At 42.0% G+C, this 112,537-nt stretch overlaps 1 protein-coding gene and 1 pseudogene across 1 annotated transcript; both read right to left on the bottom strand.

Moving 5' to 3' along the window:
* Positions 1–5,890: 5,890 nt before the first annotated feature.
* On the bottom strand, positions 5,891–108,060 carry TRPM1 (transient receptor potential cation channel subfamily M member 1). Its single transcript, XM_049613962.1, is given in 29 exon segments — positions 5,891–7,157; positions 27,883–28,015; positions 28,645–28,847; positions 30,128–30,272; positions 31,015–31,035; positions 32,762–32,954; positions 34,071–34,322; positions 36,008–36,136; positions 38,136–38,267; positions 38,467–38,589; positions 43,681–43,909; positions 46,177–46,469; positions 48,246–48,275; positions 49,198–49,338; positions 52,407–52,457; positions 52,673–52,807; positions 54,076–54,249; positions 62,598–62,698; positions 63,600–63,672; positions 64,685–64,808; positions 65,244–65,418; positions 67,221–67,392; positions 68,275–68,399; positions 69,049–69,262; positions 70,523–70,718; positions 75,155–75,234; positions 104,223–104,245; positions 104,248–104,355; positions 107,916–108,060. Coding segments are annotated over 29 exon segments (5,187 nt in total).
* LOC125910656 (uncharacterized) lies at positions 46,846–46,960 on the bottom strand (annotated as a pseudogene).
* Positions 108,061–112,537: the final 4,477 nt, after the last annotated feature.

Raw genomic sequence — 112,537 nt, 5'->3', positions numbered from 1 at the left:
AAAAATCAATGAAGATGGAATTTAAAAAGATCAGAGATAAGGTGGCAAACATTGAAGATAAGCAAAGGAGATCCAGCATACAGGTAATAGGAGTACCTGGGGGGGTGGGGAGGGGGAAGGAGGCAGGGATTAGGAAACAGAACAAATACTACAAACTAGGCTTTAAGAAAACCTCCTTGAAATTAAAAAAATATATGTATTTGAAACTTTGCACTGAGAGAACACACTGCACCTGAGAAAATTGACTTAGAATTATCAAAACTAAGACACGTTCTTGTAAAACTAGTGGACTTTAAAGGAAAAATAATGCAAATTTCCTTGGGTATCTGGACAAAAAGAGCAAGTGATTTTTAAATGAAGAAGAATTAGATAATCCTTAGACTTCTTGGCAGCAATGCTTTATTCCAGAAGAAAATGGAGCAACGTATTTAATGTACTCAAGGAAAGAAAATGTGAGAATATGATAATTGCAAGGGATTGAAACACATAGATATGTTAAAATCCATGAGGTAATGATGTGGTTATGCACACACACATATATATATATACACACATATTTCAATCTACTAGTCACCATTAGAGGATGAGAGGGAATCAATTCAATATCCTAATAACTGACAAATAAATGGGAAAAATCAATCATTGTCCTTGCTGTATGGTATGGACCATACTACTGTGAAACCAAATAGCAGGTGAAAGGAATCATTTCTTCATGAAGTATTCTAACTAATAAAAGAAAAAGATATAGGGTAGATTATTATGATTTTCAGCTTGCTATGAATTAGGGATCTAGGCAGCATCAACAGCCACAGACATCCCCAAAAGAGAGGCAAATAGACATATGTGCCTCATGAGGAAGGAAATGACACCACCCAATAGCCTTGCTAAAAGAATTGAACCTGAGCCTGAGTAAGCCTCTGAATTCTGCCAACTTGCAGAAGCAATGAAACGTGTCAAACTGCATATGAATATTCAACCAGTAAAATTCAGATTGCAGGAAACTTTGCAAGACAAATGGCCCATGTTCTTCAACAGGTAGATTGTAAAGAAGAGAAAGGGATGGGGGAGATTTGGCAAGTGAAAAAAAAAAAAGAGAGAGCAAGACTCAACTATAGCGCTAAAGGACATTCAGGTGATGAAGCTATAATGAAATGCAAGTGTGGTGATTTTAAAGCATGCCTACAAAATGTCAAACACTCCTCCCATTTGGGAGCCCTCCCTTTGAATCTGGACTGGCCTTAGTGACTCACCTGTAACCAAAAAAAAAAAAAAAAAAAAAAAAAGAAGGCAGTGGAAGTGACTCTGCATGACCTCTGAGACTAGGTTATAAAAAACAATGACATTTCCTCCTTGCTCATGGGGACACTCACTTTGGGAGCCCTGAACTACTTTGTAAGAAACATGATTTTTATGAGGTTGCCATGCTGTGAGAAAGCCCAGGCCACATGGAGAGGCCATACATAGGTCCTCTGGTGGACAGTTCAAGATGAGCTTCGGATCCCAGCTGACAAACAGGATCCATCCCCAGACACATGAGGGAAGATGCTTCTAGATGACATCAGCCTTAAGAGGTTGAATCACCTCCAGGCACTGAGTCTTCCCAGCTCAAACACTGTGAAATAGAAACTGGAATGCTGTAGCCCGTTTGCACTGGTTTGCAGAGCCAATTGTTAGTATCTTTTCCCAACTCCACATTCAGTGATGTCACATGGGTAGCTTGAAATTAGTCATGGTAGGAGTATTTGCCCCACAGAAGTGAGCAAATACTACAAATTGGGGTATTCATCTGTGTCTTATCTGAATTCCTGACCTACAACATCTGTGAGCATAATAAAACAGGTGTTTTAAGCCACCTAGTTTCAGAATCATCTTTTTTTTTTTTTTTTTTTTTTTTTACAAGGAATTGGCTACTATAAATACAGTGGTCACTTTTGTGGGGAAGAAGGTGGTTGAGATTGCAACTTGTGAAACTTTGGAGCAGCTGGAAATTCTATTAATATGGGTGGTGATTATAAAAATGCTCATCTTGGGGCGCTTAGGTGGCTCAGTTGGTTAAGCTTCCGACTTTGGCTCAGGTCATGATCTTGCAGCTCATGAGTTCAAGACCTGCGTCGGGCTCTGTGCTGGCAGCTTGGAGCCTGGATCCTGCTTCAGATTCTGTGTTTCCCTCTCTCTCTCTCTGCCCCACCCCGCTCACACTCTGTCTCTCTCAAAAATAAATAAACATTAAAAAATTAAAAAAATAAAGATGCTCATCTTAAAATAATTAAGTCATATATTTGTTATGTGTGATTTCATGTGTCTTTTATTTTATAATAAAAATTTCTATAAAATAGTCCTTTTTATGTTGGAGATAGGGTGATGACTTCATTTGTCTTTATTTCCAATATATATTCAGCAAAATGCATTTTTCTAGCTCTGTGTGTGTGTGTGTGTGTGTGTGTGTGTGTGTGTAAGCTCTATGTCCAAAATGGGGCTTGAATTCATGATCCTGGGGTCAAGAGTTACATGCTCTATTGACTGAGCCAGCCAGGCAACCCCAAAATGCATTTTTGATATGGAATAACTCTAAGACAATGCTAAGAGTTAAATTTAAAAATTTTGAAATCTAAATTGTGTAAACCTATAGGAGCCTCCTGGTAATAAATATATATATTCAGAAAATAAGCAATTGTACAGTCTCAAAGGAGAGAACCCCTTATATGAGTTCAATTCTTTACTCCTCTTTATCAAAGTAAAAAATGAGCTTACTTTAAGCTTATACAAATATAACTTTTATGAGTGTGCCAGAATTTACAGGATATAGAAATAAAGCCTTCTTAGTACGTTTTTTACTGTGTTTTACATAGAGCAGAAATACACTCCTAATTTATTTACTAAGACAGTTTTATACTAAATGTTTTGAACATACACATGTTCCTATTTTAATTACCTTAGATATTGCTAGATTTTTTATTAAATATAATTTATTGTCAAATTGGTTTCCATACAATACCCAGTGCTCATCCCAACAGGTGCCGTCCTCAATGCCCATCACCCACAGATATTGCTAGATTTGATCAGATTGGAAATTAGTTCCTAACATTCAGTTCCCTGTATTTAGCAAAATTAGAATGACTGTGTAATAATAATACAATAAATAGGCTTGCACAGTGCCCTACATAAGGGGCCCTCAATATTTGAGCTGTACTGAGTTGGTAGAACATGTAAATAGCAATATGGTTTGATTTCAGGTGTTTGAGAAAGGTGCCTGCCACAGGTAGTGAGATTTCACCATTAAAATGTACTTCCTTGGGGGTGCCTCGGTGGCTCGGTCAATTAAGCAACCGAGTTCAGCTTGGGTCACGATCTCATGGTTCGTGGCTTTGAGCCCTACATCGGGCTCTGTGCTGACAGCTCAGAGCCTGGAGCCTGCTTCCGATTCTGCACCTCCCCTGCTCGTGCTCTGTCCTTCTCTGTCTCTCAAAAAATAAATAAATGTTAATAATAAAAAAGAAGAATGTACTTCCTTGTGTCTGTAAGACAAATATTTAAAGACAAATATCACATCCCTTTCAGCCAACACCTCTACAGGAGTCAGAGTCACAAATCTCATGAGACTTATGGGCCTGGACTTGGCCCCATACCTGAGGCAAGGTAGGAGAGACCTCAGAAAAGGCAGGGGTGGGGGATTTGTAATGAATGGAGAGGTGGAGAATTCCAAACATAAGCTTTGCCTTCTTCAGACCCACTCTGTTGAGCTGTCATAGGTTCTCCAGCTTACTGGGAGAAGACTTTTTTTTTCTAGAATGTGGCAAAGGGCTGAAAGTTTTCTTGGCATAGACACACACACACACACACACACACACACACACACATGGTTAAGAAATGAAGTAAATTGTAATGGGTTAAGCACTGGGTTAAGTAACACATGCAGTAGGATGGATTAAATAGTCTTGATGTAGCAGTGGCTTTATTTATTAAATAATTGTTATCATTTCTTAGATTTCAAAGCCCCATCACCCATGCAATGGTACACCAGTACTTTTTTGACAAATTCAGCCCAGTTCAGGGATTCTGATCTGATGATTACAATTTCAGTCTCATTTAGGTGTTAATTATCTCTGATCCCTACCTTTGCATAACTACAGTGAGTCTCTCTCTCTCTTTCTCTCTTCCCTTGCTGGTTTATGACCATGTGACAGTCTGAGTCTCATATGAGAATGGGTATAGTGGTAATTTTGTGATTATCCCCATTTCTGTCTGATCCGCCTACTCCCATGAGGCACTTCACTAAAGTAACAGTAGGCATGTAACTCCAGGCATGAGGCTGGCCTGATCTGTGTGCTCCAGGGACTCCCTGAGACCTCCCAAGAGATGCCGTTGCAAGATGGTGAGGGCCCAGGATCCAACTCTTAACTTCTGTGAATGTTACTGGCCTCTGCACTAGCCAGAGAAGATCCTTTTCTGTTTCTCTCTGCCCCTGTTTGTTTAATCAAGAGTGGTGGTGATAAACAATAGCCAAAGTATGGAAAGAGCCCAAATGTCCATTGATGGATGAGTGGATAAAGAAAATGTGGTATATATATACAATGGAGTATTACTCAGCAATCAAAAAGAATGAAATCTTGCCATTTGCAACTACATGGATGGAACTGGAGGGTATTATGCTAAGTGAAATTAGTCGGTCAGAGAAAGACAAAAATCATACGACTTCACTCATATGAGGACTTTAAGAGACAAAACAGTTGAACATAAGGGAAGGGAAACAAAAATAATATAAAAACAGGGAGGGGGACAAAACAAAGGAGACTCATAAATATGGAGAACAAACTGAGGGTTGCTGGAGAGGTTGTGGGAGGGGGGATGGGCTAAATGTGTAAGGGGCATTAAGGAATCTACTGAAATCATTGCTTCACTAGATACTAACTAATTTGGATGTAAATTTTAAAAAATAAAAAATAAAGTTAAATCAAAAATAAAATAAAATAAAATAAAAACAAAAAAAAGAAAAGAAAAAAAAGTGGTGGTGATAGGGTAGCCTTGAGGGTTCCTAGAGAGTGGCCCCTGACCTGACACCATGGGGAGCCCAGGAGTATGGTAGGTCTTTGAACTTAACAAGTTGAAGCACAGCACCTTATATTCTCAGCCATGAATGGTCTCTGGGTTCTCAACAATTCCCACCTTGATAATGTATCTTTCAGATTTTAGACATAGCTTTGCACAAACCATTGAATAGACAGAGGCACAGTTTATTTGTTTTTGCTTTCAAGGACTCCATGACAACAGGAAAATGCACATTGGATACTTTATTTTTACACATTAACAAAACTCTTGGTCACCCTAAACTATTACAATGTTATCTTTGATATAATTGTGTACTTTTTGTCTTCACTGTGTTATTATTGTAAAACATAAAACGTTAAAACAGAAAACAAAAACCCATAAAAAAATGATGCTAATGACTCATTTCCAGTTCTTGTACCTCACAATTTTTTCTTCTCTCCCACTCCTTTTTTTCTTTTTTCATATTTGCTTTGTCTTTTCATTTTTCTTTCTTACATAGTGGCTCACTGCTTTAGTAACCTATTGGTGGCACCCAAAGGCATTTCTTAGGCTACTTGGTGACCCTCAGAAATAAAAGAGATTGGAGAAACTTTTACTGATTAAGCAATTTACCTTGACTGGAATATTGTCACTTTCATCTGATGCTACTCCAACTAAAAACAACTTAAGTTTACTAACATATGCTAGCAAAATAATACTTTACGTTTACTGAATTAAATTTTAAATCTTAAGTCCAAACTGCCAAACATTTATGATGAAAATGTTTTCAGAAATTGATGATGTTAGATGACCAAGGTGGTATTCATCAATGGTTTTGATTTAAAAATCAAAGGAACAAAACATGTTAGCATTGAGTTTCTGTGGAAGTTTTCTCTTGGTTAGCCTTCTGCTCTTCTGTTGTAATTCCAGACACAACCACTAAGTTACTTACACTGCTGGCGTGTCCAGATCTGTCTAGTGTGCCCTGAATGGCTTTAGCTTTCCTAGGATGGCCATGTAAACTTTTTGACCTTAAGGATGGAAATCCCATAGTTTGGTCTGGCTTCACAGACAGTAAATTTTCCTTTTCAGTTCTGTCAGTTACATTTAGAGATAAATGAGAGATTTGAGGGACTATTTCAGAAACACAGTTTTCATCTTCAGTGTCTGTAATTTGCTCTTTATGCTCGGCTTGCATTGCAGCTTCTGACACAATGTAAGGGATATCTGTACTTCGAGAACGTGTGATCTTTTGAACTTGATATTTCCATTCTGTCGTCCAGTGTTGAACTGTAGAGGGTCCTGCTGGGTCCATGATTGAACTGTATTCTGTACGCCTGTTGTTAACCCCGCTGACCAGTTTTCGTCCACGGGAATATACAAAGCTTCTGGACTTCATTGTTTTATAAGCACTGAACGTTTCATCAGGGTGATAGCGTGTCAGTTTTGCTTCTTGTAGGGGATAGGAAATTGTGCCCTCTATCTGTGTTGTCTCCACTGTTAGCTGACGGTTCTGAAAATCTGATTTGTTCTGTCCATGCATAACATCTGTTTGATTTACACTTGGGGGAATGGTTTCTTCCCTTTTAGAGTCTGCCTGCTTTCCATCATCTTCGGCTGAGATCCCAATATCTGGACCTAGTTTCAGCTCTGAAGAGTTCTTTATGTCGTCTACTGCAAGTTGACTGCAGTCAGGTGTTGCTGGTGGGCTTGTGCTGGATAAAAGGTGAAGGCTATCTTGACGCTCTGGTACTAGATGCATTTTTGACTCCTTGTCTTCCTTCATCCGGAAGGAGCAGGCTTTCCTCCTGAATCCTGTCCCTGGTGACATTGAGAGATCCTCGTACAGCAACTCCTCTCCGTTAAAATGATATCTATACAAGCTATAACCATCGGCGCTATTGATACTGCTTTGTCTTAGAAGGTAAGTTGCATCACATTCAGAAGAAGCTCGGGACCGCGTCTGGATCAGGTCGGACTTGTCAATTCCTGCGAGATTTTCAAGAGCATTCACCATCCTGTTCGACAGTTCTTCCAGTTGAGAAAGGCGAAGGTCCACAGTCTGTAGGGAAGTTTTCATAAAATTTTCTCTTTCGTTGATTTCTTCCAATCTCATTGACATATTTTCAACTCTGGTGAACATAAAGGAACATAAAAGTTAAGCTGAAATTAACTAAAAATTAAAAAGAAAAATACAATGTGATTAGTGTTATATGATTTTCCAGGCTTTTGAGAATCATGGAGCTCACTGGGCATATTTTCAAACTTCATACTGTTTCATACTTCAAACTACTGAAAATGACTGTGAGCTCATATATGGATCTTGAGAAACTTAACAGAAGACCATGGGGGAAAGAATGGGGGAAAAAAGTTACACAGAGGGAGGGAGGTAAACCATAAGAGACTCTTAAATACAGAGAACAAACTGAGGGTTGATGTGGGTGGGGGAGAGGGACAAATGGGTGATGGGCATTGAGGAGGGCGCTTGTTGGGATGAGCGCTGGGTGTTATATGGAAGCCAATTTGACAATAAATTATATTAAAAAGAATAAAAATAAAAATGACTGCGAGAGCCTCAGAAAGTAATAGAAATACAGTTAACACGTAGTGTATATACTACTTACCATTCATGGTTGTGTCTCACGTATTCATTAGTGAGTGCTTACTGAGGTACTATTCTAGGCTGGTTTAATCCTCACAACAGCGTGAGATAGGCACTATTATCAGCATCCCCATTGTACAAATGAGGAAATCGAGTCATAGTGTAAATAATTTGTCCAAGGTGAGCTGTGGAGCTGCACACGGTGTATCTCTAGCATTTGCTTCAGCTTTGGTCTCTTAGTGGGCATATCACATTGCCTCCGAGAATAAAAGAAGATACTAGCACTTAGGTTTTTGAGGTTTGATTATAGCTGTCAGCAATTAATGGTTATGTTGACAAAATTAATTGAAATCCTTATTTGAAGTTCAGGGGATTCAGAAGATGAATTGTTCATAATTAGGTACAGATTATCAGATAGTTTACTCAAGGGACAAGAGGTCATTTAATTACCTGAAGAATACCACTAACTTTAAATTGCTTATTATATTTAACAGTTAGTGTTCCCTTAATGGGTTTTTTAAAAAAGATTGTGGTAGATTACAAATACCTGCTGCCAGATTTTTAACTCGTAGAAGATCAGGCAACAACTTATGAAATCATAAAACCTGCTGGTATAGACTATGTTTTATATTTCAAGAATATGTACAGTATGGGGGTGCCTGGGTGGCTCAGTCAGTTAAGTGTATGACTTTTGATTTCGGCTCAGGTCATGATCTGACAGTTCGTGAGTTCGAGCCCCACATTAGGCTCTGTGCTGACAGGTTGGAGCCTGCTTGAGATTCTCTCTCCTTCTCTCTCTGCCCCCCCCACTTGTGTGCTTGCTCTCTCTCTCTTAAAATAAAAACCTAAAAAAATAATATGTACAGTATGAATTTTTTCAACTGGTTCATGAAATTAATTCTAAGGGCAGTGGGTCATGCCCAGGACCTAGCACTGTCTTCTAAAAGTTGAATTTGCCCACAGGACATGGTGAGGGTGGGCAGTAGGGATTGTGGCTCCCAATTGGAAGCCTCTGGGCCCTCTGAACCAGCAATATGGTGATCTGTTCCAGCAAGTTCATCCCTGGGTGGAGATCAACACTTTGGTCTGATTCTGTCATGCTTTGGTTTTTTCCCACCCTCTGATCTTTTCTTAGAAACACACAGGCAGTCTCCAGGGTCACTGAGTTTGCACTGAGTCTGTTTCTAGCAGGTCCTTGCTACCTTCTGTACATATCCTCATAAATCCTCTCACTGTTCTCCTTACTTTGCTCTTACCCACTTGTTGAGCTCCTGCTGCTCTTCTCTGCACTGAGTTTCTGCTCTCTGACTACATCTCCTGTGCTTTCCTCACTCCCAGCTACCTCTGCAGTTACCCTCCCTACATTCTTCCAGAACTGCTTTTGTTAATGCTGTGCTTCCGTTGGCCACTTTGACAGCTGCGCTCTGATGTGTGGGAGGGTCCTTGGCTATTCTGGACTTCTTTTTGTGGGGAAAAGATTATTTATATGTCCCCTAGGAAACCACATCATTTGAGCAGGAAGGGTCTGGCTTCCTGGAAATTTGCCACTAGGAGGACCAAATTCACTGTGTATGAGAAGTCCTGACTCTCGTACCACAGACACTGCAGGTTCTAGAGGTTCTCACTCCTCTTGCATTTTGGCCACTGACAGAATTTTGCTATTTACGTAACTTCAAGTAAGACTCGGTTTTCTCTGTTAAATGTGTCTCCTTGCTCACTTCAAATCTGTTACCATTGATGAATCCTTTTGTGTTAAAATCCACAATCTCCTCTGTAAAGTCAAACTTGAGATCCTTTAACAAATACTACATTAAGAGCTAATACAGCTGCGCAAACTTTGAAAAATACGCACTGGCAAAATATAGACACGTATCTTTCCTCTCAAATCTTTTATAATTCTCTGCCTATGTTTTGCTTGTATTACCTAACTCAGACAACACCATTGCCAGCCACTCATACATAAAAGGGAAACTTGCTGTTTGAGACAACATGGATGGACCTAGAGGGTGTTATGCTAAATGAAGTAAGTGGGACGGAGAAAGATAAATATCATATGATTTCACTTATATATAGAATCTAAAAACAAAACATGTGAACAAACAATAAAGCAGAAACAGACCCCTACATAGAGAGAACAAACTGTGGTGTTACCAGAGGGGAGGAGGAAGGAGGATGGGCAAAATGGGTGAAGGACAGGAGGAGGTAAAGAGTGAATAAGTCAAGGAGATGAAAGGTACCGCATAGGAATACAGTCAGTGGTAGTATACTAGTGTTGTGTAATGACAGATGGTAACTACACTGTGGTAAGCTACAGAGTTGTCAAATCACCATTGTGCACCTAACACTAATGTAACATTGTGTGTCAACTACACTTCAACAAAAAAATAAAAGGAGGCCTCTGAGTATTTAGTCTCCCTTACAGTAACTCTGCGTTCCTACTTCTCTAACCCCTTGCCCCCTGCACTGAATAAATTACCAAGCTCTGGGGTAGGACTCCCCTGTAGGTGTCTTTAAATATCCTGGCATCCGTACTGCCACTCCCTTAGTTCAAACTGTGGAAGAAACAACGTTTCACGATGTGGCTCTGATTAAGGAAAAATTAACAGATACTTATTTCAAGCTTGTAAACAACTGCAGCGTTTTGGAGACAACAGTTTAAACAGCTATCCCACATCAAGGGGCGGCTATACCAAATCAAAGTGTGCTGTATTGAGTTTTTATAGTATGTCTGAAAAGGAGAAAGAAAAGAAATGAGTTTAAGTTCACTTGTATCTGAAATGATAAACAAAAAGGGTGGATAATAAACTATCTCCTGTGTTAGCTATACTTTGTGACTTCCCACAGTTACTTAAGACTTTTCCAGACCTTAGCATCCCTATAAAGAGTGATTTCCATTTCAGATGGGGAAAGATAGGCTAGCTAGGAAACACTTTGACAAGAGTCCCATATCTGTTGACACGCTGAGTAGCAGAAAAACAAACGAGAGAAGTCTGTCATTTCTGATAGAGCTCGTAGCAAGATATGAACTTTCTTACTCTCTTAAGTCTTAATTTTGCTTTCCTTTCTGCGCAGAGCGAAATATGTTTCAGCACAGCACAGAATACAAAGGTATTCTGAGGCTAAGTGATTTGCTTTTTTTTTTAATTTATTTTTTTAATTTATATCCAAGTTAGTTAGCATATAGTGCAATAATGATTTCAGGAGTAGATTCCTTAATGCCCCTTACCCATTTAGCCCATCTCCCCTCCCACAACCCCTCCAGTAACCCTCAGTTTGTTCTCCATATTTCAGAGTCTCTTATGTTTTGTCCCCTTCCCTGTTTTTACATTATTTTTGCTTCCCTTAATGTTCATTTGTTTTGTATCTTAAGTCCTCATATGAGTGAAGTCATATGATATTTGTATGTCTCTGATCTTTTTTTTTAAAGTTTATTTATTTTGAGAGAGACAGAGACAGTGTGAGTGGGGGAGAGGTAGAGGAGGAGTGAGTGAGCGAGAGAGAGAGAGAGAGAGAGAGAGAGAAAGACTCCTAAGCAGGCTTGGTGCTTCCAATGCAGAGCCCGATGTGGGGCTCGAACTTAATGAAACTCTAAGATCTTGACCTGACATGAAACCAAACCATACATGAAACCAAACCATTTAAGCCACCCAGGCACCCATGATTTGCTCTTAAAGACATATTTCTCACCTGACATATTTCTAATTTAATATCTAAAAATTTTTTTCTTTTAGAAATTTTCAGGCAGTAAACTATTTTTTTCTTCTGGTATTCAGTTGTATGAATCACCCGTTGTGTGACTTTAGGATGTAAAATGTGTTGATTTGATACATTTACATATGACAACGTGATTGCCACTGTAGTGTTATCTGACACCTTTCTAATGTCACATAATTATCATTTATTTCTTGTGGTGGGAACAATCAAGATCTAGTTGTTTTTGCAATGCTTAAGTTTATAATACAGTATCGTTGACTATAACCACTGTGTGGTACTTTAGATCTCTGGGACTTACTGGTTGCATGTTTGTGCCCTTAAACAACACGTCCTCAATTCCCGTGGTAACCCCTGGTAGCCACTTTCCTACTTTCTGTTTTTATGAGTTTGGCTTTTTCAGATCCCACATATATGCGATCATACAGGATTTCTCTTTCTCTGTCTGACTTATTGCACTTAGGCATAATGCCCTCAAGGTCCATCCATGTTGTCACAAGTGTCAGGGTTTCCTTCTTTCTCATGGTTACATAATATTCCATTGTGTGTGTAAACCATGTCTTCTTTATCCATTCATCTGTTGGTAGACACTTGGGTTGTTTTCATATCTTGGGCATTTCAAATCATGCTGCAATAAACACGGAAGTGCATATATCTCTTGGATATTCTGTTTTCATTTCTTTCAGATATATATCCAGGAATAGAATTCCCGGACCATCTGGTTGTTTTATTTTTAAATTTTTGAGGAGCCTGCATATTGTATTTCATAGTGGCTATACCAATAAGTTTTCATCTCTCTAGGATAAATAGGAGTGGAATTGCTGGTTCATACAGTGAATGCATGTTTAACTTTATAAGAAGCTGCCAAACCATTGTTTAGAGTGGCTGCACCATTTTATAATCCCAGCAGCCGTGTAGGAGAGTTCCAGAAGCTCAGTGTCTTTGCTAGCACTTGGTATTGTCAGTATGTTTCTGTTTTAACTATTGTAATATGTGTGTACAATTATCTCATCATGTTTTTTTAAAAATTAAAAAAAAATTTTTTTTATTTGAGAGGGAGAGAGAGAGAGTTGGGGAGAGAGGCAGAGAGAGAGAGAGAATCTTAAACAGGCTCCCCTCTCTGTGCAAAGCCCAACTTGGGGCTTGATCCCATGACCCTGGGATCATGACCTGAGCCGAAATCAGGAGTCGTATGCTCAACTGAGCCACCCAGGCACCCCTCATCACCATCACTCCTCATTTAATTTGCATTTCACTAATAGATAATAATATTGAGCATCTTTTTATGCACTTATTTGCCAAACTTAAGTCCTCTCTGGTATACCTATTCTCATATTTTGCCCATTTTAATAATTGGGTTGCTTTCTCCCATATTACTGAGTTTTGAAGTTTAGAAGAGTTATAGAAGTTGAAGTTCCAGAAGTTTAAGACTTCTAAGTATGTTGTTCAATAACAGTGGTAGAGTGGACATCCTTTGTTCTCAATTTTAAGGAGAAACCATTCAGTCTTCCACCATGTCAGCTGTGGGTTTTTTTTTTTTTGGTAAATGCCATTTATTAGATTGAGGAAGTTCCTCTCTGTTCCTAGTTTGCTGAGAGGTTTTCATTTTTTAAACTTTTATTTTATTCTTTTTTTCTTTATTTTATTTTAAAATCATGAATGGATGTTGAAATTTGTGGAAATGTTTTTTTCTTCACCAGTTGATATTATCATAGGTTTTCTTTAAACTGTTAGTACAGTGGATTACATGGATTTCCAAGTGTTGAACAGCCTTTCATTCCTAGGACAAACTCTACTTGGTTGTGACTAGACTCAACTTGCTAATATTTGTTGTGAAGTTTTGTATCTATAATCATAAGGGTTATTGACCTATAGTTTTCTTCTTTGGTTCTGTCTTTGATTTTTGTATCAGGGTCATGCTGGCCTCAGAAATAAGTTGGGAAATGACTATATCATTTACTATAGATGTTATATTGGTTGTTCTAGGGACTACAAAGTAGATAGTAACATTTCACAGTCTACTTAGCATCAATATTTTACCACTTCAATTGGACTTAAAAACATTACCACAATACAGGTCCATTTTCTGCCTACCCTTTTATGCTTTGGTTGTCTTAGATATTACACAGACATATATTGAAAACCCCAACATTCCTTCATTCCTGATGTTCCAAGTTTACTGCTGGTATATGTTCTTCTGTCTGAAGGGGTTCTTTAAAAATTGTTATTATTTTATTTTTTTATTAAATTTTTTAAATGTTTAGTTATTTTTGAGAGAGAGAGGCAGAGTGTGAGTGGGAGAGGGGCAGAGAGAGAGGGAGACACGGAATCTGAAACAGGCTGTCAGCAGAGAACCCGACATGGGGCTTGGACTCATGAACTGCGAGATCATGACCTAGGCCGAAGTTGGACACTTAACTGACTGAGTCACCCAGGCACCCCTCTGAAGAGTTTCTTGCAGTAATTTTTTTAGACCCCAACTGCTAACAATGAATTTTCTAAGAAGGTCTTTGTTACATATTCATTCCTGAAGAATTTTTGTTGGATATAGAATTTGGAGGTTGACTATTCTTCTTGTCAGCTTTAAAAACACGATACTACTTTCTCCTGGCCTTCTTGGTTTCTTGTGAGAAATCTGCTGTTATTTAAATAGCTGTTCCCCTATAAGTAATGTGTTGTTTTTCTCTGACTGCTATAAATTTTTTTTTTGTCTTTTGTCTTCAAAATATGTACCTGGGTGTGGATTTCTTTGAGTTATTCCTGTTTGGTGTTTGCTAAATTTCTTTAATCTGTAGGTTTATGTCTTTTGCTCCATTTGGGAATTTTTCAGTTAATATTTCTTTAAATATTGTTTTCTGCATTACATTTTTTCTCTTCTCCTACTCAGGTTCTGATGGCACAGTGTTACACTTTTGAGCTGTTGCTCAAATTAGGTAATTACTACCTATATATATCTTCACGTTTACAGATTCCTTCCTCTGTATCTCTGTTATGCTATTGAGCCTATCCAGTGAAATTTTAATATCATTTATTATAGTTTTCAGTTCTAAATCTTTCATTGGTTTTTCTTTATATCTTCTATTTTCTAAGATTTTCTATTTTTCCATTAGTTTCAACTTTCTTTGCAATTTTGTTCAAGCATTTTTATAATAGTTGCTTTAAAGTATGTCAAATGTCCTGACATTTACTGATTTTTCCCTCATATTTCTTCATACTCTAAATTATTTTAGTTGATATTGTGAACATTTTTAAATTTTAGTATATTTTTTGAGGGGTGGGAGGGGCAGAGAGAATGAGAGACAGAGGATCTGAAGAGGGCTCTGCACTGATAGCAGAGAGCCAGACGTGGGGCTCAAACTAAACGGTGAGATCATGACCTGAGCTGAGGTCGGACGCTTAACCAACTGAGCCACCCAGGCACCCCCAGTGGACATTTTGAATACTACATCATGTGACAGGCTTATTTAAATCCCATGGAGAGTGTTGATATTTTTCTTTTAGTAAATGACTGACCTCATTAGGCTTAAGCTGCAAGTTCCAACATGATTTTTGTGGACTGTGATTCCAATTTCAGTTTGATTTGCAAAGCTTTTGCAGTGCTTTTGGCATCTGTACTGTGTGTGTGCAGCCCAGTGATCAGTTTGGGACCTTTGTAGTGGTCTATTCATTATTAGTTCAGTACTCAATGCCTTTGAGATCTTTCTTCTTTTTTAATATAGGCATTCGCTGTTATTCACTGTTCTGAGCACCACTTTTGCTGCATCCTATATGTTTTGGTTATGTTGTGCTTTCATTTTAATTCACTTTGAAGTATTTTCTTTCTCTTTAAAACATTTTTGGGGGCACCTGGGTGGCTCAGTCGTTAGGTGTCCGACTTCGGCTTGGATCATGATCTCATGGTTCATGAGTTCAAGCCCCTTATCGGGCTGTGTGCTGACAGCTTGGAGCCTGGAGCCTGCTTGGGATTCTGTGTCTCCCTCTCCCTCTCTGTTCTTCCCCTACTCACGTTCTGTCTCTCTCTGTCTCAAAAATAAATAAACATTAAAAAAAAACATTTTCGAATTGTGGTAAAATACATAATGTAAAATTTACCATCTTAATGATTTTTAGGTGTATAGTTCAGTGGCATTTAGTACACTCAGACTGTTGTGCATCCTCAAAGTACTTTCTAATTTCTCTCGTAATTTCTTCTCTGACTTACCAGTTATTTAAGAGTGTATTGTTTAATTTTCACAAATTTCACATATTTCAAAATTTCCTTTTGTCATTAATTTATCATTTTATTTCATTGTGGTCAGAGTACACACTTTGTATAATTTCAATTTTTTAAAGATTTGTTGAGATTTGTTATATGGCCTAACATATGGTCTCTCCTGCATAATGTTCCATGTGCTCTTGAGAAGAATGTGTATCCTGCTATTGTTGAGTTAAGTGTTCTGCTGGGTTGAGTTGTATTTTTTGATACCTTCTATCTACTTGTTCTATTATTAATGTAAGTGAGATATTAGAGTCCCCAACTATTATTGTAGAACTGCTTATTTCTCCCTTCAATTCTGTAAGTTTTTGCTTCATATATTATGAGGCTGTGCTATTACATGCATAAATGTTTATAATTATATCTTGATAGATGGACTATTTTATCATACTACAATGTCCTTCTTTTTCTCTAATAACAATTTTTAAAAATGTTTGTTTATTTTGAGAGAGAGTGTAAATAGGGGAGGAGCAGAGAGAGAGAGAGGGAAAGAGAGAATCACAAGCAGGCTCCATGCTCTCAGCACAGAGCCCGGCATGGGATCCTGACCTGAGATCCACAACCCTGGGATCCTGACCTGAGCCAAAATCAAGAGTTGGATGCTTAACCGACTGAGCCACCCAGACACTCCTCTAATAATTTTTGTCCTAAAATCTATTTTCTCTGATATTAGTATAGCAACCACAGTTCTCTTTTGATTACTGTTCATGTGAAGTATCTTTTCCCATCTTTTTATTTCCAAACTCTTTGTGTCTTTGAATCTGGAGTGAATCTCTGTAGAGAGAATGTGGTTAGATTATATTTTTGGAAATATACAGTCTGACAGCCTTTGTGTTTTAATTGTAGAGTTTAATCCATTTATATTTAATATGGTTATTGATAAGGAAGAATTTACCTCTACCATTTTACTATTTGTTTTCTACATGTCTTTTGTCTTTTTTTTGTTCCTCAATTCCTCCATTACTATCTTCGTCTGTATTAAATAGACTTTTCTAGTGTACCATTTCAATTCCCTTGTCATTTCTTTTATTATATATTTTTCAGTTTTCTTAGTGGTTGTCCTAGAGATTACATGTCAATCTAATTCAGATGAAGATCAATTTAATTTCAATAGTATATAAAAATTTGCTCTTTCAAAGTTCATTCCTTCCTCCTCTACTTTATGCTGTTGTCACAGATTTATATCTTTATATGTTGTGTGCCCATCAACAAGGACTTATAACTATTGCTTTATGCAGCTATCTTTTAAATTATAAAGAAAACAAAAAGTAGTTACAAACAAAAAATTCATTTATAATGTCTTTTATACTCATGTATGTAGTTACCTTTACTGGTGCTCTTTATTTCTTCATGTAGATTTTAGTTACTGTCTGTTGTCCTTTCATTTCTACCCAAAGGACTTCTTTAGTATCTCTCTCAGGGCAAGTCTAGTAGTAACAGATTCTTTCAGTTTTTGCTATCTTGGAATATCTTAATTTCTCCTTCAGTTTTTGAAAGACTGTTGTGTTGGATACAGTATTCTCAGTTGATAGTCTTTTTCTTTCAGCATTTTAAATATGTCACCCCACTGCCTACTGGCTCCCTGATTTCTGATGAGAGGTCAGACTTTTATTTTATTGAGCATGCTTTGTGCATGATGAGTTGCTTCTCTCTTGCTGATTTCAGGATTTTTTTCCTTTGGCTTATGACAATTTAACTATGATTTGAATAAATGTAAATGTTTTTGAGTTTATTTTACTTGGAGTTCATTGAACTTCATGGAGGTGTAGATTCAGATTTTTCATTAAATTTGGGAAGTTTTTGGCCTTTATTTCCTCAGATATTTTCTGCTACTTTCCCTTTTGTCTCCTGCAGCTCTCATTGTGTGTATGCTGTTGTGCTGATGGCCTTTCACAGATCTCCAAGACTGTTCCTTCTTATATATTTCTGTTCCTTGGAATGGATAGTCTCAATTGACTTATCTTCAAGTTTACTGATTCTTTCTTCTGCCTGTTCAAATCTGATTTTGAGCCCCTAAAGTAAAATTTTCATTTCAGTTGTACTTTATAAGTCCAGAATTTCTGTTTGGTTTTTCTTCTTCTTTTTAAATATAATTTCTATCACTTTATTCCTATTCTGTATATGGTGAGACAGCATTCTCATAATTTCCTGTAGATCTTTAGAAATGTTTTTCTTCAGCTCTTTGAATGTGTTTACAATGACTGATTTAAAGTCTTTGTTAGAAAGTCCAACATCTGGGATTCCTTGAGGCCAGTTTCTTTGATTGTCTTTTCCCAAGGTGGACCTAGGTGGACCATGCTTTCTTGTTTCGTTGCATGTCTATTTAAAACTGAGAATTTTGAGTAATATAGTGTAGCAGCTCTGGAAGTCAGATTCTCTTCTCCACAGAGTTTGTTATTGTTGCTTCGTATTGTAGTAGTTGTTGCTTATTTAGTGATTTTTCTGAAATGATTCAGCAAAGCCTATATTCTTTGTTGTTTGTGGCCACTGAAATCCTCCCCTGTTAGCTCAGTGGTCAGCTAATGACTGAACAGAGATCTCCCTAGATTCTGGGCTAAAAAGACCTCCTAGTCTTTGCTTAGGGGCTCTATGCATGCACATCTTCAACACCCAGCCAGAATTTACATCTTTCTCTTAGCTTCTGGTTCTCACAGAGCCTTTAGGTCAGCTAGAATTGGAATCTTTCTCCCTTGTCAGGTATTCTCTGAGCATGTGCATAGCCCTGTGCATGCATATGGCTTTCTAGATTCCCAGGAATATGTCAGAGCTTTTGAAAGCCCTATGGACATCTCATTTCTCAGCCTTTTCTCTGGAGATTTTTGGTTAGGCTCATTTGCCTCAATTCTGTTATTTATCGCCTTGGGGAATAGGGACTAAAATACTTGTCTGTAAATATTTTTGACAAATGCCCTCTCCCCATCCTCACCCCTGGCTACTAGTTTTAGCCCTGAGGTAGTTCCAAGTCAGGGGAAATTAAGACAAGTCTTTTGAGTCAGTCTTTCAGGAAGCCACCAGACAGGTTAAAACAGGTAATTACAATTCTTTGTGGATGAGGTCCTTTCTGCTTCCACTGGTACCAGGAATTCAGGCTGTTATTTTCATGACTGCCACTGAACTGAGGAGTGGGGGATGGAACTAGGTAATTGAAATGCCACAAAGCTCACTTAAAAAAAAAAAAAAGGATTCAGTAATGTCTCTTGAATAAGCACTCCACAAATTGTTGCAAGCCATTGGTTCATTTCCATCTTTCTAAAAAGGTTGATTCTGAAAGTTTTGCCAGTTTTGTTGTTACTTTTATGGAGAGATGGATTCCCAGAGTTCCTTACTCTACCTTTTTTTTGGTGAACTTTGTCTCCGTCAATACTTTTCGTATGCTAACAAGGCGCAGAACCACACACAGACACACAGACACACATACACACACATACAAATACACACAGTTTGGTAGCGAGCTCCAAAGTTCATTAGCAACTTCATGGGATTACTTTCCCAAGTCCATCCCTCTCTACAGTCTCCTTGGTGTTTCCAGTACTCTGAAGCTCCCCCTTTCCAACCTCCAATCAGAATCCTGGGGTTTAATTAATCCACTCTGCCCTGCACTTTCACAACTATACCTACTTCCAGGGCCAAGTGGCAGGAGGAGACAGAGAGAGCAAAATGCAATAATTGGCCCCACCTTCTTGGTTCTTGATGCAATAGGTAGGGATTTCACTGGACCACTGGATCTCCTACGAATGACTGAGGGGAACAATAGGAAGGGAAAGAAGGCACTCTTGGAATAAGCAGGATAAGGTCTCAGAATAATTTCCTTTAATACTGAAAGATATACGACCTCATTTTATACCCCACGCTGAAAAAGCAAAAAGTGTTAGTTGTTGGGAATACCCTCTTTGCCTCCAATGTCTTCTCCCTCCAATCCAAAACAATAAGACAATAACACAGTACACAATCATGTCACTCCTTGCTTAAAAATGGTACTAGCTTCTCATAACACTTAAAAGCCAAAGTTTATTGCAATGTTAGGTACCAAGGAGTGTGTTAAAAGGAAACCTTATAATCTCCATTGGTAATGTTTCTATGATACAAACAGTTGGTGCTTTCTCAGTATTATGTAAAGAGCCACGTAAATGCAGCTTCAGGTTTTCCCTTCTAATTCAACAGCAGCCCTTAACCTCCTCCTCAAGGATTTCTATTACTTATATACATTCAAACCTTTTCAGAATCTGGCCCCCATCTTCCCTTCCTGCCTCATCTTCTTCTTCAACCTCAAATTTACTTCATAATCATTCCATCATCAAAATGGAAAAAATAAAATCTCCTAGAACTTGACAAACCCTTAAGTGCCAGAGCATCTGATGACCTCAGTTTGAGAAAGTTTGTTCTAGAAACTTTCTACCATGGATATTTGTAGAACCAGATGAATGAAAGCTGCTTTGTTGATGCCAGGAGCCCCAGCCATTGTATATACCAATATGTTGCTACCCTGGATTTGAATATTATTTAATTAGATTAATATGGCTGCACTGTTTATTATTTTTCAAAACAATATTCACTTTATAAAATATGTCAATATTCTCTTTCAAGTATTTCAAATCATTGGGTCAAACCACTTATGACTGTTATTCTAGTATACCTAGTATTTGGCTCAAAGGGATTATTTCTTTGGATGATAAGTACTTTTGTGATACAAATGCACTTAGACTGAAATACTGATTTCTTAGCTCTACTTCTAACCATTTTCACCAATTTGAATTCATGGCTTCTGTAATTATTTCTGTGTTTGGATTTACTTACAGATCACGTAAGTGGCTTAACTAGGTTTTTATTTCACACATTGTGGTAGTATTTACTTCAGAGCAAAAATTCTTCCAATTTAGGACGCTTTTGAAAAGAGCACTGAGACCATTTTTCTAATATGAGTTTCAACTGGTGGGCCAGAAGAATAATTCCTGAGGGCTAGCCTTTTATATCAGAGGAAACTAGAACCAAGTGAAACCTATAAACTGGCTGGGCCCAAAGTAATCATTCTCCTGTCTTTGAATAGAATTTAAGCTGTACTTGATTTATGACAATATATGCCCTTCCTTTTACTACTTTATGTGTATCTCCTACTAAAATTGCTGGGAGTTCAGAACCTAATTTGTTTTATCAGTCCTAGTTAATTATAGCTGTGTTTGTCCCTCTCACATTTCAGAGATTAGTATAGATTGTTCTACAGGGTTGTCTGTTAAAAGGCCACATCCTAATGCCCTAATCAGTCTCCAATTCTATTTGTTTATATATATATATATATATATATATATATATATATATATATATGTATATTTTATATTATTTATATATATTTATATATTTATATTTATATTTATATTTATTTATATATAAAAATATAATTCTACTTGTTCTGTAAATTAATAAAATGAGAGATAATGTTACCAGATTAGCAACTGGCATTGCATATCATGGCTCTTCTTGTTTTAGTTTGTTTGTTTTCAAGAAAAAAAAAAGGCTCTTTATGATTAACATTTTGTCAACTTCAGTATTCTCCTTGAGATGTGCCCATATTTATGTTAGGGATGAAGGGCTCCATCAGCTCTGTCTTTATTATGCATCCGTCACCAGTGACAATAAACAACATCAACAAGAACAGCAATAAGAACAACAGTGGTAGCATGATAATGTTGTGAGAATTAAGAGAAATTGTGTAGATGAAAGTACTCTGTGAGCTATAAATGCTATGCAAGTGTAAAATAATGTGACTATGTGAAGTAGGTATGATTATAAATCTCCAGATGCTTTCATCTGTGTCTTACTATATCTATTATTTAGGATATTTGGTTTGGACATTATACTACTAAACCTGAAAGCAGCTTAATTAAAACACATTTTTTTGGTTGTTGTTAAGGTCTTGTAAGTAATGTTTTCAATTTCATTCAAATAATAGGTACAACAATACATGAATTTGTGGCACTTTTGTAGGAACCTCTGAGAGAATACCCATAGATGGCATAACTTTCTTGGAGTGTCATTGACTCTTACATAATAAATATAAGGTCCAAACTTATGTTCTCATAGTAACAGTTGTGTGTGTTTCCTAAGGAAAGAACTTAGACATTTGGAATTCTGTAGGAAGCTAGTTACTAGAACTTGTTTTATGTGCATTCATCTTTTTTGCGTGTGCAACCTTCACCTGCAAGGCAGCTTATAAATTATACGGAAACATTTACTTAATGATAGAGTTCAATGTTAACCTAAAAACATAATGTTAGTGGAACAACAAGGTCCAGTTTATACTTGAAGAAACCCGTGTTTCAAGGTTCCATGGTATTCTATATTGAGTTCTAAGATGATTCTTACCCTGTAATTTTATTCCCAGTCTACAGATCATAAACTTGTCTAATCCAGTCCAAAATTTATATCCAGCTATTTTAATTTCCATCTACTTCTTCATATGAGGCTGTCTTTTAAGTTTCGTAATTATAGTGAGAACACCCAGGGTAGAACCTGGTTGGTTACGCTTTACTTACAGAGTTTTTATTTTATGTGAAAGACTAAACAAAGAACAAGACTTAAGTCTTAAGTCTTCTGGATTTCTCATTATTTTTTAATAAGCAAAATAGTGAAGACTTACCAAAAGACCAAAAGCTCTCTAGGATTTTAGTTCTAGGTCACATCATTTATATATACCAACATGGGCACACTTCAGACCTCCTCAATTTCTAGAATTCAAGCCATCTAAATCATTAGCCTTTTCTGTCTATATTCCACTTTCTGTTGAAGCAAGACTCTGGTCACTCACTGAAGCTCTTACTAATATCCTAGGTTATCTCTCCCTTACTTCCAACATAGTAGTGTCAGCTCTAACCCTTCCTCTATTGCCACTAGGACTCCACAGCTGGGCAGAGAGAAATGGAGGCATTGTAGCACATTTATGCTACCATTTGCAAACACTAACATCATTGTGGTGTCCCCACTGACTAGTTCTAGGTCCCTTTTAGCCTCCCTTTCGCTATGCCCCATGCTTCATTCACTAACTGCATCCTTGTCTTTGGGCTGTAGAGAGTCACTGATGAAGGTCATGGGACTCACCTTGGATGTGGCCCAATGAAGTCATATTGGCTAGTTTCATTTAGGTCCTCAATACTCCTGCTGAGAAATTGCTTGGCTAGCTCCTTTCCTATCATATTTCCCCTAAAGGTGAACTCGAGTCCTCCCTAGTGGCTTCAAGTCTGTAATGTGGCTAGGGGATACTCTTTCCCCATTCCTATCATTCCTTCCTATGCATCTGAACTTGCCATTAGTGTAAAACTCTTGGCCTCTCTCCAGTCTTCTATTTATTCTCGAGGAGGACTGATTTTCTGATTGGTGTTAGGGGATCAGGACACCAGCTTGCTTTTTTTTCTCTCTCTTTGGGAGCCACCTGCTTGCAAAAAGCATTGGTTCTCACTTTTTTCTTTGCTTTTTGTTTGTTTGTTTGTTTTTGTTAATATGTTAAGCTTAGTGGGGAAAGCTGATTCTGCTTGTGAGAAGGGAAGCTTGCAGGCACCTGTGACTGAGTGGGTGTGGCTAATTCTGACTAATTCTGTGTATTTGGCAAGAACCGAACCACATCCTCTAGCACAACTTGTATTACTGATAAAGCTGATACTATTTTTATCTTTATCTCCATGTCTCCCTGAACTGGCTCTCAAAGTCAGGTAAGGAACAAAATTGTCATTTACTAGACACATTAAAACTCCAACATTTAATCCCACCTTTTCCCCATAATCCAAGCAACTTTGACTCCTATTAATTTATAAGATTAAGACATTTGGATCAAATCTTCCCCAAACTTCTCCCCCATAACTACATATTTGTTTTTCTATGATCTTGTCTATGTCAGAAGAATCACCCATCTCCCTTCTAAGACTCCTCTCTCTTTCATGCCATCTTCTACTTACGATCTCATTTCTCTCCTTCTTGTCTTTCTTGTTAGGGTCTCTGTTATCAGCATTTTCTCTTTCTGATCACTTGGGAAGAGAATGCTAAATAAAATCTCAAGTCCACAAACTGCTGCTTTCCTAATGAAGCTTAGAGGAAACCCAACACCTTAACCCAGATCCACAAATATGACAAGAAACCCACTTGACCCAGAGATTTTGGGGGAATCCAAACCTTCTATTATAGGTTTGTCTAGTTTAAGACCCATAGATGCTTAAGTACAAGGTTTGTCTAGTTTAAGACCCATAGATGCTTAAGTACAAGACCAGTAACTATTAAAATGTATAATTTGTGAATTACAGCCTGCATATTTGAACATATCAGACATGCAAAATAAAATTTATATAAATAGAAGATATGAAAGAGTAAAGAAGAGATAATAAGGAGGCATTGGACACCACGTATTCCCAAACCTATAATAATATACTTGTTATAATTAAATATTAAGTTTGGTGCTAAGTTTCCCTGAAGCTATGGGAAAAAGGGAGAGATACTGGCTTACATAATTCTCATTGTTCGAGAAAAGGAAGCTGAATCTCTGACAAAGTTTTTTCAGGAAAGATGCTTTCCTACTCAATTGCTCTGGAACCTGTCCACCAAGGGATGCCAAACCACAAAAGGAATGATGTGTTCAACAGCGGATTTCCAAGAGACACAGAGATGGCCTTCAAGTTCCAGTTGATAAAGATACATGTTACTTGGTATTAACCCAGTATGATGAGATAGTACATTTTGGTTGACAAGTTCCACCGTGGTTGTACTGATAGAAGTTATTTATAAAATATTCTTCCAGCAGCCCTCTTGGTTATCTGACATTATCCATACCTTCAAGCAAAGAAACAACACCTGATAGCATCGACAGTTTTGGTGTTACTGATAATTGAGATCCTTCCTGACAATCATGGGTAGCAGAAACATTTGTGTATTTAGACTTCCTAGTTGTCAATAGTAAAATCAAAGTTTTGAACATAGAGGGAGAACAGTTGATACCCTGTTTGACATTCATTGAGAATAGGATGGAAACTTGCATTCAAGTAAGGAGACAAAATTTTTAGTCATCGATTCATTAAAAAATATCAAGCTCCTGCTATGCAGAGACATGCAGGCTTCTTGACCTAGTCTAAGGTATGAGGTGGTCAGGGAAGTTTTCCATAAGTAATTGGCATTTGAGCAGAGATCTAAAAGGTGAGTAGGCAGAGGGAACAACATGTGCAAAGCCCCTGTGGCAGGAAGGGAGTGGTGGCTTTGAGGAGATGAAGGAAGGCCAGCAAGACTGGAATACCAAGCATGAAGGGCAGACAGTCCAGGGTGAGGCTGGACCTGGGAGCAATAGAAACCACTGAAAGGCTTTTAAAGAGCTGATGGGGAGGGGTGCAACCAGATTAGAGTGTAGTGAGTGCAGAGTGAATTGGAAGAGGAGAAATGATTATAGAGAGCTCAGATGCTCTCAGAGCTCCAATGCTTTCAGAGTGCAGAAATTCAAGTGAAAAAAAGATGATGGTAGCTTGTACTAGACTGCTAGTGGCAGAGAAGGAAAGAAGTAGGAGGGGGGCATGATTTGTTCAGAAGGGGAAGAAAACACAATTGGATGATTTGATAGTGTCTGTCTTGCTGAATGAGATGGCTAGTGGTGCCACTGTCAGAACCCAGAGCACAGAAGAGGATGTCCAAGTTTGGGAGAAAAACCATGAGCACAGTGCCCTAAGTCAGCAAAGTGGACATGCTGGATGGGGCTTTGGGTTAAATATCCTGCGGCAGTGTTGTCCTAACTAAAAACTGAATCATATCGTAAATCTCTGATTGAGGGACTAAATGTTGTATCTTACAAAATGATGAACTTGCTAGAACTTTATATATAACTTTCCAAACAGTAAGGGAACGCCATGCATTTGGTTCTTGCACATGAGCCCTCAAAACACCCTGCATGGAAGGAGGAGCACAAGTGTCTAAACTTCCTGTGTGAACACGTTTGTAAGACTGAGTCATGCAAATTGCTGGCCCAGGTTGTGAAAGATACCAGACAACAGGGAGGTCCGGAAGGGACTGATGCCAACAGCACCTTCCACAGAGGCTCACTCCTAACTGGACCTTGCAGAGTGAATGGAGCTGGGGGATGACAGCTGAGAGAAGACCTGGAGAATCATCAAATGGCAAACAGTGATGCAGAAAATAAAAACAATCTGATATGTGAAGAAGATTTTTTAAAATGGCAGAGACATCTGAGTGCTCAAAAATGTGATTTTAAAAGTAATCACTGGTGTCAAATTGCTCAAATTGCTCCTCAGCTGTCCTGGTTAAGAGTGAAGGAAAGGTATCTTCTCCCCAAACCTCCTCCTCCTTTTGTCTCTGATATTCACCTGTGGTTCAGCTTAGAAAGGGTCAATAAGGGAACCGGAGGGGCAGGAATGCACTCCCATCACCCTTGCAGATCTCAGCCAAGGGAAACGGGAAGTAGATGTTTTTACTGCCCAGCACACTTTCATTCCTATTACGTGTGCACAGAGCCCCAAGAGGAAAATGCAGTTTGGTAGTGACCTGATAACCACATTCTTGGAAGGTTGCTCCAAGAATGGTAAAAATCCAAACAATGTTGGGGGAGGGGAGAAGAGGAAGAAACGGAGTGAAACAAAACACAATTTCCATTGTAAATTACAGGCTGTGATTAAATCCAAGTTAATGTCTAACTAGAAAGTGGAAATTTTAGATTATTAAGATTGGGGTAATTTATCTTTCTCAGGAAGAAATAATTGTTATATTTTGAATACTTAGTCATTACTATTAAAACAGCAAAGGAGTATTTAAAAGTTGTATTGAAAATGTACCTTATTAAGGCCAAAAGTTGGTGCAGATAACCCTTGAATTTGGCAGGTTGGATTACAAGGTGACTAGGTCTATGAGGGGAGAGCGGTCAGAGACCTGCGGCTGCCAGGGGCATTGTCTTTTCTGTGGGCTGAGGCAGAGTCACTGGCCTTGAATGTGCACCAGCAAGACTTCAAAGTGTATTATGAATTCTGTCCTAATTGTTGAGGCCTTCCACTGGATGGTCTGCTGATATACACACGTAACTGTACCAGGGAACTTTAATTCTGAGTATTGAAGGACAGAATGATAAGCTAGAATCACCCTAGGCATCATCCTTCTACCTTCATTGTTGGTTAAACACTTTGCACCAATGTTTTGTCAATTATCACAATCTTTAAATAATAATAAAAAATCTTAAATTTCTTTTATTAAGTGATAAATGTTCTTAAAATTATACGATTAAAAAAATATAGGTAGTGAAGTTTTATGGTTCCTGTCTACCCTTTGCTGGTTACTCTTTCCAGCTTCAGGAAAAGCAATACTGTAAAATTTGGAAAATGTCATTCTTTCTGGCTCTCCCTGACCTGACTTCATTTGCTCATTCATTGATTCGTGCACACACGCATTCATTCATTCTGCATTTATTAAGCACTACCATATGGATGATGCTGATATTGTTGGGACCCAGGTGTGAAACACATCCTGCCCTAGTTTAGACACTTCCACCTTTGTGGGGGACAGACACTGCTGCCCCTCCCTTAGTTCCCAGTCTCAGAGAACAGAGGAGGGAGTCTACCTCTGCTCTGCCAGGTTGGGCAAGGAGCAACCAAAGCATTAAGGCAGGATGAGGAGGTCAGTTCCTAGGGAATACCATCCTTGATAAAGTCAAGGACAAGTCAAGGGCAGGGAGAACAATGGCCTCCCTAGCATTTACACAGCTCTGCACCTGTTCTCTCCATTGATGCAGGGTATCAGAGTAAAAGCTCCCACTTTGGGAGTGGGCAAGAACTGTCAGGGCTTTTTTGTTCGGTTTGGTTTAGTTTGGGCCTGGAATATTTGCAATACCTGTCATCATTCACTTCTTTAAAAACATTTTTTTAATGTTTATTTGTTTTTGAGAGAGAACACGAGTGGTGGAGGGGCAGAGAGAGGGAGACACAGAATCCCAAGCAGGCTCCAGGCTATGAGCTGTCAGCACAGAGCCCCACGCTGGCTTGAACACACAAACCATGAAATCATGACCTGAACTGAAGTCAGAAGCTCAACCTACTGAGCCACCTAGGCGCCCCTGTCATCATTCACTTCTATAAAGAATTTACAATCACCATTTCACAACTAGAGATTTTCACACTATTTTGGAGGCGAACACGTAAAAAAGCCAGTCTGAACAAACAAGAGAACTCCGAGTGAAGGTTTAAATGAACGTCTCCATTGCCCTTAAAATAGGGTGGAGGAGCCCACAAACCCTTGGCCCGAGGACCCATTGCTGGCCCCGCGCTGGGCACACCTCTCGCATGTGACACGGATGCGCTCGTCGCTGGACGACTGCTGCTCGTCTTCCTTCTCCTGAAAGTGCTCCTGAACACACTGTTCCTCGAACTCATGCAGCCTCTTCAGCTCCTCGTCATTGAGAAATAGTTCTGTGGGAAAGAAATGTTTGCTGAGTGAGAAACGAACCCGGTGCATGAAGAATCAATTTCGTTGCGTCATTAGGAATTTCCCAGCCCAATCTGAATTAAGCGCCCTTGTCCTTCACTTGTAGGCAGTTCTCTGACTACGACAACCTGTTTGTTACACAAACAGGTTGTCATATGCAGCAATCATTCTTCCCCTGGGGCAAAATGGCTCACTTTTTAAACACAAAACACCACTATTAAAGCTATTCGCAGAGTGAAACCAAGTATTATTTTCTGGAGAAACTTTTTTGTGTGTTTTATGGATAAAGTCAGGTGGACAGCATAATTTTCCCATCCTCTTTAGATGCCACAAATTACAACATTCTGAAAGGAACTCTGCATCCACATAGAAGAGTCATTTTCAAGAACTCTGTCAATTTCTGATCTCTTTCATGAGCAGGCTTTTGGTAACACTAATTACTCATAAACTAACAGAACTGGAATAAAACCAACATAAAATGGGAAGCATTCTACAAAGAACAACAGTTGGACTAGGGTGTTCTGTTTTCACACAATTTAAAGTAGTATGTAGTGTCCAGTTGGAACACCCTTGAAATTAGCCCAAGATAGAAATGAGAGAGTCCTGTACATACTCAATCCACGATCCTGTTCATCTTGGTCCCCTTCTCTTTTCTTCCTACAGCGACCGCTAAGACGCATAATGATTATATAGATGTGGCTTAAAATGATCATTGGTGGAGGTAGGACTGGTCGGTCATGAAATGTCATTATCAGCTGATATCGTTGGAATTTCCACACCTGGTTGGATATTGACTTTACCTCAAAGAAGGTATTGCTTTAAAAAGAGTAAATGTTTAATTAGTATTTTCCTTTTCGTTTTGATTTCCCAGGGCAATCAGTTGCTCACATTGAAATGAAAATAAACATTGAAATGACCTTTTAATTCCTGCTAGTACTGACTCCTAGACTACCCTGTTTTTTGGTTTAACTATCAATGTGGATTATCTACACTCAAGGACATTTTTCTCATATAAATAATTAAGAATCAATTGTATTGTAACTGCTACCTACTGCCCTCTTAAAACATCACACTGTAGTCTATTGACTCATACACTCAGGAAATTTTTATTTCATATTTTTAAAGGTAGGAGCTATTCAACTAAGCATTTTGAAGTATTTAAACCTTTAATACAGTTGAAAAAGAGTTTGAACCAGATTCTTTCCAAAGCCCTGGTCAGTTCTAAGATTCTATATTTCCGTGAAGGATTTTTTTCCCTCATATTTTTCATCTTAGAAGCTAGAAAATATTTTTTTCAACATGTGTTAAGTATGGTCACACACACAACACATTTGCCCATTTGCCAAAATGGGTAAGTTTTATAAGAAATTTGATACTGTAAGCCATTTCTTTCCTAGGCCATTTTGTCTTCTATTCTGTAAATGATAAGGAAAGTATTTTATATAATATTGCAGTAATTGTCATAGCTTATGAAATTGACATTGCCTTCTGTGCCTCTGATAATGATCAGATCTTCTCTACCTCCGGAGACTTTTATCTAAGGAAATATTTCATTAGATTAAAATACATGTCAAAGTGTTAAAATACTAAACAAAATTAAATTAAAATGTATTTAAGAGGAAGACAAATACCATATAATTTCATTCATTTGTGGAATTTAAGAAACAAAACAAGTGAAGAAAAATGAGACAAAACAAGAAACAGACTCTTAAATGCAAAGAACTAGTGGTTGCCAGAGGGGAGGTGGGGGGGGGATGGGTGAAATTGGTGAAGGGGATTAAGAGTACATGTATCATGATGAGCACTAAGTAATGTTTAGAATTGTTGAATCATTATATTGTACACCTGAAACTGATACAACACTGTATATTAATTGTATTTCAACAACAAAAAATATTGAACCATTGAGAAAAATTTAGTGTGTGTAAGTGTCAAATTTTGACTCATGAATACACTAAGGCTGCTTACATTTGAACAAAAGAGGTTGTAAAGATTTTACACCTTTAAAAGCCCTCCTGAAATTCTGTGTAAATCCGTGGCCCCAGATTGGAAATTTGTACTGTAATTACTAATAGGCACCCAGCCATGACACATACTTGAAAACTGCAATGAGCAAGTTCACCAGCAGGATGTTGGCTACCAGTAGGTAGCACGCCATGATGGCCGGTGTGAGCCAGGCGCCTGGGATACAGGGAGGGAGCCGCTTGCCTTCCTCATCATACTGGTTGTCACCACAAGGAGCTGCAACAAAATTTGTCTTGTTGTACTTGCTTTTTACATAGAATGAATGGAATAAATAACTTACTTATGCCGTTAAACGATCTATTTCTTTTTTAACACGATTTTCCCCTGATTTCATAAGCAATAATTTTTCATGTGAAAATATCTCCTACAAAGAAAATAAGAAGCTCATTTCTGCACTCAGAGATAGTCATTCTTGACTTGTATTTGTAAACGTTTTCCTGTTTCTTTCTTTGTGTTTTTCATATACAGAAGTTCTTAATTTCTAAGCAGATAGATCTTTGTTTTTTTCTGTACTGTTATCCATTAGAAAGTTATTGTGTCTTCTGATTACTTGAGATCAGCTTATGTTGTCTCCTTAATTTCACTTGTACGTGAACTTTGGAAATAATTTTGTTATGAGGAAGGAGGTACGATGCCCTCTACCCTCAAATTTGTTAATCAACAGTTCTGGGATCATTTTGGAAAATCATCCTTTCTCTGCTCATTCAAAATGCCACTTTGATCCTATGGGACCTATGTCCTGAACTAAAAAATAGAATGATTGCAAAAGTGATCAGTGAAGTAATTGCCATAAATTTATCGTCTACCTACTTTTTACTTACAGTTTAAAAGAGTATTAACATCAGAAAACAAGAGGAATATTTAAGACCAGCGTAAGGCTATCAGTAATTAGCTTAGGAAGAGACTGATGAATACACACATTTCATGAACTAGAGTCATCAATTCTGTGTAAACTTACGATTAATTTCCATGGCGTAGACTATATAGCGATTGGAAGCAGGATTTTATTTTTTAGTTATGACAGGAAGGGAGGAAAGAAAATGAGATGACAATTGAGAGAAAAGTAAAACACATGATTAGCAACTTAAGAACGGTTTTGGTGTCAACAAATGCAAAGTATTCAAGCTTGGGAATTATAGATTCATGCTTGGAAACAGTGGTCTATGTAGAGGAAATTATAGACATTATTAATACTAGGAAATATATACATATATTTCATGAATATTGATTTTACCATATGTTATAAAGCAATAAGAAGCTCACTAGTTAAAAAATACTGTGAAGGGGCGCCTGGGTGGCGCAGTCGGTTAAGCGTCCGACTTCAGCCAGGTCACGATCTTGTGGTCCGTGAGTTCGAGCCCCGCGTCAGGCTCTGGGCTGATGGCTCAGAGCCTGGAGCCTGTTTCCGATTCTGTGTCTCCCTCTCTCTCTGCCCCTCCCCCGTTCATGCTCTGTCTCTCTCTGTCCCAAAAATAAAATAAAAAATGTTGAAAAAAAAAATACTGTGAAAAAGATATGAGGCTACTGGCAGATGATCATTTTAATCAACTGGTTAACCAATCAGGCATTCTCTATATCCCAATTCACATACCTTATAAGCACAAAGAAATGCAAAATTATTATGCAATAATCAGATAAAGAATCAAAAACCTACATTTAATGAAAATATACTCATTTGCCTCTTTATCTTCTCATTAGCAAATTTAATAATAAAAAATTAAAAATATTACAATTTATGTCTGGATCATATGTTTACCTAAGTAAATATTCTTTGGAAACCAAATTAGATTTTTACATTCTGGTTTACCAAGCTACAGACACATTCAATATCTTGCATTGACTTTGAGATACTTGTCATGATAATGTGTTTGGAGTTATGTTCTGAAAACTAGGTAGAAGGCATTGTATGAACTAGTTATCAGTCTAACCCAGTGGCAGACGATGTTTTGACAACTGTGTGTTTCATACAAGTGGAGGATATTCAAAACCTATCCCCAAGAAGCAGAACACTGGAAATAACATTCTGATGCTTTGTGACAGAGTACAACATGCAAATGAAAATATGGGGGCAGACACAAGAACAGATCTGAAGAACCTACCACACAAGAGACACCATGATCTACCAACTCAGCCTGGGGAGGGGCTGGGGCCTGCACCACCCAGAAATCCATACAGGATTATGGCTTATTTCCTCTGCTAACATCCTGATTATTTTTAATCATAATAATAACAATAACAATTAACAACAAAATTTGAACTGCATAAGTGAAGAGGAAATTGATAGCCACATGGAAAATGGCCTTTGGAGAAGAGGCTTGAAGAAGAGGATGACACAAGACACCAGTCACCTTGCCATGCTCGCTATCTCATTCTCTTGGAACAACACTACTAGCTCTGCCTTGGAGTAGAAAGAAATTTACGTTGAAGAAATATTAGGATATTGGCGCTGATGCTGCATTCATGTGATAAGATATTCACCAGGTCCAGCTAAAGTGATCAGACTCAAAATTCTGGTTAATGGTTTTTAGAAGAGAAGAAATGACTGATGTCTCAAAAATCTACATTTCATATTCTGCACTTACTCCTTCATAAAATGATTTGATGCTCATGGCAGAATAAAAAGTAATTTATTTCCAAATTAACACATGCTCTTCCATTAATTTGGAACTGATCATCTGCCTCAGAAGCAGGGAAGAGAATCTTACTATGAATTCTATTCTTACGGTCTATCTGGTCTGCAAACACCTCTCCATAGATCATCCAGTAGGGCATGTAGAAGATGTTTCGGGCCAGTCTCCAAGAAGGCTCCTCATCTGGGTGCAAAATGGCTTGACGGGCTACTCCAAAACTCATCAGCACAACCAGCATGATGACCACAAAATACAGCATGTCAATCATCTGAGTAGAGAAAACATGTGTCTTGACTCATGGGCGAGGTTCACCTGGTTCATTGTAATGCTCTCCCCAAAGACTTCATGAGTGCTTAATTAGGAAGAAGAGAGTCTCTTTCTCTTCTCTCCATCTTAGCCATGGGCTCCTAGTTTTTATACACCATGCAATACATACATCTTATTCTAGAACATTGACTCCCTCATTTGTTCTCATTCTTTCTTCTCCTCTACTGTTGCCCATAAACAAATAGTCCTCTCATAACTACGAGTGCAAATGAAGAAAGGGAAGAATTATGGGGGAAACATGGGAATTTGTAAGGGAAACTAAGGAGTCAGAGGAGGAGATATCTAAGAAAACAAGATAATGAATTGAGAATACAGAATGATATTTATTCATTCATTACACAAATGCTGAGTGGTTACAGTGAGCAGTGCTCTATTTACTGTGGATACTGAACTGGTATAATTCCTAATTTTGGACATCTCTGAAGATGAGGGCCCTTGCCAGGATAAGCTAAATCATATATCCTTTTACTCAAAGCCACGTGCGCTATGAAGTGTTATTTGTAAATTTAAGATACTTCCTTTCTTCTGGGTCCGGTCCTAACACTGAAGCTGTTTTAGGTGATGTAAGGATGATATGCTGACTCATTTTTTTTCCATATAGTATGGCCTATTCTGGAAGAAATGTTGCCATGGACTTGGCCTAATCACATGAATTACCCTCAGGCCAGAGTACATGGGCTGAATATTGGAATACAGGTTGTGGAGTGACCGTGGGCCCTATTTGTCTCTGGCTTTTACCACATGTTATAAACCAGATTATTGCTATATATATAAACATATATATATACACACACACATGCAGTATTAGTATATACATAGATACAGTATATATATATATATATATATATACCTCTGTATAAAGCAGTATGTACTGTATATATATACCATATTAATGTGTAGGAAAACTATGTATCTTAAAGCAAAAAACATTTCCTGTAAGAAACTAATTGCAAAGGAAAGACCAAATGAAATCTGACAAAGCCACACCCAAGGCTTGGTCTCAGGTTCTAACCACAACCACAGCATCTCTAGTTACTAACGGGATGTCAGTACTAACCATCTTTCCAATCATCATCACATAAGGCCCCAGATACTTGTTGACACCAAAGATGTCCAGGACACGGATGTACCAGAAGATGATATCCACACAGTAGATCACTCGACCATAGCCCATGTATGGCTGCTTTTGTAGGCGAAGGATTGCTCCAATCATGAACATGGAAATGGCCACAAGATCCGTGATGTTCCAGTACTCTTGAAGCCAAACTTTTATTTTCTGGCTGAGTTTTCCTGGTTCTGACATGAGGATCTGAAAACAAAGAACAATGAACAAGGAATGCTGTGTTGGAAGCCGCATCTCAGAATCTTGGAAAGATAGGACTGGTGGAACATTCCAGGGCATCTGGTCCCATTTCCTGGTGAAGACCTCTACACACTAATCTTCTCAGGCATTGAAAGATATCTCGAAAGGGAAATTCCATGGAATCCTCTATATTCCTAGATGCAGTGTTTCACAAACTCTCAGGAAATGCCTTCTAAATTATGTTCCTCTTGGTGTAATTAAAACAGCTGCCTCTTGATTTCTTTTTAATACTCTGGATATGTGCCCATCAGCCCATGTTCCTGAGTTAGTCCAGGAGGAAAAGTCTAGAGGGGAGACACACCCGTGTGGACTCACAAAAGGGTAATCCACCTGGTGGAGATGGCAGAATCGGGCTAGGAGATGTTTGCCACAATTCCTTTGCAATGTAGATAGGAGAAGTCGGGAGGAAATTAAATGATTTTCCTGCTTAAGATATTACCCTTTAAAAATCACCACTGATTAAAAAATCACTATTTCCTCAGAGTAAAACGGAAAATATTGAAAAACCAGCATGCACAGGTACACACACAGTGAGCCCCATGGACCCTGCAGTGGGAGGCGGGGTGCTGTGCCATGTGGTACCCCTTTAGTTATGGAGACTGGGTAGGTCCTGGGGACCCCGTGAGTGGGATGGGGTGGTGGCTATTTTTTGGCCAACACAGAAGGGATTCACTAATTTAAAAGCTCATCCATACTGGCTGAGGGCTACCCTCTTTCTGTAACTGGAGGAAATCTTAGCACATGGCTGATACTCAGCAAGATCATGGTGGCACTAGGGATGATATCGCAGGCCACTTGGGAAATCCCACTTGTAACATCTTCAGAGTTTGATGGAGCCCAACTAGAAAAGAAAGCGCAGTAGCAAAGGAGATGGGCTGTAAAATGTTGGATTTGGCACTTTTTTTCTTTCTCAGGCTCTTGTTAGACTGACAGCATCAAACTCTCTCTGTGGGGTGAAGTTGCCAGTAATATTTTTTTCAGTGAGGAAGGGTTAGTAATAATTGCAAAACAACAGTCCTGGTTTTATGTCAGGTGGAAAAGAATGTGAATCCTTCTTTGTGCTTTTTCAGTTCAAATTCATATTTCTTGGATATCAGCTTTCCCTTTACAACCTAATGTAGTGAATTAAAACTTGTGGATGATGTTAGAAAATTACCTGGCCCTATTTCCCCTGCTGAGAGCCCTTCCTTAATAAGAAGGAAGAATCCCCATTGGAGGTGGTAGAGGGAGCCCGGGCATGATTCTGAGTCCTAAATTGTAGGAAAAATGTCATCTTGTGTCTCTCTCTGTTTCTAGGTTCAGTTCCCAGAAAACATCAGTTGTGGAAATTGGTTTATCTCAGGTATCTGGCAGCATTTACTGTTGCTTTTATAGGCACTGAGACTATGTTTTTTGCTACTAAAGATTTATTTTGCCTTGTGTTTTGATTTGCAAATTCAGATTCAGTTGGAAGCAGAAGACATAGAAATCTTAAGCAAAAGAATAAAATACATTTGGGATTGTGATACCTCAAGAGAGGAAAAAGGTCCCATGGCACTTGTGATTTTCATGAAGTGCTTTTGCAATAAGAAGCTATATCTGAATTAAAGTCAGTGGTTAGTGGGGCTGGGACGGGCCTTTGGGGTAATCACCTCTCGTATTTTCTCTAATGCCAGGCTCACGATGTAGGAGATGACAATCCACTCCTGGAGACAAGGCCAGCGGTCCATCCGCACCAGGATGACATAGTTGAATAGCAGGAGGTAACCCAAGTACGATATCTGAAGGGCAGAACAAAAGTTAGCTGTGTTTGGGGAGATAACACATGCTGGAAACACACTTTGAAATCCTGTTTTCAGGTTGACAGGTCTTCAAGAACAAATTTTCGTTTCCAGCTGGACTGACTCACCTAGAGGAACTTTCTGTTCACATCACCAGTGCAGATAAACTTTGAGGCAGGTCGGGAGGCATTTTATACTTTAGGATCGTATGGGCACTGGCATTTCATCTTCTAAATGAAGATGTATTTGTGGCTACTATCACCCTCATGGGGGAATTACGGAGCTGCTCAAAATTATGAGAAACAAGAAAATTTTAATATTTCACTCATGTGACTTCTACATTCCTGGAAATTGGAAAATGTTACTTTCTCTCCCTGCCTTGCAAATTTCCCTCTTGAATCTTTTCACTGTTAGTGGATGTGGGAGGTTAGAAGGGAGGGGGTGAGAGCTGTCTGCCCTGATGCACAGAGCTGCCTCGAGTCCCCACAATTAGGGCTCACATATCTGTGGTTTGCTGTGTGGCCACGGCAAGCTTCCTATCTTTGTGGCAAGAAAAGATGCCGAGTTTGGAGGTATATGAGAGTGAGGTATCAGGTGGGAAGGAGGTGGTCTGAGGTTGATTCACTGTGGAGCTGATGAATCTTCACCTCTGGAGCCTCACTGGCACAGGCCTCTTCAGGAGTTATGGGGGTAAGGGGGGAGTGTTCTAGCAACTGTGCATCTGTGATTCGGCAGTTCTTATTTTTTAAGATTCACCCCCACCCCTCCCAATTGCATAAGCTTTACCAGTAATACAGTAAAATCCCTTGAATCCATGATTTATTCCTTGCAGAGGAATCAGAATTCTCCAAACTGGGCCATGTCGGAATCCCCTGGGAAGCTATGAAACATGTCACACCCTCCCACTGGGCCAGAGCTAGCAGTCCGAGGGGCAGGGTGACACTGGGGGTCTTCTACATAGGGTGTGGCCCCACCCTATGCTGAGCTCTCCTGAAGTCCAGGCCAGTGCTCAGCTGGTCCTTACCAGAGCAGATGGGCAGCAGTGGCTCTGCCACCACACCAGGTGTGACTACCAAAAGGTTGGGTGTCCAGGTGCATAGTTGATCTGGATCCACATGCAGCCTTCCTCTTGCCCACTGCTTACCCCCCTGCCGATTGCCTCATTCATAGCTTTGGACCCAGCTCCTCACCTCCCATCGCCTGTCCCTGCCTAGTCTCAAATGGAGCCACAGTGCCAGGGCCTGCCTGGCAGAGGCTGAAGCTTGGTGCTTGGGGTTTCATGAGTAGTCTTGTCCCAACCTCCCCAGACTGCAAGGTTGTGGGAGCCTTTGTGTGCCTCCTGGGACCTCCCGCAGCTGGGAGCCTTCCCATCTGCCCATCTGTGGATGTCCCAGCATGAATGTGTGAGACTGAGTCTTCTCTGGTTATAGATGGCCACACTATTGGAGATGCCAAGACAGTGGCCACCTAAGGCAGCTGGAGGAGAGTGTGAAGCCAGACTGTGGTCAATTTGGTGTGCATTTCAGAGTGTAGAGGCCTTAATTTGTTCCCCTGGTCTAGGAGTTTATGACCTGGGTTCAACCACATTTCTTTAGTGGCCCCTCTAGTTTTATGAAAAAAATGGTTAACTGTGAGTCTGCTCTTTAAATCACCAGTCATCTGTGTCCGTTTAAAAATAAAGCTATAGTTCCCTAAGTTTGTATTACTGAGAGCATTAAAAAAAATCCTTCATCTTAAGCAAATAAGACTATTTTGCTTTATGAAATGGTGTATTTGGGGCTAGGATGGCCACATTCCTACATGCATGTAAAATATAGATCAAGATATCCAGATACAATTTTAGGTGAAGATCTGAATTAGTCCCAGTTTTGTTTTCATAATTCATTTTAATTTGGTGAATTTTAAAACATTTTTAAAAGCCTTTGACATGTTTCTTGATTCTAACAATCCTGCATATTCAAAACATGTTAGATGGCCAATGCGAAGGAGGAAGCCTTACTGTGTAAAACCAGAACTTGACAATGGGAGCGTTATAGAATTCACAGATCTTTGTGCCAATGGGAATGCTTCTTTGCTTTTTGTGCTCATTCTCCTCATCGCCCTTTCTTGAACCAGCATCTGCATTGGCATCCTGGAAAACAGAGAACAGCACACAGCAAGCAGGTTGGTAAATGGGAAATGCACAGTATTTAACAGATATTTTTTTAAAAAATAAAGAATTATACAAATTTCCCCAATTACTATGGTTTCTAAATTCATGGTAAGAGAAATCTCAACAATTTTGAGAATGAAAGTCAATTGATACTGTTATGGCCAAGGGTATCACTGACCACATTTTCCTCTTCTTTTTCTTTGCCATCTTCATTTTCCTTGGATGTCTGATATGAGAAGTCATCATATGTGCGAAATTCCAAAAACAAGATGGTAGGGGGAAGAAGAATCCCCATTATAACCTATATAGGATGATAAAAAAGATTTTTTTTTTAATTTTTAGATTTCTAAGCTATGGTAATTCTAGAAAATTTTCCTAGTATATATAAAAATTTTAAATTATGACCTTCAGCACCACTCAACAAATTGATTTGTCCTAAAACAGGTTTATAGAGATAAGCTCTGATGTTCTGTGGCTTATTCTGTTTGATACACTGAATAAGAGTTGGTAGAGCTGCAACTGAAAACTGTAAGTACTTTCATCACATTATTTTAGATAGACAGCAAGCAGTATTGTGTGGAATTGTGTCTTAAAAGCAAGGAGCTTATATTGAGTTTCAAAGCGGGTAAATCTTTAAATTAAAATATAATAAATGAGAACAAATAAACAAAATATAGTAATACTGATAGTGAAGTAGATAAAAAATATTTTATGTAGAAATAACTGATGTGTATCTCCAATATTATTTTTTAATAATAAAAATTATTATAATAGTATATTATCATTATATTATTAAATAATAAACTATTATATTATTAAATAATAAAATATTATAGTATATCATTAAACAATTAACTATTATAATATTTTAATATTAAACAATAACTATTATTTATATTTATATATTATATATTTATTAAGTATATATTTATATATGAATATTAATATGTTATATTGAATAATACATTTTTTAATTTTAAAAAATGTTTATTTTAGAGAGAGAGAGACAGAGACAGAGAGTGAGAGAGAGAGGGAGACACAGGATCTGAAGCAGGCTCCAGGCTCTGAGCCTGTCAGCACAGAGCCCAATGTGGGTCTCAAACTCATTAACCACGAGATCATGACCTCAGCTGAAGTCGAACACTTAACCAACTGAGCCACCCAGGTGCCCCCTCAGTGATACATTGTTAAGGATACCACAAAAGGGCTACTTCTACCGTACATTAAAAGTTATATTACAAATAATCAGTAATTAAGATAGTAGGGTGTAGGTGCATGAATAGACCAAAGAAATAGAATAGAACGTCTCTTTTGGCCAGTGGAAGCCTCTTTGAGTGGGCTCCTCTGTCCCCCGTTCTTACCCTACTGATCTTTGATAGCTTCTTTGCCATCTGGTATGTCAAGATGTTCTAGGCTTATCTTGGAATTTTCTTGCTCCAGATCTGGAACGAATCATTTCTCCAAGAAGTTCTGGCCCCAGTTAGTGGGAAATGGTATTGCAAGACCACAATCTGGGCATTGGAGATGTTCACTGCTTTTCAGTAGGTCATTGTGTCCAGGCTTTTCATTGCTCAGAGATGGAATGAGTTTGTACTGATGCTTCCATTTAAACACTATAGGCTTTTCATTTACCCCTTTCTAGACCATAGCTGTGTTTCCTTTTGCTACACACTGAATCCTAGTTCTAAAGGACAGACATGATAGAATTAAAATACCCCTCCTTATTCAGTTGCTTTATAGTTTCAGAATAACAATGTTAATACTACTGCTATTGATTATGATTACTGAAGAGTTACTTTTTTTTTTTTTTTTTGCATAGGTGTTTCAATTCTCTCCTCTTTTTTAAAAAGGTTGTATTAGGGCACCTGGGTGGCTCAGTCGGTTAAGCGTCCGACTTCGGCTCAGGTCACGATCTCGCGGTCCGTGAGTTCGAGCCCCGCGTCAGGCTCTGGGCTGATGGCTCAGAGCCTGGAGCCTGTTTCCGATTCTGTGTCTCCTTCTCTCTCTGACCCTCCCCCGTTCATGCTCTGTCTCTTTCTGTCTCAAAAATAAATAAACGTTAAAAAAAAATTAAAAAGGTTGTATTATATCTATATTATCAGAACACATAGCCATTGCATACTATACTCTCTCCCTCTTAACCCTCCCCTAGTCTCAGCACTATATGTAAATATATATCTGAGGCTTACCATTAGTCCTTATACTGATGCCTCTTTGGTTACTGTGGTTCTTGGAAGCTCATTACCTAATAGAGTCTTTAGAAAGGGCTCATAAGAACAATATTTCCTGGGGTCCTTGCCTGTTGGTAATGGTTTGTGTATACATTTTATATTTAACAGTCACTTTTGTTGGATATAAAATCCTGGTCTGTCATTTTCCTTCTGGGAGTATCTTTATATGACACACTACAATTTTTTCTCTGACACAAGTGGTTGCTGCTGGAAGTCTGATTATAATCTAATTTTCTTTCCCTTATAAGTAACTTTCACTTTGGTTGTTGTTGTGTTTGCCTGGATGCCCAGGGAGTTTTTTCTTTTTCATTAAGATCCAGTAATTTAAAAATGTGTGTTGATGTTGGTTGTTCTGGGTTGATATATGTGTCTAGAAAGTGTTTTTTTTTCAATATGTAATTTCATATCATTTGTCTTCAAGAAGTATTTTTGAATCATATTTTGGGATAATCACTTTTAACTATTTCTGATTTTAGTTTTTTTAATAACTTCATATTTTTAACAACATGAGTGACGTTTTATATTGCTATTTCTTTGTTAGTTTAAGTACTACCTATTAACATCCTATTTTTTTAATGTTTATTTATTTCTGAGAGAGAGAGAGAGTGCACAAGCAGGGGAGGGGCAGAAAGAGAGGGGGACAGAAGATCTGAAGTGGGTTCCGCACTGACAGCAGAAACCCCAATGCGGGACTTGAACTTGGGAACTGCAAGATCGTAACTTGAGCCCAAGTTGGATGCTTAACTGACTGAGCCACGTAGGTGCCCTGACATCCTATTATTTTAGACAAGACTTGATCTCGTTTCATCTATTCCTCTGCTCCCATTTTTAATAGCCACATGAATGTTTTCAGTTCCTACAAGGTTATCTTTGTAACTTTATATCATGAACTGAAATCTTTTTCTCTTGTTTCAACAGCTTTTGATAGTCTCGATTCCCCACATTATAATATGGGATATTATCCTTCTCACCACCCTCCCTTCCTCCTTCTACCACCCAGTTTTTCCCAGCTTTGCCTTTGATTCTTGTATTTTCTTTTTAAAAAAAATTTTTTTTCAACGTTTTTTATTTATTTTTGGGACAGAGAGAGACAGAGCATGAACGGGGGAGGGGCAGAGAGAGAGGGAGACACAGAATCGGAAACAGGCTCCAGGCTCCGAGCCATCAGCCCAGAGCCTGACGCGGGGCTCGAACTCACGGACCGCGAGATCGTGACCTGGCTGAAGTCGGACGCTTAACCGACTGCGCCACCCAGGCGCCCCTTGTATTTTCTTTTTTAAAAAAAAATTTTTAACATTTATTTTTGAGAGAGCGAGACACAGCACAAGTGGGGGAGGGGTAGAGAGAGAGGGGAGACACAGAATCTGAAGCAGGCTCCAGGCTCCAAGCTGTCAGCACAGAGCCCCATGTGGGGTCATAGACTGCGAGATCATGACCTGAACCGAAGTCAGATGCCTAACTGACCGAACCACCCAGGTGCCCCTGTATTTTCTTTTTTTAAAAAATGTTTATTTATTTATTCCAAGAGAGAGCAAGTGGGGAAGGGGCAAAGAGAGGGCAAGAGAGAGAATCCCAAGCAGGCTTTGCACTGTCAGCCCAGAGCCTGATACTGGGCTTGATCCCACAAACCACGAGATCATGACCTGAACTGAAACCAAGAGTTAGATGCTCAACTGACTGAGCCACCTAGGTAGGTGTCTGCTTTTTGTATTTTATACTTGGTGGCATTTGTATTCTGTTTAAGGAATCATATTCGAGTCTTCAGTGCTTTGTCTATGGGACTATTCCAAAAACTGAAAAACCAATAAAAAGCATTTCCATTTTTATTACTATATAAATATTGTTTATTGTGTGGCCATATGGCAATTTTAATGCAGAATTCTGGTACCACTAAAGGATCATGTTCTTGATATCAGAGGTCAAATGGTCTTTTTTTTACACACTACCAGTTGCTCAAAATCATTCTGAGTTTTAATTTGAATCGTAACCGAGCCTTAACTTTTGTGTGCATTTTTGTTTTACTTGAAATCTGATCCCCCTTCTATGTTCTCGTTAAAGATTTTCTTGTTAAGAAACTGTTCTTGTTTCCTTGACCTTTATCCCTGACACTTGTAGCCTCTTGGTCATTCCATCTATTTATTGGACTCATTTCTGTTCTTCTTGATTCCTTCCTTCTTGGATCTCACTGACTCCTTATACTCATTTAACCTGACAGACTTTTAATCCCACTGCTCAGTTTTCATATGAGGGCAAGGTATAACATTCATATTATTAAGAAATGAAATGCCTTCTATTTGCCAGAACCACACTACACAATATAACATAAGATGTCTTTTCTTTACTCTCATGGCAATCCCATGAGATTGGCATAATATTGCTGTGAGGGAGCTGGATTATTTGAAGATTAGAATCTTCTCTTACCTACTAGTTAACAGTACTAAACAGCAGAGCTAAGACTTGATCACAATACAATTTGTACCGACTACAGCCTTTCAAACCCTACTATAACTTCATATTCTCTTATAAACCCCATATAATGAAATGTTGCCAATTAAAATAATATCACATAATTTCAGGGGCGCCTGGGTGGCTTAGTTGGTTAAGTGTCCGATTTCGGCTCAGGTCATGATCTCACGGTTCGTGAGTTTGAGCCCCACGTCGGGCTCTGTGCTGATAGCTCAGAGCCTGGAGCCTGCTTAAGATTCTGTGTTTCCTTCTCTCTCTGCCCCTCCCCTTCTAATGTTCTGTCTCTCTCAAAAATAAAAATAAACATTAAAAATATATATAATCACACAGTTTCAGAGTTGTAACAGGATCTATAGAAACAGAGTTCAGGTGCCTGATTTAATGGCAGGAAGATGGCCTGTCCTGGGATGTGGTTAGTTAGGGTGAACTCCAATCTCTGTGAGCCAGGCACACCAGTTAGGTCTGGCATTAGGCCACCTGGGTTCAGGGCCTGGACCCACACCTTACCAGCTCAGATCCTAGGCAAGTCAACCTTGAAGCTTCAGGTTTTTCATCTGTAAGGCAAGCATCTCCCTCATGGGGCTGCTCAGAGGAATAAATGAAATAATCCACAGGAATGCCTGGCTCTGCAAGGTGCAGAGTAAGAGCTCACACAGGTGTCACTTGTTACCATTATGACAATAAGCCATACGTACTTTTAGGCCGGGGTTTTTCCTCATTCGCAGCCTTCCCATCCACATGTCTGTCAGCAGCATCTGGCTGCAGGTGTGAGCGATGAAGTCCCGGTGTTTGGCCGCCACTGCCAGCTTGAGGCAGGTGGAGTTGCTCCAGTTCTTCAGCTCATAGGTCAGCAGTTTCATGGCGATCTGCTCATCGTGCTTATAGGACTGGTCTAACAACTCCACGGCAAGCTGGCCGAAGTCTCTGAAGAGAAGGGAGCACAGTCAGAGCTGACGCTGCAGTGGCTACACACACTGTGAGAGAGACATATCCACAGACACATCATGGAGCCCAGGACACAGAATCTTGATTTCCAATCCTCTGCATACCCCAGAAGCTCCCAGGGTATGTTGCCAGGTGGGAATGGCTGGGGCCGGGGCTCTGTGCTCAGTTGTGTTGGGGGGCTGACTGCTCTTGCTGCAAATGGAGTTTAGATTGACCCCAAATGTGCCTCTCAGGCCTCAGGCACTCAGAGACGAGAAGACAAAGTTCTCTTCCCTCAAGTCTTCACAGAACAGGGATGCAGACAGAAAGGACAGCAAAGCTCTATGGCAATAGAGGTCAGAATAAGGACTACCCTTTGTGGAGGGTACAGGAAAGGGGACACCAGGAATACTGGCAGGTCTGGGTAAGGTCCCGTTTCTTCATCTAGGTGCTGGTCATCCTGGTGTGTTCTGTTTGTGAACAGTCATCAAGCCATACATTTGTACGTGTGCCTTTCCCTGCCTGTGTGCAATACTTCAATAACACAATGGTCACAAGAAAATTCAACGTTCCTAGGGCTATGATAGAGACAAGTTCTAGTTGTCATGGGGGCCTAGAGCAGTGAGGGCCTAGTGGTTGGAGGTGGAGGAGGGGGAAGTAATGGGAGCCAAGTTGGGGGAGAGGAGGAGAGGATGGCAAGTTGAATTATAAACATAAACTTCATTCCATTTTCTACATGGCCCTCATTCAAACATTCAATGACTGTTGTAAACATTCCCTGTACCTTCAACATTTTTCATGGAATGTGGTTAAGATGAAGTCCCAGAGTGATCGCCCCTCTCTGTTTTTGTTTCTTTATTTTCTGTAAGATTTTATTCCAGTTATGAGCTGAGGGATGTAGATAGGAGGAATTCTGTGTGGAGGAATGGCCTTGTCTGTTCCCTGAAGAGGAATGCTCTCTGGCCTTAGGTCCCACAGGCTGTGAGGTGACACATTACCATGACAATCCTCCAAGAAGCAGAGGGATGGTATTTACCAACCCACTGAGATGGGAACGTCTCCCATTTTTTAGATAGGCTTGAGTTCCCAATGTTTAGAAGTCAACTAGTGACTTTAGAAATCATTGAGTCCAAAATAAAAGCAGTGTGCTTCAGAAAACAAAGATGCTGGATGTTGGCAGAGTTGCTTGTTTATGCCCCAAGCTCATGAGTCTATAAAGTTGTGCTGGGACTTCTGGTTTTTAGTTCTGCATGGTAGGGGCTTGGAAGTCACCATTCTGTGCTAACATGAAGCACAAAGTTAGACAAACTGAAAATCAACAACTCTTCTAAATTCATCAGAGAAGTAAGGTCACAGGGCAAACTGCTGCTCCCATAACTGTAGAGATAGACCAGCAGATATAGAGACTCATGACATACCAGAGCAGAAACCTCTGGAACCAGAGCTGGGGCAGGAAAACTCAAACTGTAACTGATAAATTGTTGGAGGCTCTGTGAGGACAAGTCTGAGACTTAATAACTCCAGGGGAGGGGCCCAGTCTTAGGGAAGTGTGCTCACATTTTTGTGAGTTTTACCTCCAAGAGCTCCACCAAGTTCTCACAGAGATGAGAGGGAAATCCCCTCATGCTGCCAGCACAGGGAGGGGAAAAGGAACCATTCTGAAATATGTTGGCGTACTCTGGTCTCCTTAACTAGGCCTGCCTGAAGGAGAAACAAGTTAGCCAGAGCCTACCCTATTGGGGTATTATTAGAGCCTAATGGCCTGTGGGAAGGGAGATGCCCACCTTCAGGCCCCTCAGGCTGTCCTGTCCCATCTAAGTTGGAGAAAAACTGAGAAGCACTTGGAAAGTATAAATAAAAAAACAAAACAGTGACAGTCTAGAAATACCACAGAGAGAAGAAAAAATATGAAATGATAGACAAAATGATTTATGAACAAGCTTTAAGGATAATTGTACTTGGGGTGCCTGGGTGGCTCGGTTGGTTAAGCGTCTGACGTCAGCTCAGGTCATGGGTTTGAGCCCCTTGTCAGGCTCTGGCTGGCAGCTCAGAGCCTGGAGACTGCTTCGGATTCTGTGTCTCTCCCTCTCTTTGTCCCTCCCCCACTTGTGCTCTATCTCTCTCTCTCAAAAATAAACATTAAAAAAAAATGAAAAAAAAAAAGATAATTGTACCCAAGTGAAAAATACATTTGCCCACCCTCCCAAAGGGACAAGTACTCAGGACAATAGTTTTTCCTGGTTCTTAAATTCCCTTGAGACACTAACTTTGAATTGTTGTCCAAATCCTGGGAGATGTCATCAACCAGCTCGCTCTCAGAGGACTCGTGGGCCATGGACTTGTAGAGTTTACAGGCCACCAGGGCCTTGGCCATGCTCTCCTCGCCTCGCTGCCAGAGGAAGACCGCCATTTTCTGGCGTTTCATCAGCACGGCCCACACCATCAGCTCGTGGAAGGGGTACTGGAACCGACTCACAGCAGGGTCATCCACATCAATGTCGATCTCTTCCTCCTTCTTCTTCTTTTTCTTTTTCTTCCCTTTGGCTGGAGGCTCATCATCCTGAGGGGAGACAAGCACATTTTTCCTGGTTCTGCCTTAAGTGTGCAACAATGGATTTCAAGATTACTGGAAAAAGGAAAACCCCTTTGTCTGTGGTAATAAAGAGATTTCATAAGTACATTTGTGGTTGTCACTCAGTATATTAATTCTTCTGAAAAGATGTGCAGTGGTGCCAGGGTGGCTTAGTTGGTTAAGCATCTGACTCTTGATTTCAGCTCAGGTCATGATCTCACAGTTCATGGGTTTGAGGCCCACATCAGGCTCTGTGCTGACAGCAAGGAGCCTGCTTGGGATTCTCTCTCTCCCTCTCTCTCTGCCCCTCCCTAGATCTCTCTCTCTTAAAATAAATAAATAAACATTAAAAAAATTTTTAAACGAAAATTAATTAAATTAAAAATTAAAATTAAATTACCTAATTGCCAAGTTTGATCTGACAGCTAAATGTTAAGAACTGTTTCCACTTGATCTTAGCCAAAAGGCCGAGAAGCGATGAGAAGTGTTTCCAATAAACTGAGAATACACGTTTATTTCAGCACTCATAGATCATTAACAAAACCCCACCAGACATTATTCCCCAATTCCTTTGAGATTTCCTATTTCAATAGATTTCAGGTATCAGAAATCATGTAGTCTACATATCAAGGAATAAAACTAGAAATAAACAACAGTAGGATAACAACAACAAAGACTGCATCTGTAAAAATTTAAATATACTTATGGATTTTAAATGCTGTTGGATTAAAGAGGAAATTATAAATGATTAGAAATAAATGGTAATCAAGTTTCTATTTACTCAAACCTTGAGATACCATGCAAACAATGTGCAGAGAAAAATTTATACCTTTCATGCATTTTTTAGAATAAAGGGAAGATTGAAAATGAGTGAACTTCACTTTCAAATGGAGTTAATAGAACAAAACAGTACTCTATAGAAAGTATATGGAAGGAATGAATAAAAATGAAGCAGATGTTAATAAGAACAAAAGCAGAAAAAAGAAAGTTGCTTGATAAAGCAAAAATTCAAACATGTAGGTCAGTTTGGTTAAGAAAAAAAGAAAGAAGATATAAATTAAAAAAAAAAATCAGGGGTTCCTGTGTGGCTTAGACGGTTAGGCATCCGACTTCAGCTTAGGTCATGATCTCACTGCATGTGAGTTCAAGCCCCATGTTGGGCTCTGTACTGACAGCTAGGAGCCTGGAGCCTGTTGCAGATTCTGTCTCCATTTCTCTGCCCCATCCGTGCTCACACTCTGTCTATCTCTCTCTCAAATATAAATAATAAAACACAAAGTTTTTTTAAAAATAAAAAATAATAAAAAAATTAAAAAAATAAAAATGCTATTATACTGTTTTCCTTCTTTGACTTCTTGATGTGACGTAATATACTAAAAAATTCACTAACATTAAATTATACTTGCATTCTTAGAAGATTTTAATGACTTGTTTAGAATTTTTAAAATATGCCACTGAATTTCTTGAGCTATTATTTATGATTGTGTGGGGCTCTTTTGTTTCTTTACTCTGTTTCCTTTTGAAATTATGGTTTTGATAACTCTATAAAATGAATTAAGTAGTTTTTAACCTTTTTTTGGGGAATGTCTATTATCCTATTTTATGATTTGACTACACCATCTAAATAAATGTTGGTGTGTAGGGTGGTGGATTGATCCATTGAAAAAAAAAAACACCTCAATTTTATTTTAAACAAATGCAACACAAAGAAGCCTACATATATTTGAGAAAGATATAAAATCGATGAAAACAAATCTTACTTACTTCCATTCCTAGAAGTTTAAGAGCTTTAGGCTGCATAATAGAAGAGGAAAATTTAATCAGATAACTAATATTAGTAGCAGTAATGTTAGTAGTCGTTAGCAGTGTGGTTAGAAGGGGACATAATCCTAGGTTAAAAAGTACTTTGTATCATTAACAATTAAGAATAATACTCAAGGAAAAGAAACCCTTTAGTATGGAAACTGTTTCTGACAGCCAAAGTCAGTTAAGGAGAAAGATGTGCAGACAATACATGGCCCGTATTCCAGGTAGAACCAGAGAATTTCACTAATAGAAATGCAGACATAGAGCTTAAAAGCTCTACATGGGGGGCGGCAGGGCGAGGCGAGAGGAGGGCTTCATGGAAGATTTAACATTTGAGTTGGGCTTGTGAATGTGTGGAATTTTGATTAGAGGAAAGACATGGCCAGTACAGTAGTACAATTTGATTTTGGTGGAGGTTTGTGGTCCCCCTGCCAACCCCCATGACAGCGTGGGACAGCTCTCAGACGGTCAGAGAGCCTTGGATGCTATGATAATGAGCTTGGTGGTGATTTCTCAGGTGGTGGGGAACACTGGAAATATTTGAGCAGGGAGTGCACGGTCACGCCCCTTGCTTTGGAAGATGAAGGTTGCTATAAGGGTAGGATGGATTGGAGAGGGCAGAGACAAGGGGTCCCGGGAAGAAGGCTATTGTAGATAAAGGACAGAGGGCAGACGTAATTGATGGGCCGAGGGCCTGCCTTGCTAAGGGGGGTAAAGGCTCCAGGTGAAACTGGGGCGTCTCTAGGGACTGTGCATACACACACCTGAATTGCTAAAGGAAGAGGGGCAGGTGTGCTTGGGGATGAAGTAATGAACTTAGCTTTGAACAGGCTGTTCTATTGCAAAGGACAGCAAGGGACCACATGTGACTCTAGGAACCACAGAACACCACACGTTCACTTAGTTCTACCCTCTTAGGTCCAAATAAGTTGTTGTAAAGGGTCCGAAAGCTCTTCCGAGTGTAGTTGCAGCGGTAAGCCCCGCCCATGAGGTACTCCAGCACAAGACCTATGTCAATGAGGCTGATGTGGTAATCTGGTGGCAGGTTGCCCTGGAAGAAAAGAAGCTGTGTGTCAGGCCCTGCAAGGATGCACTCCATGTGTGGTCTGCATCACACACCCCTGGTTTAAGTGGCCTTCTCTGGCCCAAACTTGGGTGTTGATGTGAGGAATGGGGCATTAAACAATATTCAGTCTATTACCATATGACTGAGGGAGAAAAAGGATAAAGCTTTCCCAGTGAGAAGAATTAGAAAGCCATGAGGCTGCAGGGTAGAGCCCTAGGCTTGTCCATGGGCTGGTTCAAAATGGCCTGCAGTGTGCACGTGCAGACGTAGGGGAGATACGGTGCAGCTGGTGTGGGACCTCCTTTGTGAGAGCAGATGAGCTGTGTTGAGAAGGAACTTTGATAGCTGCTTGCAGGGGAGCAGCTGGCTTCAGGGGCCTGGAATCCAGATTTCATGGTGAAGGAGGAAGTGGCCCACGTGACCCGAAGGAGGCCTCGTGGGGAGGCAGCAGAAAGACAGAGTATCCCTGGGGCTGGAAATTTCTTGGAGAAAGCTCCACACAGTGCCTTGTGACTTTCTGGGGGACTCCTCACATTTCGGTAAGAACACATGCCCCATCGGTGCTTGGATGGCTCTCTTAGTTAAATGTCCAACTCTTGATTTTGGCTCAGGTCATGATCTCACAGTTCTGGGACTTCAAGCCCCACTTGGGGCTCTGTGCTGACAGTGAGGAGCCTGTTTGGGATACTCTTTCTCCTTCTCTTTCTGCCCCTCTTCTGCTCACTCCCTTTCTCTCTCAAAATAAATAAATAAACTTAAAAAAAAAAAAGAACATAAGCACTACAAAAGCATCTGGTGTGTGTGGGAGTCGGTGAAGGGGCAGACTGTTGCAACAAAATACAACGGGGTGTGTTGAGACCAGCTTGGCCAGTCATTCATATCCTTGGACAGCTGACTCATCTAGGAGGCAGAGATGACCAGTCAATTATAAGGACTTTTTTTTTTTTTTTTGCTATGCACCATATGCTGCTTGTTTAATTTCACATGACTGAAGTGATGGTGGGAACCTGGGTTCATTGCATGGAAATTACACATTCCAAATGTCCTCCCTTTATTTATTTAAAAAAAATATTTATTTATTTATTTACTTATTTGGAAACAGAGAGTGAGTGGAGGAGGGGCAGAAAGAGAGGGAGAGAGAGAATCCCAAGCAGTCTCCATGTCCAGTGAGGAGACTGATGTGGGGCTCAATCACATGAACTGTGAGATCCTGACCTGAGCTGAAATCAAGAGTTGGATGCTTAACCGACTGAGCCACCCAAGTGCCCCCCAAATGTCCTCCCTTTACATTAGAACTAGCCACACTTACCAAATACTTCACTCGGGCATTAATGAGTTTGTTCAGCCCCTATCCTGATCCTTCACCTCATTCAGGACTCCATATGCAGAGATAAAGAGATATAGCCCTGCCCTCGGGGAGCTCAATGTTTTGGAGGAGGTGGCAAAGGTACAGACAGTGAGTTTGGCCCTGAACTCTTGAACTCTGCCTGGATGGGAGGGTGGGAGGGTAGGCAATGTCTTCCTGCAGAAGGCACACCCCAGGTAGCTAGGAGCAGGTGGAGAAGAAACTTTGGGGGACAAGAGGAAGGGCACAACAGACATGAGCAAGAGAGCCTGGCATGTGTACCCTGTGGTGGGGATGTGAGGGGAGAGAGTAGGGGATGTTGATGGAACTAGGCCCAGTGGAGTATAAGTTTCTTAGAAGGACCTTAAACTTCATGAGACTTTGGAGGATTTTAAGTCGGGGAGTCCTGTGACTGGGATGATCAGGGGGCGTGGGGCTAGAGGTGGGAAGATGACTGTTGAAGCCATTTAGGTGAGAAATGTTTGGGTCTGAACTTGGGTAGCTGTGGCTTTTGAATGTTTATATCCTAATCTAAGAATTCCAGGAAATCGGATTCCTTATGGGCGAAGTAAGGGCGCTGGTCCGTCTTGGTTCCTGGATACATTGATCCTGTGCTGATCCAATGAGTGTCTATAGAAGCTGAATTACTATATTATTAGGAGACATTTGTGCAAAGGATGGCCAGACTATCTGGGACTCTGACTGAAAACTCTATTTCTCTCATTTGAGTTATTTTTTCTTGCTCAGAGTATGAATACATGTTCCACACTTGGCAAGCCAGGGACTGCATCCTAGCAAAATGAATCACTCGCACATTAACCCAATCTAATCCTCTAGCCTGTGGCGACGTGACACAACAATGAACGAACGAGCTCCTACAAGAACACAGACTGTAAGTAGTCAGCAGCAGTGGAAAGGGGTGAAAACATCTATCACTCACTAATGAGGGAATAGTCCACGGAACGCATACAATGACATGAGGCACGTTCCTTCTGGAGACTGGCTCAGTGAAGGGAGTGAGCCCCAGATCTTAAAAGTAGATACAGAACATGGGGTTCCACTGGAAGATGGAGGCTCAGGCCAGTGGTAAGATGGCACCTCCCTGGCTGTTGCCCAGGGCCTTGGTAATGGTGCCAAGGTGCCATAATCAGTCATTCAACATGAGCCTGGCATGTGTAGGGATGAACGTGAAAATGATAATTTTTTTTTTAGTTTTAACTCTTTTTTTAAAATTTTATTTATTTAAATTCAAGTTAGTTGGCATACAGTGTAGTATTTGTTTCAGGAGCAGAGCCCAGTTATTCATCACTTCCATACAACACCTGGTGCTCTTCCCAACAAGTACCCTCCTTAATGCCCATCCCCCCACCTCCCCTGCAGCGGCCCTCAGTTTGTTCTCTGTATTTAAGAGTCTCTCATGGTTTGCCTCCCTCTCAGTTTTTATCTTATTTTTCCTTCCCTTCCCCTGTGTTCATCTGTTGTATTTCTGAAATTCCACATATGCATGAAATCATATGATATTTGTCTTTCTCTGATTTATTTCGCTTAGCATAATACACTCTAGTAAACTCTTTTATGGAGAAAGGAATTCATTCTTTCTTATGCCTCTAATAATATGACAACACACTTTAGAAATTTAAAAAATTGCTTTATAAAATGTCTTATTGAAAGATGCCAATAGGTAAGAATTATAAAATGGCAGACTGACCTTTTTTACATCCCTCACCAGCAAATGAAGCGTGTTTGGTGGACCCAGCCTCTGAAAAGAGAAGCATTCAGTCATATTAAGTATGTTTTTCTCTTGAACTCTCAGAGCTAAATCCTACCCTACTCCATAGAATTAATGTCCCAGCTGAAACCAGCGTTCCAGTGATCTCGTGTTCATCTAAGAGCATTTATGCAAAATATGCACCGGTAATAAACATATTCAAACAGCTAGCTCCCCTCTGCCCTCCCCCCTTCTAGAACACTTACTGTGTTGTAAAGCTCTTCCAGCCTCGGAATGGTGAGAAAGTGCTGCATGTTCACTCCGTTTTCAATCAAGAGCTTCACGAAGTCGACCCGATCTAAGACTAAAGCATCCAGCATGGCTTGCTCCAGAGCATTCACCTGTGCAAACCAACACCAGGGACCCTGTGAGTGGCTTCTCAGAGGGGTGCCAGGCAAGAGGCAGACGGGAAGCATCTGGGAAAGTGCATTCTGACCCACCCCCAGACCCTCGAGCAAGTTGAACCTGGTTCTCTTTGCTCTTTGTCTTGAGTAAACATGCCCCACCTCCCATCGTTTTTCTCAATTTGGCCCCTACCTGTCCTGTCAAAGTATCAAAGCTTGATAAAAGGAGAAAAGTAGATGCTTCTCTCCTTTAAAAAAATTTTTTTTTAAATTTATTCTTGAGAGAGAGAGACAGAGACAGAGACAGAGTGCAAGTGGGGGAGAGGCAGAGAGAGGGAGACACAGAATCTGAAGCAGGCACCAGGCTCTGAGCTGTCAGCACAGAGCCTGACATGGGGCTTGAACCCATGAACTGTGAGATCATGACCTGAGCTGAAGTCCGCCTCTTAAATCACTGAGCCACCTAGGTGCCCCTATTCTCTTTTCTTTTAATATAAAGATGGGAAAGAAACACCACATAAGCTGTAGCATTCTTTCTTATAAGTACTATAATCAGTACTTGAATCTCCAAGCTCCGGACTTGGTAAACAATGTTTTGAGGCGGTCGGTTGTAATATTTTATATGCTATTATCTATCGTTTGTGCCTCTGTCCTTCAGCACTCAGTATAATGCGAAGACTTCTGGAGACAGCAGTGGGGGAGAGTTTGTGTTCTTGACTGAGGATAACCATGTGGTAGCTGGATGGAACTTGTGGACTCACAGCATGCCACCAGGGTTAGTGGCTGTGATAATGCCAGTCACATGTCGCCGCAGAAGCTCAGCACCCTCCTTACCTGTGTCCTCAGAGCAGCAAGGCCAGGAATACTGTGCGGCGTGTGGCTCAGACTCCCAGCCCAGACAAGTGCTGTTACCTGCACATCTCAACCACACGCTTCTTCTTCTGTTCCCTGAACTGTGTTTATTTCATGATAATTGGTTTGTTTCCCATATTTTCAGGCATGAAGCATCTATGTGTGCATCAGGCAGAAAGAGCCACTGGTGGGCAACCTCTCTGAGTAGCTTCATTCTCCCACAAAGCCGGAATGTCTGGTGTTTGTGAAGCCTGCTGTTGCCTTTTGAAATATTGGCACTATCCTGTGGATGCTCTGCCACTGCCTCCCGGGACTCAGGGCCCAGGTGGGGCTGAAGCAAAGACAACTGCCCCTTCCCCTGGAGAAAGAGGGTGACCGACTCGTGATCTTGGGAAAGAGGGGTGAAGACATACCCAGTTCAGCAGCTCAATCTTCCGGGGGTCAGTTTCTTCCTCCACCTCCTCTTTCACTTTCCCCTTCTTCTTGCCTTTTCCTTTCCCTCTTCCCCCCTTGGTGGTTGCTGTAGGTGGCTTCTTTTCCTTCTCCGTCACTTTGTTATCGGTGGGGGGCGCCAGGCTTCCCAGGGGCTGCAGTCCACAGCAAACAGAGTTGGGGAACAGTGTTAAAGCTGTCCCTTGTCCCAAGACAGGTGCACGGATCCCCCTCACCTCTGCGTGCACACGTGTGTGTACATGCACATGTAAGCACACCCACGCACAAACATGCACACACATACACACACATGCACACACAATCATTGCAGGCCTACTGCCTATTGGAGGAAGCCCTGATACTACGAACCACTGCTACTTGTGTGCTTAAAATGGCTGATATTTTGATTGATGTGTTTTTGCCCAAAGGAAGGGATGCTGAGAGGCACCAAAGGGGAGGTGCTGATAGTTGCTAATGCAGAAAGGAGAAAATGATCGTGAAGGGGTCAGAGACAAAGTACACCCTGTAAACCTGAGGATGCCTGTTGGATAGAATCATGACTGAGCTTATTGGTGGCTTGAGAAGGCCTGCTGGGTGTTACCGAAATGCACCCATGTGGCGACAGACTGAATGCATTGAGGGAAGAATGTGTTCCACTCAGAGAACAGGAGGCAGTGCAGAAGTGGGACCTGGCTACTGGGCCTGTCTTCCAGTCACATGGAGAGCCTGGGGGTATATGGCCCTGGTGCAGACACAGTGATACCAACGTTGAGACAAAGTTGACCCCTCCAGTTACTATCTTGCCAAGTCCTATCTTGCCAGACTTGCCCTGTCCTCTGGCCAAACTCTTCTGGTGAACTGTCTGCATGCACAGTGTCCATCCCTCCCTTCCCGCACCCTGCTCCATGTATTCCATGCTGCTTCTTCCCATCTGTCCATGGTTCTGGCTGTGGCAGGGGCTGAGTGTTTTGGTACCACCTCATGGGCATTTCCCAGTCCGTCTCATGCTGGGCTCTTAACGCATCTGACTCTGCTGCCTGCTTCCCCCTCAAGCCTCTTCCTGCTTCTCTGGTAATGCACACTCTGGTTTTCCTATCTGGCCACTGCTTCTCAGCACTGGCTATAAATGTTGAGGCTCCTTGGGGCTCTATCCACAGCCCCTTCCTTCCTTCTTTACTCTCCTTCAGCAACTGTATTGAGGCCCATACTGCCAGTCCCCATGTGTTTGCAATTGACTTGTCGTTTCTAGGTTCGGTCCATGTCTCTCCCTAGAGTTCCTATTCCCAACTTGGCACCTCCATTTGGATATCTCAAAGGCTTTTACAGCTCATGATGTCCAAAACCACACTCAAAACCACTCCCTCCAACCTTTCCTCTTCCAGTGTCCCTGAACTCAGTAGCAAGCCAGAGAACGGGGGGAGATTGCTGACATCTCGCTGCCTGCACTGCCCTCTTCCACGATTAATCTGTCTTGAGGCACATCATGTTTAATGCTAAATATTGCTTTACTATGTCCAATTCTTATTTCTCCTCTGCCTCTGCTCTAGCCCCAGGTGATGTCTCTCCCCTGAATTACTTCAATAACCTTTTAACAGGATTCCTCCTACCTGCCATTGTACCCACCCAACACATTTTCTATGTTAAATCCAGAATGATCCTAAATATGTAAATAAAACCATGTAACTCTCCTGCTTAAAACACTTAAGTGGGACGGGGTAGAGATTTCATTGAGGGCACCATGAGAGTTTGTGTGGTCCCTGGTCAACGCAGAGATATGGATGAAAGAGTGGCCTGGCTGACTCCTCATGTAGACAAGACAATTATAATCCTCATGAAAACTTGACACAGCATTCAACAACTGGTGCTGGGAAAACTGGATATTCACCTGAAAAAGAAGGAAGTTGGACCCTCATCTAACATCATGTACAAAATTTAACCCAAAATGGATCAAAAACCTAAATGTAAAAGCTAAAACAATAAAACTTGTGGAAGAAAACCTAGGTCAAAGATTCATGACATTGGATTTGGCAATGACTTCTTGAACATGTCACCAAAAATCATAAGCAACAAAGGAAAAAATAGGCAATTGGGACTTCATCAAAGATTAAAAACTTGTGCATCAGAAGAGTATCAACAGATTCAAGGCATGACATTGGATTTGGCAATGACTTCTTGGATATGTCACCAAAGCACAGGCAACAAAAGAAAAAATAGGCAAATGGGACTTCATCAAAAATTAAAAACTTGTGCATCAAAAGACAGTATCAACAGAGTAAAGGCAACACACTTAATGAAGAAAATATTTGCAAATCACATATCTGATGAGATTAATATCCAGAATTTATCGAGTATTCCTAAAGCTCAAGCTCAACAACAACAAAAACCAAACTGATTCAAAAACAAGCAAAGAACTTGAATAAGCATTTCTCAAAATAAGATCTGCAAATGTCCAAGTACATGCAAAGATGCTCAACATCATTAATCATTAAAGAAATGCAAATCAAAACCACAATGATGTGACCCATATCAAAAACAAGTGTTGGCAGGAATGTGGAGAAATTGGAACCCTCATGCACTGTTGGAGGAAATGTAAAATGGTGCGGCTGCCGTGGAAATGTTTGGCAGCCCCTCAAAAAATTAAAAATAGAATTACCTTATGATCCAGCAATTCTATTTTGGGGTATATATCCCAAAGAATTGAAAACATGGTCTCAAGTAGGTATTTGTATACCCATATTCATAGCAGCATTACTCAAAATAGCCAAAAGGTGGAAGCAACCCAAGTGTCCATTGATGGATGAACGGATAAGAAAATGTGGTCTATGCATACAACAGAATATGATTAAGCCTTAAAAAGGAAGGAAATTCTAATATATGCCACACAGAAATGAACCTTGAGTACATTATGCTAAGTGAAATAAGCCAATTAAAGGATACATACAGTATGGTTTCACTTGTATGACGTATTTAAGTGGTCAAATTCATAGTGACAGAAAGTAACATGGGAGTTCCAGGGGCTGGGGGAAGTAGGAAATGGGGAGTTATTGTTTCACAGATATGGAATTTTAGTTTTATAAGATGAAGAGTCTTATGGATGGATGATGGTGATGGTTGCACTACAATGTGAATGTACTTAGATCAATTGAACTATACTCTTAAAAATGTTTAAGATGGTAAATTTATTTATTTATTCATTTATATTTTTAAAGTTTATTTATTTTGAGAGAGAGAGGCAGAGAGAGAAGGAGAGAGAGAATCCCAAGGAGGTTCTGCACTGTCAGCTCGGAGCCAGCTGTGGGGCTCTAATTCACGAAATCATGACCTGGGCCAAAATCAAGAGTCAATTGCTTAACCGACTGACCCACCCAGGCATCCTGGTAAATTTTACTTAAATGACTTTTACCACAACAACAAAATTGGGGGTGGGGCATCTGGGTGGTTCAGTTGGTTAAGTGTCCAACTCTTGGTTGTGACTTAGGTCATGATTTCATGGTTTCGTGAGTTCAGTCCCCACGTTGGGCTCCATCCTGCTTGGGATTCTCTGTGTCCCTTTCTCTCTGCCCTTCTCCCACTCATGCTCTGTCTCTCTCAAAATAAATAAATAAAACTTTTAAAAAATTGGGGGGAAAAAAGCAAAAACAAGATGATACAGCAGTTGAGGAAACAAAAGGGGAAAGACCTGATGGAAGAGCAAAAATTGCCAGCCATCTTATCATGAAGAGCTTCAAGCAGCCCTATGGAGCATTCATGTGGGGAGAAACTGAGGCCAACAACCAACTTGCCAACTATTTAGTGAGCCAACCTGAAGTGGATCATCCGGCCCCAGTCAAGCCTTCAAATGACTGCAGCCCAAGCATATGGCTTAAGGATAATCTCATGGGAGTGCCTGAGCCTGAACTGCCCAGCTGAACCACACCCAAATTCCTGACCCACAGACACTGTGTGAGATAATATTTATTGTTGCTCAGGAAAAGAAAAGTACTTAAGTGGTTCCCCAAGCTCTCAGACCCAGCCTTCTGTCCTATACCAGGTCTGCAGTGCTCATAATGCACAGCTCCTGGTTGGCTTGCAACCTCCTCCTGAGTCACTCCCTTGTCAGCATTCTAGCCACACTGGCCTTTTTTTCTTCTTCAGTAAGTTATTTGAAAATGTCCAGTTCTTTCTTACTTCAGGCTCCTTACATGCTCTTCTCTCTGGATGGAAGGTGCTTTCCCTTCAGTCTTCACCAGCCAGCATCTATTCACCTATTTGGTCTTAGCATTAATTCCACTTTTTCAGCAAGGTCTTCCCTGGTGTCTCAATAAAAAGTAGCCCTCCTATTCCCCACATTCTGTCTCATGGAAATGTGCATTTTTCCTTCTTAACAATTATTACAATTTACAATTCAATATTTATTCATCTGATTATCTGTTTCTTGTCTGCCTCATTTTCCCTGCCCACCCTGTCACACCATGTCCACACCAACACTACACAGAGAGTTCTAGAAGGGCTGTGAAAGGTCTGTTTTATTCACCCCTCTGTCCTTAGAACCTATCATAGGAAGTGGTTGACCAACATTTGTTAAGTGAATGAATGAGTAAAAATAGGGATTTTTTAAAAAAATGGTTTGGTTCAAGAAAGCCAAAGAAGAGATTATTTCCACCATTTGCTGCTGCTGAGTGAATGAGAAGGAGTAGAATCCCTCCTCTTCTTTTTTAACGTCCGTCTTTGTCATTGAAGAGAATTAAAGATGGAGTAGATATGGTCAGGCATCATAAGAATATTCCTAGATGCTCAAACGACTCACCCATTCTTCCTTCAAGGATCACACTTTAGGATTCTAAGAGGGTGGTTGGTAATGTTACAGTGGTAGCTTTTAGCCAGGGCCACTAGAGCCCTTTACTCTGAAGAGGGGCTTCAGGGGCTGCCTGGGGAAAGGTGGCCAATGGGGTGGGCTCAGCTCTTATTTGCTTTATATGTTGCTGCTCTACTCAAGATGCCATGTGTAGAAAGGGCTCTTTCGATTAAAATACCTTGGAGACAACTATTCTGGAGGAATCACAAATAATAAGAGAGGTGTGACAGGCTGGAGAGAGGGTTGGTACTTTAGCATTTGAGTCGGCTGAAAGGAAAACGAGATGGTAAGTATATTGGGTGACATAATTGAAATTTAAAAATTTTGATAAGCTGACATAATGGACTGAATCTAGCAAGGTGACGTGTAACAAGGAAGATGTCTTACACCTGGGTCCATCTGGGCCCCAGAACAGCTAACCTCAGAACAGAAAGATGTGGTTTATCAGGTGTAAGCATGACAAAACCCTTGGGAATTGCTGCAGATGAAAACTTAATATGAGTGAAAGATTATATTTGTTGTAGTGCTAGGTGTGTAGATCCAGCTTAAGGCAGATGACAATCCTGTTTGGGGCTGCACAAGATGTTAACTTGTGGGCACTGCTCTTTTAGAAGGATAAGGGATGGCATGGACCACATCTGGAGAGAGGAAATTCCTATTTGCAACCTCAAATATGGATTAAACAATCACTTGCTGGGGATAATGTTCATAATACTCCTTTATTATCCTTATAATGTCCATGGAGTCTGTAGTGATGTTTTCTCTTTCGTTCCTGATATTAGTATTCTTAGCCTAGTTAGAGGCTTATTAATTTCATTGATCTTTCCAAAGATTTAGATTTTGGTTTCTGTTGATTTTCTCCATTGTTTTCCTGTTTTCAATATTATTTTTTTTTAATTTTTAAAAAATGTTTATTTTTGAGAGAGAAAGAGTGTGAACCAAGAAGGGGCAGAAAAAGAGAGGGAGACACAGAATCTGAAGCAGGCTCCAGGCTCTGAGCTGTCAGCACAGAGCCCGACACGGGGCTCAAACCCACGAACCGTGAGATCATGACCTGAGCCAAAGTCTGGCGCTTAACTGACTGAGCCACCCAGGCACCCCTGTTTTCAATGTTATTGATTCGTGCTTTAATTTTTATTCTAATATATGCATTCAATGCTAGAAATTTCCCTCTAAGCACTGCTTTTGCTGTATCCCACAAATTTTAAGTTGTATTTTCATTTTCATTTGGTTGAAAATATTTTAAAATTTCTCTTGAGATTTCTTTGATCTACATGCTGTTTAGAAGTGTCATGAGTAAACTTGGGAAAAATTGTTTAACCTCTTGGGATATCAATTTATTTTTCCAAACTATAAAATGAGGGCAATCAGATCTATTTCAGAGTTGTGAAGGCTGGTCCAGTAATGCTCATGTATGTGAACACATGGGGTAAAACACAGTGTGTGACCGAAATATCAGGCATTGTTACCAATTTCTTTGAATTTAAGGTTCTAGTTCATGGTTTTGCCAAAGGATAAGCCCTTGTCCACAGATGGAAGCCAAATAAATGGTTCTCATCATAAAAAATATGCAGATATTTCTTTCTGTTTCAGAAATCTCAGTGAAACTGGCCAAGGTTTATAGATTTTTGGTCTTTAAAATGGGCAGTGGTCTAGATGTCCCCAAACCTTGCTCTTACATGCTCAGGTGGAGTTTAGCTTATTCCCTTAAAAAATTGTTAGTCCAAGTTTTTATGACTCAATATAAATAAATTACTTTGTTATATGTATATATCAAACACTACTACCTCTCTCTGTGTTGTTATTGTTGGTTTAAAGTTTATTTATTTTGAGAGAGAGAGAGAGAGAGAGAGCTAGGAAAGGCAGGAGAGAGTGAGAGAGAATCCCAAGAAGGCTCCACACTGTCAGCTCAGACACCTACGTGGGGCTCGAACACCTACGTGGGGCTCATGACCTGAGCCAAAACCAAGAGTCAGACACTTAACCAACTGAGCCACCCAGGTGCCTCAGTTTTTGTTATGTTTTTAACAAAACCCTTTAACAAAGAGTTTTTTGGGGACAGTTTTTATTTTTGTACTTAATAAAAAAAATAGAAGAATATTGACTAATAAAATATAACCAATCAGACCTAGGATTGATTTATTGTGTAGTAATTATCAAATACTCCCTACCACAAGTTCTCTATTATGTCAAGAATTCTAGAAAGACTATAGATTCACAGCACATAGTTAATCATGTGCTTCAACCATTAAAGGAAACTTTTGGAGACCATATACTGCATTATGGCAAGACTGAGAAGGATTTTAGTTCCAGGTTGCAGTCTTGATCACATGTCTCCTGCTTGCCCTTCCTCCTCATGGAAATGATAACAGAAGACTATGATAAAGAAAAATCTATTTCAAGGAGAAGAGGCAGACAAGAGCTATTAACAAATTTGTGGAAATACTTAACGGGTAGTTAAAACCATGAAGGAGTAAACCAGGAGTAATGTGAAGGTAGCAGTAGAAGTAGGACCAGATTTTCAGAGAATGAGAGCTAATGATGGGTAGAAAGCATGGTGATCAGTGGAAGGACTGTCTACAGGACAGGAGGCCATTCATCCCCCATCCCCTCTTGTGTGCCCTGCCAACACCCCCTTGGGCAGGTGCAGAGTAACTGCATTCCTGGGCTTCACCCGCAGGCAGAAACCAGAAGAATGGTCGCTAAATCATTGGAAGGACCTGTATAGAGAGGTCCAGAGCCTCACTAGTCTGTTCCAATCTGCACATGGCAAAGTAGAGCTGTTTAATGGCAAAGTAAGCTTCCTATGATTAATTGGTCCCATCCCTCATTTGGAAATGGGGATGGAGAAGCCAGGATCTGCAACAGAAAAAGACAAAGTGGACAAATGGGAGCAACTGACCAGGGAGAAAAATAGAGATAATTTAGGGAACAGAAGAGGACTTTAAAACATCCAATTTGTATCCTCAGGTATGGCATTCATGAGATGAAAACAGGCTGGCGTGAAAATGGAACCATCAGGAAATAAGAAAGCCTAGAGGTGATTACCACACATGTTCATTCTGCACACACACACACCTACCACTCACACACACAGCTGTATCACACCCACAAACATCTTGTCACACATTAATCATTATTATACACACACAGATACCACAGATATATACCACACACACACTAAACCATACACAGGCATCACACACCACACCACACACATAACACACACCACACACATGCTACACACAGACACATACATACCACACCCCCAAAGACCCCCCCCACCCTAAAATTCTCTAGGCCTCCAGGGTACCATGGAACATAATTTAAAAAGACGATGCTCTCAATGCAACTGTTGTATTTAATTTTAATGGGCTATTTTCTTTCTTCTTTTTCTTTAAAAGGGTAAACCCCACTTCACCAGCAAAGATAAAATATTTAGTGGTTATTTCTTCAAGAGTACTGTTTTGAATCTATAATTAGTACTAGTGGCTCTTCTTTCTGGTTCTTGGAAGTTAAATAGCAACATTTAATGACCCTAATGCATTTAACGTTGGATCATCAGAAACCCCAGATAATTTCTTGAGATCTGTGTAATGAGGGAGAACATACTAATATATCATCTATACAAGGTCATGCTAGTATGAGATGAAAAACACTTAGTTTCACCGGCCAGTGGGGCCCAAAGACAAAGATCTGGCTTCGTGCTATGTCGACGCGGTTCCAAGCCAGTGCCAAGCTCAGCTGGTCCGGGGCTGATGCATTTGTCCCTGGAAAGGCAAGAAACAAGGCTTTTCTCACTCCATGCCTGGATTGCCCCAGTTAGGCAGGTGCTGGGAGGTGAGCACGGGCTTCCCTGGGCTGGCTCACACCAGCCTGGAACTAAGCACTCCTGCCTTTTCTCTTGTCCCTGAGTGACTACTCAGGCCCCAAAGCTAAGAACTCCATATTCTCAAAGAGCTGCCTGGGAGGAGGTTGGAGGCCACCTCTTTCCATGTCTGCTTGGCTTGGTGTCCCTGAAGGGACAGAGGAGGAACCTGGTGATTCCAGGACCCTCATCTGCAGGAGGGCAGAAGCCCTGGGACTGCCTTAACATCAGCCCTTTCAGGCCAAAGGTGGGCACAGGCCAAGAGCACCAGCCCCCAGCCGTGGGGAGACCAGCACAGCACTCCCAGGCACCTGGTCCGATGGTGACACTCTCCTCTCTCATCCCTGCCCTCTCATTGTCCTAGAGTAGCCAAGAGGCAGAGAAGAAATGTGTGTCCTAGAGTGACCCTGTGAGTGGCCAGGTCATAGCCTATCATTAGGAGCAGGATGGGGAAATTGAACAAATCATTGCAGTGATGGCAAATGAAAAACCACCCATGTTCCCCCTCTATGAGGAAACCCTTAATGAACTAGTTATGAATAGAAACTGGTCTGACTTCCGCCCACATGGTCCATTGGCACCCGCAGAAAATACCCCTTCCCAAGACACCCATTGTGAGCTTTGTTGTTCTGCCATGGCTTCACAGTGAGATAACTCCAGGCAGCCTGACTGGCTCTGGATTCGATCACCAGTAGACATTGTTCCTGGCAGGAGAAGAGGGAGTGTGGTTTCTTGGCCATGAGCAAAGCCCTGGCCTAGGCCAGCACTGAGAGGCCAGGAGTCACTGTTTCCTGAGAGCTCACCTTTCAACAAGGCCGTTAAAATTGCCATCTCGATGTCTTGCTGACCCTCAGAACCCATTCTAAACACGGTGACCTGAAAACAAGTTAATCATGAAAAGACCAGGTAAAGCAAAGTTGAAACTAAAAGGGAGAATTGGATTTTTTTTTTTAAAGGACCATAGAGACTGACATGCGATTCAATGATTCTGGAAGTGGAATGATTTTAAGCCAGGTGTCTTTCATTTCCACAAGTGATAACTTTGATTGTCCTGACTCTGAGTCTTTGCCTGGATACCTATTTTATTATTTACCCAATCTACTCCACTACTCTCAAGAGGAAAGAGCCCATTCAGTATCTACATACTCCAATATCTAAATTGCTACCAAGTTGACAAAATAATTTCTACTCAGAAAACTGCTACAGTTGTAGGAAATTTGTAGATTTAGAATTAAAAAAACTTTTTTAAAACATTTATTCATTTTTGAGAGACAGAGCATGAGTGGGGGAGGGGCAGAGAGGGAGAGGGAGACACAGAATCTGAAGCAGGCTCCAGGCTCTGAGCTGTCAGCACAGAGCCCGATGCAGGGCTTGAACCTATGAACCATGAGACCATGACCTCAGCTGAAGTTGGATGCTCAACCAACTGAGCCAACCAGGCATCCCTCTAGATTTAAAATTTTGAAGGGGCTACCTTATGTGTGTATTCCTTACAAGCATAATTAGGGAGGCAAGGAGTGGGAAATAATTACTGTATTTGGAGAGTGAAGTGATAGAATTTTGTAAGTGCACCTAAAAGGGTGTGTCTGTCGCTCCTCATGGCTTTACGTATGATTAATATCATAAACCTCAGAACTGGTGCAAAGTAGCATGGTGTCACCTAACGCGTGCTAAGCTCTGAAAGCACTTTGGTCCCTTCCCTGTGCATGCTTAGTCTGTTTCTATCACGTGGGCATAACAGCCAATTTGGTAGGGATTTGTAAACTGCCCCTTGGAAAAGTCTGAAACTAAAATATGAACAAGTCCATCATGCACATATGGGCAGAATTAGAAAGGAAACATAATTCTCTCTGTGGAGCTGGTTTGGAAATAAACTCAAGACACTTACGAGTTCTTTCTTTTTCATGCACTCCATTATAATTGCAAACAGCTGATGAGATTGTGTCTTGTTGTAATTAAATGTTTTCTGAATGGTAACTAGAAGCTGATCCTTGAGGGATTCATTTATTATCCTGTTCAAAGGAAATGCAAAAGAGAAGGAAACAATATGAGTTAAATCTGTACATGAATAAATCAGACAACTCTATGTCCGTCTGGTGTCTTTGATTTGAAACTTTACCATTGGAGGGTATCCCAGGCTAGGAGACAAAAAGGGACCACAGTCAAAAACTGCATTCACACGTGTCCTGAATTCCAGGCTGGTTGAAAACCTTATAAGGGAAAATGAAGTTGGAAGAGAGTATATTCCCCCAGAGAAAGAATTCTGTAAGAAACATCATGCTCTTGACAGCTCCCTCACATGCTGACCTCAGAAAATGGGAGAGATCTAGTAAATCTTCATTATTTAGCATTTTTGGAATGGCTAAATGTATCACTTAGGGTTTTCTTCTTGGCCTAACAAGAAGGCAGTTAAAAACCCACCCTTTGTAACATGTCAGAAATCCTACCCTCCTTCTTCACAGTACTTGTGTGCAAAAGACAGAATGTCCGAGGCTCGCCCACTGCCATCACAAATCACCACGGGGACTGGAGGGTCTTCTCGGAGATATTCCAAGACAATGGAAACCACATTAGGGCCTCCTTCCACCACCAGGCCCACGACAGGCACACCCTGTCCCAGCCCTGCAACGTAAAACACATTTATCATACACACCAACGACATGGCACAAATTACCTGAGAGGGCAACTTGGACCACCATTATTAACCCATCAGTTAGTAACTTATTCCCTGAGTCCTCCCTCTGTCTCCATCAGATAGTAGGAATCTTTGGGAATGTGGTAGGGACAGGCTAACTTCTGGAGGCAGAACAAGCAGGGTGAACTCTGAGAAGCAGGAGGAAGCAGGAGGAGTCCAAGAATCTGAGATTCTGGAGAGGGAGGACAGTGGGAGTGGAAGAGCCACAGAGACAAACTTGTCTACTTGACAATTTTACCCCAGATTGGCCAGGACAAATTATATTCTAAGCGTGTTTCCCAGGCGTCCATTAGTTGTGATGGGAGTTACTTGATCAACATTAACAAATGGCAAGTAGGAGAAATGTCCTTGGTCTCATAGTTCTGAAGGCCTTCAGATAAAATCTGCTAGCATACATTAGGAGGAAATCTAAACATTTCAAGTGGCCGAATTCAGAGTTTCTGGTTTGCTTCCATGATGCATTTCTATAGTCAGGAACTCTAAAAAATTTTGAACAACTTTCTCTTCTCCGTCTGTTTTGTGCCAGGTCCCGGCCAACAGATACCGGAAAAACAGGTAAAGATGAGGCGGACCCTGCCTTTGAGATTTCCAAGCCAAGCAAGGCTTGACATTCTAAATCTTCAGGAATCTGGTGGCCAAATCACTTCATTTTCTAGAAACAGGGCAAAATTGGTTCTTCTTGGTATAGGCTGGATTCCCCGAAGCTCCAAGCTGTGAGAGGTGACGACTGAGCACCCCTTTGCTGTCCCTGCCTCACTCAGAGCCCTAGGCAAAGGATGACAAAGGGAAGCCCACAAGTCACATGGCCAGATGAAGTTGGGCAGTGTGAAAAGTTATGAGTCCAAGACAATTAAAAATGTGAGAACAAAAAAATCAGTCACCAAGTAGTTTATCCACAGTCCCCTTTGCAGGCAACCATTCTAACCACTTGCGCTCACAGGTCCTTAATTGGGCTTGACAATGACCATTTCCAGGCCTTAGACTGGCTTTCACAAAAACCTTATCAGGGATGGTGAAAACAAAATAGTCTTTAAAATATTTTAATAATATTTTGGCAATAAGTATTGCCAGAGTGGGAGCACATTTCAAGAGATAACAACAGTTATTTTCATCCTAACCAGTCATTATCATTTCATCTGGTTGTGGTTTGTTCCTTTCTCTTGAGCTTGACCTCACCACCCACCCCCTGGAGGCAGCCCTGCTGTAGGGCTGTGCCACCTGGACCAGCACAGGTGGGGCCATGGGGAGCAGATGTTTCCTGTGGCTGTCTCCACAAGTCTCCCCATCCAGCTCACCTTAGTCTAGGTGAGAGACCCAGAGCTACAGAGATATTTAATTTAATGATCAACTAACACTTAGTTGACAGGAGAAATCCTACTATATCTTTGAGTGAGGAACTTTCTTCGTGTTCAAACATTACAAAAATAACTACAGTAATTACATTGGGCAACATGATGGGCAATGCTGTCACCATGACAACTGCTATAGGGCTGTTTCTCACATGGCCCCTCCCTGTAAACCTGGGGCAGAGTATCACCACACAGCTCAGCAAGTGTGATTTGGTACCTGGCCAGACTAAGGGCTCTAGACAAGTCTGTTGATCTGTTGTTCTGTGGATCTGATGAGAATCAAAGTGGAAACTCTAAACACACTTGGGAAGTTTCCATTTAAGCCTGGGTTTCATGGCAGGGGTGGCAGCCCAGCACCCATGGGCTTTGCCAGAACTTACTTGTGTTAATTTTCTGCAGAGAGATGTGCTTCTCCAGCTGCCTCCGCAGCTTCACCTCGGCACCGTATTTGCCCAGGGTGCCATTGTCGGCCAGGATGAAGTGAGTGTGTGAGTTGTTGAGCAAAGAGAGCTTGCTTAGGGGGTTGGACATAGTCTGGTACACTCTCGTTACCTGGCAAAATGCACAACATAGATCAGCGCTGCAGAACGTAGACATTAAGACTACCAGGGGAAGCAGGCAGTATACATACGTATGTAGTGGCAACTTCATCTAACTGTGCACTTAAACCTACTCTTGCTTCCCTGTCCTCTCTCTGTTGAAAATTTCTGTTTGCAAATTTCTATATTAAATTAGAAAAAACAAATAAATCATTTTAGATGATGACAACCCAGCAATCACACTTCTGGGCATTTACTGTAGAGAAATGAAAACTGACAGTAACACAAAATCCTGTACATGAACATTTATAGTTACTTCATTTGTGATAGCCAAACTGGAAACAACTCAGATGCGCTTCAACAGATACACAGGTAAACAAACTGTGGTATACACCCATACTGTGGAAAACCACTCAGAAATAAGAGGGAACGAACCATTGATACACACGACAACCTGGATGGATCTCTAGGAATGTGGAATAAAACAACAACAATAAAAAAAAAATCACAAAACAGCAGTCTTCAAGGTTACATAGTGCATGGTCCCATTTATAGAACATTCTTGAAATAATAAAATTATAGAGATAAGGGGAAGATTAGTGGCTGCCAGAGGTTAAAGAGATGGTAGAGGTCAGAGAGAATTAGGCATGGATATTAAAGGACAACATGAGTGATGCTAATGGTGATGGAAATACTCTGTATCTTGACTGTATTGATATGAATATCCTGGTTGTGATACTATACCACATTTGGCAACATGTTACCATTGGGAAAAGGAGGAAGGACATATGGGACCTCTCTTTATTATTCTTACAACTGCAAGGGAATCCACAGTTATCTCAATATAAAGACTTTGATTTGAAAAATTGCCAATATCTGGGGAGAAAACACTTACATCCTTTCCAACCAGGTCTTCCTTGTTTTCCACGATGCCCCACGGAGCAATTCCTATAGCACAAACCCGACCTCTGGATTTGGAGGAGTGGTCTTTTAAGGCATCCCCTACGTGGCTGATAACACCTACAAATAGCCATGGATCATATTTTTAGGCCCTTTCCTCCCATCATACCATTACTTATGAACTTTAGGGACCCCTTCTCTGAACCACTCCATTCCCTATGGAATAGGGTTGAAGCATAATGATCTTCATCATTAAAAGAAAGTACATTAGAAGTCTGAGCTCATGATAACTGGTCACCCTGCATTAGCTCCTAGAAAAGGGAAAACAAAAACCAAAAACCAAAGCAATGGTACAGGGATTTCCTTTACAAATTTCTAAGACCTAAAGATGGAAGTGAGTGGGGCTCCTTGGCTACATTCAGCCAAAGTCAAGAGTCAGACTGCTTGGCATGGCCCTAACCCTTCCCTTCCTCTGTTTCCTCTCCCATAGGATGGCAAAAAGGATTGTCAAGGGCCTCAGTGAGAACAAGGCTTGTACAGGACTCAGTTCGAGGAATGGCACATCGTGGGTGCTGGAAATGTTGACCATTGTCACTAAAATATAAAAATAAAAAAATAAGCTACTGGACAAAGATTTCACTTCTGTCATAAATATTGTCAGGTTGCAATATGTTTTGTTTTTTTGATCTTAATTATTCAACAACTCTTTGGGAACTATAATGAGTTCTGGGTTTGTATGTTTACAGGAAGGGGAGGGGCCTGCTCTTACCGGTACTGACGCCCCCAGTGAAAATCCAGGCCCCAGTGGTCATGGCGGCTTTGATCAGACCTTTTCCAAAGACCTGTTTCAGCTTGGGTTGCATCTCAAAGTTCTGGAGGCCTCCATGCACAGATATTAAGAGCTTGGGGAGTTCCAGCTGCCAGTCTTTAACCATGAGATGAAGCAGCGAATCTGGCTTGGTGTCATAGGATACACGGATATACTGCAAAAGAGTATGTGTTGCTCGTACCTGTTCTTGGTTTTCCTCTTGTATCACAGGGGAACAGGGTTACTGTTCGTGTCCAACCACTTTTGGTTTTGGCTTTCTGTCCTTCTGTGTGTGTCTGTGGCTAAGTGAGGGAAAGGAACTTTGGAAGAGTTGCCAGATTTAGCAAATAAAAATATAGGACACCCAGTTAAATTTGAATTTTATGTGAACATTGAAAAATGTTTTATCGTAAGTATGACCTATGCAATATTTGGCACATGCTTATACTAAAAAATTATCTGTTGTTTATCTGAAATCCAAATACAGCTGGGTGTCCTGTGTTTTACCTGGCAATCCTCAATCTTGAGAAAATCAATTCCAAAGGGGCCCGGCTAGAACTATGTCTCCAGAGGTTAGACAGGGCATTGTTGAGGGAGTGCTCACTGGCCACATTGTGTTGGTGCTGACAGTGGGGATCCTGGGTTAATCTCTGGATTTGACCATTTCCCAAGGTGAAGAAGAAATGAATGGTCAGATGCCTTTGCCCCTATGAACAGCCTCTTTGTGTCCATGCCGATATGTAGGGTGCCATTCCAGAAGACTCTGTTGTGCTATTTGGAACGCAACTGAATTTTATTTGTACAATGACATTGGGCCAGTGGAATAAAATGAAATTGCAAAAACGATCTGACTGGACATGTGGGAGTATTATTCAGAATTAGCTGAAAGGGATCACAGTGCTGACGCCTCCCTTCTCTGGCAGGGCTCATCTGAAAGGCAGAGGGCACTCCCTGTTTACGTGAAAATGTGAAAGACCTTAGTCTTCTTGGGCCAGCTGAATGCAGGCCCAGGGAGGCTGTGGATGAACTTCAGAGGGAAATATTTCCAGACACTCCTAACCCATTCAAGGGGGAGTGGAAGGTTCACAGTTATAAAAAACAAAAGCAAACCCCAAACAACCTCAAAAAACAAATAGCGTAATTTCTCACTCATCACTCAGTGATGAGTATGGTTGCATGATTTGTAGATTCACAATTCTGGTATGAACTTAGTGACACTACGTGCTCTTTATAAGATTGCTCAGTTTCCAAATCTCATGGCTAAAAAGTTGAGTGTGCAGTTATATTTCTTCCCTTTGCAATGAAATATCTAGGAAGACTGAGTCACACCCTGAAAGAAGATCCAGGTGTCTGCAGTCTGGGGAGCTGGGAGACTGGGCCTCTGATAGAGACTGTGAGCTTACACAGTGGCATCCCTTTTTAAAGCCTGTCTTACCATGGCTTTATTGGAGTATCCGCCACCCTGGAATTCAAGAGTTCCATAGGAATCTGTTGGGTAGCTCTGGGTGTGTTTGCTGACAGACCATTTTTCGGGCTGAGTCTCCACCTGTTTATTTTCCTCTTCATTTTTGCTGGATGTTACACTTGGCAGAGGGGGGATATGCTGGTTGGTAAGCTGGCCACAACAACACCTGAAAACAAGGACAAAACAGTCTTTCCATAACATTTTCCTCCTTAAGAGGAGTTAAACTCAACAGGAGGGTAGCACCTGAACAGGGGCAGACTAACACTTTCCTTATATGGCTCTGTTAAGGGTAGAAATGTCCCTTATGATGGCCTTTTCCAGATAATCAACTTATATCTATTTACATACCAGTCCATTTAAAGCACATTGGATAGTTGTCCTTCTGTACTGCATATATTTTAACTCTTTTTTGATGTCTTGAAAACATCAACATGGGCATCAATTATCAAACATGCTGTGACAAAGTGTAATCATGTCCTCCTGATACAGACAGAATTGATCTTCCAGGAATTTTCAAATTGTTGAATTCTTCTGTTGCTTAATAAAACATTTCTCTACATTAGTAACCTTGAAAATATAGTCCTTTTTCTGCTTATACTTTTATTGTCAAATTTAACAATCTCTTGCTAAATCCAAAGTCATGAAGATTTGCTCCTATGTTTTTGTCTAAGAGTTTTATAGTTTAAACCCCTACATTTATGTTTTTGATAGTTTTTTTTTAACATTTTATTCATTTTTGAGAGACAGAGTGCTAGCAGGGGAGGAGCAGAGAGGGAGACACAGAATCTGAAGCAGACTTCAGGCTCTGAGCTGTCAGCACAGGGCCCGATGTAGGGCTTGAACTCACTGACTGCGAGATCATGACCTGTGCTGAAGTTGAATGCCCAACCGACTGAGCCACCCAGGTGCCCCAGTTTTTTTTTTTTTTTTTTTAATTTTAGAGAGAGCCTGAGGTGGGGAGGGACAGAGGGTGAGGGAGAGAATCTTAAGCAGGCTCCATTCCCAGAGCAGAGCCCAAAGTGAGCCTCCATCCCGACTATGAAATCATGACGTGAGCTGAAATCAGGAGTCAGATGCTTGAGACTGAGCCAACAAGGTGCCCCTAGGTTTTTGATACACTTTGAGCTAATTTTTATATATGGTATGAGGTGGGGGTCTAAATACATTCTTTGCATCATGATACGCAGTTGTTTCCACACCATTTGATGAAGAGACTATTCTTTCTCTGTTTTGGTAACCTTGCTGAAACATCAATTGTCTACAAATGTATGGTTATTTCTGGACTCCTGATTCTATTCCATTGGTCTGTATGTCTATCCTTATGCCAGTACCATACTACTTTGATTACTGTAGCTTTGTAGTAAGTTTTGAAATCAAGTAGTGTGTGAGTCTTCCTACTTTGTTCTTTTTTTTTTTTTTTAAATGATATTGCTTTGGCTATTCTGTATCCCTTGCAATTCCATATCAGTCTGCTTGTCAATTTTTGCAAAGAAGCAAGCTGGGATTCTGATATGGACTGCATTGAATCTGTAGATCAATTTGTGAATATTGTTAACAATGTTAACTCTTCTGATCCATGAACATGGGCTGTTTTTCCAATTATTTGGATCTTTGTTAATTTCTTTCAACAGTGTTTTGCACTTTTCAGAGTATAGGTTTTGCACTTCTTTTCTAAGTTTATTCCAAAGTATCTTTTTCTTTTTGATGATATTGTACATGGAATTGTTTTGTTAGTTTCATTTTATTTCATTGTTCATTGCAAGTAGATAGATATAAACATAATTTTTGTTTACTGATTTTTATTTTATACTTCAACCTTGCTGAACTTGCTTACTAGTTACAAGAGTTTTTTTTTAGTGAATACTTAGGATTTTCTATATACAACATTATGTCATCTGCCAATAAAGATAGCTACTTTTTCTTTTCCACTATGGGTGCCTTTTATTTCTTTATCCTAATTTCCTTGGCTAAGACCTCTAGTACAGTTTTGGATAGAAGTGGTGAGAGTGGACATCCTTATCTCTGATATTAGAGGCAAAGCATCCAATCATTCACCATTAAGTATGATGATAACTGTGGATTTTCATAGATGTCCTTTATTAGATTGAAGAAATTCCTCAATTTTTAATCATAAAAGGTGTTGAATTTTACCAAATGCTTTTTTGTCAGTTGAGATGATTATGTTATTTTTGTTTTTATTCTATTTATGTGATGTATTGCATTAGTTGATTTTCTGATGTGAAACCAACTTTGCATCCCTGGGATAAATCCCAGTTGATTATGTTTTTATATGTTGCTATATTTGGTTTGATAGTATTTGTTCAGGATTTCTGCATCCATACTCACAAAAAATATTGTTATGTAGTTTTCCTTTTTTGTGGTGTCTTTGGTTTTAATATACAGGTAGTACTGGCCTCATGAAACCAGGAACTGAGTTGAGGAATGTTTTCTCATCTTCTATTTTTTTGACATTTTTGTGATTATTTGTGTAATTCTTTGAAAAATATTTAGTACAATTCAGCAGTGAAGTCATCTGGACCTAAGCTTTTCTTTGTGGGTCATTTTTGATACTAATCCTATGTCTTAATTTCATATAGGTCTATTTAGATTGCATATTTCTTCTTGAATTGGTCTAGTAATTTGTGTCTTCCTAGGAATTTGTCCATTTCACCTAAGTTATTTAATTTATTGTAATTAGTGTATAAATTAGTATTCCTTTGTATTCATTTCTGTTTCTGTAAGATTGGTAGTAATATCTTTTCATTTCTGATTCTAGTAATTTGAATTCTTCATCAGTCTACCTAAAGGTTTGTCAATTTTGTTGATCTTTTCCAAGAAATAGCTTTTGGTTACATTGATTTTTCTCTATTGTTTCAAAATTTTCTATTTTATTCCATTTTATTTAATATTTCCTTCTGCTTCCTTTAGATGTAGTTTGATCTTATTGAGCCAGGAAGGGGAAGGGACAGAGCTCTCATGCTTCAAATACCGCAAACTCTAGCCTTTCTATTGAATTTTTGTAGGTGTTTTTGTATAGATATTTCTCTATTTCCTATTGGCCCTTGGGATCATTTTCAGGGACTTTAAATGGTTATTTTTTCATTCCAGGATTTTTTTTTAACCCCGTGCTAGAGAATCCATGCAGCTCACAGAAGAGTCTCATGTGTGAGTCCCTGAAGCTTTTTCTGCTCCTTCTGCTGCCCAGCCACTTGGCTATGTGGGGGACTGCAGTACAGCAGATGCTAAGGAGGGCTGGCATAGGTAGTTTCCATCAAGGAGGGTCTGGGTGCCACTGAAATAAGGAGGGACATTTAGGTTCAACAAAAGAACGACTTTCGTGATCTTTGACATTATCCCCTAATGCATATTTCTTGACTTGGGGGATAATCACTGGCATTTAAGCAGGGAGAGGAATCTACAGGGGGGTAGTGGAGGGGGCGAACATGGGGACATGGTGGGGCTGACGTTGCATGTGTCATATCTGACCTAGGTGATGTCTGAGAGTCTGTGTGCTCTGTGTCAGTGATCCTATCTGCATGGATTTCATATTGGGTGAATCCTCTCAGTGGCTCTCCAAAATCAGCCCATAGCTGTTGTCCTCAGAGATGGTAAGGTTTAGCTAAATTCATTTCTGATCACTTTCATGGCTTTAGAAGACCTTCTGTTTAGTTTATAACAGATTCATTTTCTTTAAAAATTTTTTTTATTTTAATTTTTTAAAATAATATTTTTAATGTTTATTTATTTTTGAGAGAGAGAGAAAGACAGAACACAGAGAGAGGGAGACACAGAATCTGAAGCAGGCTTCAGGCTCTGAGCTGTTAGCACAGAGCCCGCCACAGGGCTTGAACTCACCAACCGTGAGATCATGACATGAGCGGAAGTCAGACTCTCAACCAACTGAGCCACCCAGGTGCCCCTAATTTTTTTTTTACTTTAAGAGAGAGAGATACAGAGAGAAATAGAGGGCACAGAATCAGGGGAGGGTCAGAGAGAGAGAGAGAGAGAGAGAGAGAGAGAATCTTAAGCAGGCTCCATGCTCAGCTCAGCATTGAGACCATCGCGGGGCCCCATCCCATGACCCAGGGATCATGACCTGAGCTGAAATTAAGAGTCAGACGCTCAACTGACTGAGCCACTCACGTGCCCCAACAGATTAATTTTTATTTAGGTGAATGAAATTGACATTTTGTGTACAAACTACACCTTTTCATAGAGTTACATCTAGTTCACTTAACCATTCAGATCTTAACTGTGTTGGAGGTACCTATTTACCTAAATAGCATTATGAAACTCTAACAGGAAGCCATGAAGCTACCCTGGAAATCTTGATCTCCCTAAGACTAGGAAGAACACTGAGGGCCCATCTAGTTATGAGAGTTCACATTAGATTAGGATGAGTGTCAGACAACAATCTTTCCTGCATCTTGACAGAGAAGCTTCTTAGCTGAAGTATTCCCTGATTAATGCCTCCCATAGGGAATGGATTCTAGCCATTCTTCTTCCCTCCTCTTCCCCCTCCTGAAAGTACAAGAATAGTTGCTGGCAACTGGTGAACAAGTGCTGGTTTGGATAATGTCTTAGGTGTGACTTCCAATTTACCTGTTAGGGTCTTTAGTGCTGGGAATTACAAAGACACATTCTCTCTTGCAGAAGGTTTTTTCTATCCAAGCTTTCTGTCCCTGGAAGAGAAAGAAGTGAAAACTAGACCAATATAGTCCCACACAATCATCAGAGTTCATTCTTTTACTTAAAAAAAAAAAAATCACTAACAGGAAGTCTGACCAAAACATCTGAATAGACACCTTCAATAATGGTGGATGCAACTCTTTAAGAATCTTTTTCAGAGAAATGGCTTGGAAGTAGGTATTCATGGTTTCCATAGGGCTACAAAACCTAGGCTTTGCATGCAAGTCAAAGTCTGCAAAGGGGGCATTATGCTGTCCTGAGCAAGCCAGTGCCCAGACAAGCCCTGGTATAAATGTGAGTTACTGGAAAAGCCAACAAAGTCTGCAAGCATCCGATTAGGACTTTGTCTGCTATCAAGAACCTCATCTTCTTTGGACTTCCAGGCACCCATACACCATAGTAATTTTACAAGTGGACTCTCTAACTGGTGCTCAGATTCACTGAATGTTTTTTTTATCATTAAAAATATTGAAGGTTGTGAAGAAATGGGTACTTATATAACATGGCTGCTGGAACTAGAAGTTGGTACAACCTCTAACAAGGGCAATTTGGCAATAATATCAAAATTACAAAGCATATACCTTTTGACCATTTAGTATTTTACTCTATCAGTATCCCTGAATACATGCAAAATGACACATATTCATTTATTTATTGCAACCACTGTTCATGATATCAAAAGACTGGACATCACCTACTATCAGTAGGGGATTGTACCTGTGTTATGGAACAATCATCAATAGAATTCTCTGTGGCTATTAAAAAAATAAGACTTTCTCTCTGTATCAATAAGAAATGATCACCAAGCTATAGTAAGTAAAAAAGTAAGACATGGAATAATCTCTTGGGTATTGTCATTAAAGTTACAGAGAAGAAATATTAATATGAAAACACACTTGCTTGACAATAGACATAATATACTGGGAAGGGCTCACAAGGAGTAGCTAACATGGTTCCCTCCAAGAGATGGGATCTGGAGGCCTGGGGAACATGGGTGATGGGTGAAGAGGACACACCTTTTAAATTCTTGAGAAAGACTTTATTACTTTTAAAATTTTTTGGTGTTTATCTATTTTTGACAAAGAGCCAGAGCACAAGCAGGGAGGGGCAAACACAGGGGGAGGAAGAGGGAGACACAGAATCTGAAGCAGGCTCCAGGTTCTGAGCTGTCAGCACAGAGCTTGACGTGGGTCTCAAACTCACGAGCTGTGAGATCATGACTTGAGCTGGAGGCAGACACCCAACCAACTGAGCCACGCAGGTACCCCGAAAAAGACTTTATTTTTTGGAGGTTCCGGAAGATGGCGGCGTAGGAGGACGCGGGGCTCACAACGCGTCCTGCCGATCACTTAGATTCCACCTACACCTGCCTAAAGAACCCAGAAAACCGCCAGAGGATTAGCAGAAGGGAGTCTCCGGAGTCAAGCGCAGACTAGAGGCCCACGGAAGAGGGTAGGAAGGGCGGCGAGGCGGTGCGCGCTCCACGGACTGGTGGGAGGGAGCCGGGGCGGAGGGGCGGCTCGCCGGCCAAGCAGAGCCCCCGAGTCTGGCTGGCAAAAGCGGAGGGGCCGGACAGACTGTGTTCCGACAGCAAGCGCGACTTAGCGTCTGGGAGGTCATAAGTTAACAGCTCTGCTCGGAAAGCGGGAAGGCTGGAGGACAAAGGGAGGGAGAGCTGCTGAGCCCCCGGATGGCAGAGCTCAGCTTGGCGGGGAACAAAGGCGCCAGCGCCATCTCCCCCCCCCATCCCCCAGTCAAAATCCCAAAGGGAACCAGTTCCTGCCAGGGAACTTGCTCGCTCCGCGCAAACACCCAACTCTGTGCTTCTGCGGAGCCAAACCTCCGGCAGCGGATCTGACTCCCTCCCGCTGCCACAGGGCTCCTCCTGGAGTGGATCACCTAAGGAGAAGCGAGCTAAGCCTGCCCCTCCACCCCCCGTGCACCTTGCCTACCCACCCCAGCTAATACGCCAGATCCCCAGCAACACAAGCCTGGCAGTGTGCAAGCAGCCCAGACGGGACACGCCACCCCACAGTGAATCCCGCCCCTAGGAGAGGGGAAGATAAGGCACACACCAGTCTGACTGTGGCCCCAGCAGTGGGCTGGGGGCAGACATCGGGTCGGACTGCGGCCCCGCCCACTAGCTCCAGTTATACACCACAGCACAGGGGAAGTGCACTGCAGGTCCTCACCACACAAGGGACTCTCCAAAATGACCAAACGGAAGAATTCCCCTCAGAAGAATCTCCAGGAAATAACAACAGCTAATGAACTGATCAAAAAGGATTTAAATAATATAACAGAAAGTGAATTTAGAATAATAGTCATAAAATTAATCGCTGGGCTTGAAAACAGTATACAGGACAGCAGAGAATCTCTTGCCACAAAGATCGAGGGACTAAGGAACAGTCACGAGGAGTTGAAAAACGCTTTAAACGAAATGCAAAACAAAATGGAATCCACAATGGCTCGGCTTGAAGAGGCAGAGGAGAGAATAGGTGAACTAGAAGATAAAGTTATGGAGAAAGAGGAAGCTGAAAGAAAGAGAGATAAAAAAATCCAGGAGTATGAGGGGAAAATTAGAGAACTAAGTGATACACTAAAAAAAAATAATATACGCATAATTGGTATCCCAGAGGAGGAAGAGAGAGGGAAAGGTGCTGAAGGGGTACTTGAACAAATTATAGCTGAGAACTTCCCTGAACTGGGGAAGGAAAAAGGCATTGAAATCCAAGAGGCACAGAGAACTCCCTTCAGACGTAACTTGAATCGATCTTCTGCACGACATATCATAGTGAAACTGGCAAAATACAAGGATAAAGAGAGAATTCTGAAAGCAGCAAGGGATAAACGTGCCCTCACTTATAAAGGGAGACCTATAAGACTCGTGACTGATCTCTCCTTTGAAACTTGGCAGGCCAGAAAGGCTTGGCACGATATCTACAGTGTGCTAAACAGAAAAAATATGCAGCCGAGAATCCTTTATCCAGCAAGTCTGTCATTTAGAATAGAAGGAGAGATAAAGGTCTTCCCAAACAAACAAAAACTGAAGGAATTCGTCACCACGAAACCAGCCCTACAAGAGATCCTAACGGGGATCCTGTGAGACAAAGTACCAGAGACATCGCTACAAGCATGAAACCTACGGACATCACAATGACTCTAAACCCGTATCTTTCTATAATAACACTGAATGTAAATGGACTAAATGCACCAACCAAAAGACATAGGGTATCAGAATGGATAAAAACACAAGACCCATCTATTTGCTGTCTACAAGAGACTCATTGTAGACCTGAGGACACCTTCAGATTGACAGTGAGGGGATGGAGAACTATTTATCATGCCACTGGAGGCCAAAAGAAAGCTGGAGTAGCCATACTTATATCAGACAAACTAGACTTTAAATTAAAGGCTGTAATAAGAGATGAAGAAGGGCATTATATAATAATCACAGGGTCTATCCATCAGGAAGAGCTAACAATTATAAATGTCTATGCACCGAATATGGGAGCCCCCAAATATATAAAACAATTACTCACAAACATAAGCAACCTTATTGATAAGAATGTGGTCATTGCAGGGGACTTTAACACCCCACTTACAGAAATGGATAGATCATCTAGACACACAGTCAATAAAGAAACAAGGGCCCTGAATGATACATTGGATCAGATGGACTTGACAGATATATTTAGAACTCTGCATCCCAAAGCAACAGAATATACTTTCTTCTCGAGTGCACATGGAACATTCTCCAAGATAGATCATATACTGGGTCACAAAACAGCCCTTCATAAGTTTACAAGAATTGAAATTATACCATGCATACTTTCAGACCACAATGCTATGAAGCTTGAAATCAACCACAGGAAAAAGTCTGGAAAACCTCCAAAAGCATGGAGGTTAAAGAACACCCTACTAACGAATGAGTGGGTCAACCAGGCAATTAGAGAAGAAATTAAAATATACATGGAAACAAACGAAAATGAAAATACAACAATCCAAACGCTTTGGGATGCAGCGAAGGCAGTCCTGAGAGGAAAATACATTGCAATCCAGGCCTATCTCAAGAAACAAGAAAAATCCCAAATACAAAATCTAACAGCACACCTAAAGGAAATAGAAGCAGAACAGCAAAGGCAGCCTAAACCCAGTAGAAGAAGAGAAATAATAAAGATCAGAGCAGAAATAAACAATATAGAATCTAAAAAAACTGTAGAGCAGATCAACGAAACCAAGAGTTGGTTTTTTGAAAAAATAAACAAAATTGACAAACCTCTAGCCAGGCTTCTCAAAAAGAAAAGGGAGATGACCCAAATAGATAAAATCATGAATGAAAATGGAATTATTACAACAAATCCCTCAGAGATACAAACAATTATCAGGGAATACTATGAAAAATTATATGCCAGCAAATTGGACAACCTGGAAGAAATGGACAAATTTCTAAACACCCACACTCTTCCAAAACTCAATCAGGAGGAAATAGAAAGCTTGAACAGACCCATAACCAGCGAAGAAATTGAATCGGTTATCAAAAATCTCCCAACAAATAAGAGTCCAGGACCAGATGGCTTCCCAGGGGAGTTCTACCAGACATTTAAAGCAGAGATAATACCTATCCTTCTCAAGCTATTCCAAGAAATAGAAAGGGAAGGAAAACTTCCAGACTCATTCTATGAAGCCAGTATTACTTTGATTCCTAAACCAGACAGAGACCCAGTAAAAAAAGAGAACTACAGGCCAATATCCCTGATGAATATGGATGCAAAAATTCTTAATAAGATACTAGCAAATCGAATTCAACAGCATATAAAAAGAATTATTCACCATGATCAAGTGGGATTCATTCCTGGGATGCAGGGCTGGTTCAACATTCGCAAATCGATCAACGTGATACATCACATTAACAAAAAAAAAGAGAAGAACCATATGATCCTGTCAATCGATGCAGAAAAGGCCTTTGACAAAATCCAGCACCCTTTCTTAATAAAAACCCTTGAGAAAGTCGGGATAGAGGGAACATACTTAAAGATCATAAAGGCCATTTATGAAAAGCCCACAGCTAACATCATCCTCAACGGGGAAAAACTGAGAGCTTTTTCCCTGAGATCAGGAACACGACAGGGATGCCCACTGTCACCGCTGTTGTTTAATATAGTGCTGGAAGTTCTAGCATCAGCAATCAGACAACAAAGGGAAATCAAAGGCATCAAAATTGGCAAAGACGAAGTCAAGCTTTCGCTTTTTGCAGATGACATGATATTATACATGGAAAATCCGATAGACTCCACCAAAAGTCTGCTATAACTGATACATGAATTCAGCAAAGTTGCAGGATACAAAATCAATGTGCAGAAATCAGTTGCATTCTTATACACTAACAATGAAGCAACAGAAAGACAAATGAAGAAACTGATCCCATTCACAATTGCACCAAGAAGCATAAAATACCTAGGAATAAATCTAACCAAAGATGTAAAAGATCTGTATGCTGAAAACTATAGAAAGCTTATGCAGGTAATTGAAGAAGATATAAAGAAATGGAAAGACATTCCCTGCTCATGGATTGGAAGAATAAATATTGTCAAAATGTCAATACTACCCAAAGCTATCTACACATTCAATGCAATCCCAATCAAAATTGCACCAGCATTCTTCTCGAAACTAGAACAAGCAATCCTAAAATTCATATGGAACCACAAAAGGCCCCGAATAGCCAAAGTAATTTTGAAGAAGAAGACCAAAGCAGGAGGCATCACAATCCCAGACTTTAGCCTCTACTACAAAGCTGTCATCATCAAGTCAGCATGGTATTGGCATAAAAACAAACACATAGACCAATGGAATAGAATAGAAATCCCAGAACTAGACCCACAAACGTATGGCCAACTCATCTTTGACAAAGCAGGAAAGAACATCCAATGGAAAAAAGACAGTCTCTTTAACAAATGGTGCTGGGAGAACTGGACAGCAACATGCAGAAGGTTGAAACTAGACCACTTTCTCACACCATTCACAAAAATAAACTCAAAATGGATAAAGGACCTGAATGTGAGACAGGAAACCATCAAAACCTTAGAGGAGAAAGCAGGAAAAGACCTCTCTGACCTCAGCCGTAGCAATCTCTTACTCGGCACATCCCCAAAGGCAAGGGAATTAAGAGCAAAAGTGAATTACTGGGACCTTATGAAGATAAAAAGCTTCTGCACAGCAAAGGAAACAACCAACAAAACTAAAAGGCAACCAACGGAATGGGAAAAGATATTTGCAAATGACACATCGGACAAAGGGCTAGTATCCAAAATCTATAAAGAGCTCATCAAACTCCACACCCGAAAAACAAATAACCCAGTGAAGAAATGGGCAGAAAACATGAATAGACACTTCTCTAAAGAAGACATCCGGATGGCCAACAGGCACATGAAAAGATGTTCAACGTCGCTCCTTATCAGGGAAATACAAATCAAAACCACACTCAGATATCACCTCACGCCAGTCAGAGTGGCCAAAATGAAGAAATCAGGAGACTATAGATGCTGGAGAGGATGTGGAGAAACAGGAACCCTCTTGCACTGTTGGTGGGAATGCAAATTGGTGCAGCAGCTCTGGAAAGCAGTGTGGAGGTTCCTCAGAAAATTAAAAATAGACCTACCCTATGACCCAGCAATAGCACTGCTAGGAATTTATCCAAGGGATACAGGAGTACTGATGCATAGGGGCACCTGTACCCCAATGTTTATAGCGGCACTCTCAACAATAGCCAAATTATGGAAAGAGCTTAAATGTCCATCAACTGATGAATGGATAAAGAAATTGTGGTTTATATACACAATGGAATACTATTGGCAATGAGAAAAAATGAAATATGGCCTTTTGTAGCAACGTGGATGGAACTGGAGAGTGTGATGCTGAGTGAAATAAGCCATACAGAGAAAGACAGATACCATATGGTTTCACTCTTATGTGGATCCTGAGAAACATAACAGAAACCCATGGGGGAGGGGAAGGAAAAAAAAAAAAAGAGGTTAGAGTGGGAGAGAGCCAAAGCATAAGAGACTGTTAAAAACTGAGAACAAATTGAGGGTTGATGGGGGGTGGGAGGGAGGGCAGGGTGGGTGATGGGCATTGAGGAGGGCACCTTTTGGGATGAGCACTGGGTGTTGTATGGAAACCAATTTGACAGTAAATTTCATATATTAAAAAATAAAAAATTAAAAAAAAAAGACTTTATTTTTTAAGAGCAGTTTTAGTTTATAACAAAACTGAAACGGAGGTAGAGAGAGTTCCCATATACACATGCCCAGACTCCATAATTATCAGCATTGTCTACCAAAGTGGTACCTTTGTTACCAAAGTTGAACCTACATTGACTATTCATAATCACCTAAAGTCCACAGTTTACTTAGGGTTCACTCTTAATGTTGAATATTTTAGGGATTTGACAAATGTATAATGACATGTGTTCACCACTATAGTATCATGCAGAATAGTTATATTGCCCTAAAAATCCTCAGTGTTCTGCCTATTTATCCCTATATTACCCCACCTCCTGGCAACCACTCATCTTTTTATTGTCTCCATAGTTTTGCCCTTTCCAGAATGTCCTATAGTTGGAATCATACATATGCAGCCTTTTCAGACTGGCCTCTTTCCCTTACTAATATGCACTTAAGATTGCTCTATGCCTTTCCATGGCCTGACAGCTCATTTCTTTTTAGTGCTGAGTAATATTTCATTGTCTGGATGAGCCACAGTTTATTTATCCACTTACCCACTGAAGTTGGTGGCTTCCAAGTTTTGGCAAACATGAATAAAGATGCAATAAATGCCCACGTGCAGGAACTTATATTTTTCTCTTTAAAATTTTGGGTTTTTTGGAGTGCCTGGGTGGCTCAGTTGGTTAAGCATCTGACTTCAGTTCAGGTCATGATCTCATGGTTCGTGAGTTCAGGACCCATGTCAGATTCTGTGCTGACAGCTCAGAGTCTGGAGCCTACTTTGGATTCTGTGTCTCCCTCTCTCTGCCTGTCCCTGCTCATATGCTCTCTCTCTCTCAAAAATAAATAAATATTAAAAAAATTAAAACTTTGGGTTTTTCTTCCTTTAAAATTTTGAATTATATAAAGGTATTACCTATTTAAAAATATAGAAAGTTTGCCTGAAATGAAAATCTAAAATAAAACAAGTTTTTAAAAAGGGAAAAAAACCCTCTGCCACTCTAATAATTAGCTGTTGTCATTTTTCATTTCCTGACCTCTCATTCACCTACATCCATTTGTTGAAGTTTTTTTTGGTGCACGGTGCTGTGTGAGTGCTTGGGGACTTCAGAGGAGAAGCATTTGGGGTGCTTGGGGACTTCCAGGGCAAGCTGGGTCACCACCCCCTGCAAGTGTCAGAGGATGTGATGCCCGCACATGTGCTGAAGGAGGTTGGCAGTACGGGGTGGCTTTGTAGAGCTGAGCGAGGTAGGAAGGAAACCTGTCCACCTTACCGGGTGCCAACATCCTTCCCTGTGTCTCCTTGAGGCCTGGCTCAATATGTGTTGTGATATTTGTGTACGTGTGATGTGTGTGCTTGTGTGATGTATTTGTGCGTGTGTGCGATGTATGTGTGGTGTGTGTGTGTGTGTGTGTGTGTGGTCTGATGTGTGCACATGTGTGATGGTGTGCATGTGAGTGGGTATGATTATATGTGTGATGTGTGTAATATGTGTGGTGTGTGCTATGCATGTGGCATGTGTGCTATGTAAAATGTGGTGTGTATATAACGTGTGTGTATCTCTGAGGGGGGGGGGGGCAGACACAGGGAAATGGAGCGACCTAGCTTGTGAAACCTGGAGAATCCTGAATCAGATCTTGGAGAAACTGCAGAGGACAGAGCCTCATGTTCGTGGCCACTCTCCCACAGTCTCTAGAACGAGCGTCACAGTGTGACCTGTGACCTGTGACCTGAGGGTGTTGTGGCCCTCACCCATCTGGGCAGCAGTTCCAATTTAGGGGTTCCCTTGTGTCCATGGATGCTGTCTCCTCAGAGCGTGCCGGCAATGACCACTTGTCACACACGCCCTTCTCGATGAGGTCATATCAAGGCCCCAATGCCACTTTCGTTGCTCCACAGATAGTCCTGGCCCCGGTCTTAGTCATGCTGAGACAGTCTGATCAGGGTTTTCATCCTTCTGGAAGGACCTATGTTTCCCCGAGCCTTTCTGGGAAGGTCTTAAGAGTCAGCTGGTTACTTGGCTTCTTTTTGAATAACAGGAATGATTATAATTCAAAACCTTCCCAAGGGGCCTTCAGAAAGCAACACTACACCTTTGTCTCCAAGTAATTTAATGACTGCTTGAAAACCACATCACTAATGAGAGGAAAGTGGCTGCATCCACTCAGAGGAAAAACCTCAGAGTGGTGAGCCCCTGAAGCCCAGGTCCCAGCCCTTCTCCTGTGGAGTGTTAGAACAATCCAGGGCAAAATGGCCAAGCAGAGCATTTGCTGTCTGGAAAGAAAATATGTTTCCCCTCTTGCACATCACTCCTCACTTCCCAGAGAAGCTGGGAGAGCATACTCGCCCCCCTTTTAAAAATAGAGTTCATATTGTTTGGACTATATGCCTTCAATTAAAGACAATAAGAGCTCTAACAAATACTGAACTCCCATGAGTAGGCTAGGTTTTCACAGAGACATAGGATAGCGATTCTGAAATTACTTTCTGTGTATTCTAGGACAGAACAAAGAAATCAATATATTGTGGATAATGGGGGCTGGGTTTCTCATTGTTGGAGAAGGGTTACAAGCATGGAGAGTGAGGAAGATTAGAACGAATCCCTGGAGCAGTGGACTGAAATTGAAATGATCAGTGTGTACCCATGATTTGTAACATGTAGAGAGATAGATATAAGACCAGATAGAGGCAGGTGTGGTCCCTCCTTCTCTCCCTCTCTCTCTCCACACACACACATACACACATACACACACACACACACAAGTATACATAACATATTGTATTAGTTATCTATTGCTTAATATAACAAATTGTCCCCAAACTCGGTGCTTAAAACAATAAAATTTATTACCTCACAGTTTCTGTGGACCAGGAATTGAATGTGGCATATCTGGGTACTTCTGACTCTGTCTCTCCCAGGGATTCAGCTAAGCTGTGGGTGGGGCCATGGTCTCATCCAAAGGGAATCCAGTGGGGAGCACCCAGTCCTAGCTCCCTTATGTGGCTGTTGCCAAGATCTAGGTCCTCTCAAGGGTTTTGGGCCCAGCACCTCAGTCAGTTCCTTGTCATGTGAGCCTCTCCACAAGGAACCTCACAACATGGTGGGTGACCTCCATCAGAGTGGGGAGTGCAAGAGTCACACAAGAGAAGCCATGGTCTCTTTACAACCATGTATCTGAAGTGATATCTCTTTAGCTGTATTGCATGCATTAGAAGAGTCTCCCATTCTGGCTGCCCACAATCAGGTGGAGAGGACTACTATAGTGTAAGTGAACATTAAGCTTTTTCTCTTGTAATGTGAGTGCCTGACATTCAGCTTTTGACTGTTGAGGCATTCATGTCAAAGACATCCATCTCGAGTAAATATACTGCCGGATATACGACACAGCTACTAACAAAACAGCCAAATAAAGAACTAGGCTGCCCCCGCTCACCAAGCTCCCTCTTTCAGAAAGTGCTGGTTAACCTAGAGAACTGACCCTTGCCCTTCCTGTGCCCTAATACCTGCTCTCATGCCTGAAATTCACCATAAAGAGTGAACCCTCGAAACCTTAGACACCCCACCCTTGGACACTAATAAAGGCAGAGTTCTGGATCTGCTATCTCTATCTCTACTTGCGTCCTTGCTATGTGGCCCTTGGGTATGCCACGTACACTCAAGGCTTGTGAGTAATAAATCTTGTTCCTCAGAGTTTCCTGCTAGTTTTTGCTGAAGTGCATCTTGCAGTCATAATAAGAATTACAGGGCTGGTCCAGCCACAACATTAGTTCCACAGGGGGAGTCTCTGTGGAGGTTCGCTGTGAATAACACAGGTTCTGGTGAATGCCTCAGTCATTCCTAGCCAAGAGCATCACTAGCAGTAGGCTGGGACCAACACAACAACTACAAAGGCGTAAATACCAGGAGACTAGGGTCTTTGGGGTCGTATGCCTACCACATATGCACACATATGTCTGTACATGTACACATTCATGTATTTCCTGGCTCTATCCACTGAAAGGGCGTACCACCAACGAGTATATTTAGTGCTCAAATATTGGCTTCTAAATATTGTTCTCCACTGAAGCGAACTGGGGCTTCTTGGAGAAATGACTGTATCCAAGACTGGAGCAGGGAGAGTACAAGAAGGACCTGGAACATCTTGTTTAGCCAGTAAGTGTTTACTTTTGATGTGGGAACTTGCCAAAAGAACACTGAAGCCACTTTGAAGGGACTCTCACTGGCTTTATCTGGGATAATTGAGCATGAAAATAATTACTTACAATAATGAAGTACAACCTTTTGACTGAAATAAGAGCCCATGGACCCACACTGGTATAAATCCATACATAATTCAATACATAGGGGTGACGGGAACGCTCTTTCCTCCAGTAGTCAGTCATTTAATAAATACAGAAGGAATGATGGACGTAGAAAATCTCCATGTGGCAACTATCACGCATGTTTATGAATGCTAAAAGTAGTGGGTAAAAGTTTGAAGAGTAACAGTACACTTACATAATCTCATATATCTCCCACAGGTATTTACTAATCATAAAGAGGAAATTAGTGGCTTGACAGTGGAGAAATTTGGGGAACACCACCTAAAGCCAAGTGAACATCACCAGTAATGGAACAAAGATTCACCATGAGCCTCCCAATAAAATGCATGAGAGATAAAAATGCCAAAAATGCATAACTTGAATCTAAGCAGGAGCAACCTCAGATAACCCAAACTGAGGGGCATCCTACAAAATAACTGACTCATACTCTGCAAAAATGTCAAGGTGACCAGGAAAGACTGGGGGATGGTTCTAGCTGTTGTGGAAAGGCACGACGGTGAAATGCCCTTCCACCTCTGTGCCCTGCCCTCTAGACCTCACTCCCTCTCAGCTCCTCCCCCTGCCCCGTCTTTAGGCCCCGCCCCCTGCCCCTGCTAGGCCCTGCCCCCTCTGCCTGTCCCCTAGGCCCTCCCTCTCAGCGCCCCCTAGCACAACAAACCAGTCAGTGGGCACTTCCTAGGAAACCCAGGGGCAATGCAGTGTGGGCAATCAGAAAACCAAGGTCCAGCTCCTGAACAACTAGGCTTAGGTCCCACATCATCAAAAGGGGGAAATACCACCTGCCCTACAGGATTTAATATGCAGAGGTGGATGAAGAACTTGGAAAGCAGCAATGTGCTTCTTGTTTTTATTAATGTCTGTTCTGTCTCAGGCAGCATTTAAATGCCTCCATCAAGGAGTGCCCCCCTCCCCCATCTCCTTTACATGCAGGTGCAGGGCATCTGTTGCCCTGAGGGAGTATTGGCCCACACCTTACCCTCAAACTTGGGAGGGGGCCTTTTCAGAGTGCCAAACCCCAGCCCTTGGAGTCCTGGGCAAGAACAGCAGCTGGCATCCACAAAATGGCCCCATTTCTCTCTGCTTCACCAAAAATCTTTTCTTTTTTTTTCCTAATGAATATGCTAGCATGTGACTAACATACTTTCCCTTGGGGAAAAAAGTGCTATACTTTAAATATCAACTACTGATTTTTTTAAAAAAAGTTTAGTCCTGAAGAGCATCCTCAGTTCAAAATTCCAAGTTACTGCTGAGTCTCCATAAATGTTCTAGAATCTTCTGAAGATAAACAAAAGATACAATAGCCACTCTTTGCCTGCAATCTCTCACAGTGTTTTGGCCTGTACTCAAATGTCCCCTCTTCAGGGAGGCTCTCTGGCTCCCCATCACACCCCCACCCCCTGCTCTCTGTCCTTCATACATTCCATCCCACTAACCTCCTCCCTCTCTTCCCTTCCCTCTCTCCTCCTACAAAAGCCATGGAAGCCGAAGCCCTGTTCAGTTCTCTGCTTTATCCCCAGTGCCTCCAGGAGTTCCTGGCAAAGAGGAGTTGCTCATTACCCTGTAATGACTAAATAAATCAATAAATCCCTCAGGTGGAGCATTTCCAGGGGGGCCCAGCTCTTATCAACCTGGCCTACCACAGTCTGGCCCTCTGGGCCCACACACCCCAGTGGGGTGCACACAGAGCAGAAGGAGGTAACCCAGGTCACCTGAGGAGACTCTGCTCATGGTGGGGAGGGGTTCAGCCTCCTGAATGGCTGGGAGTCACTGATGCAGGTGAAAGGCAATAGGTGGAGGACCCCTGCGTCAAACATTCCTCCTTCCCCTCCCGCCTCTGCTACCAGGGCTGAGTACCGCCAAGGTAACAACAAAGAGCCATGGAATCTTACAAAGGGCATCCTTGTGAAATGAAAGAAGAGCAGAGCCTCCTGTGGTTCATTTATAGACCCTTCAGATCCCCCTGTTGGGTCAGAGATGGTGCCCACTCATCCAATATATTCCTGCCCATCACAAATGGTTGTTATTATTTTTTTAAGATTTATTTTTGAGAGAAAGAGAGAGAGTGCAAGTGGGGGAGGGGTGTAGAGAGAGGGAGACAGAATCTGAGCAGGCTCCAGGCTCTGAGCTGTCAGCATGGAGCCCAACGTGGGGCTTGAACTCACAAAATCAAGAGATCATGACCTGAGCTGAAGCCAGATGCTTAACCGACTGAGCTACCCAGATGCCCCTCAAATGGTTATTTAAGTGCTTTAGGGCCAGATAAGAGGAACACTAGCACTGAGGATTAAAATCCCACGTACAGGAGTGCTCACTTACTGGAAAGTCTGTCTGTGAGGCCCAGTGAGGAGACACAGAGGTGGTGCCACCATCATGCTCCCCAAGCCCCTTGAGCTGCCCAAGTCCATGTGTGGGTCACATGCAGCCCCTCCCCTCCCCCATTTCATCTCTGAAATGGGAACTGCTTTGCATACTTTCAGCCTCAGCTGGGATAACACCTGTACAGTATCTGGGAGGTACTAGATATAAATGGAAATCCTGGTCATTAGTTTTACTTACAGGATAGTAAGTTGCATGATGGAAATAGAGGTGGTATGCAGTCAAGTCTTCACCTGGTGGTTCAAAAACCACCAGGTGCCAGGAGTTCAGAGTGGGTAAGTAGGAGGAGGAAACTTCATAGTATGGGCAAGATTTGGACAGGTGGGCTGAAGACATTTGGGGACAGGGAATGGTGGGGTGGGTGGAACAGCATGTGTACAGCAGAGGGAGTGAGGATGCATGTGGAGAATAGGGGGGAGGGACGGGAACAGGGTGACTGAGGGCAAGAGGTTGTGCTGAGCAGTAGGTGGGTGAGGAAATGGAGGGAAGGGGGTGGGTTTCCCACCTCAGTGAGATGGGGATGGGCCATGGAGGGGCAGGAGGAGGCCCCCCCAGGAGATGAGTGTTTAGTGGGCGTTTCTCGTAGTAGTGAAGTGAAGGCAGAAACTAGGCTGCCACGTCTTCATGTTCCAGGTGTTTTGCGAGTGCCGTCATGTGGCCAGTGTGGGGCTGGCTGGGTTCAGGGCTCTGAGCTGGGGGTGGAGGTGAGCCAGGTAGTCATGGCCCTACCCTCAGGGGGCTTCCATTGTGGTCAAGTAGCAAAGAATAGCAAACAAGGCAGCAGATAAACCAGAGCATTGCTGATTGTGGTAAGAACATGAAGGGAATAAAGAAGAGGGTGTGGTAGAGTATGGTGGTGTGCACGTGGGGTGGGGTAGGAGGCTTGTTAGGTTGGGAAGTCTTGGCTGAACAGGCTATACATTTAAACTGTGAAGTGAAGGACCAGAAGGGAATTCTAGGGTGCTGGAATAGCATGTGCAAAGGCCCTGTGGCAGACAGAGCTGCAGGTGCTTGCTGAGGAGCATGGATTGGGTATGTGGCAGACTTTGGAACTGAAGATGCAGGTGGGACGTGTTCTGCACAGACTTTAGGTCACAGTAAGTGGTGGGCAGAGGGGCAGCATGAACTTATGGGGCTGGGTTATAGGGGAGCAAAGGGGAGCCAGGATACCAGTAGGAAGACTGGAGTGTGGCCCACACCATGGGGATGACCCTCTAGGAGATGTGCAAGAGGAAGGAGGAGTCTGCAGGGGGACACCTTTGAGAAGACTGAGGCTGGGGTGGGGTGATGGGGTGGGGGCTGGGAAGGGTGAGAGGGCTGAAGGGTGGGGGAGTGGGGCCTGTGGGAGGAGAGGGAGGCAGGAGACAGGGCCAGGACCGCAGGGAGTGGCGTTTGGCCTGGGCCAGCTGTGACTGATCCTGGGAAGTGGCTTCCAAACATAAGAGCTGGTTTACTGTTAGGCGAGTCTCTGTTTACTCAATGGCCCTGTTTCTTGGGCCAAAATTAACAGCAAACCCTACAGTGAAATGACTGATTTGTGGACCCATTTAGCCAAAGGAAACTGCCTATCTCCTGTATGTATTTAGAGCCAACGCCTCAAAACGCTCATCCCAGGGCTGCATGTGACCCACACGTGGACTTGATTTGACCCTTGTATAAAGAGAAGAATTCTCTGCTATTATTAACCCAGAGGGGGATTACATGTGAAAATCTGGATTTCTGGCTTCTCTGGAATGCCGTTGTGTGTGGGAACGCTGGTGGACGTTCCCGCACAGTGGTAGGTGGCTGTGGGTCCCCACACAGGGCCCCGACCTGCCCTTGCCTGGCTGCCAGGAGCACCTGTGGGCCTCACCTGGGGCAGCACCTGCATGCCTGGAAACTCTCCATCCCAGAGAACCAGACAACTTCCCCGCCAAAGCACTGGCACAGGATACCCATCTTCAGGCACACAAAGATTAAAACTCCACAATTGTTCCTACTCTACCTGCCACCCACTCACCCCAGCAAGAAGGAGGCCTTGGGCTCCAACCCACAGGCCATTTCTGTGTGGTTTGGCTGATGCTCCTGCTTTGGCCAGACAAGGAGAGACTCTTGAGCCGGACAGGCCTCGCCTCATGGCCCCTTACAACAAAGAGAACCAGTAGGAGCCCCAGGTAAGGGCCCATGCTGAGGCTGCCCCTCAGGTGCTGGGCCTCAGTTTTCACATCTGTAGAGTAGGGATGATAACATGAGACTCGAGTGATAGTGCTTGGGAGAACCTCAAGATCTGATTTCCTGTGCTTTATCATCACCATTCCCTGGAGGTGACAGGGCTGGCCTGGAGGAAACGCTGGGGGGGTCATCAGAGCCCCCGCCTCTCCTTGGCCAGTGTTCCCTCTTCCCCAGACCTCCAACCCTCTTCTATCCAGGGGCCCTTCCTGGGACAATGTAACGTGATCCTCCAGACTGGAGCCCGGGAGCAGAGCTGGGTCTTTAGGCCACCTTTTCCTTTTTCCTTTCCTTTCTTTCTTTCTTTTTTTTTTTTTTAAGTTTTTTTAAAATTATTTTTGAGAGAGAGAGAGAGAGAGAGAGAGAAAGCACAAGCAGGGGTGGCACAGAGAGAGAGAGAGAGAGGGAGAGAGAGAGGGAGGGAGACACAGAATCTGAGGCAGGCTCCAGGGTCTGAGCTGTCAGCACAGAGCCTGATGTTGGGCTTGAACTCACGAACCTCAAGATCATGACCTGAGCTGAAGTCGGATGTTCAACCGACTGAGCCACCCAGGCACCCCCCCTTTTTACTTTCTTTTTACTATAATTCACATCCCCTAAAATTCATATTTTAAAATGTGCAGTGCGTGGCTCAGTCGGTTAAGCATCTGACTTCGGCTTAGGTCATGATCTCACGGTTCATGAGTTCGAGCCCCACATCGGGCTTTCTGCTGTCAGCACAGAGCCTGCTTCAGACCCCCCTCTCTCTCTGCCCCTTCCCCACTTGCGCACTCTCTCCATCTCTCTCTCAAGATGAATAAATAAACTTCAATAAACAAATAAATTTTAAAAATGTGCAGGTTTTTTTTGTTTTGTTTTTGGTTTTTTTTGTTTTTTTTTATATCCCCAAGATTGTGAAACTGCACTGACACCAGAGCATCTGCCATCCCTAAAGAAAAGTCCTTTACTTATTAGCAGTCATTCCCCAGCCCCCACAGCCCCTCAGTTCTGACAACCACGAATCTGCTTTTTGTCTCTATGGATTTGCCTCTTCTGGGCATTTTATATAAATGGAATCATACAATACGGAGCCTTTTACGGCTGGTTTCTTTCATTTAGCAGAATGTTTGCAAGGTTCATCATGTTGTAGCAGGTGTCTGGGCTTCATTCCTTTTTATGCCTCAGTAATATTCCATTGCAGGAATTCATCAATTTATGGACATCTGGGTGGTTGTCACTCCCTGGCTATCGGAAAGAGCACTGCTCTAAAGACATTTCTCTTTTTAGAGGGAATACTAAATAAAGCCAGGAAAAAAAGAAGCAAATGTATTAACTTGTCAGCTTGTGTTTGTGGTAGGGGAATCAGAATTTTTTCCTCTAATTGCTTCATCATTTATATCATGTTTTTAATTTTCTAAGGAAAAATATAACTGATTTTAAAAAGAAAATAAGAAAAGTGGCACCTGGGTGGCAAGGTTGGTTCAGTGTCTGACTTTGGCTCAAGTCATGATCTCATGATATGTGGGTTCAAGCCCCACATGAAGGCTCTGTGCTCACAGCTCACAGCTGAGACCCTGCTTCAGATTCTGTGTCTCCCTCTCTCTCTGCCCCTTCCCTGCTCTCTCTCTCTCTCTCTCTCTCTCTCAAAAATGAGTAAACATTAAAAAAATTAAAAACAAAAAGAAAAAAAGAAAATAAGACTGTGCCCATGGTACCTGGCCGGTGTTCAGAGTCTCTGAGCCCAGGGTCTCCCAACTGTAGTGGGCTCCAAGGGGCCAGCCTCATGGTAACACCTTTGATGTTTCAGCGGCATCACTAATTTTGTAATCTTCCAATAACACAGCAGATTCCCATTCCATCATCTTGGATTTATGCATATTTTAAGCTGTGATTGCAAATAATGGAGCCCTAGGACACATCTTGAATGGTAACTAGTAGTTTAATTCAGAATTTAAAAAGGTTATCTGTTTTTCTACACTTGTAGAAAAAGTTGCAATGGACTGAATGTTGGTGTTCCCCCAAAATTCACATGCTGAAATACTAACCGCAGTGTGAGGGTATTAGGAGGTGAGGCCTCTGGGAGGTGATTAGGTTAGGAGGTTGGAGCCCTAATGACTTGGATTAGTGCTCTTACAGAATAGACCCCAGAGTGTTCCCTTGCTCCTTCCACCATGTGAGACAGCTATCTGTGAACCAGGAAGGGGTCGCCTGACATCAAATCTGCAGGTGCCTTGATCTTGGACTTGCCAGCGTTCCTGTGAGAAATTAAGTTTATGAGCCTCCCAGTCTATGACATTCTATTATAGTAACCTGAATGGACAAAGACAAAAGCCTTGTCAGAATTTGGTGTATGGATTTTATCAAAATTGGGTTTTCCTGTTAAAATGTGAGCAGACACCCATTTGCTTTTGGAATGATCATTTTTGATGCAGTCAAACCACGTAAGACAAGGCCTTAATTCAAAGTGGTGCTGTCCAGATGCCGGATACACTTCTTACAGGTGCTACCTGCCAGGCTGACCTCACCTTAAGTGAGGGGGTTGCTGACATTGGATGGAATGCAGGGTGGTTATTAGCCCTGAGCAAGTGCAAATAGTCAATTAGGAGGAAAAACCAAAGCAAAACAGAAGAAAAGAGGAGCACATCAGAGCAATCCAGATACTTAATTATGCAGCTAGGCCAGCCACACAGGCAGCAGCTGGGCTTAGGGTACTGAGACTGATATGGGCTCCTCATTTTTACCATTGACAGGAAAGACCTTCAGGTCATGCAGATGCAGCAAAAGACCCCAGGCGCAGAAGGATATTTCAATATCCTGGAATGAAGGCCTGTGGGACCCACTCCCACATCCACTTATCTTGGACCATTTGAAGGAGGAGAGGAAATAAAAATGGGCCCTTTGTTGGGATATCGAATTCTCCCGCCCTCCAGACAGCTGTGCTGGTCACCAATGAGGATCAATGCACAAGGTACATGGGCAGTTTGTATTCCAGCTGAGGGCTCTCCACTGAGCCTAGAAAAAAAGGGGTGATCAGGACCTCAGGTAAGATGATGGGTTGGCAGGGGGAAATGAAGGGAGAGAAGGGAAAGTGGCCAAGGTCAGCTTCTAGCCCCAGCCCCAGGCAGAACCATTTGAGGGGAGAGCTCCTGAAAGTCACATGTCCATATGGATGTCAGCTCTCTCTGCTCCCCATTTTCAGGATCACATACAGGTAAGCCAGATGGGCACTTCTAAACACAAGCTGTGCTTCACAGATGTGAGTGGCCTCACAGATGTGAGAGGATGGGACTCAGCGGTGGGCCGTACTTTTTTTTGGATCATACTTTTGAAGGAGGTTGACTTACTCTGTGGATGGGGGAAGCCACAGTTTCTGGGTGCCAGGGCCTGCACCACTCTCCTTGCCTCTTTTTTTTCAGGTGCCGGAGACCTATGCCTGGTAGGTGTTCAGGTGAGGGTTGCTACCTGTCCTAGAATGGGCCACTGGGTCCTGAGTGGAGCCAGGTCTCCTCCCTATCTTTTCCCCTCTATCCCTGCTCCTTGATAGAACCTAGCCCAGAAACTTGCTTCTAGAAAGGGGTCCACAGGGTCTGTGCCTGTGTTCTTCAAAGATGGTGCAGGGGAAGTGGTTAAAAATGTAAGTATCTGGCAATTCTGGAACAGGAGGAAATATTTGCAAATCATATATCTGATAGAGAATCAACATCCAGAATATGTAAAAAAAAAAAAAAAACAAACACAAAAACCTACAACTTAACAATAACAACAGTAAATATCCCGATTAAAGATGGGCAGAGGACTGGACTAGCCATTTTCCAAAAAAGACATACAGATGGCCAACAAACACATGAAAAGATGCTCAGTGTCACTAATCATTAGGGAAGGTAAGTCAAAACCAGAGAGATATCACTTCACACCATTAGGATGGCCACGATTGAAAACACACACACGTAACAGAAAATAACAAGTGTTCGTGAGGATGTGGAGATATTGGAACAGTTGTGCACTATGGGTGGAATTTTAAAATGGAGCAGGGGCACCTGGGTGGCCCAGTCGGTTAAGCGTCTGATTCTTAATTTCAGCTCAGGTCATGATCTCATGGTTCATGAGTTCAAGCCCCACATCGGGCTCTGCACTGACAACATGGAGCCTGCTTGGAATTCTCGCTCTCCTCCTCTCTCTCTGCCCTTCCCCCCCACTCTCTCTCTCTCAAAATAAATAAATTAATAACCCTTTTAAAATGAAGCAGATGTTGGAGCGCCTGTGTGGCTCAGTTGGTTAAGCATCCGACTTGGGCTCAGGTCATGATCTCACAGTTGGTGGTTCGAGCCCCACGTCGGGCTCTGCGCTGACAGCTCAGAGCCTGGACCCTGTTACAGGCTCTGTGTCTCCCTCTCTCTCTGTACCTCCCCCAGTCTCTCTCTCTCTCTCTCTCAAAAATAAACATTAAAAAGATTTTTTAAATTAAGAATAAAAAAATAAAATGAAGCAGATGCTATGGAAAACAGTTATGGTACCTCCTAAAAAATGAAACTTAGAATTACCATATGATCCAGTAATTCCACTGTGGAGCATATGCCCCAAAGAATTGAAAACAGAGTCTCAGGGAGATATTTATACACCTGTGTTCATAGCAGCATTATTCAAAACAAAATGTGGTTTACCTATATGAAGGAATATTATCAGTATTCAAAAGGAAGGAAATCCTGACACCTGCTACAATGTGGATGAACCTTGAGGACAGTACATGAAGTGAAATATGCCAGTCACAAAGGACAAATACTTATATGAGGTGCCTAAAATAAATTTGTAGAGACAGGCACTAAGAGTGGTGGGTGCCGAGGGCTGAGGAGGGGAAATGAGGACTTAGTGTTCAATGGGTAGCGTTTCAGTTTGGGAGGATGAAAACGTTCTGGAGTAGATGGTGATGATGGCTGGACAGCAGTGTCAATGGACTCAATGCCAGTGAACCATACTCTTTTTTTTTATTTTTTTTATTTATTTTTATTTATTTATTTATTTTTTAATATATGAAATTTACTGTCAAATTGGTTTCCATACAACACCCAGTGCTCATCCCAAAAGGTGCCCTCCTCAATACCCATCACCCACCCTGCCCTCCCTCCCACCCCCCATCAACCCTCAGTTTGTTCTCAGTTTTTAACAGTCTCTTATGCTATGGCTCTCTCCCACTCTAACCTCTTTTTTTTTTTTTCCTTCCCCTCCCCGATGGGTTTCTGTTAAGTTTCTCAGGATCCACATAAGAGTGAAACCATATGGTATCTGTCTTTCTCTGTATGGCTTATTTCACTTAGCATAACACTCTCCAGTTCCATCCATGTTGCTACAAAAGGCCATATTTCATTTTTTCTCATTGCCACGTAGTATTCCATTGTGTATATAAACCACAATTTCTTTATCCATTCATCAGTTGATGGACATTTAGGCTCTTTCCATAATTTGGCTATTGTTGAGAATGCTGCTATAAACATTGGAGTACAAGTGCCCCTATGCATCAGTACTCCTGTATCCCTTGGATAAATTCCTAGCAGTGCTATTGCTGGGTCATAGGGTAGGTCTATTTTTATTTTTCTGAGGAACGTCCACACCGCTTTCCAGAGCGGCTGCACCAATTTGCATTCCCACCAACAGTGCAAGAGGGTTCCTGTTTCTCCACATCCTCTCCAGCATCTATAGTCCCCTGATTTCTTCATTTTTGAACCATACTCTTAAAAATGATTCAGATGGCAAATTTTACATCATGCGTATCTTACCACAACTAAATATAAATTAAAAAAAAAAAAAGATATCTAGGTTTCACTCCAGGCCCTGGAATCAGAATCAGGGTGTGAGAACCTGTATTTTAACAAGCTTTTGAGATCCATTGCCCATGCGGCCCTGAGCTTCCCACTGCTCTATTTGGGTCCTCCCAAGCCAGTCCTCTCAAGGAACTGCAAGTTCATGCTGTAAGGGAGATAAGTCACAGGAGATGTCTCTGATGTCAGTGCTGGCACCTGGACATCCAGGGAAGGAATCAGTGCTCAGAAGGCATAGCACTATTTGGCCTGCTGTGCCTTTCTTGGGTGATGGGCAGGGTGTCAAAAATTCAGTACCTAAGATAAATAGCACCTCATACAAAATTTTATTTTTTGATTAGTTTTTTTAAAGTTTATTTGTTTTGAGAGAGAGAGAGAAAGAAAAAAAGAAAGAAAGAGAGGGAGAATCCCAAGCAGGCTCCACACTATCAGTGCAGAGCCTGAGATCATGAGATCATGACCTGAGCCGAAGTCAAGAGCCGGATACTCAACCGCCTGAGCCACCCAGGTGCCCCATTTTATACAAAATTTTAAAAAGGTAAAATCAATGCCAAGAATCCCTTGTGATCACGATATCAACATTTTAAAGACAGGTTGTTGCTCGCTTTATGATCTTGCCTCGTTGTGCGAGGGTTGTTTCCGATCAGCTCACAGCTCTTGGGTTATGCAGCCAGCATGTCCCCACTGGGCAGTGTACGAGGGTTTACTGTGTGACAGGCCAGCACATTGGGCAGCGTGAGGCTTTTTATACAGTCATGTTTTTTGACTGTAGAGTTCTTACTTTTCCCACACAGTTTAAACATGAGGGGATATTTTGGTAAGTGTATATAGGACACTCATTGTTCTTTCTCCCACAGACTCCAATATGGCTCAGCATGGTGCCCACAACAGGTCACTGGTAACCATGGCAGGTTGGCCCTCACTGGCCCACACAGCGGCTGGAGGACAGTGGGGAGGCCCGTGAGGAGTGTGACAGAGGACTTCAACTACCTCCATTTTGACCTTAGTTGGTACTTTCTAACTGATTAAGTTCTTCTTTCCAGCTTGTCTCTTAAGAGACAACTCAGGCAAAAGACCTGCTGGGCAAATCATCCCGTGATGGGAAGAGCAGTAAGTTCTGTCCTGATGCCAGCGAGCACCCGTGTGTTTGACCCCAAGACAATGATGAATTGACCTTCACTGCCCACTTACACATTCCCACTGGCTTTTGTCCCACATTCTCCCTATTCTCCTTATATGTCCACGTTCTCTAATACCTGGAAGTATTTTCCGCACTTAGGAGACAGTCTTGGAGACTCTAGTCTGCTGTCTTCCTGGGGTTGGCCTCGCTGAAATAAATTCCTTTCTTGTTTCACCCACCACCTGCCTCTCTGCCTTTGGATTTTGCCAACAGGAAATGGCCAAAACTGGTCTATTTGGACCAGGTGCTCTTGCGCCCCAGTGCCCTGGTTACAAGTGGACCTGGCATCAAAATGAGAAAACACATTCTAGGGGGCCCGGTGGATATGGGTGGGAGCAGGCCTGGGAGTCACCCTGTAACATGGTCACCCTGTAACATGAAGAGGTGCAGAGGCCACTGGCCTGGGCGATGATCCACCACAAGGACAGAGAAGCTTCAGCTATAGGGCCCCACACCCACCTCTCTAAGACCTGAATCTTGATTTGGAGCTCACATTTTCCTATTCCTTTCCTTTTAGAGATGGCCTCAAAAGCTTCATGCCTGGGGCACAGGGTGGGGATGGGCTGGTGGCATGGGGGGATGATGTGGGTTTTTTTCCTTTGCTTAGAATTTAAAACAAACAACAAACCCCACAAGCATCCCTCAACTAATATATGCTCAATGGAACAATGACAAAGATTGAGAAGTGTCTAAATTGAGGGGCACCTGGGTGGTTCAGTTGGTTAAGCATCCGACTTTGGCTCAGGTCATGATCTCATGGTTCTTGAGTTTGAGCCCTGTGTTGGGCTCTGTGCTGACAGCTCCGAGCCTGGAGCCTGTTTCAGATTCTGTGTCTCCCTCTCTCTGCACCTCCCCTCTTCTCTCTCTCTCTCAAAAATAAATAAACATTTTAAAAAAGGAGTGTCTAAATTGAAAAGTGATTCTCCCTCCTTCTCCCTCCAACCCCTAGCCTCCAGCAGTGACCCCCACTAACGGTTGCTGTGTGCCCTTCAGACATTCTCTCTTGTTTATTCCAACGCACATACTCTTGTAAAGAACTTTTTAAAAATGACAGTTCAGTGATATTTGTGGGCATCTTCTTGAGCCCTTGTGAACTAGGGAAATTGAAGGGATCCTGGGAAGACCTGCTCTTCTATTCATGTTAGGACCTGCACCCCCACCCTACACATGACTTAATGTAAGTCCTCCTCGTAAAGTCAAGGAGTTAATGATTTCTTTGGAGACTTCCAGCATGATGGATAACATCTAAGGAGTGACCGGTGAGGTTGTCCTGTACATTTTCCAAGACCACTGACTCCAGACACCATGACACCAAGACTCCTGGCTCCTGAGCACTTGTCCTTGCTTTGACCAGTTCCTGGATGCCTGAGAGAACACATACACCAGATCGCCATCCTTAATAAATACCCCAGACCCCAAGCAAAGACAAGGCTTACTCTCCTTTCCTTCCTGAGTCTTCCAGACACTCTGTCTGTATTTGCTCTATGTTTTCAGTAAACTCTGCTCTCACTTCCTCTAGGCTTGCACTTGATTTCTCTCCTGTGGGAAGCCAAGGGCCCTCTTGGCTGGTCCTTGGACCTGGCCAGCCTGCATCAGTTGTACAGAGAGCTTCCTCACGCTTTACCCAGGTGCATGGAATTCCACCCTGTGGCACCACTAGGAGGCAACGCCTCCCTGGCATATTCCTCGTGGAGTCACACCCTGGAAAGAATCTTCCCAGTGGGCTTTACTATTAAAGTCTTTTCTTTGGGTTAAGGCTTTGAAGGTGGTCCCTAAAGTAAAAATACAATAAAAGGTGTGGTGGTGAGAAAAGGACTCTGGATTCTGTCATACTTGAGTCAGCTCCCAGATTCACTGTCCCTTTTCCTTTTTTTTTAAGTTTATTTATTTATTTTGAGAGAGACAGAGAGAGAGAGAGAGCGCAGGAGGAGCAGAGAGAGAGGGAAAGAGAGAGACCTCCAAGCAGGTTCTGCACTGTCAGCACAGAGCCCGATGCAGAGCTTTAAACCTGTGAACCATGAGATCATGACCTGAACCAAAATCAAGAGTGGGACGCTTAACCAACTGAGCCACCCAGGCACCCCTGGACTCACTGTTTCCTATCTTTATGACCGTGGCCAATTTATTTAACTTTCCTGAGCCTCGATTATCTTGCCTGTTAAGTGGGATTGTTGTAAAGATTAAACACAGTTTAGTGTGAAAAACCTCAAGCCCATTTTCTGGCAGAGATTGGTATTCAGTAAATAGTTTTTGAGTGTCTTAAGCATAAACTGAATGAAGTATAACAAGGGTAAGATTTTAGCTTCCGTTTAAATGCCCAGGGTCTTTCAGGTAGGGTCGGTGGGCATTGGAATACATTGTTCTTAATTCCCCTGTCAATGGCAGAGGAAGCAGGAAGCCTGTGGGAAAGCAGGACTAAGAGTCAAGCCCAGGCCTGGCCAGCTGTCCCCAACGTCAGGGACACTTTGATGAGACAGGGATCATTCCCTTCCAAACTCACGGCTCACTCACCAGCCCTTAAGAATGTCAGACACAAATCTTGGTTTGTGTTTTTCCAAGGTTTTCTTTTACCAGTGTTCTTCCTCCCTGGCCTCATAGCAGCTCTGTGCCGACAATATTATCTAAGTCGTGCTAAGTCGGTTTCCTGCGGCTCCTGGGGACCAGTGTGCACACATTAATCGGCAAACACCTCTCATATTTCAGTAGTGCCTGTGCAGCAGATTGGCTAGTTTGCAATAGTCAACTCCCAGAGACTGAGAGCCAGGATGGGACAGATTTTGTTAGCTAAAATGCAAAGGGAAGTTACTCAAATAAGAGGCCTAAGCGCTACTAGCAGAAGGGAGGTGGGGAAGGGGCATAAGCAGAGAAAAAATGGGTTTTGTTTGGCAGAACCAACAGTTACAGCCAAGGAGACACCAAGAAAACACCAGCCAAGGTGTTTCACTCACCTGAGAGCCCCTTGCTAGATGGGTCTCCCCTGACAGCCCCTTACATGAGCCAGTTTGAGCCAGATTGGAGTTGACGACTGCATAGAAGTGCCTCACCCTTCCTCCTCACCCCTGAGTTGTCCTGAAGTTACCTTTAGCTCATTATAATACTAAGATCTCCTCTTGTGGGTGGAGTTTTCCACCATTTTTTCAAACATACAATGTACACACTAGCATGTTGACAGTCTAGGAATTGACAGTCTTGCAGAATTGAACCAAAGTACCTAAGTAATAGGATATGCATACGTTCCTTAACGTATATGCAAGCTCCCCTCCCCTCCCCCTGCTACACTGAAAAAAAGGTTTCTATACTAACTCCACAGGGAGATGGTGCTTTGAGAGCCATCTCCCTGTCTTCTCACCTGCAACAAATAATAAAAAGTTCTTTGCTTTCAACGGTTCCTTGGGTTGTGTTCAATATGCTGCACCCCAAGTGGCAAACCCCTTGAGTCCTGTTACAATTCGAGGAAGGAGCAAGGGGTCTGGTAATGATGGGCACTCCTGCAGGGGCCACTCTGGGAGGTGAGGACTGGGGTGGGAGCAGCTGTGTAGATTTGGGTGGGGGGCTGGGTGTGAAGGAGGGAGCATGGCTGAGCATCCCAAATGGGGTTCTCATTTGCTGTGTTCTTCTAGATCTATGTGACCATTGTGGTCTGTAGTGACCCGTGACTCATGGCCAGTGTCTGGGCTGCTCATGTATTTATAGATAAGTGTTCCTACACACAGCTCAGCATTGAAAACTTGGGAGGGTTACATCAGAGGAAATATGTCTTCAGAAGTTCACTGGGACCTCTGTAGCCACAGACCACCTTGTGTGACATGAGAGAAAGCCAGCATTTGTGTATTTCACACTAGTAGCTTATGAAGCCCCCTCACCTGGTAGGCTCTGCTGGTTCCAGGTGTACTGAGTGCACTCGGCCCTCGGGAGCTCCCAGGCAGATGCACTGGCATTGTAAAGTTGTGCATGGTGTGGGGGGACAGGGCTTCTCCCTGGGAAGGGACTTGCCAGGTGGGGAAAACAGGGAGGGAGCTCATCCTTGAAGCCTGAGGAGAATTCAGCTGGGCGCAGGAGCAAAGGGGAAAGGCGCTCTCAGAAGAGGGAACAGCAGAAAAAAGGCAGAGCCCCTGATCCTATTTCTCACTGTGGTCACGATGACTGCCACACTGAATTGAGATGCAGTGGCTGTTGGGGGGCAGAGGTCTACAGAGAGCACGTGCTCCCCTCACGGTGGTTTTAAATATGAGGAAACTGAGGCAGTGGAGGGGTTAAGGCTTTGGTAGGGACTCTGGGAGGTGAATGGGCACTAGGAGAAGAGACTGGGTCATGGTGAAGCCACCAGTCCTGGCTGGCCTCATGCCAGGCAGCTGGACTTGACTCCTGTGCACAGCCCTGTCCCTCATCACACATCTGTCTCCTCTGGCTGATTCCAAATGCTTTCTCCAAAATGGGCAGATGCTTCTGAGCTCCTCCTTTTAAGGAGGATAGAAGGCCTTTTGGCATCATCTGGAGAAGCAGAGCAGCCACATGCTTGAGTCTATCAATTCTATACTGGGGTTTACCCCCAAAATATGCTCATGCTCGTGTGTACCAGAAGACCCCACATGCATGTTCCCATTCATGAGATCCCCAACAAAAAGCAACCAAGATGCACAGTTGCAGTAGGACCTGTAAGTCCATCCCCACATATTCACATGAAGGAATATTACATGGCAACAGAAACAGACAAACCACATCATATGAATGGCTCTCAAAACATAACCCAGAGCAAAAGAAGCAAGTCTCCGAGGGGACACACAGTGTGAGTCTGTTTATATAAAGTTCAAAAGCAGAAAAAGCTAAACAATATATTGCTTAGGAATACAGATGAAGCCCAAAATAAAACAAAGCGAAACTCTGAAAGAATCCACAAAAAAACCCCTGCTACAGCTAATAAGCAAAGTTAACAAAGTTTTGGGGTGCAAGATCATTAACCCAAAATCAGTTGTGTTTCCAAACACCAGCAGTGAAGAATCAAAAAAGGAAATTAAGAAAACAATCTCATTGATGATAACATCCAAAAGAATAAAATATCTGGGAAAACGCTTAAACAAGGAGGTGAAAGACCAACACACTGAACACTATAAGACCTTTTGCTGAAGGAAGGAAAGAGGGTCTGAACAAATGCAAAGACACCCCATGTCCCTGGTTGGAACACTCAATCCCACACAGCTGGGGATGGATGGGGATGGATGGATGAATCTTCCCTTGCCCCCATCACCAGCTCCTCCCTGATTGGGAACCTGGGAATTGCTACAAGGGTCTTGGGGGCCCCCTCTGCAGCTCCCCCTCCTGACTGGCTTGCTCAGGAGGGCAAACTAGTTGGAAAACCAGTGTGTATAGGGCCTCCTTGACGTTACCTGAGAGCTCAGTCTGGTCTTCCCTGGCTGGGAGGGCGCAGACCAGCACCCATGGGAGAGAGGATTGGAAGACCAAGGCTGACCTCCCAGTACCCACCTGGCTTCCATGGGGAGCACCCTCTCCTTTTCAGTGGTCCTTTGCCACTCTTTAGGTGGACTTCCTCTCCTAGGACTCCCAGGACCTGGGAGGGTGCGCCACACTATTGGCGGTGTGTGTGAACAAGGACTGTGTCCTTCAGGGGCTGTGATGTTGCTGAGGCCACAGGGGTGGGGAGGGACGCTGGGTGGCACACCAGTGGGAGTGAAGTTGATGTAGCTCAACATGATGCCTGTGGCAGCCAGCTCAAGAGCCAGTCTGCTGGGGCTGGTCCTTGCTCCTCTGCTCATTTGCTGTGACAGCACTTAGTAGACAACACCATATTAATAAAAGACAGTGTAATAGTAATTGTACAAAAAATAGGAGTTCGGGTCTTCATTGAGAGTTTTCTGCTGACCTCAGGCAAGATGCATGAGGAGCTTTGCTCATCAGCCTTTCTGGTCCTGCCCTGCCAACTGAGGAACAGGGAGCTCTCACCCATGCACAGCCCCGCCCACCGGAGAGATAGGCTGGAACCGTCAACATTTGAGCTGTAAAAGTGGGCATTTAAGAAACAAGGAAGGGTTAGCACAACTCCTCGTTTTTACATCTAAGAGAACTAAGGTCCAAACCCCAAGGCTGCCTGGTGGCTAAGGATCTGCTTCTCTCTCACAGACTCCTGGCAGCATGTTTTTGGAGGGGATCTGGGCAGTACCTGTCACGGGGTCAAGCGAACATACGCTTTGACCCAGCACATCCACTTCTAGGGGTTTATTATCTGGAAACATTTTTACACATACAGAGGCACTATATGGATGTTTATTCCAATATATTTTGAACCAAGTGAAAAATCAGAAGCCTCCAATTTTTTTTTTTCATCTCGATTAGGAAATTGTTAAACCATTGATGATAGATCCAACCATGGGCTGTGCAAGTATCAGATACTCTAAAGTAGAACTTTAAGTTCTAAAGTGTAAATGTCTTTATTATTAATTGTAAAAAAAAGTTGTACTAAGATCTTTCTGGTATGATCCAGTTGTACAAGAACAAACCTTGATATGCAAAGGTCTAGAGCTATGCTGCTCAACATAGTAGCCACTGGCTATATGCAGCTATTAAGCACCTGAAATTTGGCCCATCTTAACTGAGATATGCTGTGAGTTCAAGTATAAGACAGCAAACTACCATTTTTTATGTCTGATATTAGAGCTCAAAAAAAGTGGGGGAGTAGTATTTGGCCGAATTTTGAAGTACAAAACAAATGACATATCATTAATAAGATTTTTTTTAGTAATACCTACATGTTGAAATGATAATAGTTGGGATATGTTGAGTTAAATAAATTCTAAAATTAGTTTCACTTATTTTAACATGGCTTTCCTTTTTTAACACGGCTACTGTACAATTTAAAGTTATGTCTGTGGCACAGTTGACTGGGAGGCACTAGTTTAGAACAATACACATCAAACCATCAAGTGTGCTCAGCAGTGGGGCTGGGGGTGTTAGGACCTTCATCTGGCTCTTCTGCACTGTTGTACAACTTTATATATTTGTATATTACCTCTCCAATGATTAACAGAAAAAAGATGCTGCTGCTGTGACTCCTGGCCAACATGCTTTCCACCTCATCATGCCTGACACATTTGCCCTCCCTAATACCCAATCTCTAGGGAGGGCCCATGGCCCAAGGAGAGAGGCCACCTGCTAATTCAGCATTAATTTTACCTTGGGTCATAGCAAGTGTGACCAACCCTTAAGGAATGAACACAGGACTTCCTGTCTCCCTGCCACGTTTACAGGGAGAGCAGACCAGATGGGGTGAGAGCCAGAAGCAGTGGGGGGAATGGGCAGGCACATAGCAACAAGAAGACCTGGCAGCTGGGAAGGGGAGAGCTGTGGGCTGTCATTAGCTTGTTTTCTTTAAGCTATCTCTAGCATTGGAAATGTATTCTTCCCCCTGACATAGATAGCAATTGAAGGCACAGTTTCTGGAAAATAGCAAGATAAATTGTGGTGTTTTCTGTGGGAGCCTGGGAAAATTGCTCCTGTTTGTGATGTGTGTCTGGGGCAATGAACCAACCATTTCCTGGACCCTGGTTGCTCCCAGTGGATTCTGTAATTCATTCACCGATTGCAGAGTCTAATAGAGCTAGAAAATGAGGGGCATAGCAGCCACCGACTTCCCGGGTCCCTTTGCATATCAGTGTGTCTCTGGCTACTACCTTTTTAATGGAGGTATTAAGATGTTGAACCTCATTAACTTCTAGGTTGTGGAAGAGGATCCGGGATTGGGTCCCATCATTCCCCTGGATGGCGGCCTCTATTTTCCCAGGTCCAGGTTTTGCATGCATGATGTGCGCAAACACGTGCACACACACACACACACAAATTAGAGGACATCTTGAAAACATTTCCAATCAAAGCAAAAGGGAGATTTCTAAAAATATCAAATGCTCCAAGTAAGAAGATTTTAAGTTAATGGAAAGTGTGTTTTGTTTTCACTTAGTTCAGTACGAAGATGACTAGCCACTTAAAATGCCTGAATATCATTCTGTTTCTTGTACTTATCAACTTTGCAAAGCAAATAAGTGGGGTTGCAAAGAGCCAAACCAAACAAAATTCCAGACTTCTCCTAGAAAATAACCAATAAAACACAAACAATTACAGCAAACGCTTTCAACATTAGTTGACGTTTCCAATTACATTTTCTGGAGCCTGAAATACACTGCAGACAGTGGCCAATTTATGCTATAAATACCATCGCAAATGCCATGAATTAAAACTGCTGCTGGGTAGTGTGCAGAAAGATATTTGGTGAAGATTGCCAAAGACAATCCTTCGCGAAATTCAAACCGGTCTGAAGTCCGCTCCTAGAGAGGCTGGTGTCCTTTTTAATTCCTCCCTAAATATTTAATTCAGACAGAGCAAATTTGTCATATATTTTTCCTCCCTACCCCTCTGCCCTCCTTCATTTTCAGTTCCTATTCCTGGTCAACCCAGGAATGACTCTTGTAAACATTTCCATTCTTCCCCACCTCTGCCCCTGCCTGCTCCTCATTATTTCTGCTACTTTTTGCTAAACTTAAAAAAAAAAAAGGTATAATTTCTGGTAACAAAAGGAAAATGTATTTGTTATAGAAAATGATTAAAGTAAAAGAAGAAGAGGAAATATACAAATCTACCAAGGAATAAATAAACATCACCCATATGGCCTTCATCCTAGAATAACAACAGATAGACTTTCAGTATATGTCTAGGTTTTTTTTTTTCTGGGAACAGATTAGACGTGTGTGTGCGCGCGTCTGTCATGAAAAGCATGTTCATTCTGCACATTATCATTATACATTCTTCTCTGTCCTTTTGCAAGTAGCCACATTATATTTCATCCTGTGGATAGACCATGGTTTACGTGCCCAATCCTCAGTTTTGGACATTTGGGTTGTTCATGTGTCTCACTGTAGTAAACAATGCTATGTAAATCCTGGCCTACCTTCAGGATTCTTTCCTCAGAATGGATCCCTAGACGTAGAATTGTACTTGGGTGCATACTACTCAACTGCCTTTCAGAAACCGGTTCTCACTTCCCACTGGCAGTGAGAGAGAATTCCCACCTCCCTTCACAGCCCTGTGTAGTAGAACCTATCTTTTCCCTGAGCTTCCCCCGACCCTGAGGTTTTAACTAATAGATGAAATATCAGCTGATGAAGGCTTATAGATATAACCCCTGCCCCCCACCCCGGAAGAACTTTAGCGATAGCAAGGGCTCGCGGGAAGAGGCACGCTCTCCAGGAAGCACAGGGACAGAGGTAAGATGCTAAGAAGTAACAGTAAGTGGCAAGGAGGCTGAGCCCTGGAGCTGGGGCTTCTCTGCGGATCCCTGGCACCTACATTTAGAAGCCAGCTCTGAGGAAGCCTCATCACGCTGGAGCCTGGTGTTGGCCGGCTGACACAGGGCTCGTTCCCTCAGGGAATCATCCTGGAGGCCTTGTCAGCTGAGAACAGATACATCCTTATCCAGCCAGTCTCAGCAGCAGAGGAGCAACAGGCCCCAGGAAGCAAAGCCCTCAACCTGAGCTTCCCTGCACCCGCGCTTAGCCCCACGTGAGCTTACCTGCTACAGTGGCAGAGCGGGGAGGGCCCAGCCTGGCCTCCAGCTTCCTCCTCTGGCCAGACAGGAAGCTGGCTGAGGAGGGTCCACCCTTTAAGAGGAGAAGTCCACATGAGGAGCATGTGAGCGCCCGTGCCGGGCCCCTCATGATCCTGGTGAGGCAATGGCCCCATGACCTCGCTCCCAGGCCAGAAAAGGAAACCAGGGCCCCTTGTTGCCAGGCTGCTCAGTGTGGGATCCCATGAAAACAGCCTTGGGATCTGAGAGAGGTGGGGGGAGCCAGAACTTTCCCTTTGAAGTGACCCTCCTCCCCCCGCCAGTCCTTCCCCTGCTAGAAATGTCAGCATGGTTTGCATAATTGAGACAATTGGACATAATCGTTCTTTCAGAAGCCCCTCATCAGGCGGGCAGTGCCCGGGCCCTGAGGAGCTGGGAGAAGGCAGCACATGGCACTAATCATCTGTAATCCTTTCTCAAATCATCTGAGGCTGAGCCAGAGGTCGAGGTGAATTCCAGTATGCATGCAGTGTGAGTCCCACATGACTCTCGTCCCCATCCGGGCGTTCCTAACCCCGAATGTCCCCATCCTACCAGCAGCCTGCATGACCTGTATCCACAGTCACCCTAAAACCACCATGGGGGGTGTACTGTAAGAATGGGCATGGTTATTCCAGCTTTCAGTGAGCTTTCTCAGCCTAGCAGAAGAGATCAGCCAAACCCTGAAATTCTCCTCCATTCAACCCCTTAGGCAGGGGCTTGGGTCTCCCTACACACTTGTGGGTCTCCCAGGGTGCCTCTCTCATTTCCCAGAAGAGTGCACAGAAGTGCAGACAGGCTGGATGCAGTGGCAGTTAGGGCGGTTTCCATTTCGTAGATGAGGACACTGAGGCCTCCGAGTGAGCGTGTGAGGTGGAGCAGGAACGTAAGTTCGCCCCCCAGAGCCCTGGCTGGGGTGCAGCCTGAGCCTGGGGCCAGGTACCCACCCTTAAGCTGCAGGAGCCCACTCCCACACCTGGAGGACACCCAGAGGCTCAAGGAGCCTCTGACCTCCAGAGGTGATGCTGGATTGTGAAGGTGGATGAGGCCATTTTCTGCGGAGGGGGTCTGTCCTTTGCTTTCATCAGCTTCCCTCAGGTATGTGCCTACCAGAGGTGGACAACTGTGTCCCATGAGAGTGGGGGTGAAGCGTGACTTCGCCCATGTATTGCTGGTGCATGCAGCCTGGGGGCAGGGCAGTGCCCACCCAGCGGCAGGGTTGTTTTCCTTGTAAACTTGTGGTTGGCTCTAGATAGACTCAATGGGCTTTTAGCCGGAGTTCCTCCAGGGGCCAGAGGGGCTCTGCAATGGCGGTATTTCGGATGGCACAGATTAAGACAGAATTATGGAGGCAGGGTGTTCCTGGGGTGTCAAGAATCAAACTGGGAGGAGCTGGGAGGCCCCCCATGGCAGGTGAGGGTCTCGCCTTCCCTAGCGGCATACTCATGCCCCATCGTGGCTACAAGGTAGAGAAACTTGGTGTTCAGTGCCAGTGAGCACCCCCATCCCAGCCGGCCAGTTGGTGCCTCTCCAGACAATGGGCCAAATGGGCCCTTTCTGGGGTCAGATAACATGGAGAGAATGAGACTCGAGCCTTCCCAAAGTGAACATGCCTCCTCCCCGGAGCTGGCACAGTGAGGCAAGCAACCTGGAATTGCCATATGCAATGTGGTGGCCTGAGCCACGTGTGGCTGCCCATCGACAACCTGAAATTCACCCAGTTCAAAACGCAGTGTGCTCAGAGCACACAACACATAAGGTGGCCAAGACAAGACCGGTGATAATGATTTCATACTAATTGCATATTGAAATGAAAGTTTGGATGTTTTGGGTTGAATAAAATGTAGTATTAATTTTTTTCACCCACTTATATTTAATTTTTACGTGACTGCTAGAAACTTAATTCTTACTTATTTAAAATACTTTTGAATGTTTTTATTTACTTAGAGAAAGAGAAAGAGCAGGGGAGGGACAGAGAGAGAGGGAGGGAGAGTATCTCAAGTAGTCTCCATGTGTCAGTGCAGAGCCTGAAGGGGGCTTGAACTCACAAACCCTTAGATCATGAGCTGAAACCAAGAGTCAGATGCTTAACTGACTGAGCCACCCCGGCACCCCAAAGTGACTACTACAAACTTTAAAATGATATATGTGGCTCACATTATATTTTTGTTGGCTGGCGCTGAGCCAGAGCTGAGGGAGGGAGGGGATCCCAAGCAGAATTCTCCTTTCCAGAAAGTCTCGTCCTCTGTGCACGGCATCTGGAAGGATCCAGCACTAGGAAACCATGCACGAGAACTGTAGACATGCCATTAGCGTGTGAGGATTGTTACTCGTCCAGAGAGCAGTCTGAACCAATGGTAATCGTACTGATACTAGTGACGAGGAAGACACACAGGCCAGTTAACTGGTGCCAGGGCTTCTGTTTGTGTAGTGACCTACCCAATTGGTCACCCAGCCTCAGAGGTGGCACATTTCTTATCTCGGGTAAAGAATAAGGACACTGAAGCTCCTAGGGAACAAGCAGCTTGCCTGTGATCACAGTTGGGGAGAGGATCTGGGACAGTGACCTGTGTGGTGACCTGTGTGGACCCCTGAGAAGGCAGCAGCAATCAGGCAGGGGGAGCACGGTGTGGAGCCAGCACTTGCACTCTGTCTCTGGGGTCTTGGTTTGGGTTCCTCTCAAAGGAGACTCTGAGACAAGCCCATGATGTTTCTCGTGCTGCTCTGTGCCCTGCATTTCCTGACCAGTAGTAAGATCTCAAGAGCTGTTCAGATTCAGAAAGAGGTTTTGGACAAGACTCACTGGTGCCACGTGTCTTTCCATCAGGAGGCACCTGTTTGTCTGCTTGTCCATTTTTTGTCAGGTTAGGGGATCATGGTGATGATCACCTAGAGCCTTTATATCACTAGAACTTGCAAAATGGTGATCTTTAATTCTACCATTCCTTCTTCATTTATTCGCTGGAATTCACTTAGAAAGAGAAACTTCCCCTGACCAAATTGGTTATTGTGGTTCACACAGGAAAGGCAAAAGGTTTTGGTTTTCAGAGTAATGAGTTAGTTCCCTGGCATCATCCCAAGGTGACTAATGTGTTTCTTTTCTCAGAGTGTCAGTATGAATTCATGGATGGAAAGATATTTGATGCATTTCAGTTCACAGCAGTAACTTTCCTTATTGTTGCTCAAATGGTCCCAATTTCACATTGGCTCTTGAATCCTTCTGGCACAACACCAGGAGTCTCTGAGAGTGTCGTTGCTATCTGGGATGAAAAGGTGTTTCAGGCTTACCTTGTGCATTTCTTACCCTAGACCTGGATGTGGCCATTTTTCCAAAGACTATTTCTAAATGCCATTTTAGTGGGAAATGGTACTTAGAAATCAGTATCCTCCTTCTGAATTGAATTGTTTGTAGTCCTTGCAGTGGCAGAATGGTGATATTTGTATGTGCACATTCATATAATATACATATTGTATACAATACATAGATTATATTTAATATGTAAGATATGCATCATGAGTTCATACTGATAGTTCTAATTCCAATTTAGAAACACAGCTAATTTACTTACTTTGCCCTAATACTAATTACTAATTTACTTATATGTGTCTCTGCGCTTATGCTGAATCTTATTCCTAATGACATTTGTTTTATCCTAGATATAGTTTCAGACCTATAATGACAATATTAATGTTAATGACACAATTACTAAATGCAGTTTAAAACACTGTTTTGTTGTTCTTTTTGACTGTAGGTATATACTATTAGAGTTTTTAAATCTCTTAAAATGATTCTTCTCAGGGTGGTTATTCTGCAAACTTGATACATGGTTGGATTCACTTCTTTAATTTTCCTTTGGATTTTTACAAATTGGTTTGCAATTTAATTTTGTTTTATAATTATATGAAACATTTATATTATTGCAAAACAAAAACTGCAAACAAGATTTATCCAGAAGTATCTGGCTACTGTATCTATCTCTCCCCCTTATCTTTCCCTCCGGACAAGTAAACTGAAAAAAATTTTTTTTAATCTTTCCACTTTTAAATATTAGTGTATGATATTAATTCCATATATATATCCTTCCTTCTTTTTTTCACATAAATGGAAGAGTACTTTCTGTCTTCACTTTTTCTGGGAATTAGCCACTCCTCATTTCTTTTTGTAGCTGTATAGCCCAAATCTTTGGGTGAATACATGTAAGTTGATTCAACTGGATGGACATGTGGGTGTTTTTCAGTCTTTACAGGTCTCACAGCAACAAAAAGCCGTGCAACACATTCTTTTGCGTTTTGCCAGTAATCTTGAGTCTAGATTCCTAGAAGAGAGATTGCTGTAATTAATGGTAAATGCAGACGTAATTTTGCAAATATTGCAAAATTCCCCTCCATGCAGGTTACCATTATGCGTTTCCACCACGATTTTAAGAGAGTTCTGGTTTTCCCATAGCCTCATCTATAGAATATGTTGTTAAACTTTGGAAGTTTGCCCATCTTATTAAGAAATGGTGTCTCAATATAGTTTTGGTCTGTAGGTTTCTTTTCCTGGGATGCCTTTGTATGGGTTTTGGATCAGGGTAACACTGGCCTCA

The sequence above is a fragment of the Panthera uncia genome, assembly GCF_023721935.1.
Source record: "Panthera uncia isolate 11264 chromosome B3 unlocalized genomic scaffold, Puncia_PCG_1.0 HiC_scaffold_1, whole genome shotgun sequence".
Classification (NCBI taxonomy): domain Eukaryota; kingdom Metazoa; phylum Chordata; class Mammalia; order Carnivora; family Felidae; genus Panthera; species Panthera uncia.
The sequence above is the reverse complement of the archived record's forward strand: the minus strand, read 5'-3'. Positions and strand labels throughout refer to the sequence as shown.